This window comes from Lepidochelys kempii, chromosome 24 (assembly GCF_965140285.1).
Source record: "Lepidochelys kempii isolate rLepKem1 chromosome 24, rLepKem1.hap1, whole genome shotgun sequence".
Taxonomy (NCBI): Eukaryota; Metazoa; Chordata; order Testudines; family Cheloniidae; genus Lepidochelys; species Lepidochelys kempii.
In genome coordinates this window covers 14,412,776-14,534,671 of record NC_136403.1, presented here as the reverse complement: position 1 = coordinate 14,534,671, position 121,896 = coordinate 14,412,776, and the positions used below count along the sequence as shown (strand labels likewise).

Below are 121,896 nucleotides of genomic sequence, written 5' to 3'. Positions count from 1 at the left end.
CTATTAATTTAGGCTTAAATAGAGACTTGGAGTGGCTAAGTCATTATGCAAGGTAGCCTGTTTCCTCTTGTTTTTTCCTACCCCCCCCCCAGATGTTCTGGTTTAACTTGGATTTTAACTTGAAGAGTGGTCAGTTTGGATGAGCTATTACCAGCAGGAGAGTGAGTTTGTGTGTGTATGGGGGTGGGGGGGATGTGAGAACCTGGATTTATGCAGGAAATAGCCCAGCTTAATTGTCATGCACATTGTGTAAAGAGTTATCACTTTGGATGGGCTATCACCAGCAGGAGAGTGAATTTGTGTGGGGGGGTGGAGGGTGAGAAAACCTGGATTTGTGCTGGAAATCACTTTAGATAAGCTATTACCAGCAGGACAGTGGGGTGGGAATAGGTATTGTTTCATATTCTCTGTGTATATATAAAGCCTGCTGCAGTTTCCACGATATGCATCTGAAGAAGTGAGCTGTAGCTCACGAAAGCTTATGCTCTAATAAATTGGTTAGTCTCTAAGGTGCCACAAGTCCTCCTTTTCTTTTTGTTTTATGTGAATTTTCCCTGTGTTAAGAGGGAGGTTTATTCCTGTTTTCTGTAATTTTAAGGTTTTGCCCAGAGGGGGATCCTCTGTGTTTTGAATCTGAATACCCTGTAAAGTATTTTCCATCCTGATTTTACAGAGATGATTTTTACCTTTTTTTTTTTTTTAATAAAATCCTTCTTTTAAGAACCTGACTGATTTTTCCATTGTTCCAAGATCCAGGGGTTTGGGTCTTTGATGATTTTGTAACCAGTTGGTTAGGATTTTATTCTCAAGCCTCCCCAGGAAAGGGAGGATATTTTGGGGGGATATTTTGGGGAAGACGTCTCCAAGTGGTCTCTTTCCCTGTTCTTTGTTTAAAACGCTTGGTGGTGGCAGCATAGGGTTCGAGGCCAAGGCAAAGTTTGTACCTTGGGGAAGTTTTTAACCTAAGCTGGTAAGAATAAGCTTAGGGGGTCTTTCATGCGGGTCCCCACATCTGTGCCCTAGAGTTCAGAGTGGGGAAGGAACCCTGACAGCACGGTACGTGGGACTCCAGCAGCGTTTTCCTTACTTGGCCCCTCTGCAAACGTCGATTATTGTCACTGGAATTGGAAATATTCTGTCCCCAGTTCACACGGGGATGCTGAATTCGGACATTTACTGAAGAAAATCCAAACCTCCCACACCTGCTTCTCAGAGGGGCTTGAACCCCCCCCCAACCCACTGACCCCCCCCCCAGCCCTGCTTTAGAGCCACAGCTCAGCCCCTAATGCCTGGCACCGGGCCACTCTCCAACCGGGGCGCTGTGACCCCAGCCCTGAGAGCCCAGGAAAGTCCCGGCTCTGGACCTGGCCCCGGGGTGGGGAGCAGGGGAGTGGGTATAGCCCAGGGCAGTCGGGGCAGAGCAGAAGCAAGGAAGGAAGGAAGGACTGACTGTACTTCCTCAGCTCGGGACACGATCGCACGTGTCCCCCGCATGGAAGAATCTCACAGAAGGAAACAGAAAGTGGCTGGAGTCTATTTATACCCCACTCTCCCCCCAGCCTGCAGGCAGCCGCAGTGGTACCTCTCTCCTAATCGGAGCGAGGTGGCTCCGGCCCTGCCAGCTGCCAGGGGGCGCTCGGGGTCTAGCTCTTCCCCCAGCCGCTCCCCCCCCAATTCCAGTGGATTCTGCCCTTCCCCAGCCCCACATCTGCGCAGCCAGATGTGAGTTGCCAGATTTGTACTGTAGTAATAGCCCAAAGTCACTTTAAAATTAGCCTGAAAGTAGCCTAACCAATTTATTGAAGCTAAGTATTTTTATTAACACATTGGTCTATACATCACATAACCAGTGAAAGCTTCCCTTAGATACCTAGCACAGAACTGATTGGTTTTTAAAGCATTAATAAAAACACTAAACAATCACCTTGGTATCTATGTATTTCTAAATGCATTCAGTGATGGGAGTCAGGGTCCATAGTTTGTGTTGAATTTGTTCATTGGAAGTTGAATGCTCCTGTGGCTGGTCAGACATCTCAGGAAGCAATTCTTTGTACAAACTACTCAAAACACATTTTGTGTCGTTACAGATACGCCCTAGCTCTGCTTTGTAACCGTTCCTCTTGCATCTTGTTGCGCAGTTTGGTTTTTATCAAGTTATCTAAGAAAACAGTCTTTCAAGTGCAGCGTTGCTAAAAAGCATCGACAGCAACGAAAGAGCAAACGCGCCAAGTTCACTAAAGTGTTTGTCCCCAGCAACAGCCGTGTGTTTGAGAACTTCAGCCCAAAACTCCTCCACTTGGTTGTCCTGAGTGTGATGCTGGTGAACCATAGGCAAAACTCTCCCCTGCTGCTCCAACTGTCTGAGGTGTCCACAAAAGAACGGCTGAAATCTCATTTCTGCCAGTCTAGGTGTGCAGGGCTGTAGAAGGACTTAGTACTGCAAGTGACTCACTCACCCGGACAGTTGGTGGAAATCTCTGTTTCATCTGTTTCACAGACTCCAATATGAAATCTCGGCACCTGCTTCTGATGTCTTGACAACCGGACTAGTTAGTTGTGTGTTTTGAAAGTTCCAGCTGAAAAGCGACTGGGCAAAGCAGTAAGTAATTTGACTCCCAGGTGATGTCGTCGTTTGTCAAAGCAATCCTGTTCTCCAAAACACACGGTTACAGTTCCACAACTCTCACCAGCAGGCTGTGGGAGAATGCCATCAATTCCTGCAGCAGCTTTCCTGTATTAGCACTTTCCAGCTGAAACATTTGGTTTATCCTCCAGGCTTCCTGAAGGGTTGGAGGTAGGAAAATCAGGTAAATGTTGTTCACTGGATCACTGTACGTAAGCTAAAGAAGTTCAGCATGGTATTTCTTTCTTTGTCTTTAGCTATCTGAAACTGATCAAGAACCCTGTTCACACAGGGACTAACGAAAAGCCACCTTGTGTCAGAAAACTGCAGTGTCTTCTTCAGCAGTGCTTTGCTGACGTTAATAGCAGGGTAGAGTTCACGGTACCACATCTGACACTGAGTGCTGCGAGAAACCCAGTTCTATGCTTGTGAAATCCTAAAATCAGTATTTTGAGGAAGCCACGGAATTGATTTTGATAAACAAAGCTGCAAAGAACGACACACATGCTTGATAAACACAATGTTTGGATGAAGAGCGCGCAGCCTGGATACCGGAGTTATTTTTGCCGCATGTTGCATTGCAGCCGTCAGGAGCTAGACAGATACAATAACGAATCTGCATGTCGTTCTCTCTAAGAAATTTCAGCAAACATTGTGTGATGCATTCAGCATCTCCACCCGGCAAAGTGATCGTGCCATCAAACATCCACAAAATTTGCTTCTGTCTTACTATAGAACCTCAGAACCCCACACAACTGTTTGTTGGTTCTTATACTGGTATTTTTGTCCATCAAAAGCAAATATGACACACCTTTTATGTCTGTCATAAGTTCATGCTGCATTGTAGGGCCAAGAACACTTTTTACCAGCACTGTGCGTTTTGTTCAGAGCAAACATATGTCCTTATTGGACAGCTCAGCTACTATAGGTCCAAGATGGCCAATGGAGAGAATACTTGACTGACAAGCAATCATAGAATCATAGAAGATCAGGGTTGGAAGGGACCTCAGGAGGTCATCTAGTTCAACCCCCTGCTCAAAGCAGGACCTAATCACCAACTAAATCATCCCAGCCAGGGCTTTGTCAAGCCTGACCTTAAAAATCTCTAAGGAAGGAGATTCCACCACCTCCCTAGGGAACCCATTCCAGTGCTTCACCACCCTCCTAGTGAAAAAGTTTTTCCTAATATCCAACCTAAACCTCCCCCACTGCAACTTGAGACCATTACTCCTTGTCCTGTCATCTGGTACCACTGAGAACAGTCAGACGCATCCTCTTTGGAACTCCCTTTCAGATAGTTGAAAGCAGCTATCAAATCCCCCCTCATTCTTCTCTTCCATAAACTAAATAACCCCAGTTCCCTCAGCCTCTCCTCATAAGTCATGTGCTCCAGCCCCCTAATAATTTTTGTTGCCCTCCGCTGGACTCTCTCCAATTTGAGCACATCCCTTCTGTAGTGGGGGACCCAAAACTGGATACAATACTCCAGATGTGACCTCATCAGTGCTGAATAGAAGGTAATAATCACTTCCCTCAATCTGCTGGCAGTGCTCCTACTTATACAGTCCAAAATGCTGTTAGCCTTCTTGGCAACAAGGGCACACTGTTGACTCATATCCAGCTTCTCGTCCACTGTAACCCCAGGTCCTTTTCTGCAGAACTGCTGCCTAGCCACTCGGTCCCTAGGCTGTAGCGGTTCATGGGATTCTTCCGTCCTAAGTGCAGGACTCTGCACTTGTCCTTCTTGAACCTCATCAGATTTCTTTTGGCACAATCCTCCAATTTGTCTAGGGCCCTCTGTATCCTATCCCTACCCTCCAGTGTATCTACCTCTCCTCCCAGTTTAGTGTCATCTGCAAACTTGCTGAGAGTGCAATCCACACAATCCTCCAGATCATTTATGAAGATATTGAACAAAACCGGCCCCAGGACCAACCCTTGGGGCACTCCGCTTGATACCGTCTGCCAACTAGACATGGAGCCATCAATCACTACGCATTGAGCCCGATGATCTAGCCAGCTTTCTATCCACCTTATAGTCCATTCATCCAGCCCATACTTCTTTAACTTGCTGGCAAGAATACTGTGGGAGACCGTGTCTAAAGCTTTGCTAAAGTCAAGGAACAACACGTCCACTGCTTTCCCTTCATCCACAGAGCCAGTTATCTTGTCATAGAAGGCAATTAGATTAGTCAGGCATGACTTGCCCTTGGTGAATCCATGCTGACTGTTCCTGATCACTTTCCTCTCCTCTAAGTGCTTCAGAATGGATTCCTTGAGGACCTGCTCCATGATTTTTCCAGGGACTGAGGTGAGGTTGACTGGACTGTAGTTCCCCAGATCCTCCTCCTTCCCTTTTGTAAAGATGGGCAAACCTCCAACTTGCAGTGCATGCAAGTGAGTGTGATTGAGACACACACAGACACTACTGCCCCCTACTGCATTGTATGCAGTGTTGCACCAGGTGTGTTCACCTGTGTGGCTTCAAAGTATTCATGCCAATTAACGCCCGCCCAGTGCTGACAACCAGTGACTTGCTTTTCAGCTGGAATTCCCACCAGCTGGGATCTGGCCCATAGGTGCTGACTTTTATTTTCCCTGGTGGGTCTTCCCCCCGAGGCCCCGTCCCGCACTCTGCTCCTTCCCCTGAGGCTCCGCCCTCGCTCCCTCTCTTCCTGACCCCACTCCACCTTCCCTTTGCTTGCTCATCTCAGCCCCCTCGTCCAAGTCCCGTCCCCCCCCCACACCGTCTGCCTGCTGCTGGCTCCTCTCTGCCCTCCCCCAGCACCTCCCGCTAGCCACTAAACAGCTGATTAGTGGCCAGCCCCGGGGCCTCACCAAACAGCTGTGGCTAGTGGGTGCTGAGGACCCCCTCATTCTTTTTCCATGGGCGCTTGAGTCCCAGAGCACCTATGGAGTTGGAGAGTATGATCTGGCCCCACTGACAGCAACCAATGGAGCTCAGGCCGATTGACACCAGCCGGGATCTGGTACCAGCTCTGATTCTACCCTGTGACGGGCACTGGCCTCTCCCGTGCTGCTGCCCAGCGAGAGGGCCCTGTTTAGAGATTACAGCCTTATTTCTGAAACGTTCCCCAACACGACTACATACTTAAACTCAAAGAAAGGGCGCCAAAATACAAGTTCGCCCAGGGCACCTTTTTTCCCCTAAGGCTGGCCCTGGCCATTCGAACCCTGGAGACAGGCGGATGCTGTCTGGGACAAGCAACCTGGGCCACTGATGTACTCACCGGCCCAGCCCAGCTGGATCCCGGCAGACTGAGAGCCCAGAGAGAGTCTCAGTCAGGAAATGGGGGTCGGGCACAGGCAGTGTGGCCTTCTGAAGCCTGCTCTGAATATCAGTCGCTCCTTGTTGGGTTTTTAAATCGCTGAGCTAAGGGAATTCCTGGCAGCCCATTGCTATGGGGGAAGCACAGGGGTTTGCAGATGTCCCCAAACATTGCATCATGCCTGCACATGACCGAGGAGTTTCCATCAGCCCAGCTCTGTCAAGAGGGTCTGGCCTCGGGACAAATTTACTGAAACCTCTGCTGCTTCTAAGCCTCTGTAACCAATTTCCGGTAACCAGGGTGGAAGGCGAAGCAAATACAGAATCACCTGCAGTTTGCTTTAGTCCTCGACCCAGCCGCACAGGCAGCCTCTGAGGGACCTGCTGCTTCTCACCGTGGAGCTGTCAGACCCCTCAATGGATGGGGGGTTAAACGGCCTGTGACCACAGCGTATCCTGTGGTAACTGAACCCTGCTGCCAGGTGGAGTCGGCAGCAACAAGGGCCGGGTTCCATACCCAGGGGTCCCTCTTAACAACCCAGCGCAGAGCTGGCTTGAGCCCCCACCCCGGGGCGGGTTGTTCAGAAGGTGACGTTGGTCTCTCCATAGATAGTACCAGCCAGGGAGAAGCGTAATCTGGTGATTAGAGCAGCAGAGGCTGGGAGCCAGGACTCCTCGGTTCTATCCCCAGCTCTGGGAGGGGAGTGGTGTCTAGTGGTTAGAGCTGGGCAGCTGAAAACCAGGACTCCTGGGTTCTCTTCCTGCCTTTGCCACTGGCTGTCAGAGTGACTTTGAGTCACTCAGTTCATGGCCTTTCTGCCTCCATTTTTCCATCTGTAAAATAAATTATGATGCTTGTTTATAACTGCGGCCAGGATCTCTGGGGTCCCTGGGCAGTGGGGGGCAGGGGGCTGCAGCCAGGAGCAGGCGCCGTGGCTGCAGCTGGGATCTCTGGGTAGCTGGGGACGAGAGCTGGGGCAGCAGCCAGGATCTCTCCCCCAACTCTGATTTCCTTTCAGGGCTCATCACAGCTGACTTGCCCGTCATCACTCAGTTTGCGGGAGGACATCACCCTGAGCTGCCTCTTCCTGTGATGAAATTTCTAAGTGTCTGTCTGTATCTCAGAAGTGAATCTGGCATTAGACAAGGCTCAGGAGAATGTTTACCTAGAGCAGATTAAAGTTGATGGTCAGGTTAAAGCCCTAACTGAGGAAGGAAAGGGCACAGTCTTGGTAAGTGATAGATTGTTAGCAAGTGAAGTTTGTGAAAGTAAGCCCGAAAAAGGTAAAAAATGATTTGTTTAAAGCAGCTCGGTGTAATGAGACTCTGTCTGTGGAGAATAGCAGTTTATCTGTTGGGAGTGGCAACTTGCCTGTGAAAGAAGCTGTCTCACTTTCCAGGTATGTGTCTAGGGTAACCAGATAGCAAATGTGAAAAATCGGGACGGAGGTGGGGGGCCTAATAGGCGCCTATTTAAGACAAAGCCCCAAATATTGGGACTGTCTCTATAAAATCGGGACATCTGGTCACCCTATATGTGTCTGAAATCAGCAAGGAGTGCTGGGACAAAGGAAAGGATATCTCCCATTGTTTCTCTGTTTGAATAGCAGCATGCCTGCTGAGGAAAAGTTCCTCTCTACTTCTCTGTCTGTAAAGCAGAAAGAAGAACCCTGTCAGCCTATGATGGTTGAAAATGTATCAGTTGACCCAGAGTTGAATCTGGATACAGCTAAAGCCCAGGAAGGAAGCGGTCCTAAATTTGTGTCTGCTAGGAATAATGACATTGTAACTAAGTTGCATCCAGTTAATGTCATAAATAAATCCCAGGGACCAAGCGATTCTGGTGCTTCTGTTTTGTCTGCTGCTAGTGTGTTGCTGGGTAAAGATATGACAACCTTGTCTGATCAGGGTGATATTGTTATACCAATAAAATAAAAACCAGCAGGATCTTATTAAAGGGACAAGGCAAAATACCACATTTATTGTGAATACAGAAAGAATCGTAGTAAGCAGTTAGTTACAGCTATAACATTCCATCCAATCTCATATTTATTCACACATTCATTCATACACACACACACACACACAGGTTCTGCAAGGTTGTTATCATAAAAAGAAAAGGAGTACTTGTGGCACCTTAGAGACTAACCAATTTATTTGAGCATGAGCTTTCGTGAGCTATCATAGTTACCAGCCTTAGAGCTGCTCATGCCAAGCCACTGGCCAGGTGGCCTGGACATGAGGAGGGAGCAGGGCCTTGTCAGATGCTCATCTGATGCTCCTGGAAGTTGGTTTGCAGAATCAGACCCCAAAGTTCTCACGTTCTAGAGGCCATTTTTATAGGAATTTCTTCCTAGGCCAGTCTATGGGAATTGCTTCATCATGCTGTTGCTGAATCAATCAGCAGATGGCACATTCCTGATGGCTCCATGCTGCCAGATGTTATTTTGTTCTTTGGTTCTCCCATTCTTGAGGCTGTTGGGTGGATTCCAGTCTGCCCTCTGGGGGTCCTCTGGTTATTTCCACTTGACGCCTTCTTCAGCCGATGGACACTGGATTCTTAGGCTGGCACCTCCCTGGTCATTCAGTTATTATCCACACCAAGCATCCATCCACATACATCCTCTATCTCTATTTTAATCACAATTGTTAACAAAGCGAGATGAATACAACAAAAGGGCGGGGAGTCTCTGGGTGCTGTTTCTGTTGTTACAGAGTATTGCTTTGAGTCTCTCTGTGTGAGTAGTTGTTGTTACAAAGAATTGCTTTGAGAACAGACTCTGTCTTAGAATGCACTAACACAATTAGCAGCTTGCAAGTTTCACACATAGAGGGAGAGAAACAGTACCAAAAACCAAGAGACCTCTTAATTAGTAATACCCTAAAATTTAAACTATGAGGAATCAAACTCATTTGTGATTTTAATACAGAACTTCTTTAATATGATCCAACAATATCACAGCCAGGACACAAGGAAAGCATGACGGTGATTTGACTATGTTACCCACTGACAGTGTGGAAACTTGTAACAAGGAAGAGAATGCTTCTAATCTTTTGACTATGAAGTCTAGCAGTTTACCTTGTGTAAAAATCCTGATTAGCCAGAGGTGATTCTGGATGTATGTGAAACTCAGAAGGAGTTTGGTGATTTGTCTGTTGTGCCAGAGTCAGGTCTGGACATGAATAAAGCTCAGAAAGAATCAGCTGAGTGCCTGGGCTGGAGGGGGTTTGAGTTCAGTGTGGAGGGCCAAGGCCAGGAGCAGCCATCCGTACCAGCGTCACGCCATAGGGTCAGCACAGAGCTGACGCTGATGGGCCGGGTCAGAGCCAGGTGAGTCAGCCAAAGGGGACCAGTGGAGCAGAGGCAGGGTGAGCCCTCAGGAAAGGCGCAGGGGACCAGGAGGAACCTGGAGCAAGGCTGGGTCTCAGGATAGGGCAGCAGGGTCTGTTTGCAGCAGCAAGCCAGCTGATCCCCTAGGCCCTAGGGGCACAGCCAGCCTCCAACTTGGCCCAGGCACCCTATTTAAGGCCCATCAGGGACGGCAGTAGGCTCCACCAACCAGGACATCCGCGGGCAGGACATGCAGTGGTGCTTGAAGAGACAGGACTCCCAGGCTGCTGTTCCCTTCTTCACCAGAGGTAGGAGTATGGATACAGTCGCAGCCCAGGAGCCAACAGGCCTGGTTCCAGGTCCCGGGTGGCACAGGCACATGGGGAGGGGGGCAAATGCAGTCAGGGAAGGGGGGGTTTCCGGTCCTGCTGGACTCCGTTTGAGTCAGCTTAAAGCAAGGTGGGGGAGTTGTACCTCACTCCCTTGGGAGCAGCCTGCTTTGTCTCTCGCTGGGCTGGGTTTTTGTGTGTTGGGTCCTGGAGTGTAAGCAATAAAGTCATGGGGCGTGGCAGCCTCCCAGCAGGAGGATTTCCTGTTTTGATCTAACATCTCTGTGTGCACTTGCTGGGAACGTAACAGGCCACGGAAGGAGCCAGATTCTCATGATGGAGGTGGGGGGAAGGTCGGAGACCCCTTGGTGACGCTGCTAGAGGATGAGGTGAGTCTCCCCAGCTCTTGGTCAAGGTCAAGGGCACCAGGGATAGGGGCATGGCTGGTTGGTAGATCCGGGGCAGCGGGGTTGTCCTAGGTCCACCAGGGGCTCAGTCGCCAGGAGGTGATACTAGATCTTGCTCATGGTGGCTCCAGCTCTGCCCCAGCTGATCCCCTAGGACTTAGTCCCTGCCGGCTGCTTGTGGCCAGCTTGTTCTGAGCTGGGGCCAGCTGGGACCGGTCAAGAGACCTCATTCTCACCCTCCTCCTCAGCGTTCTTTCAGGAGCAGGAACTGGCCGGGCCCCGGCTGGGATGGCAGAGAAACATGACGGCCAGCAGGACGAAACAGAGACAGGCGGTGAAGACGACAGCCAAGCGGCCCTCAAGACAGGAGACCGGCGGACCCAGGAGTCCTGCAACAGAGAGAGGGAATGGGGCAGCAGGGGTCCTGCGCTGACGACAGCTGGGGCGAATGCTCAGAGAAAGGGGCGGGTGCCCAATCGCATTGGCAGGGCAGATTTAAGAGCTGCGGGGAATAGACTGCAGAGGGCCAACCTGGGTGGGGGGAATAAATGGGGTCCCCTATACCCAGGAGCTTCCACCCCCACTCTGTGTTCCCAGGCCTGAGCTCCCTCCGAGAGCTGAGATCCAGATCCTCCCACCCTCTGACTCACCTGGGCTCAGCTCCAGGCTCAGGGGCCGGGTGATCGGCTCCCCCAGAACTCGGGGGGTTAACACGAAGGTCAGCCTGGTGCGGTGCATCACAGACGGCACCCTGACCCAGCTGGTGACGTGGCAGAGCCCCTGTTCATCCACCTGCTGCTCCGTGGCGCCTTCTGTCAGGACGTCCCTGCTCGCCTCGTCCAGCCACCGCACTGTGGCCGCGGGGTACCCGCCCCATGTGCGGACGGTCAGTGTGACCCCGGTGCTCGAGAGGCTGAAGGTCAGCTGCGGCTTACTGCACAGGGCTGAGGGAAAAGAACCATGGGGATGGATTTAGGGAAGGGACTCAGAATTGGGCCCCAAAGGCTGGATCCTGCCCTGGGTTGTGAATCCGGATTGAGTCTGCTCTGGCCCAGGACTCACTGAAAGCACCTGGACTTAGCAGCTGGGACATGCAAGGCAGCTTCAGCGCAGAGAGATTCCAGGCGGACTCTGAGGGCCCCAGCTCCAGGATTCACCCTCCCAGCACATGCAGTAAACACAGTCCCAGCTGCAGGAGATAACAGGTTTGGGATGAGCCCTCCCTCGCCAGTGGGGAAAATATTTTGACGACAATCACATCAGGTTATCTCTGGGGCTTGAACCCATGGCCTGTAGGTTTCTCCTCCTGAGCTGCAGCTGGCTGAGCTAAAGAAGGAGTCACAGTAACAGAATGTTGCTGGTCGGTTCAAAGTGCCACTCACGCTACAGCCACGAGAGGGGGACACAGAGCCACACTGCCAGGCCCCTCCCAAGACGCAGCATCCCCGGCACTCACCTCCCACTCTCAGCTCCCAGTGTTCAGACGTCGTGCCCAGCTCCGTGGTGACGTGGCAGCGATAGACGCCCCTCAGCGTCAGGACACGTTCCCCCGGGCCAGCCCCTCCGGATCCAGGCGGGTCCGGTTCCTATAAGCCTCGTCCTGTCTCGCCAGCTGCTCCCTCCCGTAATAGTGACTATGAACCATCAGGACCCCTGCCACCGCCCCCTCCTTCTGCCAGGTGAGGGTCAGACGCTGAGGTTCAGCCCGGGCTGGGATGGGAAGAGGCAGCTCAGAGTGACGTCCCCCCCAAACAGAGCAGTGAGGGGCGATGCTGCTCTGATGGGCCCTGAAAGGGAAACAGGGTTGGGGCAGAGACCCCAGCTCCAGCTCCCTCCCGCACACTACTCAGTGACCCCAGCAATCCCAGCTGAAGCCCCACTCCCACTCCCCCGGTGCCCAGAAACTCCAGAGATCCTGGGCACAGCCATGCCCCCCACTCCCTGCTGCCCTGTGACCCCAGCAGCAGGGGAGAAGTACCACAGCCCCCCCCCTGCAATAACCTTGTGACCCTGCCACAGCTCCTTTTTGGGTCAGGACCCCCTACAATTACAGCACTGTGAAATTTCAGATTTAAATTGCAGAAATCATGAAACTGACTATTTTTAAAATCCTATGACCGTGAAATTGACCCAAATGGGCCGTGAATTTGGTAGGGCCCTAATTCTATTCAGACCAAGAAAGAAAAGCTGGAGCCAGCTGTGCAGGGCCGGGGGGACACATGCTGGGCACTGAGGGCCAACGGCAGGAGCCCCCTGGGAGCGGGTCATAGGCGCGATCCCAGCCGCTCTGCAGCGCCGGGAGGGAGCTCAGCACCCCACTGCCACGCGCCCGCCCTGGGGAGTCACCCAGCCCGGGGCACTGGGACCAGAGCAGTCCAGCCCCCAGAGCCGCCAGCCCCCAGGCTCCGCCCTGCACCCCGCCCCACCGGGGAGGAGTCAGGGTGAGCCCCACCCACCCGCTGGAGGCGACGCGGCTTCGCCCTGGTCTACGCTGGGAGCTGAGGTCGAATTTAGCCGCGTTAAATCGATTTAACCCCGCACCCGTCCACACCACGAAGCCCTTTTCTTCCACGGAAAGGGCTCTTAAAACCGATTTCTTTCCGCCGCCCCGGCAGGGGATTGGCGCTGAAGTCGGCCTCGCCGGGTCGATTTTGGGGTACTGTGGACGAACCAGCCGAGGGGCGGGGCCAGTGGGGCAGGGAGGGGCGGAGCACGCTGCGGGGGCGGGGCCAAGAAGGGGCGGGGCAGCAGCGTGGAAGGGGCGGGGCTAGGCCCTGCTTGGGCTCTGACATAGGGGGTGAAGCCCCCGGCCGCCGCCCCTGGGTAGGAGACAGGGAAATGAACAGGAATCACGTGCTCCCCGCAAAGGCCAATGGGAACCCCGTCTTCCTGGCCCCGCCCCATGGGGGCCCTCCAAGCCACGCCCCCTTCCTGCCTCGGAAAGCTCCGGCCGCCCCACCCTTCCCGCGCGCCCCCGTGAAACGTCACAAACGCGCGCCGGAAGTGGCGTGCGGCTAATCAGTGGCGCCTTCACCGGCCAGCGCCGGAAGGTGCTCTACGTCATTGGCGTCCCGCCGGAAGCGGGTGTGTCGGGCCGCAGCGCGGTGCGGCGGAGGCTGAGCCCGGACCCCGCCATGGCGGCTCCGCCCGCCCCGCCCCCCGCTGGGGGGGCCCCAGTCCCGGGACCGGGACCCGGCCCCGCGGGGGGCGCCGCGGCTGCGGGGGGGCCCAAGAGTGGGGAGGAGCGACTGAAAGAGATGGAGGCGGAGATGGCGCTGTGAGCGCGAGGGCAGTGGCTGGGGGGGCCCGGAGCGGGGGGGGAGCGGGTCTGTGGGGGAGATCGGGGCCCTGGGGTGGGCGGGAGAAGAGGGGGTGACCGTGGGGAGGGGCGGGAGGACGTTTAGGGGGGGGGAGATGGAGTGGGCAGCGGAGGATTTGCGGGGAGACCAGGGTAAAAGGGGGCGAGGCCTGTGGGTGGGGAGACTTGAGGGATGGGTTGTGGGGAGCTGGGCTGGGACAAAAGGCTGGGAGACTCCGGGAGGGGGTGGGATGAGGATATAGGGGTTGAAAGGAAGCTGGGGGGGTGTCTGGAGAGGATGGTGGAGGGGGGGAGCAGGAGGGTTTGGCTGAAGAATTAGGGCTCGCGGTGGTGGGCGTGTGATGAGCAGAGCCCAGGACAGAGGAGTGGGAGAGCTGGAGTAGAAAGGGGCTGGAGATCAGTAGACACTTGTGGGGGGGAAGGGGGTGAGTCCTGCAGGGAGATTGAAGGACAAAGGGATGGGAACCCCTGAGAGGGCACAGGGAGGCGGGAGCACCTGGAATCCTTGGGGTGTCCGGTGAGGGTAACGGAGAGCTCTTGGCGGGAGGGAATGGGGAGCTGCGGGGAGGAGGGCTGGGGATGGGCAGATATCAGGGCAAAGCGGTGAAAGACCCTGCATTGAAGAAGGGGTGGGCCTTGTGGCAGAAGGGGGACCTGAGCAACTGGGACCTGGAGGGGCTCAGGGCAAGGGCATGGAAAACTCTGGATGGTAGCAGGGAGGCCTCAATGTGTTTCCATTTGTCATCCCTCGCCCTGTACAGGTTTGAGCAGGAGGTGCTGGGGGCCCCTGTCTCCCTGCCCTCTGGGGCCCCGGTGGTGGAGGCCGTCCCGGTAGCTCTGACAGTGCCAGCTGTGCCCACGGTGCCCCCAGTCCCAGTGATCCGGCCCATCATCGCCACCAACACCTACCAGCAGGTGAGGTACTGGCTTATCCCTCACCATGGGGATGAGCAGCGTGGGAGCGATGCTGGGTACCGCTGCAGTTCATTAGCCCAGAAATGCGGTGAGGGAATGTAGTTTGGTGGCAGCTGAGTGATTAAAAACAGATTTCAGAGTAGCAGCCGTGTTAGTCTGTATCCGCAAAAAGAAAAGGAGTACTTGTGGCACCTTAGAGACTAACCAATTTATTTGAGCATAAGCTTTTGTGAGCTACAGCTCACTTCATCGGACTGCATCTGATGAAGTGAGCTGTAGCTCACAAAAGCTTATGCTCAAATAAATTGGTTAGTCTCTAAGGTGCCACAAGTACTCCTTTTCTTTTTGTTAAAAACAGAGATGCTCTGGGCATGTGCTGGCCACAGCCCTGACTTGGGCTCTCTGTGACTGCACTCACCTGCCCCCCTCCCCCCTGCCACCCTTTCTCCATCAACTCTCTGCTGTGTGTCCATCTGTCTGTCTGATTAGGGGACAGTGTTGGCACCCATCACTAAGGAGTGAGTCGTCCATCGCCCTTGGTTACTAGATGAAATATTCACAACCAAGGTACCTTTGCCCCCAGGTTAATAGATCAACATAGTGAGGTCCCTAATAGTCCTCAGGGGTCTCCAGCTGCTCTCCCTCATTGGCTTTTAGGGAGCTGCACGTTGGTAGGATGCTTTTTGAGTGGTGGAGTAGATTGTGTGGAAGTATCATTAAATGCAAAACACCTCTCTCCACTGTCTCAGTCCCTTATTTGTGTTGGGTAGCTCCTGGGGCCCTAGTCATCTTAGGCTGGGAAGGATTTGATTTTTGTTGTTAAACATTGATTTCACTGTGCACTTGCAAATGCTGTAAAAATATTTCCATCCGTGATAATCAAAATTTACATGCAAAGTAAGCAATATGCTGCTTGAAAACTCACAAGTTTGATTTAAGGATATTTACTTTGTATATGACGTGTGATGTTGACAATTTGTTTTTTAACAATTATAAACTGTTAGAACCTCAACATCTGCTGTCATTAAATTATTGTCTGACTTCCCCCAATAACTTCCCGCAACTGTGAAAATTTAAATGGATAGAAATTGGTGAAAAAAATGCTTAAAAACACCAATATTAGGCTTTGAAATTATTTAAAAAAATTCTGCCAAGTGTCCTCATAGACCAGGGCTCCCTGCTTGGTGCTGTACGAACACACAAAGAAAAAGACATTCCTTCCCCTGGAGATTTTACAATTATGTCTTGTTTATTCCTGGAACTGTTTAGGAATAGTTGATCCTAACTATCTTCATGTGGGAACACTCCTATCAGAATAAGGTCATCCACATTAGAGAGTTAATCAGGAATAGCTATTGCACTTTAAATTCACACCCTACCTCAGTGGTTTTCAACCTGTGGTCTGTAGACCCCTGGGGGTCTACAGACTGTCTAAAATTTCCAAAGGGGTCTGTGCCGCCAACATTTTTAGGGGGTCACAAGTGAAAAAAGGTTGAAAACCACTGCCCTACCTTATTCTAGGCTTGTCTAAAATGAGAAGTTAATTCAGATTAAGGGTGTCTTGTTCCTGTTTAGCTTAATCCAAACAAACCATTGGAACAAACTCACCGGGGCAGTGGCGGATTGTACGTCTCTTGATGTCTCCAAATCCAGACCAGATGCCTTACTGGAGGAAGCTTTAGTCAAACACAAGTGACTGGACTCAGTACAGTGGGAGCTGGCTGAAATTTTCTGGCCTGTGTTATACAGGAGGTCAGACTTGACGATCTGATGCTCCCTTCTGGCCTTGGAATCTGTGAAAACTGCTCTGCATGAAAAGCAGTAGCCAGTTACCATGTCCATCTCCTGACTGTCTGGGGTCTAAATTCCAGGTTGGCACACAGACGGAATGTAGCTGGGACCCAGTCCCCTAATGGGCTGTTCCCGGAGTGGGTCTCTGGCTCTCTGTTTGCTCTCATTTCTGTGCAGTGTCGTCCACCTCCCCTTGCCTCTCTGTGCTGATGGTCTGGTGTTGTTGGAGGCCAGTGGTGTGGCGAGCTAAAGCTAAATTAGCCCTCCACTCCTATGCTAGGCTTGCGGGTCTCACTCCCTCAGCTGCCCTGTCAAATCCCACTGCTCAGCCTCTTTCCTGGTCCTGCTGTGCCCTTTAACTAGCTGGTCCTTTCTGCAGCTGCACAGATGTTTCCTGGGGTGGTGGGGGCTGTGTTACCTGCCTCTGGACAGATGTTTCAGGGCAGGGGGCATGAGGAGGGGTGGTATTCCTTCTGCACTAGCCCATGTGCCTCTCCCCCAGGGGTATTATAGAGGTCTGCATTAACAGCCGCCGCTCTTGATTCATGTTTCTGTTCTGCTCCAGGTCCAGCAGAGCTTAGAAGCCCGAGCGGCTGCCGCAGCCACCGTCGTAGCCCCCATCGTGGCCCCCCCGGTACCGTTCGTGGGACCAGGTACGTAGCGTGTCTCGGTGGCCTAGTGTCTGACTGCACATGGCACGTTTGAGATTCCAAAGCAATGTGTCCTTTCTTTCTCTTTGAGTGAACTTCAGCGCTGGCGAGAGGTGCCGGATCGACAGCCCCGAGAACCGAAGCCCCCTCTTCATCCGCAGGGCAGGTACGGCGACAGGACAGGAGTCCCTCCACATACCTCACCGCCTGGAGGGGGGGCTCGGCCAGCCCATGGCTCCTCTTCCACAGCTGCCGATGAGCTATTTGTCCCAGCTGGGTGCTGGGTTTGTTTGCAGGCATCGATATAGCTAGGAAGTGACAGGAGACCCAGTAACTTCATTTCATACATGGGGCTACTGAACGGTCGTCTTCTGGGGAGTAGCTTTATCATATCATATATATAGCAATAGGCCCATCTAACCCGGTATCCTGCTACCCTGGATCAGAACCGTGGCCTCGTCTAACGTGGCCTCCTCCCTGCTGTCTGGATCAAACCAGCAGGTCCTTCTAGTGAGGTATCCCGTCTGCCTGGTCTCTTGACAGGTGCCTACACCAGTTGCTTCAGAGGATGGTGTAAGGTGCACCCCCTAGTGGACAGTTAAGGAATAATCTCTCAGGCAAAGTTTGTTCCTAACCCTAAAGAAGCCTAACATGCTTTATAAATGCTGTATGCCATCCCAGAGGCAGCTGCATCTTAGCCCTGCACTATGTAGGATCCCAAAGCCCTCTAGAGGCTGCATATACAGTAATCATTCGCTCTGTGGTGAGATGCAGCTGCCTGTATACAGCTGCTGTGCCCCACTCTAGAGGCAGCTGCATTTCATCACTGAGTGAATGATTACTGTATATCTGTGGCTCAGACGTTTTTTACTGATGACCCCTTTCACTTAGCAAGTCTCTGAGTGCAACCTGCCCCCCCCCTTACAAATTAGAAAACTTTTTAATATACTTAACACCATTATAAATGCTGGAAGCAAAGCGGGTTTTGGGATGGAGATTGACAGCTCATAACCCCCCATTTAATAACCTCGTGACCCCATGAGGGGTTCTGACCCCCAGTTTGAGAACCCCTGCTGTGTATGCAGCCTCTAAAGGGCTTTGGGATCCTTTAGCTGCAAAGGTGTAGAAAAGATGTCGTATTTGTTCTGTTGCCCGTGCTGACATCACAAGACAGGGTGGGAATGAATCCAGCTGAGCCAGCAGTTGGCTGTGACTCAGTTTGCCTCATGTTGTTGAAATGTGTGTGGACACCTGCACTTCAATCGTGGTTTGGGGGAGGGGACTCCAGCTCCCATCTTCCTTCACCCTAGATGCCTGACGTAACTCATGTGATCACTGTACAGAATTGGGATGGGTGTGGATGGATATTAACAAGGCTCCTTCTCCAAAGGCAGCTGTCTAATCAACCAGGATGCAATTTCCTCAGGGTAACATGATTCCTGTACATTGCTGCCTTACAGCTTGGAGTCTAGAAGGGATTTTCCCCTAATGATCAATCCCAGAGCTAGTACGCTTGGTCTGTTTGTAATACAGTAGCACCCCCAGCTGAGTTGTGCCAGGCACTGCCCAGACACACAGCAAGAGACCGTCCCTGCCCCACCTGAGATCAGGACCCAGTTGTGCCAGGTGCTGCCCAGACACACAGTGAGAGACAGACCCTGCCCCAGCTGAGATCAGGGCCCTATCGTGCCAGGCACTGCCCTGACACAATGAGAGACCATCCTGCCCCAAAAAGCTTTCAGTATAACTAGACGAGGCAAAGGAAGGACCATTCTAGTTTTTCAGGTGAGGAAAGTGAGACATGGAGAGTCAAAGTAATTTGTCCGCAGTCACGCAGGGAGCGTGCAGCAGTGCTGGGAATTGAACTCAGCACTTGCAAGACCCGGCCTGGCGCCTTAACGTAAAATTGTCCGTCTCACCCTCTGCAGTTGTTCCTCCACAGAGGCCTCCAATCCTTCGACCAGCCTTTGTGCCTCACGTCCTGCAGAGATCTGGTAAGCTTCCCCCAGCCAGCCCCATCTTTACCCTAGTCTGACGTGCCTGGATCCTACCGGTGCTCTCCCTTTCAATCAGGAGACACTGTTGAGTCTGAAATCGTATTTCAATAAAAATTCCCTCCCAAGTTTTCCTGTTAAGTGAGATTCTTGCAGAAATAAATTAGGCCTTTCTATAAATCCTGAGGTTAGCAGTTTGTTTGCTCTATTCTTTGCCAAGGGACGGGGAGACCAGTTTCACTTCCTGGATTCTCCCCCACTCAGGGGAAATGCTAAAACCCAAGCAGAAGGGGGAAGCCTGTTTTCCTGGTGACTTTTGCAGTTTGCTTGCTCCTTTCTTTGCACTTCCTAAAGTCCGGGGGTGGGATGGTTGGTTTCACTTCCTGTTGGGTAAGTTTCGCTTCCTGGATTTCCCTCCGTCCTTGAATCAGGGGCTAGTCCCAGAATCAAAGCCATGGGGGAAATCCTGTTGTCATCGAAATGGAAAACCCGTTTCTGTCTGTCTCTTAGCCGGTGCTCCCAGGCCCCTAGCGATGCGTCCACCTCACCACCCAGCCATGGTGGGGCCCCCCATGCCCGGTCCCCAGGGCCCACAGATGATGATGGGACCCCCCATGCAGAGGCCCCCTGGCCCGCTCATGGGGCCCATAGGGCCGATGAGAACTGGCCCACCGGTGAGTGTGTTTCCTTCAGCGATGAGGCGTGAGGGAGGGACAGGAGCCAAGGGGGAGTGGCGGTTGGCTCTCACCGGCCAGGGTGGAGGGCGTCTGTGGCTGTATCGTGGGATCAGATCTGGAGCGAAGCAGGGTTGGGGCTGGTCAGCAGTTGGAGGAGAGGCAAATGGAATGATAGGTGCTGCAGGAAGCTGTGGGGGAGTGCTTTCCTTTTGCTGTCAGGGCTGGCCCCAATGCAGCGCTAGGGGGTGCTGTGCTGCAGGGAGCGGGGTTGGGGGCGCTCTCCCCTGGCAGTCAGGGCTGGTCCCAATGCCTTAGCATGGCACTAGGGGGCATTGTGCTGCAGGGAGCGTGGCGGAGGGCTCAATAGAGGGGGCACTGTCCTCTCACGGTCAGTGCTGGCTGACCCTGATGTGTGTGGCTGCTCACTAACTGCTATGTCCCACCCCAGAGGCAGCTGCATTTCAGCACTGGGGGTATCGCCAGCTGTGGGGGTGGGGCTGTATTCTAAGCTCTGTCCAGCAGCTGGACAGAGGCACAGGCCGGGAGCCATTGTCTGCATAAGCCCCTTTAATGGCCCTGCTGTTGCTGCTGTTTAGGTGGGACCCGGGGTCCCCATCGGCCCGATCACTCCTCTGATGTCGGTTCCCCGCCCCCCCGTCGTGGCAGCTCCGAAGATAAACCCCATGGTGATCCAGGCAGCTCCCACAGTGTACTCCGCACCGCCGGTGAAAAAGCAGGAGGTATGGGGGGACAGAGGGGCAGAGGCAGAGCCTTCTGCCACTCAAACTCCGTTGGTGCTTGAGAGGAAGGCATTAAACACAGCCACCCACCCCTGCCCAAAACACATCTCGCTGGGCCATCCCACCCCATGGGGGGAGCTTCCTTCCTTCCCCCAGTCTGTGGCTTTGCTCCTGCCCTGAAGTACGAGGGTCAAGAGCTCTGATCCTTGCCAGTCTTGTATGGGGTTATTAAATGTCTAATGCCCCTTTAAAACATACCAAGCTGCTTGCCGCCATGTCCCTGTGGCTGGGAGGTGTCCTGGAAGGGCTCTGGTGCTGGCCAAGTTGGGGGGAATGCGGGGAGATTGGTGGGGCAGGTGCCAGCCACACCCCTGCAGCAGGGGTGGAGGGGTCCTGTGGGACGGACTTTAATGTCCCCCAGGATTCCATCCTTATAGTACCTCGGATTTCACCCACTGCATCGATGTTTGGAGGATTAGTGTGTGGAACATGGAGAACTCCCAGTACATGTCCCAGTGGCAGGGAGTTCCGCAGGTTTGACCCAGTGATTTTGTGTTAACCCCATTAACTGCCCCAGTGGCAGGAAGTCCCATGGGCTAGCTCAGGTGTCCTATTGGTTAATTCCTTTATAATAACCTGTCCTGGCTGGATAGTCAGTTAACTCAGGGCTTCAGGCTGACCTTCCATGGGATTCATGGGGCAGGGAGTCCCATGGGCGAACACACCTCCCCCCCTTGGGCTGGATTAATGAGGTGGGGAGTTCCCCAGGCCAGTCCCTCTGCAGTCGCATGGCCCTTGGTGTCAGTCTCCCTGTTGCTGCAGGAGGAGCTGCGGGAGCAGCCCCCGCCAGTTGTGGTGGAAGAGAAGGAGCCGGGGGGGCTGGAGGAGGCTGTGATTGGCCCCAGCATGCCTGAGGTGGAGCCTGTGATGCCAGAGGCCAGGGCGCTGCCTGCACTGCGTGGGCCTGAACTGGGGCCCATACGGGGGCGGCGGCCCCGGGGCCCTGAACCTGGATTTGCACCAATGGAGGTAAGGGGACATCTTTTTCTGGTGGAGGGGATCGGGGGAGGGGTATGTGCGGGAGTGGGGGGAGAACAGGAGGGCTGGGGTGGGGAATGTCGTGGGGTGGTTGTGGGGGGACACCAAGTGGGAGGGAGTCTGGGCTGGAGTGGGGGGAACCACGGGAGGGGTGGGGATGGGGTCTCTCCAGAGACACCAGGGGTACCAATAGGGAAGGAAGGTCCTGTGCCAAGGCGGGGGGCTGCTCCTACAGGGGGTGGGGGTCTGTACCGTGGGAGTGCTGCATGTGGGGGTGGGGCTTGGTCTGCACTGTGTGACGGTCCCTCCTCTGCCAATGGGCTGCAGGCTGGGGAAATCCCAAGGGGGATGGGGGGGTTCCCCATGGCTCAGTCAGGATCTCACCGGGGCAGGGGGTGGTCTGGAGCCAGCCCTGGGCCAGAGGGCTGTGAACTCCCTGGAAGGAGTGGAGAGCGCGGGGACGGCTGCTCTGGGGTCTGCCCTGGGGGATGTGGCTGACCTGTGGCCTCCCCAGCCCGTGGTGGAACCCGTGGTCGAGGACAAGAAGAAAAGCAGGCAGGAAAAGCTGAAGCGCTGCATCCGCACGGCCGCCGGGAGCTGCTGGGAGGACTCCAGCCTGCTGGAGTGGGACTCAGGTGAGTGGGGGGCAGGGTCGTGATCAGCTGGAGGGGGGGGGGGGGAAATCCCAGGTGGCTGGGGTGGGGAGGGGAGGGGAGAGAGTGCCAACTGGAGCGGGGTGCAAGCGAACCCCAGGATATTATTGCAGTTGTTTTGTGGGACTCCCTGCTGCAGGGGGATGATGATGAGGGTTGACCTCTGGGACTCCCTGCCACTGGATATTGCTGGGGGTTGACCTGGCAGGCTCATTCCATGCAGCAGATGCTGAGCTCTGTGGCAGAGGATTGCCATGATCACAGGCAGGGGTCCTATGGCCCTGCCCCACTCTCAACCTCCCTCCTCCACCCCATATCCCAGATGACTTCCGGATCTTCTGCGGGGACCTGGGCAATGAGGTGAATGACGACATCCTGGCCCGGGCCTTCAGCCGCTACCCATCCTTCCTCAAGGCCAAGGTGATCCGGGACAAGCGCACCGGCAAGACCAAGGGCTACGGGTTTGTCAGCTTCAAGGACCCCAACGACTACGTCCGCGCCATGCGCGAGATGAACGGTGAGGGGAGGTGGGACAGGTGCCGGGGTGGGGAGAGGGGGAATTAGGCTGTCGCACCACTAATGCGTGGGGCAGGTTACCCTGTCTTGCTCCAATTGGCTTGGCTGCCCTTTGACTCTGCTGCCACCCCCAGCCTGTATCTTGGGCGGGGCGGGGGGGCTGAGGTTGCCCAAAGGTGACTTACCGGGGGAGGGCCTGGCGGGCAATGCAAGCTATGGGGCAGCTCAGCCCCACATAGAGCCCTGGTGATTGGCCTGGGAGAAGCACCCAGCCTGGCGAAGGGAACGACCTGAGGGTGTTTGAAGAGCACCTCTGCGGAGGAAGGTGCAGCCAGATCTGTGTGGTGTCCCCTCCCGTCCCCCCCCCCCATTCTGGGAGCATCTACTGACCCCCTGCTCCCACCTGTGTCCCCCGACAGGTAAATACGTGGGCAGCCGCCCCATCAAGCTGCGCAAGAGCATGTGGAAGGATCGCAACATCGATGTGGTGCGCAAGAAGCAGAAAGAGAAGAAGAAACTTGGACTGAGATAGCCGGAGGGGAGGATCCTGCCAGCCTGGGCCCCCGCCCTGGGGCCCCCAGCAGACGCCAGGCAGACTTGGCCCCCGTCTGCCCTGGGGGCTTTGGTGCTGGGTGGCCAGCTTCCTTGCCCCGTTCCATCTGTCTTGTATGACAGCTCCTGGCCCAGGGCAGATTCCTCCATGGACTCTCCAGTGCCCCCTTGGGTGCTGCCCGGGGGTACCGGTGCCCATGGGGGGTGGGCATGTGTGTAATGCTCCCCCCAGGCCAGGGACTCCACTCTAATAAATGTTTGTTTGTTTTTTTCTTTTGTACTTACAAGCCCAATGGCTGGGGTTTCCCTTGCTGTTTCTCCCTAGGGCGTGGTATGGGGGGTGCTCCCCAGGTCCATACCGCCTCCTGCTGGAGGGTCGGAGCTCAGGGATGGGGATGGGTCTAAAGCCTCATTCGCTTCCCTCCAACCCAGGGTAGGGGGGCAGAGGGAGAGGTGATTACTGCGAGCACCAAGCTGTTCCCCCACAGAGCTGAAGAATTCGGGTCAGTGCCCATCAATCCCACCCTGCAGCCCAGCTCTGGGCTCCCCCGCTTCCCCCCAGCTCTGCCAGTGTCCCTCAATCCTGGCTCAATAGCCCCCTGCTGGGCCTGACCTGGGCTCCCTCCCTGCAAGCTCTGCCAGTGCCCCTCTATCCTGACCTGCAGCCCCTGCTGTGGGGGGCTGGCTGTGTGCTGGATCTCAAGCTCTGACCTGGTAAGGCAGCCCAGGTATGTGTAACCCAGGGGTGGGCAAACTACGGGCTGTGTCCAGCCTGTCAGACCTTTTAATCCGGCTCTTGAGCTCCCGCTGGGGACCAGGGTCAGGGACTTGTCCCACTCCACAGGGCTCCCGGGAGCCAGTGGCATGTCCCTGCTCCGGCTCCTACGCGTAGGGGCAGCCAGGGGATTCCGCATGCTGCTGCCCCTGCCCCAAGCACTGGTTCTGCAGCTCCCATTGGCTGGGAACCCCAGCCAATGGGAGCTGTAGGGGTGGTGCCTGTGGATGGGGCAGTGCACAAAGCCCCCTGGCTGGTGCCCCCTCCCATACTTCTAACCCCTCTGCTCCAACCCCAGCCCCTACCCGCGCCCACCCCACAATCTCCTGCCTCAGCCCGGAGCCCCCTCCCATATGACAAACCCCTCATTTCTGGTCCCACCTTGGAAGCCGCACCCCCCCAGCCCAGAGCCCTCACACTCCCCATCCTGCATCTCAACCCCTAGCCCATAGCCCCTTCCTGCACCCTGAACTCTTTTCTGGCCCCACCCAGGAGCCCACACTCCCTCTGCACCCCAATTTCATGAGCATTCAGGGCCTGCCATACAATTTCCATAGGCAGATGTGGCTCTCAGGCTAAAAAGTTTGCCCACCCCGGATGTAACCCCTAGGGGAGGGAGCCCTGCAGTGTCTCCACCAGGGGGCAGTAGCACTGTGCAGCTGGAAGGTAGGTGCAGATGGCAGTAGGTGTGGCAGGCTGTAGGGCCACCTGCTGGTGGATGGTGGCCAGGTGCCCCTGTATGTGGGAACTTGTCTGCAGTCTTCCCTGGAGCCAATCTCAGCCCCCCCTCCCTTGCGCTAACGATTGGACCCCACTCCCCTCCCAGGGCTGGAGATAGAACCCAGGTGTCCTGGCTCCCTAGCCTGACCTCAGCCCCCATTCAGCCAGACACCCCTGCCTGTAGATGATCCCTGCCCAGCCCCAGCTGGTCTGGAGGACTGGGGGCAGGAAGCTGTGAGCACTGATACCCCCCATGCATGGGGGGACAGGATTGTTCTGACAGTGCAGGGGCAGCTGTATCCTTTGGGGGAAGGGGTAGGGGGAGTGGAGGTCTGCCCCCACTTAGCTCCTCCCCCCGTTTTCCCAGTTGGAGCCCCTTCCCATGGGAGCAGCCGGCACCCCCTGCTGGAGAGAGCCAGCCCGGAGCGGCCCCAAGCCTTGAGGCTGTGTCCGCTAAGGGAGATTCTCCTGGAGCTTTGGGTGTGAAGTAGAGCGAGCCCCCCCTCTTCTGCCCCCCCCCACTGCCGCCCCCCCCTTCCCACCGGTTGCTAGGCCTCCCCACAGCTAGTCCCTTTCCCTACCCTGTTTGGCCTCCCCAGCCAATCTCCCCAACATGCCAGGGCCTCACCCCCCTGCCAGCGGGGCCCCCCCCCACCTTGCATGCATAAACAATGTCACACGTAACAACACAACCTTTAATACATGGGGTGAGGGAGGAGGCATATTACAGTCGCTGTCAGCCCCATGGATCTGGGGGTGTGGGGGGTGTCACGGATACAATCCCCCTGCGGAGCAGTGGTGCTAGGATGTATCCGCACACCCCTCTCCCAGGGAGGGGGAGACCCACGGGCCCTGCCTGGGGGGGCCGGGATGAGGGGATGGAGGGGGAGACACCTGGCTGGGATTCCTGATCCAGCCCTGCATGTCCAGAGGCAATAGCCGATTCCCACCCCTATCCCCCCCATAGGCACCACCACACAACAGCCGGCCTCGCCCAACAAGCGCCCCCTAGTGTCTGGAGGTAACAGCTGGCTCCCGTAACAACAGGTGTCCACCCTCAGCTGGCTCCCAAAGGCAACAACCCGCCTCCCCCCCTGCCAGGTGTCCACTCTCAACAGCCAGCAGCCTCACCCAAAGGGTGTTCTCAGCCAGCCCCCAACAGGCATCCCGCGGTGTTCAACAAGCACCTGCTGTGGGAGCTGGGAGCCACGCTGGGAGGAGGAGGGGAGGCCTCTGCGCAAGGCAGGGTTGGGGGGGGGGGTGTTCTGCCTTCTGGGAGGGACAGCTGCAGGTGAATCCCTCATTTAAAAAACCCTGCACCCCAATTAATCCCAGCCCCCTGGGCTGTTCCCCCGGGCCCCGCCCAGGCCAGAGCACAAGGAGTCCAGCCAGAGTGGGGAGCCCCTGGCCCCCCAAAACCTGAGGTGCCACTATGGGGGCAGGGGAGGGAAGGGGGAGGTCTTTCCAGGCACTGGTTGGGTTGGAGGCAGCAACAGGGGTGGGGACAGGCAGCAGAAGGATCCCACGTGGCTATCCATGTTTGGGGAGACCCCACCCATGGCTAGTAGGCATTTAGGCAGCCCCCATGTGCCGTGGCACCCGCTTCCTCCCCGTGGCTAGTAGGAGTTCAGGTGGCCAGCGGCAGGCTGGGGCATCCCCGTGGCTAGTAGAAGGAGTTCAGGTGGCCGGCGGCAGGCCAAGCGTGCCCCGTGGCGAGTAGAAGGAGTTTAGGTGGCCGGAGGTGGGCCAAGCATCCACTCATGGCTGGTAGAAGGAGTTCAGGTGGCTGGCGGCGGGCCAAGCGCCCCCCCTCTCCCCACCGTGGCTAGTAGAAGAAGTTCAGGTGGCCGGCGGCAGGCCGGGTGCCCCCCCATGGCTAGTAGAAGGAGTTCAGGTGGCCAGCAATGGGCCGGGCCCCCCCCCGCGGCTAGTAGAAGGAGTTCAGGTGGCCGGCGGCAGGCCAAGCGTGCCCCGTGGCGAGTAGAAGGAGTTTAGGTGGCCGGAGGTGGGCCAAGCATCCACTCATGGCTGGTAGAAGGAGTTCAGGTGGCTGGCGGCGGGCCAAGCGCCCCCCCTCTCCCCACCGTGGCTAGTAGAAGAAGTTCAGGTGGCCGGCGGCAGGCCGGGTGCCCCCCCATGGCTAGTAGAAGGAGTTCAGGTGGCCAGCAATGGGCCGGGCCCCCCCCCGCGGCTAGTAGAAGGAGTTCAGGTGGCCGGCGGCAGGCCGGGCCCCCCCCGCGGCTAGTAGAAGGAGTTCAGGTGGCCACCGGCGGGCCGGGGCACGGGCGGGCTCTGGTAGAGGTTCCCGGAGCCGGCGTTCCAGTAGGGCGAGGGGGGCCCGAAGAAGCCGGCGGAGGAGACGGGCAGCTGGGCGGCGTGGCTGAGGCCAAAGCCCACCTTCTGCTGGTGGTAGGAGGGCAGGTAGGACAGGTCGGCCGGGTGGTACTTGTAGAGGGGCCCCTCGCCCGGGTGGTTCTGCTGGGCCTGGCTGATGCCCTGGAAGTCAAACTTGTAGGCGTAGCGCTTCCCGTGCACCTTGGTCATGATGCTCTTGTCGTAGTAATAACGCAGGGCCCGGCTCAGCTTGTCGTAGTTCATGTTGGGCTTGCTCTTGCGCTCGCCCCAGCGTCTCGCCACCTCGTCCGGGTCGGTCATCTTGAACTCCCCGTTGGTGCCCTCCCACGTGATGCACCCGGCGTTGCTGCTGTCCGACAGCAGCTCCAGCAGGAACTGCCACAGCTGGATCTGGCCGCTGCCTGCCGGGCGGGGAAGACGGGTTTGGTACCGGAGGGGCTCTGCTTTGCCCCAGGAAGGAGGGCCCGGGTTTGTTATTGTAGGGTCTTTTCTGGCTGGTTATGGTAGGGTCTGCTGGGTGCACTTGTTTGGTAACGGAGGGGCTCTGCTTTGCCCCAGGAAGGAGGGCCCGGGTTTGTTATTGTAGGGTCTTTTCTGGCTGGTTATGGTAGGGTCTGCTGGGTGCACTTGTTTGGTACCGGAGGGGCTCTGCTTTGCCCCAGGAAGGAGGGCCCGGGTTTGTTATTGTAGGGTCTCTAACCCGCTAGAGCCCACTCCCCTGCCAGAGCCACGGACAGAGCGCAGGAGTCCTAACTCCCAGCCCCTCTTCCTCCCTCCGGCCCTGGCTCTAACCCACTAGCTCCCGCTCCCCTGCCAGAGCCAGGGATGGAACCCAGGAGTCTTGGCTCCCAGCCCCCCATGTCTCTAGCAATTACAAAGAACCTCACCCCATCCCAAGCTGTAATAGGTGCCCAGACCCACCTGGGTTTGCCAAGCGGCTGCTGGTGGGTCCCAGGACCTGGTATGGATCTGGGGGGTGAAAAGGGAGTTGGGGGGAGTTAGTTTTGGGGGGCGTCAGAGACACCCCCTTTGCCCCCCGCTGGGACCCATTCCACCCCAACCCCCATCATGGAAACCTAGAAGTCCTGATTCCCAGCCCCTCATCTAACCCTCTGACCCCCCAGGTCCCCATGACCCATCATTCCCAGATGGGCTTCACACCAAATCCCCAGTTGCCCCCAACCCAATCAGACCGCCCCCCCAGGGCCCAACCCAAAACTCTCCATGAGCAGCCCTAAACCTTGCACTGTTTGGGGACTGACGTACCCCTCAAAATGCATTCAATACCCCCCTCTGTGGGTTCGCAGCACTCCCTGACCTTGGTGTGTGGGGCAGGGGCCATTCATGGGGCAGAGAGGGACCTAGCTATGGGGGCAATCTCTCCCCACCCCACTCCCCAAGCAGAGGCACCCACCTGTTACGATCCGTGGGGATTCACTCGTCCGATTCACCCCCTGGATCTGCGGGGGGGACCCTGGCGGGTGGGGGAGAAATGTGGGGGGAGAGCGTTAGGGGAGGGGAAGGACCCGCCAGCCGGCACCCCGGGGAAGTAGCAGGAGCCATCCCCTGAGTTGGATTCAGGGGTTTTTAGCCAGCCATGGGGCAGTGCCCCCTGGGGAGACACGGGCGGGGGGAGATGATGGTACCTTTGGGGCCCCCGCTGAGGGAGCCACTCCAGCTGCTTCGCCTGATTTCCTCATAGGGGGATTCTGCAGGCCAATAGTGGGGTGGGGGGGAAACAGTCCATTAGTAGTGGCGAAGGGGAGGGGAACCGCTGCTGGAGAGGACAAGCCCTGCTCTGTGTCTGGTCTCAGCCCCCCCCCCCCTTTCTAACCACTAGACTCCACTCCCCACCCAGAGCTGGAACAGAACCCAGGAGTCCGGGCTCCCAGCCCCCTCCCCTTTCTAATCGCTCAACCCCACTCCTCTCCCACAACTGGGGAGCAAACCCAGCAGTCCTGGCTCGCAGCCCTCCCCCCACTAGTTCCCATTTCCCCCCACCCCAGCCCCACTGGGATAGAACCCAGGAGTCCCCCCTCCCCCAAGCTGGGATAGAACCCAGGAATCCTGCCCCAGTTCCCATTCCCCACCCAGAGCTGGGCTAGAACCCAGGAGTCCTGGCTCCCAGCCCATGGGGGAGGGGCAGGGCTGGTGTTCGCAGACTCACCTGTTTTCACCTGCACCCGTGGTGGGGGTGCGGGGGGCTGAGGGGTCACAGCTGGGGCAGCCGGGTAGGTGAAGGTTGGGCTGCCTGTGGGGGAGAGACAAGAGAGCACTGGTCAGAGCTGCGGTCTGCCCAGAGCACCACAGACAGGGTGGAGCAGGGGGGCCCTGCAATAGGTGGGTGGGGCTCCTGCAGAGGGGGCGTGGTTTATGGTGATGGGCGGGGCTCCCTGGTTTAGGGGTGGGGCTCCTATGTCTGGGGGCCTAGGTCCTGTGTCTGGGGATGGGGCTCCCAGACATGTATGGTCATCCTGATCCTAGGGGGCTCCCTGTCTGTGGGGAAGCAGGGCTCCCTATCTGTGGGTGGGGCTCCCTGTGGATGGGCGGGGCTCCGTGGGGCCTGGCCGTACTTTGCCGCAGGTAGGCCAGGTGGGACAGCAGCACGTCAGCGTTGTAAGGCGAGGTGAGGCGCAGGAAATCCTCCTTGCCCATCTTGCACAGCTCCTTGCCGTCCACATGCTGGAACAGGCCCACGTCCACCTCCTCCAGCACGTACTCCTTCACCGCCCAGTCCAGCCACTGGCGCACATGGTCCTGGGTCCACACGCCAGGGTCTGCAGGAGACAGACAGACATGGGGAGTCCAGCCGGCCCGGATGCCTGGGTTCCTGAGAGCTCCACCCAACCAAAGCATGGCACACACATGCACAGGGGAGTCCAGCTGGCCCGGACACCTGAGTCCCTGAGACACAACCACCCTGCCACAGCTTTGCTGGGAAGGGGGAAAGAATCCAGCCAGCCCGAATGCCTGGGTCCCGGGGTACAGTTGCCCTCCCAGACCACAGCGCACACACACAGGAGTGGGGAAAGGATCCAGCCAGCCTGGACACCTGGGTTCCAGAGGAACAGCAACCCACTCTGAGCCTCGCTTGGAGAGGGAAGAGGCCAACTGGCCCTGGACACCTGGGTTCTTGGGCTGCAGCTACCCGCCCAGAAACGTGGCACGGTGAGGGGCCAGCCGGCCCGGATGTTTGGGTTCCTGGGAGGCATTTACCAACCCTGCCCCAAACAAGGAAATAAGAGACCCCAGCACTGGGCCACGTGTCAGGGGAGGGGGCAGGGGCTGTCCTACAGTGAAAGGCCATCGGGGGGCACGCGGGGAAGGGAGGGTGCACTCACCCGCTGGGACGATAACCCTCTTCTCCTCGCTGGGGGGGTTGGCTGGGGGGCTGCTCCGCTGGTCACTGTAGCTGGCTGGGTAGGGGATGGGGTGTGGGTCACTCCCAGATTTGCTCCGTCTGGATACACTGCAGTCCACGGGGGACTGTCTGCAGGGTGACAGGGGGTGGGTGAGGACTGGATCCGACCACAAGAGGACTGAGTTTCGCCAGTCTCAGACCCACTGTGTAGGGGGGGCAGGGCTGGGCTAGCAGGGGCTGCGGGTCAGGAGTGAGAAGCACCAGCAGGGCTGTGTGTTGGCCGGTCCCACCCCACCCTGTGGCACTGAGGCCGGCTGGGCTCCTAGTGCAGCCCCTGGCGCTGACCGAGGTTTCCTGGGGATGGGATGAGGGAAGTGAGTCATTTCCTGCGGGCGCCGGTTCAGCCCAGCTCTACTGAGCTGGGAGTTGTGGACCCTGGGCGGGCAGGGGGGCTGTGCCGGGTCCTTCTGCTGGGCCACGGGCGCAAGAACCTCCCCCTCTGCAGCCTGGCTCCATGGGCCAGTTCCCACAGTCCCCAGTGGCAGAGAGTCCCACAGGCTAACCCCACTAATATCCAGTGACAGGGAGTCCCACAGGTTAACCCCACTAATCCCTGGTAGCAGGGAGTCCGGCAGGTTATCCCCAGCTGCCTGACCTGGAGCAGTTGACAGTCTCATTCTCCCTCTTCACAGAGTGCCCCCTGCTGGTCTGACTGGACCAGTCCGGCTCCCCCAGCACCGGCCTCTCCTTGCAGTTGTACTCCTCGTCAGGGGGCACCTCTGTCTTCATGAGGTGGGGAGGGCCGTAGGAGGGGTCGAATATGGACTGGTCCTCGCTCACCACAGAAAGTGCCTCCTGCAGGGGGGGACATATGGCGAGGTTAGAGTGTCCCACCCCACTCCCTGCAGCACGGCACCCCCTATTGAGCCCCCCCACCCCACTCCCTGCAGCACAGTGCCCCCTACTTAGTCCCCCACCCAACTCCCTGCAGCACGGCGCCCCCTATTGTGCCCTCCCACTCCCTGCAGCATGGCGCCCCCTATTGAGCCCCCCCACCCAACTCCCTGCAGCACAGTGCCCCCTACTTAGTCCCCCACCCAACTCCCTGCAGCACGGCACCCCCTATTGTGCCCTCCCACTCCCTGCAGCATGGCGCCCCCTATTGAGCCCCCCACCCCACTCCCTGCAGCACAGCGCCCCCTATTGTGCCCCCCCACTCCCTGCAGCATGACGCCCCCTATTGAGCCCCCCCACCCCACTCCCTACAGCACGGCGCCCCCTATTGTGCCCCCCCACTCCCTGCAGCATGGTGCCCCCTATTGAGCCCCCCCACCCCACTTCCTGCAGCACAGTGCCCCCTGCCGAGCCCCCCACCCAACTCCCTGCAGCACGGCGCCCTCTGCTGAGCCCCCCCACCCTGCTCCCCACAGCATGGCTACGTTGCGCTGGGACATCGGGGCCAGCCCCGACTGCCAGGGTGCCCTGGTGTTATTCTGCCCCCACCAGGGTGGTGTCTGTCCCCGGCCGTTACTCCTGGGGGGAGGGGACGTTTCCTGTTTGCCGGCGCCCGACCGTGGTTGCCAGCAGGTGACAGTTCAGTGGCCTGTGCGGCTTCCTGCCTGGGCTGGCCCTGCCTGGGCTGCAAACACCCACCCCACCCCGGGACTGAGGCCGAAGGAACCTTGTCTGCCGTGTGACACTCCCAGGCCAGGTACAGTTACACGGCCACACATGCTGCACCTACCCACACACCAATGCCCAGCTGGACACCCACACGGCACAGCCTGACGCACTCACACAGAGACAATCCCAGAGAGACAATCACACACACACACACACACAGAGACAATCGCACACACACAGACAATCCCAGAGAGACAATCACACACACACACACACACACACACACACAGACAATCCCAGAGAGACAATCACACACACACACACACACAGAGAGACAATCCCAGCCACGCACACACACACACACAGAGACAATCGCACACACAGAATCCCAGACACACACACACACAGAGACAATCGCACACACAGAATCCCAGAGACACACACACACACACACACAGAGACAATCGCACACACAGAATCCCAGAGACACACACACACACACACACAGACAATCTCAGAGAGACAATCACACACACACACACACACAGAGACAATCCCAGGCACACACACACACACAGAGACAATCGCACACACAGAATCCCAGAGACACACACACACAGAGACAATCGCACACACAGAATCCCAGACACACACACACACACACTTGTGCAGGCCTACACAGCTATAAATGGTCCGCACACATATGGCTGACACGCTTGCACAGTGCATGCAAAACCATGTGCAAGATGTAAAGTCGGTCACACCCAGTGCGCTTGTGAAAATGTACAGTCAGAGACACACACACACACACACACACACACACACACACACATAATGCACTGTAATTGCGGGGAGGGATAGCTCAGTGGTTTGAGCATTGGCCTGCTAAACCCAGGGTTGTGAGTTCAATCCCTGAGGGGGCCGTTTAGGGATCTGGGCCAAAAATTGGGGACTGGTCCTGCTTTGAGCAGGGGGTGGGACTAGATGACCTCCTGAGGTCCCTTCCAACCCTGATCTTCTATGATTCCATGGGGGGGGGGTACAGTTGGCTGCACCTGCTGGGTACATCCCATTGTATTTGACTGATGGAGAAACCGAGACATGGGGTGGGGGGATGTAACTTGTCCAAAGTCACATAGTCTATGGCAGATGCAGGAACAGGACCCAGGAGTCCCAGGTCCCAGCCCCCTCCCGTCCCAGAGATGGGGACAGATAGAACCCAGGAGTCCCCCCTCTCAAGACCCCACTCCCTTGTCACGAGCTGGGGATAGAACCCAGGAGTCCTGGAGCCCAGCCTCCCCCCACTCCACAGGGGGCGTGGGCGGGGCTGTGACACTGGGATCCCTGGGCAGTCAGATGTGGCACCAGCCCAGGCAGGGAGGGGCTATGCAGCCTCAGTGCAGTGGAGCCGAGGGAGCAGAGAAAGGCCCTGAAGCCTGGCCAGAGGTCAGAGAAGGAGTCTGCAGGTAGCCCCCTGGGAAAGCAGAAGTACAGGCAGAAAACACAGGCAGGGAAAGTGCCAACACCCATGGAGGTACAGCCAGGGCATCACAGGGACAGGCGGGAAACACAGACAGAGGAGCAGCGGTGACAGCAGCAGACAGGGAGGGCATCTCAGGCTCCAGCATAGACTACAGGCAGGGAGTCCCGGGTACAGGCAGGGAAGCAGAGGAGTGGAGGTCCCACACAGGTTCATAGCTCACACTCGCCCCTCCCGCAAGGCCCCCCTCCCGCCCTTGCCTTGGGTTATATGCCCCAGCCTGTAGCTAGCAAAGCCCCAAGCTGCAAGGTTCCCCCGACCCCACTGCTTGCAGCGCCCCCTGCTGGAGGATGATAGAACTGGGCACTGCAAGCTCCCCCCGCCCCTTGCGGTGCCCCCTGTTGGCAGTGGGAGCTGCAGGAATCTCAGGATGACCCAGGCACCAGGGGAACCCTCCCAAGCCCAGCCTGACTCAATTGACACTGACCTCCCCCCATCCCCCGCTATGTGTGCTCCTGCTGCAGGGCTGTGGGGGGGGCTCTGATCTGATCTGCCTCTAGGTTCCCCCCACACACACACACACACACATACAGTTGCACGCTGGGTGTGGGCTCTTTGCACAGAAAGCAGAAGTCTCAGGGGAGCTGGGCTGATCTCTGTTTGCAGCCGGAGCTGCTGCGCTGGAGATGTTATCGGGCGCCCAAGCATTGGGGGGGGAGGGGGGCCTGGCTGCGGTTACTCCCTCGCCGTGCCTGCCCACCCCCGAGGCTGCTGCTCTGCGCAGGGCTCTGCTGACTTTGCATGCAGCATCCCTTCTTGCAAAGGCAGGTAGGAGCCGTGAGGGGCAAGGCGGGGGGGCGGGGGGCTCCAGGGAAGGGAGGAACACCCACCCGGAGGAGGCACGATGGAGGGTGCCCCACGCAGGACAATGCCCACGGGGACAATGCCCACGCGACATGGCATGGAAGTGCCGGTGTGGCACCAGATGTGGCGCCCAAGGGGGGCACCAGCTCTGCAGTGCTGACCGGAGGGTTGCAGTACATTGCATTCATGGGATTCGTCGTGGGGTGCCGTGGAGGGGCCACCGATGATGCCCGAGCTGCGCAGTAATCAAGAAGGCCACCGGGGCACATGGTACCATGCAGCTGGCCCGTGGGGCACAGGCTGCATGACATGGCAAGCGCACGCACGGCACAAAGCACATGTAGGGGGCTCCACGCAAGGCCTGCTTGCACACCAGATGGCACAGGGCACGGCAGAGGTGCCGGGGTGGCATGCAAAGGGCTGGTGAGTTACGTTGCACAAGCTTTGGGTGCCCATCTGGGGTGAGGTGGCCTGCGGACACAGATGCCCATGTGCGGAACCATCTGTCTGTGCCCAAGGCAGGGCCATGCCGTGCAGCACAGAGTCCCGTATTGTGCACGCACAAGCAGTGGAATCGTGGTCCCCCCATTGCATGACAGATGGCCCACGTGCCCCACAAGCGCTCGTGTCACCATCAGTGTGTGCACAAAGACAGCCCTCCCTACAACAGAGGTGCCATTCACGTCACAACCTGCGTGTGCCCAAGCCCGGGCCCCATTGCAGGAGGGATGCGCCCAAGGATGCACCATCCACACAATTGCCCACTGATTGCCAGGCCACGCCACATGCCTCACAACCAGAGCACTGCATGGTCAGGGCCCTTCTCAGCCATTGCACGGTGGGCATGCCAGTTGCATCACAAGCAGAGCGTGCACGGGTGTACTTGCACAGTCGTTGCCCGGCAGCTGTGCCGTGTGCATCAAAATCAGAACATGCCCCATCCGTGCGATTGCACACCCACTGAATGACGGGTGAGCTGCAGGCTTTGCATTCAGTGCAATCACAGTCCCGTGGCACCAGGTGGATGCAATACTGGAAACCCCACGCACAAGGGAGGGTCCCACGGGACTCAAAGCACAGGGGAAGGGGCACTGCTGTGTCTGATAAGAGGTGCAAATACCTTGTGGGCTACACACTGTGCCCATGTAATCGAGGGAGACGCAAGCACCTCAAGGGGACCCAGGTTACCCTATTCCACGTGTGCCCAGGAGGGCAGGAAGCCAGGTACTCTTGCCTGAGGCAGCGGGCACAAGCCTTGCATCACCACCCCATTCCCATACAGCCTGGGGTGACCGGACGCTATAGATCCATCCCCATATGAACCCCTCTATCCATCTCTAGGGGCTGGATGGGCCCAGGGCTCTGATATGGCAGGCAGGGAAGGGATGGGATACTGGAATAGATGGGCCCATGGGTCTGACCAAGGGCAGGATTCCAGGGTAGATGGTCCTGTGGGTCGGACCCCAAGGTGGAATACCAAGGTAGATGGGCCTAGGGGTCTGATAGGGGTGGGATACCAGGGTAGATGGGCCTGTGGATGTGATCCAGGGCGGGATACGAGGGTAGATGGGCCTGTGGATGTGATCCAGGGCAGAATACTGGGATAGATAGGCCCATGGGTCTCATCGGGGCAGGATACCAGGGTAGATGGGTCCATGGGCCTGACCCAGGCTGGGATACCAGGGTAGATGGGCCCGTGAGTCTGACTGGGGCAGGATACCAGGGTAGAGGGGCCCAGGGTTCTGATTGTGGCAGGATACCGGGGTAGAGGGGCCCATGGGTCTGATCCAGGGTGGGATACCGGGGTAGATGGGCCCGTGGGTCTGATTGGGGCAAGATACTGGGGTAGAGGGGCCCATGGGTCTGATTGGGGCAGGATACGAGGATAGAGGGGCCCATGGGTCAGATTGGGGCAGGATACTGGGGTAGAGGGGCCCATGGGTCAGATTGGGGCAGGATACTGGGGTAGAGGGGCCCGTGGGTCAGATTGGAGCAGGATACTGGGGTAGAGGGGCCCGTGGGTCTGATTGGGGCAGGATACCGGGGTAGATGGGCCCATGGGTCAGATTGGGGCAGGATACCAGGGTATATGGGCCCATGGGTGTGATCTGGCAGGGGTGGGGGTGGGGCTGTGTGCAGTGGGCGGGGCTGTGTTGGGCAGCAGCACAGGAAGCCAAGGCAGGAAGCCTGAGGCTAGGAAGCCGGAAGCCTCTTGGACTCCTGATAAGGCCACCTGATGGGGAGCGAGGCTCTGAGCAGCGCTGGCCTGGGCTGCTTTAAATAGCTCCCCATCCGGCCAGACAATGGGCTGGGGGCTGGGGCACCGGTTTGCGGGGTGGGGGGTGCCCTCCTGCACACACAGCTATTCACTCCAGCTCCCACCCAGAGCCAAGACAGAACCCAGGAATCCTGGCTCCCAACTCTCCCTCCCCCTGCTCTAACCACAGGACCCCACTCCCCTCCCCCAGCCGGGGAGAGAACCCAGGATCGTGGCTCCCAGCCCCTCCCCCCCTGCTGCAAAACACTGTGTGGGAGGAAGGCAGGTCTTGTGGGGAAGGTGCTGAATTCAGGCGCCCCCCCACCAGGTTCTACGCCCAGGTCTCCCACAGATTCCCTAGGTGACCTTGTGCCTGTTGCTACATCACTCTGTGCCTCAGTTTCCCCCATACACTGAGAATGACCCTCCCTTTGTGTGTGTACCGAGTGCGCAGCCCTGCACTTGAAACACCCGACCTTTTCACCCCTTGCAACTACATTAGCTGTCACCTGGAAACTAAAACACAGCGAGAGGTAGGGTGTAACCCCCCCTTCCCACGCACACAGATACACAGAGGCAGACACACAGAGTCAGCGAGAGGGAGACAGGCAGATACACACAGACACAAAGACAGACAGACACCCTGGCAGACACACACAGAGTCAGGCAGGAACACACGCACCCAGACAGGCAGATACATACCTGCACAGACAGACAGAGAGACAGCCAGACACAGGTACCTCCCTCTCCCCGCATCACCCCCAGAACCACGGAAGAGCCCGGGAAGCCAAGGAGAAGGGATTCTGTGTAATAAGGGAGTGGCACAGACTGTGCGGTTTCCATTTCAGATCCACCCCACCCCACCCCTGTGTGATAAGGGGGTTTCGCCCTGATAACAGCCCAGATGCTGAATCTGGACTTTGGGAGAAACTGGCAGAGGGGTCAAACGTTGCGTGGAAGCAAATCATGTCTGTTGGATCGGGAGAATTTGTGTGCTGTAAATTAGCAATCTGTACTCTGCTCTGGGAAGGGAGGGAGGTCTAGTGATGGGAGACGATGGCTGGGACCCAAGACTCCTGGGTTCTATCCCTGACTTGGGGAGGGGGGCCTATGGGTTAGCACAGGAGGGACTGGCAGCCAGGATTCCTGGGTAGGTTTGCCAGCCATCCAGGACTGGCCTGGAGTCTCCAGGAATTAAAGATTAATCTTTAATTAGAGATTATGTCATGTGATGAAATCTCCAGGAATACATCCAACCAAAATTGGCAACCCTACCCCTGGGTTCTATCCCCCGCCCTGGAAGTGGGGGTCCAATGGTTTAGAACTGGGGGTGGGGGGGGCTGGGAGCCAGGACTAATCCCTGACCTACCATGTAATCTTGGCCGCTTCTCTGGGCCTCAGTTTCTACTCCTGTCCTTTATCTGTTCAGACTGTGGGCTCTTTAGACAGGGCCTGTCTCTCTCTGTGTCTGGGAAGCGCCCGGCACAATAGGGCCCTGATCTCAGCCAGGCAGGGCCCATCTCTCCCTGTGTGTCTGTGTAGTGCCCGGGTCAGAAAGAATCAATTTGGCACAGTTGCCTCGGCATATGCAGGCTCCAGGCCGATCCCCAGGAAACTGCCCCAGCAAAGCCCTTCAGCAAACTGCAAATCAGACAATTCCCCTGGCCAAGGAGATGACGAGACCCCACCGGCATTGCCAAGGCTGCTAATTCCCCTCAACCCAGTCGCGGCCTGGCTGGTTAAAACATCCTCTCGCCAGACGGTGCTTAAAGTGGCCACAGAACCGAGTCCGGGGGATCTAGCATCCTCTGGGTGCAGCAGCTTTAGTCCAGCAGGCCCAGACCTTCCCGGGCATTTTGGTGCCTTGCTGCCACTGATTTCCAGGATGATGGTGGATCAATCTTAATAGACCTTGTGATTTCCTTGCTGGCTCTGGGACCCCCCCCTTGCAGCCCCCCTATTGCTCCCCACTTTAAAAACCGGCTTTAAGCCCTGGCTCTCCCTACTGAGGAACAAATGTAGTAGCCCAGCACGATCCCAAAGCACTAGAATCCTGGAGACGATCAAAGTGGCTCTGAGCCCGAGAAACGCCTTCCCTGCCCCTTGGATAAAGATGCAACGTCTCTAAGTATCGAAGGCCGCCCCCAAAATCCAACTGGGTCTCGGCCACGGATCTTGTTCCCTTGATGCCAATGGGTTTTCGGTTTGATGCAGTGCACGAAATTCCAGGCTTCCCGGGCCAGCCGTGGTCCTGTCAGCGGAGCTGCTGGGTAACCCACAATATGCTCCTGGGGCGTGTTTAATCCACTTGGTGATTGGGAGGGAAACCTGCCCCGAAATCTGTGCGCGAGGAGAACCCACTTGGCTCGGAAGGGAGCGAGGAAAAAGAGCGAGTGAAAAAAAATAACCAGCAAGCAAGAGAGAGAGAAAAGAGTGTGAAAGGCAGAGAAAGAAATAAAGGGAGAGAAAAAATGGTAGAACACGAAGGAAAGAAAGAAAGAGCATGAAAGGTAGAGGGGGGAAAAAAGCAAAAGCAAGCAAGAACATGCAAGCTAGAGAAGGAAAGGAACAAAAAAGAACGAACACGAGCGCTAGATAAAGTTAGAATGGGACAGTGACAGAAAGAAGGACAGACTGACCTGTTAAGCAAGGTTGCACCCCAGATTCTCCATGTTGGGGGCACAGGCCCCCCCATTTCCATCCCGGCCTGAGATCCTTTCTGCCCTGATTTGTGGGAACCATCCATAGGTGCCCCATGGCACCCCCATGCTCCATGGAGGGAGTGAGCCCCCCATTTCCTCCCCTCGGGATGCAGGCTCTCCCCGATCCTGACCCCCTTCCTGCACGCTCCTGGGAACGGGGAGGGGAGGGTGGGGGAGGCATGTGCCTTTGCGGGGCTCCGGCTGAGCAGCACCGTGGGTGTCTCTCTCTCGGGCGGTTTGGTTTGGGTTATTTAAGCTCAGCGACATCGACCGCCACGAACGGGAAGGAAGAGGAAATTTTTTGTACCAGAAGGAAAGAGCGGAGGGGGGGGGCGTTTGTGGAGCCGGGGCGCGCACCAGAGAGAGAGAGGAACTGAACGCAGCCCAGCATGAGCCCAGCACCAGCTGGAGCCCAGACACCGGCACCTGGAGGATCATCTCCAGAACCTACCTTGATTGTTCCATCCATCGTTGCTCCCCCACGGAGCTCCCCGCCTAGACCTCCATGGACGAGGCGAGGTGGTGCATTAGCAAAGGGGGCCGGATGAGCGGTGCTCTGTGTGTGTGTGTGTGTGTGTGTGTGTATGTGTGTGTGTGTGTGTATGTGTGTGTGTGCGTCTAATTTTGGGAAGTGAAGTCACTAACCGCCGGGGGCTGGTTTCCTATTGGTGTGACCAATTTTTGCAAAGCTTTTTTTTTTTCTTGTCTTCTTCTTTTGGCGCTAGGGCTGGGTGGCTCTCTGCACTGCCGTTGATGAGGGCAACGGCACAAGGCTGAGAATTGGGGAGCTGGGGGGAGAGGGTGCACGGGGGGCCACAGGGATAGAATCCCATTTAGCCCTTGCACGGCAAAGTGGTGCCATGGCTTTTAGTAGTCAGGACCAGTGATCTGTACCACAGCAGCACCTAAAGAGATCAGGGCCCTGTTGAGCCAGGTGCTGCCCAGACACAGCGAGAGACAGGCCCTGCCCCAAAGAGTTTACAGTCTCCATACCCAAAAAGTGGGAGGAAAAAGAGAGGCCTGGTGTCACACAGCAGCACTGAGAACAGAACCCAGGAGTCCTGGCTCCTCCTGCTCTAACCAATAGCCCCCACTCCTCTCCCAGAGCCTGGCTAGAACCCAGGCGTCCTGGCTCCCAAAATGGGCAGGAGTGGGGTCTAGTGGTTAGAGGAAGGGAGGCTGGGCGTCAGGACTCCTGGGTTCCATTCCCAGCTCTGGGGTTAGAGTAGGGTCTGGTACGTTAGCACAGCTGGGGCTGGGAGCCAGGACTCCTGGGTTCTTCCCATCCCCCCCTTAACCATCTCGCACAGCAGGAGGGGGCTGGGCAGGAAATGGTGATGGGGTGAAAACTACCAAGAAATGCAAATCCTCGAAGGAGCCTGTGCCAGGAACCAGGTGGTGCAGAAACCACAGCCCCCTCCCCACCTCGAACCCCCCCTTGGCTGAGGCCCCCAATCCACCCCCTATAAGCCCTAGGTGGCAGGGAATAGCCACAGTGCAGGACAGTATGGCCACACCCCCAATCCGCCCGTATGGGCCCTGGGGGGCAGAGAATAGCCACAGCACAGTGCACCTCGATGACACCCCAATCCTCCCCCTATGGGCCCTGAGAGGCAGAGAATAGACACGGTACTGGGCACCCCATCTAATTGAAGTCTTAAGTGTCCCAGTGACCCAGGGTGTGTCTATAGGAGGGGGATGGGGGGGGGCGTGTGTGTGTGTACGGATTGGTGCAAGTGTTTGTGTACGAATTGGGTTCTGCAGGGGTTGTGTGTGTGGGTGGGTGTTTGTGTAGCTGTGGGGGGGTGGTCGTGCAGGTGTGTGTGTTCGTGTGGCTGGATTTATGCATGTGTTTGCATCTGTTAGGGTTGTGTTGGTGTGCGGCTGGATTTGTGCGGGTGTTTGTGTATGTTAGTAAGAATGTGTGTGTGTGGCTGGATTCATGCAGGTGTTTGTGTATGTTTGCACTTATGTTTGTGTGTGTGCATCTCTGCTGCCCTCTGCTGGCTACAGCTACAACTGCTTCTCCATGTGTCACAGCCCCCATACCATCAACCTCAGTGGCGATTCCCCCATCCTACACGGGCTGGCTGGCCTGACCCTTCGCCCGTCTGCGGAGTGTGGTGGGGGCTTCAGCTCGCCCCCGTGGCTCAGGAGGGTGCAGGTGCGGGGCGCTGGGCTCTGATGCACCTGGAGGGCAGATCGGGTGGGGCGGGGCAGGGCAGGGCCTGTGGTTTCCGTTCCGCATTGCCTGGTGCTGGATCATTGCACAATCCCCAGCCATACTGCTCAGCGCGCCCCGAGAGGGAGTGGGGGGCCAAGCAGATGATCCAGTACCAGGGGGAGAGGATATGTGGTTGGGGGGAGGGAAGGTCTTGGGCTGCACTGGAGGAGTGCAGAGCAGGGGTGACACCCCAAAAACCTCCAGCAAAGGGATGGAGAGATGGAGAGGGTGGGGTACGTGGATAGAAGAGGCAGCGAGCCTAACATCTAAAAGGGGAGTGGGGTCTAGTGTTTGCGGGGGGGGCTGGTGGTCAGAATTCCTGGGTTCTATCCCCAGCCTTGGGAGGAGAGTCGGGTCTAGTGGTTAGAGTGGTGGGGGCGGAAGGGGTGAGCCAGGACTCCTGGGTTCTCTTCCTGGCTCTGACTCTCTCTTGTGTAATCCCTCGGCAGTTAACCAACCCGCCAGCGTGTGGGAGCGAGGGGTGGGGCCGGGTTGCAACACGGCCCAGAGTCCCGTGCGGCCCCCTTAGTTACTCAACCAGGGGCAGGGTGGGGGATGGCCTGGGAGATCCGCTAAGAAAGGTGCTTCCGATGCGTTTGTGTGTGGGTCATGGTGCCCCCTGCTGGATAGACCCCTCTAGATCAGAGCCATGGACCCCTCTAGCCCAGTCTCAGCCCGGGTCAGACCCTGGGAGCCCATCCTCATCTGTCACCACGGCTATGTCTATTGGTCTCCTGGAAAGGTCCTTTCCCATAGGTAGCTGTCCAGTGGCAGTGAGTTCCACAGGCCTCGGCAAAGGCTGCGTGGGGCGGGAGGTCCTTGTGTTGGGAGCGCTGGGAGTGAACTCTGTGTGGTTGTGTCTGAGCATGATTGTGAATATTCCAGTGTGTGGGGGGGTGATTGTCCCTCTCTTTCGGGGGTGGGCTAGCGTGTGCCCTGGATGTGGAATGTGTGAGTGTCTGTAGGTGTTTTTGGGTCTGTGTGAGTCCCTTTGAGCGTCAGCGTGTCTGAATGGCTGGCTGTGTGGAGTTGTTGAGGTGTTTGTGTGGTAGCTGTGGTTTGTTTGTGTGTGTGTGTCACCTGCTACAGGATACAAAGTCCTGCAAAACCATTTCCTACCGGTTAGCCCCACAACACATTGACACTGATACAAACACAGTGTCACACACACACACACACAGAGCAGGGCTCAGCCAGGCCAGCAGGGGACGGCAGGAACACACACGTCTCCCTAGGGCCAGCTTGGATGATTTCCCATCACAACCCCGCACGGTGCTGGTGGCCCCACACGCGAGTGGGCAGTGGTGCGCGGCGGGGGGGGGGGAGATGTGATGGATTTGGAAGGAAGCACTTTGGGAAAATCAGTCCAGGCCCTGAGCAGAGCTGGGACACAGACACAGTTACCCCTGCAGCACCCAGGCAGGGGAGTGGGGTCTAGTGGTCACAGCAGGGTGGGGGCTGAGCGCCAGGACACCTGGGTTCTCTCCCTGGCTCTGGGCACGGAGTGGGGTCTAGAGGTTAGAGCAGGGGGACAAAACGTGCGGCTTTAATATTTCCCAAGGCTGTGGCTGGATACAGGTTTTTGGAATGACTTTCGGGAAATATTTTGTTTCCAGACAGACTCCAGATACCAAACGATGGTGCTAAGACGCTCCCCCTGCGCCCCCCGCCCATTACCCCAGGGTCCGAGCCTCTTCCCAACCCGCAGGGTAGTTCTCCTCCCAGGCTCCGGCGAGGGCGGGAAGCGCCACCAGCCCCATTTCCCGGATGGGAGAACTGAGGCCCAGAGAGAGTGAGTGATGTGCCCGAGGGCACCCGGGAAGTGTGGGGCAGAACAGGGGGCTGGGACCGGATTCTTTTTCCTCAGGAAGTTTCTGCCCTCCCGCCTCCCCACTCTGCCCTGCTCCTGGGCCGCTATGGTGCAGGGGCGGGGCTTCGGGAGAAGGGGTGGGCTGGGGGCGGGGCCTTGGAGGAAGAGGCGGGGCAGGGGGCGGGCCCAGGAGGGGTGGGACAGTGTGGGAGCGGGAAGGGGTGGAGCAGGACCAGGGTTTCAAGAAGAAGAGGAAGCACAAGGGGGAAGGGGCAATGCAGGGTTGGAGAATTGGGGAAAAGGGGCGGCACGCGGCAGAGCCTTGAGGGAAGGGGCGGTTAGGGGGCGGGGCCTCTGGAGAGGGGCGGGGCGAGGGCGGGTCCTTGCAGGAAGAGGCGGGGCAGGGCCGGGCCCTGGCGGGGTGGGACAATGCGGGAGAAGGGATGAGGGAAGGGCGGTGTGGGGGCGGGGTTACGGGGAAAGAGGCGGAGTCTTGGGGAAGGGGCGGGGCAGGCCAGGGTTTCAAGAAGAAGGGGAAGCACAAGGGGGAAGGGGCATTGCGGAGTTGGAGAATTAGGGAAAAGGGGCGGCACCGGGCAGAGCCTTGGGGGAAGGGGCGGTGCGGGGGCGGGGATTGGGGGGAAGAGGCGGCATGAGAGCAGGAGATCGGGGAGAAAGTGAAGCGCCGGGGGGAACTCGGGGGGAAGGGGCGGGGCCTCGAGCGATCGGGAGGGGCAAAGGTGGGGGCTCGGAGGAAGGGGAGCCGCGGGAGGGGGGTGGCCACGTTCCGGCGCTGGTGCCCCCCCCCACTTTTAGGGACCGGAAATTCCGTCGCCCCTGCGCGCCCCGCACCCCCAAAAACTCCCCTCCATGCACAGCCCGGCTCTCGCTGCCGGGCTCCCCGAGCCGAGTGCGGAAGCCGGGGGAACTCAGGGCAGGGACGGGCCGGTGGCTGGACCCGTGGCGGCCGGAGGCGCCCTCCGGGGCCGGGGCCGAGAGGGGCAGCGGGGCTGAGGCGGAGCGCGGCACCCAGGGCCTGGGGCGGGGAGACGAGGGGGCGGCGCGGGGCGGGGCCCCTGTCGGGGGGCGGGGTTATGCAGATCAGCCGCGTCCGGCGGCAGCCAGGGGGTTCGGCGAGATGAGCCGAGGACGCGGGCGGAGAGAATGCTCTGTGTCTGAGCAGAAACCGGTGCGGGGAGTCCGCATCGGAGTCACTCCGGGGCAGTGATTGCCACTTAGCTACGAAGTTATCAGAGTAGCTCCTGGGGACGTGAACAGCTGTGGGGGCGAGAGGGCAGCGCGGTGTCCCAGGCTCCCGGTATCGTTTCTCGGTCTCTATGGCTCAGATCAAGTGTCTGGTCTTCTCCGTTTAATCTCCGGTGTGTTCTCCAGGCGAGAGCTTCATATTAAATGGAGTTTTGGAACAGGGAGCGGGATGAGGAGCTCGCTCCGTCCGCTCCACGCATCAGCCCGGTGTTGCGTTGCTGCCGGGCGCGGTGCCCTTCCCCGGGGCGGGGGAGAACCTGCTGCTAGAAAAAAAACAGCTGCCTCGTGCGGCTGCGGGTCTGTTCCCGGGAGCTGGGGGGTCAGCGGGTCAATCCCCGCCCCCGGCGCCCGCTGCTTTCTCCGTCCGCACGAGCTGCCTCGCTCCTCTCGCCGCTGCCGCCGGACGCGGCTGATCTGCATAACCCCGCCCCCCGACAGGGGCCCCGCCCCGCTCCGCCCCCTCGTCTCCCCGCCCCAGGCGCTGGGTGCCGCGCTCCGCCGCAGCCCCGCTGCCCCTCTCGGCCCCGGCCCCGGGGGGCGCCTCCGGCCGCCACGGGTCCAGCCACCGGCCCGTCCCTGCCCTGAGCTCCCCCAGCTTCCGCACTCGGCTCGGGGAGCCCGGCAGCGAGAGCCGGGCTGTGCATGGAGGGGAGTTTCTGGGGGTGCGGGGCGCGCGGGGGCGACGGAATTTCCGGTCCCTAAAAGGGGGGGGCCACCAGCGCCGGAACGTGGCCACCCCCCTCCCGCGGCTCCCCTTCCTCCGAGCCCCCACCCTTGCCCCTCCCCATCGCTCGAGGCCCCGCCCCTTCCCCCCGAGTTCCCCCCGGCGCTTCACTTTCTCCCCGATCTCCTGCTCTCATGCCGCCTCTTCCCCGCAATCCCCGCCCCCGCACCGCCCCTTCCCCCAAGGCTCTGCCCGGTGCCGCCCCTTTCCCCAGTTCTCCAACCCCGCAATGCCCCTTCCCCCTTGTGCTTCCCCTTCTTCCTGCAACCCTGGCCCGCCCCGCCCCTTCCCCAAGACTCCCCCCCCCACACCGCCCCTTTCCCCCTAACCCCGCCCCCACACCGCCCTTCCCTCATCCCTGATCCCGCACGGTCCCACCCCTCCAAGGCCCGCCCATGCCCCGCCCGTTCCTGCAAGGCCCCGCCCTCGCACCGCCCCTTCACTCTAGGCTCCGCCCCAGACGGTCCCTTCTCCCCAGGCCCCGCCCCTGCACCACCCAGCGGCACAGAAACAAGGCAGAGTGGGGAGGCGGGAGGGCAGAAACTTCCTGAGGAAAAAGAATCCGGTCCCAGCCCCCTGTTCTGCCCCACACTTCCCGGGTGCCCTCGGGCACATCACTCACTCTCTCTGGGCCTCAGTTCTCCCATCCGGGAAATGGGGCTGGTGGCGCTTCCCGCCCTCGCCGGAGCCTGGGAGGAGAACTACCCTGCGGGTTGGGAAGAGGCTCGGACCCTGGGGTAATGGGCGAGGGGCGCAGGGGGAGCATCTTAGCACCATCGTTTGGTATCTGGAGTCTGTCTGGAAACAAAATATTTCCCGAAAGTCATTCCAAAAACCTGTATCCAGCCACAGCCTTGGGAAATATTAAACAAAGCCACACGTTTTTCCCTCGTGTAGCCTGCCCCCGACCTGGCACCAGCCCCCAGTTCTGCCCCCTTCCTGCCACCGCAGCCCCATCTCACCTCCTGACCCTCTCTGGGTGCCCTGGGCCCCTCGTAACAGGGGGCTGTCCAGGGGGGTGCACGTGGGGTCTCTCCTTGCAGCCATGGGGGGGGGGGAATCTTGTGGCTGTCCAGCCCCTCTGGACACCTCTACCAGAGACCCCCAAGAAACCCACAAGTTTCCTCCGCATGTGAGGAGGGGTCCCTACTTTCTGACTTGGGCTAGAGATATGGAGAGGGGTGTTTCCGTGATGTCAGAGCCCCGGGGCTCAAATCATGACTCTGAAGTGGCAGGGCAACCTCCCTCCCGCCCCCCAATCCCGCTCACATTCAGCTAGGGGGCTGGGCTGGGATCTCTAGGGAGGGAGACACAGGAAAAAACAGCTACCACTATGGAACCCAGGAATCCTGGATCCCAGTCCCCCTGCTCTAACCTCTAGATCCCACTCCGCTCCCAGAGCCAGGGAGAGAACCCAGGGGTCCTGGCGCCCAGCCCCCACCCCGCTGTGACCACTAGTCCCCACTCCCCTGCCTGGGTGCTCCAGGGGTAACTGTGTCTGTGTCCCAGCTCTGCTCAGGGCCTTGACTGATTTTCCCAAAATGCTTCCTTCTGAATCTATCACATCTCCCCCCCCCGGCCCGTCACTGCCCACCCGTGTATGGGGGCACCAGCACCGAGCTGGTTCGTGATGGGAAATCATGCAAGCTGGCCCTAGGGAGACGTCTGTGCCCCGACACACCCGGGGCACACACTAGCCCACCCCCGAAAGAGAGGGACAATCACCCCCCACACACCGCAATATTCACAATCGTTCTCAGAGACATAACCGCACACAGTTCACTCCCACTGCTCCCAACACAAGGCCCTCTTGCCCCATGCAGCATGTGCTGAGGCCTGTGGAACTCACTGCCACTGGACAGCTACCTATGGGAATGGACCTTTCCAGGAGACCCATAGACATAGCCGTGGTGACAGATGAGGATGGACTCCCAGGGTCTGACCCAGGCTGAGACTGGGCTAGAGGGATCCATGGCTCTGATCTAGAGGGGTCTATCCAGCAGGGGGCAGCGTGACCCACACAAAAACCTACTGGAAGCACCTTTCTTAGCGGATCTCCCAGGCCATCTCCCACCCTGCCCCTGGTTGAGTAAGTAAGGGGGCCGCACGGGACTCTGGGCCGTGTTGCAACCCGGCCCCACCCCTCGCTCCCACACACTGGCGGGTTGGGTAACTGCTGAGGGATTACACAAGAGTCAGAGCCAGGGAGAGAACCCAGGAGTCCTGGCTTGCCCCTCTCCGTGCCCCCACTCTAATCACTAGACCCCACTTCCCTCCCAGAGCTCGGGATAGAACCCAGGAATTCAGACCACCAGCCCCCACCCCCAACCACTAGACCCCACTCCCTTTTTAGATGTTAGGCTCACTGCCTCTTCTATCCCTCTCCATCTGTCCATCCCTTTGCTGCAGGTTTTTGGGGTGTCACCCCTGCTCTGTACTCCTCCAGTGCAGCCCAAGGCCTTCCCTCCCCGCAACCACATATCCCCTCCCCCCTGGTACTGGATCATCTGCTAGGCCCCCCACTCCCTCTCGGGGCGCGCTGTGCGGCGTGGCTGGGGATGGTGCAATGACCCAGTACCAGGCAACGCGGCATGGAAACCACAGGCCCTGCCCCGCCTGATTTGCCCTCCAGGTGCATCGGAGCCCAGCGCCCCGCACCTCCACCCTGCTGAGCCACAGGGGGCGAGCTGAAGCCCCCACCACACTCTGCAGACGGGCGAAGGGTCAGGCCAGCCAGCCCGTGTAGGATGGGGGAATCGCCACTGGAGGTGACAGTTTGGGGGCTGTGATGCGTGGAGAAGCGGTTGTCGCTGCAGCCAGCAGAGGGCAGCAGAGCATGCGCGCACACAATTGCAAAGATATGCATGAATCCAGCCCCACCCACACATTATTACTAACGTACACAAACACCCACCCAAATCCAGCCACATCAACACACACCTGCACAGCTACACAAACACCCGCCCACACACAAAACCCCTACAGAACCCGATTCACACACAAACGTGCACAAATCCATACTCTCACACACCGCCCCCACCCCCCATTCCCCTCCTATACACACACTTTGGGTCACTGAGAAACTTCAATTGGACGGGGGTGTCTATTCTCTGTCTCCCAGGGCCCGTAGGGGGAGGATTGGGGGCATGGCCAGGGCCCACTGGGCTGTGGCTATTCTCTGCCCCCCCAAGGTACATGGGGGTGGATTGGGGGCTGAGGGGGGCACAATCCAATGTCAGCCAAGGGGGGGTTCGAGGTGGGGAGGGGGCCGTAGTTTCTGCACCACCTGGTTCCTGGTACAGGCTCCCTGCACTTCTTGGTAGTTTTCACCCCATCACCACTTCCTGCCCTGCCCCCTCCTGCTGTGTGAAATGGTTAAAAGGGGGATGGGAAGAACCCAGGAGTCCTGGCTCCCAGCCCCACTCTAACCCGAAAGCTGGGAATGGAACCCAGGACTCCTGAAACCCAGCCTCCCTTCCTCTAACCCCTAGACCCCACTCCCGCCCATTTTGGGAGCCAGGACGCCTGGGTTCTATCCAGGCTCTGGGAGGGGAGTGGAGGCTACTAGTTAGAGCAGGAGGAGCCAGGACTCCTGGGTTCTGTTCTCAGTGCTGCTGTGTGATACTGGGCCTCTCTTTTCCTCCCACTTTTTGGGTATGGAGACTGTAAACTCTTTGGGGCAGGGCCTGTCTCTCGCCTCGCCCAACAGGACCCTGATCTCAGCTGGGGCAGGGACTGTCCTTCTGTCTGTGCAGCCCCCAGCACAACGGGGGCCCTGCTTCTGCCCCAGTCTCTTTAGATGCTGCTGTGTACGGATCAATAGACCTGAATACTAAAAGCCATGGCACCGCCATTGCCCTGCAAGGGCTAAATGGGATTCTTACTCCTGTGACCCTCCGTACATCCCCCCCGCGACAAGTTCCCCGAGTCTCTGCCCTGAGCCCCTTGTGCTGCTCAATGGCAGTGAAGAAAGCCGCCCAGCCCTAGCGACAAAAGAAGACGGGGATGAAAAAAAAAAAAGGCTTTACAAAAATTGGTCACACCAATAGGAAACCGGCCGCAGCGGTTTGCGACTACACCCGCCCCCCTGCGCTTATCCGTCCCCCTGGGGGAGCAGCGATGGACGACACCATCCAAGTGGGTTCTGGAGATGTTCCTCCAGCTGCCGGCGTCTGGGCTCCAGCCGGTGCTGGGCTGCATTCAGTTCCTCTCTCTGGTGCGTGCCCCGGCTCCACACACGCCACCCCCCCCACACACACACGCTCAGGACTGAGCTTAAATAACCCAACCCAACCCAACCCGCCCCAGGGAGAGACACCCACGGCGCTGCTCAGCCGGAGTCCCACAAAGGAAGATGCCTCCCCCTACCCATTCCTGAGCGTGTGGGAAGGGGGTCAGGATTGGGAAGCATGGGGCACCTATGGATGGTCAACCCAAGCAGAGGAGGAAGGATCTCAAGCCAGAAGGGAAGTGGGAGGGCCTGTGCCCCCAACATGGAGAATCTGGGGTGGAACCTTGCTTAACAGGTCAGTCTGTCCTTTCTGTTACTGTCCCCTTCTAGCTTTATCTAGCGCTCCTGTTTGTTCATTTGTTCTTTTTTGTTCCTTTCCTTCCGTAGTTTGCAGGTTCTTGCTTCCTTTCCCCTCCCCACTACCTTTCATGCTCTTTCTTTCCTTCACTTCCTAATGTTTTTCCTCTCCCTTTATTTCTTTCTCCGTCTCACACACTTTTCTCTCTCGCTGATCATTTTTTTTCACTTGCTCTTTTTCCTCGCTCCCTTCCAAGCCCAGTGGCCCAGGGAGCTGGGAATCTCGTGCCCTGCATCAAACCAAAAACCCGTTGGCATCAAGGGAACAAGATCCATGGCCAAGACCCAGTTGGATTTTGGGGGCAGCCTTTGATATTTAGAGGAGGGGCAGGGAAGACGTTTCTGGGCTCAGAGCCACTTCGATCGTCTCCAGGATTCTAGGGCTTTGCGATCATGCTGGGCTACTACATTTGTTCCTCAGTAGGGAAAGCCGGGGTTTAAAGCCGGTTTGTACAGCGGGGTGCAAAAGGGGGCTGAAAGTGGGGGGGTCCCAGAACCAGCAAGGAAATCACAAGGGCTATTAAGATTGATCCACCGTCATTCCTGGAAATCAGGGGCAGCGAGACACCAAAATGCCTGGGAAGGTCTGGGCCTACTGGACGAAAGCTGCTGCACCCAGAGAATGCTCGGTCCTCCGCACTCGGTTCTGCAGCCACGTTAAGCACAATCCGGCAAGAGGATGTTTTAACCAGCTGGGCTGCGACTGAGCTGAGGGGAATTAGCAGCCTTGGCAATGACAGTGGGGTCTCGGCTCCCTGGCCAGCAGCATCTTAGCTGTGGCCAGGGGAATTGTTTGATTTGCAGGGTGCTGCGGGGCTTTGGCCTGGGGATCAGCCAAAGCCTGCATATGCTATCAGCCAGCACGGGGCAGCAGGAGCCCATGTCCCCCCAACCAGCTGAGGGTACTCCAGACCCCCTCAGCTCCCAGGGGATGGGTACAATGCTGGCACCCTCCTTCCCCCCTGCAAATCACCCAGGTGGTGGCCAGCTCTGCGACACTCCCAGGGCCCGGTCTGAGGAAGTCAGAGGGATCAGCCTGAGAGGGACCTCCCACCCCCCACCGATAGGTGCTGTCTACCCCCACTTCCTAGCTGGGGGTCCCCCCAGCAAAGCTTCCCTCCACTTGATTTCCAATAGGAAGGGGGAGGGGGTGAGTCTGGGAGCCAGGGCTCCTGGGTTCAAGCCACTCACCTCTCCCTGTTCCATCCTTCAGTTTCTCCACGGAAGAGGGATAAGGACAAAGTTGCCCCCAAAGGCTTCAGAGGTGGTTCTGCCAAGGAGGGGATGGCCGCAGCCGAGCTCAGGGAAGGGATGGCCGCAGCCAGGGCGGCGAGCTCAGGGAGGGGATCCCTGCCTGCCCCAAGTGGACTGCACTGGGTAGGACAGGCAAGGAAGATGCAGCAGGGGCTGTTGCTACCTCAGCACAGGAATAAACCCCTGGGCTCAAGTGCCCGGGACAGGGCCGTCTTTACTGGCCCCTAGGGCAGGGCACAAGGGAGGGTGGGATGGTCCAGGCAGAACCACAGGCCAAGCCAGCCTGGAGCAGCCAGATAGAGCTGGTGCCCCCTAGCAGGGGACCATTCCCCACCCACCTGAGCCTGCCAGTCCCTGCCCTGGGGCAGGTCGGAGCTGGCGTCCCCCAGAGGGGAAAGGCCCCATGTCCCAGTCCCTGCCATAGACCTGGATGCGCATTAGTCAGTTTATTCAGAACAATGGGAATTACAGAACGCCACAAAACCCACGTGGGATCCCCCCCACACCTGACACTGCTCCCCCACCTCCGCTCAGCCCCACCAACCCTCCCACCACCAGCATCTGGGTCACCCCCTTACACTGACCCCCCACCTTGCGGAAGAGGGGACAGCTGGGTTAGGCCCCCAATAACTGCACCCCAGATAGGTGCGTCCCATCCACACTCCTTCCCTAACATGGGTGTGGCTACCTACAACTGCACCCCTTTGGGGGCGGGGCTCCCCAAGCCCCTCCCAGGCAGGACGGGGCCATCAGGCCCAGCTGTGTTGCTGGAGGGTCTTGAGGGCCAGGGTCCAGCGCTCCAGCCACTGCTGCAAGGTGAGGCCCTGGCGGTGCTCCGCCGGCAGGGAGAACTGCCCCGGCTGCTCCCACCTGAACCCAGGGACGGGGAGAGAGAGGGGAGCAGGTGAGATGGCTCCTTCCGGCTCCCCACCCCAGTTCCCCCCCCAGCACAGACACCACCACATCCACACTCAACCTGCACGCACAATCTCCCCCCCCAAAATCATCCCTTATTGCATATGCCCCCCCCCCCCCCGGCCGCTCCCTAGGTACGCCCATTCTCCAGAGGCACCAGACCACCCCCTTCCTTCCCACCCCAGCCCCCAACCAGTCCCTCCTGTGCCCCCCCTCCACTTGGGCAAGCCCCCTTCTTCCTCACAGCCCCCACCCCACCCCTGGCAGGAGAGAACCAACCCTGGACCCCCTCCCAGCACAGGATGGGCAGGGCCTCCCCCCTCTGAAGAACAAGGCGTCCCATAAACCAGGTGGGCGGGGGCTCCTCACCAGGAGTCGATCGTGGCCTGCACCTCAGGCCAGCGCTCCATGCGGCGCTCGCACTGCTCGGTCACCAGCTGGATCCGCGGCCCCAGGGCTCCGGCCTGCTCCCGGTCGTGGTCCCGCAGGGCCTGCAGCAGGACTGGGGGAAAGAGACATTGGTGAGGCCCGGAGGAGTTATGGCTGGTGGGGGGGGGTGCTGAGCTGTGCTGGGCAGATGCCATGGTCCTGCCACCCTTCAGGCCGGCTCGTGTGCCAGTAGGGTGCCCCTCGCAGAACCTGGGAAGGGGCCGCAGGCTGGGGGTCGCCCCCCTGGAGCCATGGGGAGAGCTCACCTTGCACGTCGGTCCCCTGGCGCTGCTGCAGGCTGGCTAGCGCCTGGCTCTTGTAACTCAGCTGGGCACGCAGGGCCAGCAGCTCCTTCTTCAGCTCAGCCATGTGGGGCAGGAGGTGCTCCGGGGCCTGGGGCAGAGACAGATAGACACAGGGGGTGAGGGGAGACAGGGCCTGCCCCTTCTCCCCCAAGATCACCCCCCAGGGGGCCGTGAGGAGGTTTAATGCAGAATAAACTTGGGGGGTGCTCCTGCCCCACCCCCTCCCTGGGGCCCCCCATCCCATCTCTCCCCAGAAGAGGGTCTCAGAGGAGGGGTTCACTCCCACCCTGTGGGGAGACATTCCTGCTCCCTGCCCCATTGCTCCACCAAGTGTGCGTCTCACCTTGTAGAGAGGGAAGCCAGCAGCCTGGCACACAGTGAGGAAGGCCCGGTGCTGGGCGAGCCCCATCCGGTCCAGCCGATGGATGGAGAGCTCGTGGGCCGGGACCTGCTGGGACCTGGAGGCGGGGGACGACCGGGTCAGGGCAGCTGAGGATCAGCCCTTGAACCCCTCACCCTCAGCCATCCCCCATCCCCACCGGGCACCCCAGCCCACAGCCCTCCCGCTCCCCAGGAAGGGCTGGCGGGGCCCCGTCCTCACAGCAGCCTGCCGGCATAGTACAGCATTGGTACCCCCGGGAGAGCAGGTACCAGTGTTCCCAGCGTATTAATACCCCAGAGTATCAATGCTCCTCTCATCGCTAGAGGCTACCGACGCTCCTAGAGCATAATCAGCCCAGAAAGTATTAATCCTCCTACCACAGATCTGGGGTACCAAGGCTCTCAGAGCATTACCCCCCACCCCGGAGAGAGTATTCATGCTCCCACCAGAGTATTAAAGCCCCTGCCCTATTCTCAGGGTATTAGCTCTCCGCCCAGAAAATACGGGGTTTTCATTAGTATTCCCCAGCACCAACGCTCCTGCTAGTCTCCGTGCCCCGACTGCAGCATTAATCCCACTGCCTAAGTACTCCCAGAGGACCAGCGCCCCCAGCTTGGGGCAGAGGAGCAGAGTACCAGTACTCCTCTGCGGGCATCTCCCTCCCTCCCTCCAACCGGCAGATCTCAGGGTGCTTTTCCCAAGGTGGGTCTCAGCCCCGTTTCAGTGGGACACAGGTGGGGAGGGAAGGGGGGGAGAAAATCCCAGGAATCCTGCATACCCCAAGTCCAGTAGTGCAGGAGGGGGAGCACAGGTACACCCCCAAGGCCAAGGGGCTCCCCCCCATATGGGGACCCAGCCCCTGGGGCAGCCTAAGAGGGGACAGTTGGCCCCAGGACCCTGCTCGCTGTGGGGGAGAGCAATCAGACAGAGCAGGAGGGTGGGGGGAGACTCACCCAGGGAGGCTGCGGTGCAGCAGGCAGGGGAGGGCGATGGCCCCCAGCTGCCGGACCTCGCGCTCCACGCCCCCGTGCAGCCGCTGCGACTCCAGGGTCACGTCCTGTTCCGGGCCCAGCAGCTTCCTCTGCACGAAGGCCTGGACCTGAGAGAGAGAGCGGGGTTTGGGGGAGATCATGCTGGTGCCCCGCCCTCCCAGCCCTGGGCCCCACTCCCCCAGCCCTGCCGGTGCCCCTCAGGTCCGACCCACAGCCTCCTGGTATCCCAGCCCTGGACTCCCCCATCCTCTGTCAGTGCCCCTTGATCCCGCCCCATGGCATGGGAGGGTGTCTCACCTCGGCCTGGTCCTTGCGGAGCTGGCATTTGATGTAGGAGGTGCCTTTGATCAGCGCCCGGACGTGCTGCTGCTTTTCGCGCTGGGGGCGAAGGAGGGAGAGAAAGTGTCAGTCCTGGGGATGCTTCAAGACAGTGTCCCTGCTCCCCCCGGGGCAGCAAGGCACCCCATATTCAACCCCGCAATCGCTCCCTTTCCCACAGAAGGAACCCCCCCAACCCCCAACTTGTTCACTCCTTCCTTTCCCTGTCTCCCCTCCCCCCCCATCATCCCCAAACCCATATACTCCCCCCAGCATGCACCCCCTCTACTTCCTTCCCCCCAGCCAGGTACCCTGTGGATCCCCCTCCATGAAACCCCACCCACGGGCACCCTCCCAGCCAACCCCACCTCATCCTCCTGTGTGCCCTACTGCCTCCCCACCCCCCAGGCAGGTCCCACGTCCAGAGGTTGCCCTGCTCTGGCCCCCAGATTCCCCCCTGCGCTTCCCGCACTCACCACCAGGTGGCGGAAGTCCAGGATGCGCTGACGCTTGCTCTGCAAGGCCTGCAGCTCCGCATGGCGGGCACTTGCCTCCTGCTCCAGTTCCTGGCAGCCTCGACGCAGCCCATCCCGCAGCCCTGCCAGCCGCACAGCCCGCAGCTCCAGCTCCAGCACCGCCCTGGGGGCCAGGCGGGACAGGCCAGTTCAGTGGGGGGGTGGGGGGGAGTCTCCCCAGCAGGGGGTGCTCACCACAGGGCCCCGAGAGCGCAGGGGGACCCCACAGGACAGGGAAGTCTCCCCAGCAGGGAGCGTGCTCCAGGGGGCCCTGACAGAGCCGGGTTACCCCTGGGGTGGGAAGTCCCGCCAGCAGGGAGCGCTCTCCCAGCGGTGGGTGGTCACGAACTGTGCAGGGCTGAGTCCAGGGGGCGGGGTGTCTCCCAGGGCCTGCGGCAGCTACCTAGCAAGGATCGCGTGCTCCGAGCCGTCCGAGCCGTCCGCCACCAGCCGGTGCATCTCCTGCAGGAGGGAGGCCAGCTGGGCCGTGCTGCGCTGCTTCCGGGCCTGTAGGGGGAGCTGCTTCACCCACAGCTCCTCACACCTGCTCCAGCCTTCCTGCAGCCGGGGGAGGGAGCAGGTAAGGAGGGGCCAGGGGACTCTGCCCCCTCCCCCCACTATAACCCAGCTGGAGATATGGGCCCTGTTGTCCCTGGGACCCCCCAGCACTGAGATACAGCCCCTTCCCCCTGATATATCCCACACTCCCGGAGCCCCGGATGTGGCTCCCTCCCCCCCACTATATCCTAGCCACTGGCACTGCCCAGCCCCCACATGCGGCCCTGCCTGCCCCTCCCCATGCCCCCACTCACCTGTATGAGGCCCCGGACTGAGGGCAGGGCTGCTGGCGGCCCCGCCAGGTCTTCCAGACGGGAGCTCTCGTAGCGGAACCTGCAGGTCAGAGGGCAGAGATACAGGTCCCAGCATTGCTGCCATGGGTCACTGCAGCACCACTGGGGTGACAGGCCCCAGAGCCCCGACTCTGCCCCCTGCAGTACAAGCTGACACCACCAGGGGGCCAAAGACCCACAGCACCCCTCTCTCTCGAGCTCTGACTCTGCCCCCACCCCCAAGTACAAGCCACCACCACTGGGGGGCGATAGCTCCGTACAGCACCACACCCCCACACTGTCAGCCCCTTAGCGGTACCCACTTGAGGGCCTCTACGTCGCGGGGAATGTCAATGCAGCTGGTGAGCTCCTGCATCTGCAGGGTGTTCTCCAGGGCCAGGTGCTCCAGGGCTGCCAGGACATGGTTGGGAGGGTGGGAACCCACGATGGCCTGCGTGAGCAGAGAGGTGGGATGAGCCACAGTGGGCCAGGGACGCTGTACCTTCCCTCACGGCTGGCTCCAATGCCCCATACGGGGCTAGAGGGCGCTGCGCTGCAGGGAGCAGGGCAGGGGGCTCTCCCCTGGCAGTCAGGGCTGCCCCAATGCCCCAGTCCAGCGCTAAGGGGCTCCCAGCTGCCCCTTCCAGAGGTGGCTGCATCCCTGCAGCAGGCGAGCCGTCCCCAGGGTCCCTACCCCATTGCTCCTCCCTCCCCCCCCGTTACCTCCACGGTGCTCAGCCAGTGCTGGTAGGACGTGTCCAGCAGCTCCTCGCTTGTCCCGCTGCTAAGAGAGAGACACATGAGGCGGGTCAGAAACAGAGCACGGGGGAAGGAGAGGGCAGGGGAGCTCACAGGGTCTTACGGGACGGCCGCAGATGTGCTGTGCTCGAAGAGTGACTTCAAGAAGTGGAAGCGCAGCTGGCAGGCCGACCGCACGTCCCGCTGCGGAGACAGGGACAGACACGCGGACGGGTTACTGGGGTGGGGAAGACACGACGGCCCTCAAGAAAGCTGCAGATCACCAGGATCTACTGGATCCTCCCCCCTTATTGGGATCCAGACACCAGGCTCAGGGAGATCCCTCAGGATACCAAGACCAGATTGCCAATGGCCCGACAGACTCTCCCCGGGGCCCAGTCCGATTCCCTCCTCCTTCCCAACCAAACCCCATCGCCAGATCCCACAGGGAGATCTCCAGAGCCCCATGCTGGCATTCACAGGGCTCAGATTACCGTGTACCCCTTGCCACTAGATCCTGCCTTGGCATCTCCAGATCCCCCCCATGAGATCTAGGACTGGGATCCCCAGATCACCACCCCCAACTAGCAGAGGGGAGCAGGATTCTCAAATTCCTCTCCCCCCGCCCAGGATCTACCCACTATCCTCTCCCCAACTCACCAGTACTTCAGGCTCCAAGCCAGCAAATCCGAGGGCAGGCAGCTTCCCTCCCACCGTCAGCTCCACCTTGGCCTTTCTGCAGAGACCAGAGGAGGCTGTGAAAATTGGCGGGGGGGGGTTGCGGGGGGAGGAGGGAGAGGGGCGGGAGAGGAAGGGGGAGCACAGTTCAGGACATCCCACCACCCACCCCCCCATCCCCAGCGGGACCCTGCCATGGAGCAAAGGATACTGAGAGATGCTACCCAGGATAGGCAATGCCCAATCCCTAATGCCACCTGCCATGGGACCCCCTACCAAGGAGCAAAAGATTCTGGGAGCTACTGCCCAGCAGAGATGTCCACCGGATAGTGCTTCAGAAGCAAAGGATTCCGGGGGACGCGACCAGGAGCAGTGGGGACCCCACGCTAAGGACGGAACCACCCCCCACACACCTGCTGATGTCCTTCAGCTGCTCCAGCCGCCCCCTCAGCTGTGCTACGCTGCCCTGCAGCTGCTGGCGTTCCTCGGCCAGGCGGGCCGCATAGGCCTTGAGCAGCAGGGAGCGGCGCTGGGCGTCACGGATCCGCTCCTGGGCCGCCTCCAGGGAGACCTCTGCGGGGTGGGAGCAGAAAGACCATCAGGGAAACCCCACCCCAAGCCCCAGACGCTAACTACAAGGCCCCACTCCCCTCCCAGAGCTGGAGATAGAACCCAGGAGTCCTGGCTCCCAGCCTCTCCCACTCCCCTGCCCCGCTCCCAGAACCCAAGGAGTCCTGAGGTGACGGGTGTGAACCCCACAGGTGATTGTCTGGGGAGGGACCATAGGGGGAAATCAGCAGCCCCAGGGGCCACGGGAACTTTGCGGATGGAGAAGAGACCACATGGGGGGATGCTGCCCCCAAGGACGGCAGGGCAGTGTAACAATGCTACCCTGCCCCCCACAAAGAAGTGGGGGGAAATGGATTTGGGCTGCAGGGGGACGATCCCACTGGGTGTTGGGGGAGAACAGATGGGAGGACTGGGGTGGACTTTGTACCCCCCAGCCCCAGAGCAATGGCCTGGGGTAGAGCGCTGGAGGCACAGACTACGCCGCCTCCCAGATCCTTGGGGCTCCCCCCTTACCGTCAGCCATGACCTCACGCTGGGCTGTCTCTATCTGCAGGTCCAGCTGCTGCAGCTCCCCACGCAGGCGGGCCACGCCCTGGGCAAGCTGCTGGCGCCGCTCCTGCTCTGCTTCCGACCCACTGGGCTTTCCCTGTGGGGAGGGGGAGACACCGACTGCTGTAGACCCAGGCATCCTGCTCCCCCCACGGCAAGGCCCCTGTTCCACTCTGCAGCACCCCAATCCCAATCCCCCACCCTCATCTCCCAGATCCACAGCTCAGCAACAAGGCACCCACTCTCCCCCACCCTATCCCATGCCATAGGACCCCTCTGCACCACGATCCCACCCCGACTCACTTCCCACCCACTGCTCCCACCCTATTCCACCCCGCAGCACCACCTGATCCTCACCTTGCCCCACGACCACATCCCCTACCCTGACCCACTCTATCCCATCCCACAGCACCCCGATCCCCTTCCCCGCCCCTCCAAGTCCAGATTACCATCCCCTACCGACTCCCCCACCCACCACAGCAACACCCAATCCCATCCACAACACCCGTCCCATCCCACCCACAGCCCTCACCCACACGCCCCTATCCACCCAGCAGTCTCCACAGGCCCCCTCACCTCTGCCTCCTCCAGATGCTGGTACCTGACGCAAGGCCTGAGTAAAGGAGGCTGAACGTAGAGAGTGACAGAGGCCTGGACAGACGGACAGACACACAGACGTCAGGGAGAGCTCGGAGCCAGCAGGCTTCGAGGTCCAAGGCCAGGAGACAGACGCCAGCCAAGGGTCGGCAAGGAAATTAAACCCGCTCCTATAGGGCATAGGGGACACCGGGCTGGATGGGCCCAGGGGCTTGGTCTAGGCAGGGACGGGGCAGGACACTGGGCTGGATGGGCCCCTTGGTGAAAAAGCTGCCCATAGTAACAAGCCCCCACGGCAAAGGGGAACGAGGAAAGGATACCACAGCAAGTTCCCTCGGATCTTCTTCACATTCCTGTGAGGAAAGAGAGAGGGGTGAATCTACTGCAGAAGCAGCAATGGCTCTGGGAAGGGAGGGGGTCCAGTGGTTAGAGCAGAGGAGGACGGGAGCCAGGACTTCTGGGTTCTACCCCTGGCTCTGGGAGGAGACCTGAAAAGCAGAAGGCCCCATGTCCGATTCCCCGCTGCTGCCCCCCTGAGCCAGCCAGTCCCCCACCCTGGGGCCGGGTGGGAGCCAGCGGCCCTTTGAGGGGAAAGGCGCCGCACCCCATTCCTCTCACCTCTGGTGGTGCACGTGCCGGGTGACGTATCTCCAGATCTCCGCACACTGGCCTGAGCACATCCTGGGGATACAGAGCAACAGCATCAGCCCCACGGGGACGCGACCGGAAACCCCTACGAGGAGCATGGGTGGCCCTTGGTTGAGGGCCGTATACCCCCCCCCACGTCCCTGCCCCAGGGCTGGATACCCCCTTTTCCTTCCCTCCCCCCACCGGGCTCATCCAGGTAACCTCACAGGGCTTGGGGGTAACCTGGCAGGGGGCTGGGAGGCCCTTTTATGGGGGAGAGCGGAGTGTGTGTGTGGGGGGCGCCTCTGGCCACACAGCTGGGAGGGATATAATCAAGGGGCAGTGAATGGGGATGTGGGGGCAGTAGGGCAGTCAGGGAACCCATGGGGAAGAAGTTGGAGGGCTGGGGGCTGGGGCAGGAAGGTACCAAGGAGCAGAGGAGGCAAGGGGGGGCCAAGGGGGGAGGAGGACCGGGGGGCAGGACGCGAGGAGAGAGGGAGGCCGCCCCCGCAGCGGGGACCCCGAAGGAGCAGGGGAAAGGTGGCCGGGGGGGGAGCCGCAGGAGCCCGCGGACAAGGAGGGAAACGGGAACTCGCGGAACAGGAGCCGGGGGGTCCCCGCGCTGGGGGGGTGGTCAGGGGGGGCGGGAGCCGGGGGGGGTCCCCGCGCTGGGGGGATGGTCCGGGGGGGCGGGAGCCGGGGGAGGTCCCCGCGCTGGGGGGGATGGTCCGGGGGGGCGGGAGCCGGGGGGGGGTCCCCGCGCTGGGGGGGATGGTCCGGGGGGGCGGGAGCCGGGGGGGGGGTCCCCGCGCTGGGGGGGATGGTCCGGGGGGGCGGGAGCCGGGGGGGGGTCCCCGCGCTGGGGGGGATGGTCCGGGGGGGCGGGAGCCGGGGGGGGGTCCCCGCGCTGGGGGGGATGGTCCGGGGGGGCGGGAGCCGGGGGGGGGTCCCCGCGCTGGGGGGGATGGTCCGGGGGGGCGGGAGCCGGGGGGGGGTCCCCGCGCTGGGGGGGATGGTCCGGGGGGGCGGGAGCCGGGGGGGGGTCCCCGCGCTGGGGGGGATGGTCCGGGGGGGCGGGAGCCGGGGGGGGGTCCCCGCGCTGGGGGGGATGGTCCGGGGGGGCGGGAGCCGGGGGGGGGTCCCCGCGCTGGGGGGGATGGTCCGGGGGGGCGGGAGACGGGGGGGGTCCCCGCGCTGGGGGGGATGGTCCGGGGGGGCGGGAGCCGGGGGGGGGTCCCCGCGCTGGGGGGGATGGTCCGGGGGGGCGGGAGCCGGGGGGGGGTCCCCGCGCTGGGGGGGATGGTCCGGGGGGGCGGGAGCCGGGGGGGGTCCCCGCGCTGGGGGGGATGGTCCGGGGGGGCGGGAGACGGGGGGGGGTCCCCGCGCTGGGGGGGATGGTCCGGGGGGGCGGGAGCCGGGGGGGGTCCCCGCGCTGGGGGGGATGGTCCGGGGGGGCGGGAGCCGGGGGGGGGGTCCCCGCGCTGGGGGGGATGGTCCGGGGGGGCGGGAGCCGGGGGGGGGTCCCCGCGCTGGGGGGGATGGTCCGGGGGGGCGGGAGCCGGGGGGGGTCCCCGCGCTGGGGGGGATGGTCCGAGGGGGGGTCCCCGCGCTGGGGGCCCGGGGCTCTCACCGGCGGAAGGCCCCGTCGGGGGGCACCTTCCCGGGGGGCAGCCCCATCTCCCGGGCCGCCCAGAGCTTCAGCTCCAGCGCGGGCCCGCCCCGCTCCATGCCGGGACCCGAGCCCGAGCGCGCCGGCCGCTGCCGCAAGGCCCGCCGGGAGCTGGGGGCGGGGCCTGCCGCTGCTGGGGGGCGGGGCCTGCCGGCAGCCGCAATTTGCTGTTCCCCCCTTCAGGTGCGGGTCCCAGCACAGGCCCCAGGGTGGCCCCTCCCCGGTGTGTAACAGCGCCACCTGCAGGCTTCCGGCAGGACGAAGAGAGGCGCAGCTCATGTGCCCTGCGCACTGAATTCCCGCGGGTCTTTGCTGAGCCCTTCTGTACCCCAGGGGTTCTCAAAATGGGGGTCGTGAGGTTATTACGTGGGGGGGGGGTTGCAAGCTGTCAGCCTCCACCTCCAAACAGGGGTGGGGATTAGAGGGAAGGGGCAGTGAGGGGGCAGGGACCCGGGGGCAATGGGCAGCGTGACAGTGAGGACTCCGGGGAAGGGGCGGAGTGGGGACGGGACTGGGCGAAGGGGCGGTTCGGGGCGGGGCCTCGGTAGAAAGGGCGGGGCGAGGGCGGGGCCTTGGAGCAAGAGCCGGGGTAGGGGGGGGCCAGGAGGGGTGGGACCGTGCGGGAGCGGCGATGGGGAAAAGGGGCGGTGTGGGGGCGGGGTTTGGGGAAAGGGGCGGTGTGGGGGGGGAATCTTGGGGAAGGGGCGGGGCAGGCCAGGGTTGCAGGAAGAAGGGGAAGCACAAGGGGGAAGGGGCATTGCGGGGTTGGAGAACTGGGGAAAGGGGCGGCACCGGGCAGAGCCTTGGGGGAAGGGGCGGTGCGGGGGCGGGGATTGCGGGGAAGAGGCGGCATGAGAGCAGGAGATCGGGGAGAAAGTGAAGCGCCGGGGGGAACTCGGGGGGAAGGGGCGGGGCCTCGAGCGATGGGGAGGGGCAAGGGTGGGGGCTCGGAGGAAGGGGAGCCGCGGGAGGGGGGTGGCCACGTTCCGGCGCTGGTGGCCCCCCCCTTTTAGGGTTCGGAAATTCCGTCGCCCCCTGCGCGCCCCGCACCCCCAGAAACTCCCCTCCATGCACAGCCCGGCTCTCGCTGCCGGGCTCCCCGAGCCGAGTGCGGAAGCTGGGGGAGCTCAGGGCAGGGACGGGCCGGTGGCTGGACCCGTGGCGGCCGGAGGCGCCCCCCGGGGCCGGGGCCGAGAGGGGCAGCGGGACTGCGGCGGAGCGCGGCACCCAGCGCCTGGGGCGGGGAGACGAGGGGGCGGGGCGGGGCCCCTGTCGGGGGGCGGGGTTATGCAGATCAGCCGCGTCCGGCGGCAGCGGCCAGAGGAGCGAGGCAGCTCGTGCGGACGGAGAAAGCAGCGGGCGCCGGGGGCGGGGATTGACCCGCTGACCCCCCAGCTCCCGGGAACAGACCCGCAGCCGCACGAGGCAGCTGGTTTTTAATTCCTTTAACCAGCAGGTTCTCCCCAGGGGCACCTCTCAGCCCGCTGCCGGTCTCGGGTTCCGTCCGCCGGCTCCTGCCAGCCAGGGTCCCGGGTGCCGGCCCCACTCATCCCGCTTCCAGTCTGGGATCTGGGTCCCGCCCACACAGAGTGGGTACCTTCCTTCTCCCTGGTTCTAGCCTATTCGCTTCCTCTCTCTGCACTGTGAAGATGGACCTGGGAGTTGAAATTCATAACTTTGCTAGACACTGAAAAGCACAGATGGAATAAAGATACGAGATTTATTGTTTATTTACAACAATCTGTACACCACTGACAACCTCCCGCAACTGCTTTCTTCTCTGCAGGGGTGAAAGTAACTCCACCCTCCAGATCTGAAAGTATCTTGTCATCTATCTCATTGGTCATTTTGGGTCAGGTGCCAGCTAGGTTACCTTAGCTTCTTAACCCTTTACAGGTGAAAGGGTTTTGCCTCTGGCCAGGAGGGATTTTATAGCACTGTATACAGAAAGGTGGTTACCCTTCCCTTTAGATGTATGACAAGATGATACCTCACAAGGCATACTTTGTACAACGATTATTACAACAGTGTTTAGGGTGCAGACACGGGTGCATTCTGTCACATCTACCCAGAGGTGACAGCATTTCAGTGAAAAGAAAAGGAGGACTTGTGGCACCTTAGAGACTAACCAATTTATTTGAGCATGAGCTTTCGTGAGCTACAGCTCACTTCATCGGATGCATACCGTGGAAACTGCAGCAGACTTTATTTATACACAGAGAATATGAAAAAATACCTCCTCCCACCCCACTGTCCTGCTGGTAATAGCTTATCTAAAGTGATCATCAGGTGGGCCATTTCCAGCACAAATCCAGGTTTTCTCACCCTCCACCCCCCCACACAAATTCACTCTCCTGCTGGTGATAGCCCATCCAAAGTGACAACTCTTTACACAATGTGCATGACAATCAAGTTGGGCTATTTCAGTGGTGGGTGAAGTGATCCCGACATACCCCTTACCTTCTTCACCAGGACATCATGACACTTAGTGGTTTTATAGCCTTCGGATATTCCCAGATGAAAGGTGCTAGAGGAGGGCAAGGGCTTGTTATTATTATTGTTGCTACACAGAATATATGCAAGTTTCAGCTTTTTACAGTCTGAGCAGGACTATGGCAGTCTTGCGGTAACTTTTCCAAATTCTCAGCAGAACCAGTTAGAATTTGGGGGGAAATTTCCCCAGTGTGGACCGGCCTTTTGTTGTCTTCTTTAATAGCTCAAATCTACTGTGATAAAACCAGCGTTGCCAACTCTTGCCATTTTTTCCACACATCTTAGGTATGTTCCTTAAAGCCCCTGTGACTGAAGTCATATGAGTATGTGAGAATATTAGCTTCAATTAAAAAAAAAAAAATTCTAGCTCTCATGATTAGAGAAAAAAGCTTAAAAATGTTCCCTGAGTATGACCTAAAGGCTCAAAAACCAGAAGACAAATAAAAAGAATGCTAAATGATTGGCTTATAAGTCACTAGATTGTAGATAAGCAATCTCATGACTTTTGGAGGCCTGACTCATGTTTGGAGCACCTCCTATAGCGGATGGGCAGGGTTGGACTGTGGTACCTGTCCTTCAAGGGCATGCTGTTCAGAGCGCTCCAGGTTTCAGCAGATCGTGACCTTTCCTATGATATCTTACATGGCACGCTTTGTATGAAAGATCACTACAATATATGAATGATGGATGGGGGGGATTACAGGGTGCTACTTCATGGTACAGTGTGTCACAGACAGCCATTCAATTACCCTTCCTTCAGGGTTCCAGCTTCTCCCATCTCTTATTTTTTGCTTTGTTTTATTAAAGAAACAAAGTGCGTGGTGTTCTGCGTTACTCCCTGCCACGAGAGGAGACACCACGTTCAGTAGAATTCCAAAAAGGTTCAGAAACTTATATATGAAAAACACAAACAAAAACTGTTATGCCATCAAGCGTATAAATCCAAGGATCCCAAAGTGCTTTATAGGCATGAATTGATTAATCTTTACAATACCCCTGTGAATATTATTCCCATTTTACAGATGGAAAACAAAGGCACAGAAGCACAAAGCAGGTCAATGGAAGAACCATGTCACCTAATTCCCACTGGAGTTAAATGATTTGTGGGTTCAAAGTCCCATTTTCAACGATGCAAGTCCACTGACTTTTAAATGAGATTTAGGGTTTGTATACACAGGGTGTTCTTTTGGAATAGCTATTCTGGATGAACAGCCGCATAGATGCTCTTATTCTAGAATTGTCCATTTTGGAAGTGGCTTCAGCTATTTCAGAATAAAGTGCTGATACCCACACACTCTAGGACACCCTAACTTTATACTTCCATGGTCTCAAGGTGTAAGCCGGTTAATTTGGGTACCCCCACCCTTTCCCAGTTCCTAGGGCTCAGGGCCACCCATACCCAGTTCCTAGGGCTCATGGTGTAACCTATTTAATGTAAGTACCCATTCTTACCCAGTTCCTAGGGCTCAGGGCGTACTCTTCTGCAGGTTTGCAGTGCCTTTTACCAGTGAAAGAGCTTTACGCAGTAATATCCTTAACCTCTACTTATTCACAGTTACTAAAACAGAAGGTGCACGCTAAGCACACAGTTCTCACCACCATAGACGCCGACTTCCCCTCTTTCCCATGCGTGCTTGACCCCCCTCTGTCCCCGCCCCTACTCCACTGCTGCCATGAAGACCCGCCCTGCCCTGCCCCGCCCCCATTCCAACCCCTTCCCCAAAGTCCCTGCCCCAACTTCCCCCCCGCCCCTATTCCAACTCCTTCGCCAAATCCCCGCCTGAGCCCCACCTCGTCCCCACCTCCACCCCTGAGCGTGCCACGTTCCCGCTCCCCCCCACCTCCCAGAGCGTGCTAATGCTGCCAAACAGCTGTTTGGCGGCAGCCAGGCAGGAAGCACTGGGAGGTAGGTGGAGGAGCGGGGACGCAGCGCGCTCAGGGGAGGCGGTGGGGCTGGGGGTGAGGGGAGCTTGGCTGCCGGTGGGTGCAGAGCACCCACTAATTTTTCCCCGTGGGTGCTCCAGCCCCGGAGCACCCATGGACTCGACACCTGTGCTCACCACTCCCAATACGGCAGACAGAAGTTTCTCGGTGGCTAGTCAAGATTAGATCATCTGAGGCCTCAGACAGCTGCTTCTGCACAATATAGTTGGCCGGGTGCTGAGGTCTGTCAGCTCTCATCTTGGCCTGTGTCCTGGCGTTAGGTTCCAAAGAACTTCCTTTTGGACCCCAGTTTATTTACGTAGCGAAACTTGAGTCCTGCTTAGCTGCACCTTAACCAATCATTTTAAACTCAAGTACTACAAGACAGTATTTTTCACCAATCTTAGCCTGTTATGAAACAATTCTTTAACAAATCCTATCCCACCACCTTAGTTGATTTACATCTGGCAAGATTAGTTGGGCAACTTACAGAAACAATTAAAGACTCAGAGACCATACAGCTAAACAATAGAGAAGTAGGGCCCGTAAAGATACAGCAATAAAGTAGTAGAGATTTCACACCCACAACTGTCCTAAGGGATTCCTTGCCAGAGACAATGCCATCAAACAAAGTTTTCTGTCAACATCTTAAGATCTCTTTCTTTGTCTGGTGATGGTGGGTGCTATTAAGACAGGAGCGCCTTCTTAACAGCCTGTTGTTATACTGTTTTGATATAATTTAGATGGCATGTGAGGCTGTGGCTTTCTGCTCCTTAGCTCATGCTTGCTGCTCTCCTAAGGTGGCTGCTGCTACCTCTTACTGTAGGAAAAGGTAGAGCTTACCCTACTTTTATTCAAGAAAGAGAGCATCCACACAGAGAGTTAATCAGGAATAGCTATTCTGCTTTGAATTCACATCCTGTCTTCTTCCGAATTAACTTCTCAGTGTAGACAAACCCTTAAGCGACTGAGTGCCTTTTGGACATGGGATTTAGGCACTTGTGAACGTTTTCTCCTTGGGAATATTTCCCACTACATTAACCACCATCAAAAGGCCAGGGAAAACACAGATAGTTTAAAGTGATTAATTTCCGTGTGGTGCTCTGCAGTGTGCAGGCAGTAAAAGCACCCACAGCAGAACATTTCCACGAGGCCGAGGAAACGGAAACCCATACCGTCACCCTAATTTTTCCCAGACTGATGGTCTCCCTGAAGGGAGCTGCACCGTTCCCCCCAGGCCTGCCGCACCAGGCCGGTGCAAGCCTCCCATTCCATGTCCCGATGGCAAAAATCCATTTAATACGCAGTCCTCAGAGAGAGGAAGTACCGGATATTGAATGGATAAAAACAGATTTATTTTTAAGCTGCTTTAAGTCAACCTTTTATTACAATCCTTACAAAACCATAGAAAAGAAGTCAAGTTCACTGGGATGACTGGTCCAACGCCAAAGGCCGCCTTAAATGTTTTTTGCCAGCGAGTTACTTAGAAGTGATCTGTTCATTTAAAAAGCGTCATAGTACCGTTAGTGCAAGATAAACCTTAGTTCTAATAAAAAAGATCCAGTGTTTTGATTTATCTCGAAACAAACTACAACCAGATGGCCAGCCACAGAAATACAGCTCCACAACCCTAACCATGATCTGCTTAGGTACGGCCCGTCTAGAGACAAGTACAGGTTGAGTAGGAGTTAACTGTCCACATAGTGACCGCCACCGCACCGGGCAGCAAGAATGCAGAAAGTAAACAAAAATCTATCAGAAAGGAAACAAGAGCAAAGGGTAGATAGATCTGGTTAGCGCCACCACATGATCTCCATTTAACTGTGCAAGAGATAATCTTGGCAGATTTCCTTTTAGATATCATTTGAATAGATGACATGAATGTACCATGCATCAGGACATTTATCCTGTACATGAACATTTGTAGAAGGGTTCAGTTTTAACCCACCACGTGGTGGCTTTAATAGTAGAAAAATATCAATACAGAAACAGCGCACACAGGGCCGAGAGCCCTATACATCAAGGAAAAACAAAATCATCATAAACTGTGTCACGAGCAAAGGATACGTTGCCCGCTAACCAGACGCAAATATATTCCCATGCACAACCCCACAGCAAAAAGGAGCATACAGCGGCTGACGAGGACAGATCAGTTTCCCCATCGCTAAATGGAGCGCGGCGCATCCTGGGATGTGCAGAATGTCCCATCATGCACCGCTTTGTGTCCCAGGCTTCCAATGGTTTCTGGCTTCCTTTCGCACTGCTTTGGCTTTCCCTTCGCGCCGTTTTTCCGACTGTCAGTCTTTGTAGTGCGTGCCAGCATCTACAGTGAGAGAGGATGGATCCCACACTTCTCTCCTGTGCGCTGTTAATTGTCACGAGGACCTTGCACGTGGCAGCAGAGTTGCTCGCAAAGTTACTGACAGAGGATGAATCGCAGGCTCCCGAGCGTGATATGGACAGCAGCAACTTATCAGTGCCTTTGGCATTCACAGAGCAGCTGCATACGGTAGACCGTCACTTTTGGGCTAGGGAAAAAAGCACTGATTGGTGGGATCGCATTGTCGTGCAGGTGTGGGATGAGGACCAGTGTGTACAGAACTTTAGGATGCGTAAAGCAACCTTCCTGGAGCTATCTGCTGAGCGGGCCCCCGACCTGCGGCGCAAGGATACCAGAATGAGAGCTGCCCTTTCGGTAGAGAAGCGTGTTGCAATCGCTGTGCGGAAGCTGGCAAATCCAGACTGCTACCGGTCAGTTGCAAATCAGTTGGGAGTGGGGAAGTCCATTGTTGGGGCTGTATGACTCCAACAGCGTGCTCTGTTTGCTTGAGGCACCGTGTGCTGAGCCTAGCAGCCTGCTAGGCAAGGCTGAGAGCTTCTTTACCAGGCTTGGACCCCCAAGCCCCTTAGCGCTCATCACCCCTTAACGAGGGGGCGGGGCTACTGAGGGAGAACAGGGCTTTAAAAAACCTGCTCCTGAGCAGCCAGAGGAGCTAGTGAACAGAAGCAGCTAACAGGGGAGTTTTGTTAGGGAGGGGGTGGAGGGGGCGAGATACACTTAATTAATGTTCTTTAAACTTAAGGCAATAAAGAGCCCCGATAAAAACAACAATAAAGGAAACAGCTGCAGGAGTAAAAAGAGAATGCAGGCAGAAGTCCAGCCACAGAGTGGGGGCTGTCCAGTTTATTGCACTGAAGGCAGCATGTATGATTATCTGCCCAATGGGTGGGTGGCGTATGTGTGCATTCAGTGCAAGGAGCTCCTGGCCCTCAAAAGAGGCCGCGTATGGGCTTTGGAGGCCAGAGTGGCTGACCTGGAGGAGGTAAGGGAGACAGAGAGGTACATACATGAGACGTTCCGGACACAGTAGAATGGTCCCACCCCGAGTCTGACAGCCCCCGTGCTATTGAGGAGGATGAAAGACTCAGGAAAGGAGAACATCCAACTGGAGCAGAGGGAAATGATCCCATAGTTGGGACCCTCCTCCCAGATGATGTCATGGTATCCTGTCACACTGAGGACTTGATGTCATACTGAGGATACCCCTCTGGGGGAGGGAACTCCAGTTATTAGGAAGAGACAGGTAATGGTAATGGGGGATTCGATGATTAGAAACATAGATAGCTGGGTTTGCGGTGACCGGGAGAACTGCCTGGTGACTTGCCTGCCTGGTGCAAAGGTTGCAGGTCTCTCGAGACATCTAGATAAACGTTTGTGCAGTGCTGGGGAGGAGCCGGTGGTTGTGGTCCAGGTAGGTATCAGTGACATAGGGAAGGATAGGAGAGAGGCCCTGGAGGCTAAATTTAGGCTGCCAGGTAAGAGATTGAAGTCCAGGACCTCCAAGGTAGCATTCTCTGAATGCTTCCAGTTCCACGCGCAGGGCCAGTTAGACAGGCAGAACTGCAGGGGTCTCAATGCGTGGCTGAAACAACGGTGTAGGGAAGAGGGGTTTAGATTTATTAGGAATTGGAAAGCCTTTTGGGAAAGGGGGAGCCTATCCAGGAAGGATGGCCTCCACTTAAACCAAAATGGAACAGGACGGCTGGCATGTCAAGTTAAAAAGGTCGTAGAGCAGCTTTTAAACTAAGGGCTAGGGGAAAGCAGACAGGCGCGGAGGAGCATGCGGTTCGGATAGAGACTTCCCTTAGGGCAGCGTTTCTCAACCAGGGCTACGTGTACTCCTGGGGGTACGCCGAGGCCTTCCAGGGTTTACATCAAACTCATCTAGATATTTGCCTAGTTTCACCGCAGGTTACATAAAAAGCACTAACAAAGTCAGTACAAACTAAAATTTCGCACAGCCAATGACTTGTTTACACTCCTCTCTACACTCTCCACTGAAATGTAAGCACAATATTGATATTCCAACTGATTTATTTTATATTTGTGTGGTAACAATGCACAAGTCAGCACTTTGTACTGGGATGCTTTTGTATTTTTATGTCTGATTTTGTAAGCAAGTACTTTTTACGTGAGGTGAAACTTGAGGGTACACAAGACAAATCAGACTCCTGAAAGGGGTACAGTAGTCTGGAAAGGTTGAGAGCCAATGCTTTAGGGGAGGATCTATGAATGGAAATTCGCTATATCCAAGTAAGGAGGAGAGGATGGAATATGATAACATACGGGTAGGATCTGATGAGAAACGGTGAAATGAAAGAGTTCCATTCAATTATATCACATAATGGCAGATGGCCAAAAAGTGACAATTTTTTTAAAGTGCTTATATACAAATGCTAGAAGTCTAACTACTAAGATGGGTGAACTAGGGTGCCTCCTATTAAATGAGGATATAGATATAAGAGGCATCACAGAAACTTGGGGGAATGAGGATAATCAATGGGACACAGTAATACCAGGGTACAAAATCTATCGGAAGGACAGAACTGGTCACGCTGGTGGGAGAGCGGCACTATATGTGAAAGAAAGCATGCAGTCGAATGACAGAAAAATCTTAAATTAACCAAACTGTACCACAGAATCTCTATGGATAGTAATCCCATGCTCGGAGAAAAAGAATATAGCGGTAGAGATCTACTACGGATCACCTGACCAGGATGGTGATGATAGTGACTGTGAAATGCTCGGGGAGATTGAAGAGGCTATAAAAATAAAAACCTCAGTAATAATGGGGGATTTCAACTGTCCCCATATTGACTGGGTTCATGTCATCTCAGGATGGGATGCAGAGAGAAAGTTTCTTAACACCGTAAATGACTACTCCTTGGAGCATCTAGCCCTGGCACCCCTAAGAGGAGAGGTAATTCTTGATTTAGTCCCAAGTGGAACACAGGATCTGGACTGCTCGGTAACAGTGACTATAACATAAAATTTAACATCCCGGGGGGGAGAGAGGGGGAGAAAGCACAGCAGCCCACCACGGTAGCATTTAATTTCAGACAGGGGAACTACACAAAGGAAGTTAATTCAACAGAAATTAAAAGGTACAGTGCCAAAAGTGAAATCCCTACAAGCTGCATGGAAACCTTTCAAAGACACCCTAATAGAGGCTAAATTTAAATGTATAGCCCAGCTTAAAAAACCCAGTAAGAGAACCAAAACATTGCCCTTGTGGCTAAATAACAACGTAAAAGAAGCAGGTAGAGGCAAAAAGGCATCCTTTTAAAAAAGTGGAAGTTAAAGCCTATTGAGGAAAACAGAAACTTTGGCCAGCGAAGTGTAAAAAATATAATTAGGAAGGCCAAACAAGAATTTGAAGAACAGCTGGCCAAAGACTCAGAAAGTGACAGCAAAAAAAATGTTTCTAAGTACATCAGAAGCAGGAAGCCTGCTAAACAACGAGTGGGGTACTGGACAATTGAGATGCTAAAGGAGCACTCAAGAACGATAAGGCCGTTGCGGAGAAACTAAATGAATTCTTTGCATCAGTCTTCATGGCTGAGGATATGAGGGAGGTTCCCAAATCTGAGCCATTCTTTTTAGGTGACAAATCGGAGTAAATGTCCCAGGTTGAGGTGTCGTTAGAGGAGGTCTTGGAACAAATTGATAAATTAAACAGTAATAAGTCACCAGAACCAGATGGTATTCACCCAAGAGTTCTGAAGGAACTCAGATGTGAAATCGCAGAACTGCTAACCGTGGTATGTATCCTATCAGTTAAATCAGCTTCTGTACGAGATGACGGGAGGGTGGCTCGTGTGATGCCAATTTTTAGAAAAGGTTCCAGAGGCCATCCTGGCAATTACAGGCCAGTAAGCCTAACTTCAGTCCCAAACAAATTGTAAAGAACAGAATTATCAGACACATAATTGCAGATGAAATTCTATATTGATAAATGCAAGATAATGCTCATTGGAAAACATAATCCCAGATACATGTACAAAATCATGGAGTCTAAATTAGCTGTTACCTGGAATCACTGAGAGCTGCGTTATGTAATAGAGCCTCAGAACTCAACCTTTATACTGTGGCTGAAGACAGTAGTGGCTGTGAGAGATGCTGTCCTGGAGGAGCAGTACTAACTTCTGACCGCAAACCATGAGTGGAGGACAGCAGGAGCGGTGTGCTAAAGGAATATTTGTTCATAGGACTGTCAGATCTGCAGGCGGGGAAACTGAGGCAAAGAACATTGCCCAACGTACTGTGGAAGTGGGGATTTTGCTTTGTATTCATTCACCACGCAGCTGATTTATTGCGTCCTACCTTAATGCTGTTCCTTTTCTCGTATAAGTTTTCTTTGTTTCAATGACACAGTTACTGAGGACTTGCGAGAGAAGATTTGCCTGTTAAGGGTGCCTAAGGAGGGGGATTTCGTTTTCCCCAGGCTTCTCGGTGGCCAGCGCGTTTGTTCATTTCACGCAGAACCTCTAGATATTTCAACCAGGTCCTTGCTGCTACTGACAACACCTGGCAGAAGGAGTCCCTTAGTAACTGGTCTCTATGGAACGATCACAGGACTTCAAGGGGGTATGTATGACTGTTTTCTATCATTTAATTAAAACTAGGGCTTTCGTTTGGGCCTCATTCTGTTAAATAGATTGAATAATTATACAGTTCATTTTCCTTCTGCCACCAAAGCTCTCATTAAAGCCACGGGGAGCCTGAAATGTCACTACTATCTTATTCCTTCCCAAGTACCTGCAGATTTAGGATCCCAGCTGTGGGCTCTGCACCATGGTGCACAGAGGCCCCGTTCCCTCCCTGCCTCCATGGCTATTGTCTGGCTGCATTAATTGTGTTCCAGTAGGGTGTGGAGCTCTGTGGGGCAGTGACCCCACTGGCCCCAGACAGGGCAGAGCCCAGATGGCGGTGCTGGCCCAAGAAAGAGAGAGCCTCCTGCCCGGTGGAGAAAGAAGCCCGGATGTTCTGAGCCCCTTGGCCGAAGGCTGGACAGCGCAGGACACGATGCTGCCTGGCAGCGGAGGGAGACTGGACTCTGGGTGAGAGAGAGCGAGGGGGAAAACGAACAGCGAATGGGGGCCTCTTCTCCTCTGCAAGGATCTCTTATGTTGACCCTAGGGAGAGGTCTCGTCCCCCATCCCACAGGTGGATTCTCACCCACCCCGGTCCCACCATTCCTGGGCACTTGCAGATGACCTTGCTCAGAACCCTCTCGGACAGCCTCGGTGGGCCTGAAGCACCCAGGCTTTCCCCTACAGCGGGATTCTCACCCCGCCCCAGTCCCTACACACTAGTACCTGTAGCGTCCCCACGCAGAGAGTCCCACCGCTTCCCCGCAGAGGGAGGGTGGGGTCCTTAGTTTTCCCTAGATAGAGGGTCACCCTGCACAGAGCCACCTGCTGCCCACCAGTGTCCCCTGAGCAGCCCCGAACCGGGGTCTCCGCAGTCCCTTGGTTCCGACAGACCCTTCACGGGCGCGGACCCGACCAAACCCGGCGGCCTCCCCGCCCCCTTTTCGAGCCGCAGGCAGGCTGAGCTCCTACTGCTCCGGGCGGCGGAGGGGCGGAGCATAACACGAGTCCTGAACCCGGCCACGCCTTTGGAACCGGGGGGAGGGGGGGGGCGAGTGGGCTCCTGCCGGGCTTGCTACGCCCCGTGCGCCGCGAGGGGAGGGGTCAGACCGACTGATCCGCTGCCCCGAGCGGCTGAGCCCCGGGCTCCCCGCCCTCTGAACCCGCCCCCCTCCCCCGCCGGCTGCCTGAGCCCCGGGCTCCCCGCCCTCTGAACCCGCCCCCCTCCCCCGCCGGCTGGCTGAGCCCCGGGCTCCCCGCTCTCTGAACCCGCCCCCCTCCCCCGCCGGCTGCCTGAGCCCCGGGTTCCCCGCCCTCTGAACCCGCCCCCTCCCCCGCCGGCTGGCTGAGCCCCGGGCTCCCCGCCCTCTGAACCCGCCCCCTCCCCCGCCGGCTGCCTGAGCCCCGGGCTCCCCGCTCCCTGAACCCGCCCCCCTCCCCCGCCGGCTGCCTGAGCCCCGGGTTCCCCGCCCTCTGAACCCGCCCCCCTCTCCCGCCAGCTGGCTGAGCCCCGGGCTCCCCGCCCTCTGAACCCACCCGCCAGCTGGCTGAGCCCCGGGCTCCCCGCCCTCTGAACCCGCCCAGCCCCCCGGCGGCTGGCTGAGCCCCGGGCTCCCCGCTCTCTGAACCCGCCCCCCTCCCCCGCCGGCTGCCTGAGCCCCGGGTTCCCCGCCCTCTGAACCCGCCCCCTCCCCCGCCGGCTGGCTGAGCCCCGGGCTCCCCGCTCTCTGAACCCGCCCCCCTCCCCCGCCGGCTGGCTGAGCCCCGGGCTCCCCGCCCTCTGAACCCGCCCCCTCCCCCGCCGGCTGGCTGAGCCCCGGGCTCCCCGCCCTCGGAGGAGGCCCCGCCCCGCAGTGGGGGCCCGGCGGGGCTCTGGCTGACCCGACCCCGCTGTCTCTGGCGAGAGACTCGCTCTGCGCTGCAGGGACCGAGCCCGGCCACGGGTCCCGGCCTGGGGCTCGGTCCCGGGGAGCCGCTTCGGCCCTTTGAATTCTCCCTGCGGAGCGGGAGGGAGGCGAGGTCACAGCTGCCACGGGACCAGCTTCCCGGGGGAGACGCGGTGGAGCGGGCGCCTCTCGCTACCTGCCGCCCGGACCTGCCCATGCGCCGGGGGGGGGAATGGAAAAGTTTGGCTCGCAGATTCTTTCGGACCCCCCCTGCCCCCCCGGAGAAAGCAGCCGCCTCCCAGCTGTTGCTCCTACGTGGGGGGCGCAGCTCGGAGGCTCTGGCTGCTGGGGGGAGCATGTGGCCAAGCGGTGCCAGCAAACCCTAGCAGAAATCTGTGAGGGGGGGGCACCTGACCGTAAATCCCTTCCCGCCCCCCCCCCCCCTCTCCTGGCATCCATCGGGGAGGTGGATTAAGGGCAGCGGCGGGAGAGCCGCTCCGCCGAGGGGCCGGGCTGAAGGGCTCCCGCGGCGCAGCTGCAGAGATCGGGGAGGCTGGACCTGACTCCGGCGGGACTCAGCATTCGCTCTGTTTCCGTCCGACGTGAAGGCGACTACGGAAATAAACCCTGTTACCTGATCCCAGCTCCTGGGTTGTCTGCCATCCTGGGACTGCCCTCGGGAATCCAGGTAAACCGCAATCGGTCGAGGTACTTATCTGGCCCCCACCACTGCAGTCTCTGTGCACCTCCTGGTTCTATCCCCGCCATGCTTGTGAAGGAGGGAAGTGGTGCTGTTCGTTGATAGGGGCCCTGGGACATTAAATGACTAGCCCCGGGGCACCGAGGGAACTGGGCCCAGATTCTTAAAGGTATTTAGGCACTTAACTCGCATGGAAATCAGTGGGAGTTAAGCATCTAAACACCTTCGAGGTCCGATCTGGGCCTTTGTGGCTGAGTTAGGAACAGAACCAGTGACTTTCCAGGCTCAGTTCAGTACCCTACCTACCAGACCTTCCTTTTCTCCCACTTAAAATGAAGCCGGCAGTTACGCTGCCCCCTCCCCACTTTTATATATGTGCATATTTTTTTCAGTCGCACATGGATCACGGGTATGATGTAAATCCACTGTCTTCAGATCCACAGCCAAGACCTGTTGTGATTAACGACCGGCATAAAATACCCAAGGACACAGGTCCCAGTTCCTCCTCCTGTTGGTGGTGTCCTGGAAACGAGCTGTGTGTCCCCGCTACCTCTACTTTATGGCTGTTGTGGCCTCCCAAGAGATGGTGGGGAAAGGGGAGGCGCCTGGGGCATTAGTTAGGTTGGGTTTCTCCCTGTGGACGAGGTCCTTCAGCCTTTGGCAGCGGGGGAGTAGCGGCAGGAGCTCTGAAAGATGATGGCCCCGGTGAGTGCCCACAGAGATGTGTGGAAAGGGGACTCTTCTGGCTGTAGCGGGTGGGTGTGTCTATTGTTTGTTAAGCTCACGTGTGTCTGTCTCGTTTATGGCTAATTTTACCCCTTCCTTTGGGTGCTTTAGGTTTCCTTTTTCGGGGGAGGGGCGGGCAGAGAGAAGTGTGCCGAGAATAAATGGCTCCTGCCAACAGCGTGTTTCGCCTTGGCAAAAGTAAACCGGAGCAGGGCCAGGTGCACGCTACAGACTTACATCGGTATCACTGCCTTGCTCGGGGGCGTGACAAATCCGCCACCGCCGTGCCGCTAAAAGGAGCGCAGTGTCGCTGCGGATTGTCTGCGGGAGAGAGCTCTCCCGCAGACAAAACCGTTCCACCCCCCAGGAGCAGCAGCAGGTCCCTGCACACAGAGCGCTGCTCACACAGGCGCTTTTCGGAGTTAAACTTCTCAGAAGGTGTTTTTCGGGCGTGCGGGTGGGGTTTTTGTGTTGGTTTTTTAAGCCCCCAGAAAGACAATAACAGGGCTGTTCCTCTGAAAAGTGTAGACAAAGCCTCAGAGTTTCCCTGCTTGCTAAGTGGAAGGAGGAATAGCTTGTTCAGGGTAGTTAACACCTTTCAAGGGGCCCTTTTTTGAGGTGAAGTGGCCTGTTAACCCTCCTCCAGCCACAGGAAAGAAAGTAAAGGGGCGGAGGGGAAAGCGGTTGGGGGAGGTGGTTAGCGGGTTCCAGATTGTTGTAAATAAACCCTCAAGCCGGTATCTTTATTCTGTCCGGGATTTTTAGTGTCTAGCAAAGTTATGAATTTCAACTCCCAGGCCCGTCTTCCTGAAAGTGTTGTGCAGGTTTCCTTCGAGGACCAGGGCTGACAGATCACATACAAGAGTGATTGCTCTGTGAGAAGTGCTCACCCACAGACGACGTGGTGGTCTTGTCTTATCATTTTCCTGTTCGTTTGTGAGCATAGTGATTCTCTGGTTTCACCCACATCGTTGTTGTGGGGGCGTTTGGTGCGCTGGATGAGGTAAACCACATGTTGTGATTGGCATGTGTAGGACCCGTGGCTCTCGAAAGGCGTGTTGGTCCTTGTGGCAGTGGAGATGTGTCTGCAGGTTTTGCGTCTGGTGCTGCCGTGAGCTGGTGTGTCCTGGTCTGTGGGGAGCTCGCTTCTGCTGAGGAGCTTGGAGAGAGATTAGGGGTAAGGCCAGAAGTGGGGCTTCAGGAAAGATTTCTTTCAGGATGGGGTTCCTATCGAGTATGGGTTTTAGTTGTTTGATACCCCCTATGGGTTGCAGCGTAGGGTGTAGTAGGTGAGCACTAGGGGTGTGCGGTCGGTGGGGGTTTTATTTCTGTATTGAAGCACGTTTCCTTGGTGTATCTGGGTGGCCCATTCCACGATGCGATGTACTTCTCTGGTGGGGTGTCCCCCTTTTGGCGAAGGCGGTTTTGAGCGTGTTAAGGCACCTGTCCCGGACTGTCTCCTCGGAGCGTATTCTGTGGGATCTGAGTGCCTGCCGGTAGACCACAGATTGCTTGGTGCGTTTGGGGTGATTTCTGGATCTGTGAAGATAGGTGTGGTGATCCGTGGGTTTCCTCTATGTCTCGAGGGGTTCCTATGTCTGTAGGGTTCCAAGCTTTGGCAAACACTGTCCTCTGCGTGTCCTTGTTTGTCCAAAGGGGAGTGGGTGGGGTGGCACCAGTGGGTTTTGGAGAATGTCAGGTGTGTGGGGCTCTTGGCACCTTGCAGGATCAAGGCCTTGGAGTGTATCTGTAAAATAAGGAGAGTGTTCTTGTTGGTCAGGGGGACGTTTTTGCAGGTTATAAAACGGAACGCTTCTGTGTAGACCTGAGTAATGGGGTTGGGGGGAGGGGGAGAAACTTAGCTGTGGGCAGCTGGTTCCACCGTTGCCCATTCTGGGGCTTCTCCCACCTTTCTGTCCAACAGCTGGTACTGGCCACATTCGGAGACGGGGATAGCGGAATTGCAGGCAACCCCTTTTTATTGTTTTTGTGTAAAGTCAAAGAGGCAGCTTGGAGGAAAGGGACCTGAGAGCCCTCTGTGGCTATTCAGCTGCAGAGAAGCCAGAGGACTGACTGGTTTCGCTTCTCAGATGATATTAGCAGGTAGCAAGGAATGTCTGAAAGCCACTCAACTGCCCGCAAAGCTCAGTAAAGGCTCTTCGAGTTGTTCTCTGAACCTAAGTGGGAGCGGGACCCACACGTTTGGGTTTCGGAGGGTTTGTTCTGTTTAGGGGACAAGGGAACTATTTTGTTCTTAGGTAAAAGATCAGTGACTGGTGGGTGCCGGTGCCCTGCATAACTATACAATAGGATCACCACAGCATTTGCCCCCCTACCAGTGCAGAAGGTGTTACTCACCTAATTTTTCTAACCTGGAGAAGTCTGATCTCTAGTTTTATGGCCCCCTGCCCCTCTCAAAGGAGCAAGGGGTGGGGGGGGGTGGAACAGACTGAGGTCTGTGGAGCAAAGGCTGCTTCTCAAGCTATGTCTGTGCTGGGCCTGACACAATGGATCTGTAACCTCAGCTGGGTTCCCAGGTGCTACTGTGCTATTACTATTAATAACAAAGACTCCAACCCCGTAACTCTGCTCGTCTACCTCTTTCCTGCCTTTAGTCTTTGTTGTAGATCTTGAATCCTTGGTGCCAAGGAGCTCCTTGTCCCCCACTGACTCTGGGAGGGGAAGATGCAGAAATCTAAAATTAACATCTGCGCTTAAAACAAAGCTGGTCTTTCAGACTCTGCAAGTGTGAGAATACTTCCCTTCTCAATAGTGCTTTTCACCCAGTCGTCTGGTATCAGTCCGGCTCCGCGAGATGGAACAGGATCTAGCTCCTGTCTTTGGTACTGAGTGGACCCCCATTACAATAGCATTTGAGCCCCTCGCAATCTGCAGGGCATGGCTGTTGTTCCCTCCATGCAGGTGGGGAACTGAGGCACAGGGAAGCTATGCGACTTACCGGAGGTAACAAAGGGAGTCTGTGGTGGAGCAGGGAATTGCACCCAGATCTCCTAAATCACAGGCCGGCCGGTGCCCCACCTCAGCTCTGCCTCTTACAAAGAGGGACACCGCACCCTAAGCCAACACACAGCTCAACTTTTTTTTTTTCCTCTCTTCTCTCCCCACTTCCCCCCCCCCCCGTTTCCTCACTGGTAGTTTCCCCGAGGGGAGGTGCAGCGTTCCTGGAGGTACTGCAATACCAGGTCGACGTGTGGCGTGGATGGAGCAAGCTCCTATTCCGTCTCCCTGGCGGAGCAGAGCTCAGTACATCCAGAAAGGTGCATATATTTCACAACGGCAATTCTTCCAGTTGTTTGTTCCTATCTCCTGTGACTTTTTGTGGAGCGTGCATGAGAAGATCCCCGTAACAGAAAAGAGAAGTCCGGTTCAGTTTCCACTGCCTTAGCGGGTGACGCGCTGGAGAGCTGCTTATCCCTGTTCCTGCGCTCTGAATATAAATCGGTCTCTGAGGAGATTAGACTCCAAAGAGCTTCTGAGGGGCAGGTCCGCTCTAGCTCTGCGGAGAAGAGACCGAGACTGTTAAGACTCTGGGGGTTCCCCGTTTGATATTTAAGTATTGAAAACGTGCCATTTATTGGGGAGGGGCTGTCATCTCAAAGGTTCCTTTGCCTTTCCCTCCCTTCCTTTCGCTGCCTCTCAGACTAGGTAAAGCCGCAACAATGGATTCCTAGATTTTAAGGGCAGCAGGGACAACGGGATCATTTGATCTGGCCGCCTGTTTAACACAGGCCATAGAATTTTATCCGTTTTCCCCTGTACGGAGCCAAATAACGTGCTGGACTATGTTGGCGTGCAGGCCTGATGGCTGGAGAGAGGGAGAATACAACACTGCCCTCAGCAGTTTCTTCCTCTAAGGGGGCACCAATGAACATGCCCCAGCTATCAACTCGGTCGCGTGGGAGCCCTGCAGATGTAGGTGCTTGTCTACCTGGGAACAGTTCCTGCCATGGCCAGAGCGGAATAGCTTTGGAAGCGGAGTAGTAATTTTGGGGAATAAAGTTGCTTTTATTTGGAACAGAGTGCCCGTGTCGGAGGGTGACACTGGAAGAGCTACAGCGCAGTGGTTACTCTGCTTCTAGGAGGCCAGTCAATGCCCCCGTGTAGACGAAAGGCGGCAGCCTTCGTGGGTCACAACAGCCAGCTCTGCTCGCTCTCCAGAGCTCACTTCATTTTGGCAGTTCTCTCTCTCTCTCTCCCTCCCTCCCCCGTTGGGGCTGGTTGTGATTTCACAGCTTGGTGGAAAAACAAAAAACTGCAAGGGAGGGGGAAACAACTCTCTCCCTGAGCCCTGGTCTACGCTTCCAATGGATGTTGGTGTAAAATGCATTCCCTGAGTGACACCTTCTATTGACCTAGCCCCATCCCCCCGGCTGTAGACTGGTTTCTCCTAGGGAGATGGCTTGGGCAATGGATTTCTCCCAGCCAGGGGCTCGCGCTCCCAGTGCTGCAGCTGGGCCACTGAAGCATTTAGGGGAGACGCTACCGAGGCGGACGGGAGAAGCTCTTTCAGGGGCATAGGTAGCGTCTCCACAAACCGTTGCCACAAACCAGCCTTTCACAGAAGAAACAAGGAGGAGCCCTTGGGGCACCTTAGAGACGAAAACATTTATTTGGGCATCCGCTTTTGTGGGCTATAACTCACTTCATCAGATGCATGGAGTGAAAGGTACAGTAAGCGGGTATAAATATACAGCACATGAGAAGATGGGAGTTGCCTTACCAAGGGGGGGGGGGGGCGGGTCAGGGCTCAGGAGGCCACTTCCCAACAGTTGACAAGCAGGTGTGACTATCAACAGAGGGGAAATTTACTTGTTGTAGTGACCCAGCCGCTCCCAGTCTCTATTCAGGCCTCCTTTGATGGCGTCAAATGGAACCAGAAGTTAAACAGGAGTGTTTTGAACTTCTGTTACAGAGGATGGGGGCCCTTGCGTGCTGGGAGCAGTTCCACACCTACTGCCTTCACTTGAGCTTACAAATCAAAACACATGGACCAGCTGTTGGGTGGGGAGAAGAATACACCCTGGCTATCCGCTCATCAGGCGGTTATTTTTTTTTTCTACTATTGAAGGTCACGTGTCTATAAAGAAGTATCTGCCTGATAAACCCCTATTCACGCCTCCTCCTGCTAAAGGCACTCACCGCGCAAAGCAGAGTCCCGGCTTTTTAACTACGTCTCCAGTCACACAAAAAGCTCTCCTCGCCCGGCTCCCAGGATTACAACAGACCCTCAACGCAACCGACCCCCCCACCGCTCCCCACGAGCAAACTAAAGAGTTGAACGCCTGGGGATTAGAAAAGAAAGAGAGCGATTGAGTCTGTTTTTGAACCACGATAATGTCCCCGAGGGGAGGTGCACCGTTCCCGGAAGTACTGCAATACCGGGTCGATGCGCGGAGTGGACGGAGCAAGCTCCTATTCCATCTCCCTGTTCCAAAAATCCATTTAATATATAGTCCTCGGATAGAGGACGTATCAGATATTAAACTGATAAGAACAGATACTACACTTGATCTTAGCCAAAAGGCCGAGAAGCGATACCCTGCCGCTGAGCTGCTCTGCGGCCCACCCGTTCCCACCGCTCTCCACGCCACGGTGACCGCTGCCGCTGAGCGGCCCTAGCGCCACAGCCATGCTCCGACCACTTCCACTCTGCTCCGACTGCCTTTGCCTTCCCGCTCCATGTTCACCAGTCAGAGCCAACCGCCTCCGGCCGGAAAGTTCAGCTTCAAAACTGCTCCATTCCCCCAGCTCGTTCGCGGTCGCCTTGTCACTCGTTTCTCTGCCCGGAAGATTCTCTCTATTTGCATGAAGCCGGCCCCTTCGCTGCAGCGTGCTGACGGCACCGGCTTGCTCACCCTGGCCTCGCGGCCCCGCTCGCGCCCCCTGCAGCACGCGCGACTCAAGCACTTTTTTTTTTTTACCTTCCCCGCGGGAATTCAGTGCGCAGGGCACATGAGCTGCGCCTCTCTTCGTCCTGCCGGAAGCCTGCAGGTGGCGCTGTTACACACCGGGGAGGGGCCACCCTGGGGCCTGTGCTGGGACCCGCACCTGAAGGGGGGAACAGCAAATTGCGGCTGCCGGCAGGCCCCGCCCCCCAGCTCCCGGCGGGCCTTGCGGCAGCGGCCGGCGCCTCGGTGCTCGGGTCCCGGCATGGAGCGGGGCGGGCTCGCGCTGGAGCTGAAGCTCTGGGCGGCCCGGGAGATGGGGCTGCCCCCCGGGAAGGTGCCCCCCGACGGGGCCTTCCGCCGGTGAGAGCCCCGGGCCCCCAGCGCGGGGACCCCCCCTCGGACCATCCCCCCCGGCGCGGGGCCCCCCCGTCTCCCACCCCCCCGGACCATCCCCCCCAGCGCGGGGACCCCCCCCCCGTCTCCCGCTCCCCCGGACCATCCCCCCCAGCGCGGGGACCCCCCCCGTCTCCCACCCCCCCGGACCATCCCCCCCAGCGCGGGGACCCCCCCCGGCTCCCGCCCCCCCGGACCATCCCCCCCAGCGCGGGGACCCCCCCCGGCTCCCGCCCCCCCGGCTCGGGCCCCCCGGCTCCTTCCCCCCCCCCGCATGCTCCCGGTCTCCTTTTGTTCCGCGAGTTCCCGTTTCCCTCCTTGTCCGCGGGCTCCTGCGGCTCTCCCCCCCCCGGCCACCTTTCCCCTGCTCCTTCGGGGTCCCCGCTGCGGGGGCGGCCTCCCTCTCTCCTCGCGTCCTGCCCCCCGGTCCTCCTCCCCCCTTTGCCCCCCCCTTGCCTCCTCTGCTCCTTGGTACCTTCCTGCCCCAGCCCTCCAACTTCTTCCCCATGGGTTCCCTGACTGCCCTACTGCCCCCACATCCCCATTCACTGCCCCTTGATTATATCCCTCCCAGCTGTGGGGCCAGAGGCGCCCCCCCCACACACACTCCGCTCTCCCCCATAAAAGGGCCTCCCAGCCCCCTGCCAGGTTACCCCCGAGCCCTGTGAGGTTACCTGGATGAGCCCGGTGGGGGGAGGGAAGGAAAAGGGGGTATCCAGCCCTGGGGCAGGGACGTGGGGGGGGGTATACGGCCCTCAACCAAGGGCCACCCATGCTCCTCGTAGGGGTTTCCGGTCGCGTCCCCGTGGGGCTGATGCTGTTGCTCTGTATCCCCAGGATGTGCTCAGGCCAGTGTGCGGAGATCTGGAGATACGTCACCCGGCACGTGCACCACCAGAGGTGAGAGGAATGGGGTGCGGCGCCTTTCCCCTCAAAGGGCCGCTGGCTCCCACCCGGCCCCAGGGCGGGGGACTGGCTGGCTCAGGGGGGCAGCAGCGGGGAATCGGACATGGGGCCTTCTGCTTTTCAGGTCTCCTCCCAGAGCCAGGGGTAGAACCCAGGAGTCCTGGCTCCCGTCGTCCTCTGCTCTAACCACTGGACCCCCTCCCTTCCCAGAGCCATTGCTGCTTCTGCAGTAGATTCACCCCTCTCTCTTTCCTCACAGGAATGTGAAGAAGATCCGAGGGAACTTGCTGTGGTATCCTTTCCTCGTTCCCCTTTGCCGTGGGGGCTTGTTACTATGGGCAGCTTTTTCACCAAGGGGCCCATCCAGCCCAGTGTCCTGCCCCGTCCCTGCCTAGACCAAGCCCCTGGGCCCATCCAGCCCGGTGTCCCCTATGCCCTATAGGAGCGGGTTTAATTTCCTTGCCGACCCTTGGCTGGCGTCTGTCTCCTGGCCTTGGACCTCGAAGCCTGCTGGCTCCGAGCTCTCCCTGACGTCTGTGTGTCTGTCCGTCTGTCCAGGCCTCTGTCACTCTCTACGTTCAGCCTCCTTTACTCAGGCCTTGCGTCAGGTACCAGCATCTGGAGGAGGCAGAGGTGAGGGGGCCGGTGGAGACTGCTGGGTGGATAGCGGCGTGTGGGTGAGGGCTGTGGGTGGGATGGGACGGGACGGGTGTTGTGGATGGGATTGGGTGTTGCTGTGGTGGGTGGGGGAGTCGGTAGGGGATGGTAATCTGGACTTGGAGGAGCGGGGAAGGGGATCGGGGTGCTGTGGGATGGGATAGAGTGTGTCAGGGTAGGGATGGGGTCGTGGGGCAAGGTGAGGATCAGGTGGTGCTGCGGGGTGGAATAGGGTGGGAGCAGTGGGTGGGAAGTGAGTCGGGGTGGGATCGTGGTGCAGAGGGGTCCTATGGCATGGGATAGGGTGGGGGAGAGTGGGTGCCTTGTTGCTGAGCTGTGGATCTGGGAGATATGGGGAGGGTGGGGGATTGGGATTGGGGTGCTGCAGGGTGGAACAGGGGCCTTGCCGTGGGGTGAGCAGGATGCCTGGGTCTACAGCCGTCGGTGTCTCCCCCTCCCCACGGGGAAAGCCCAGTGGGTCGGAAGCAGAGCAGGAGCGGCGCCAGCAGCTTGCCCAGGGCGTGGCCCGCCTGCGTGGGGAGCTGCAGCAGCTGGACCTGCAGATAGAGACAGCCCAGCGCGAGGTCATGGCTGACGGTAAGGGGGGAGCCCCAAGGATCTGGGAGGCGGCGTAGTCTGTGCCTCCAGCGCTCTACCCCAGGCCATTGCTCTGGGGGTGGAGGGCACAAAGTCCACCCCAGTCCTCCCATCTGTTCTCCCCCAACACCCAGTGGGATCGTCCCCCTGCAGCCCAAATCCATTTCCCCCCATTTCTTCGTGGGGGGCGGGGCAGGATTGTTCCCCTGCCCCGCCGTCCTTGGGGGTAGCATCTCCCCACGTGGTCTCTTCCCCATCCGCAAGGTTCCCGTGGTCCCTGGGGCTGCTGATTTTCCCCCTATGGTCCCTCCCCAGACAATCACCTGTGGGGTTCACACCCGTCACCTCAGGACTCCTGGGTTCTGGGAGCGAGGCAGGGGAGTGGGAGAGGCTGGGAGCCAGGACTCCTGGGTTCTATCTCCAGCTCTGGGAGGGGAGTGGGGCCTTGTAGTTAGCGTCTGGGGCTTGGGGTGGGGTTTCCCTGATGGTCTTTCTGCTCCCACCCCGCAGAGGTCTCCCTGGAGGCGGCCCAGGAGCGGATCCGTGACGCCCAGCGCCGCTCCCTGCTGCTCAAGGCCTATGCGGCCCGCCTGGCCGAGGAACGCCAGCAGCTGCAGGGCAGCGTAGCACAGCTGAGGGGGCGGCTGGAGCAGCTGAAGGACATCAGCAGGTGTGTGGGGGGTGGTTCCGTCCTTAGCGTGGGGTCCCCACTGCTCCTGGTCGCGTCCCCCGGAATCCTTTGCTTCTGAAGCACTATCCGGTGGACATCTCTGCTGGGCAGTAGCTCCCAGAATCTTTTGCTCCTTGGTAGGGGGTCCCATGGCAGGTGGCATTAGGGATTGGGGATTGCCTATCCTGGGTAGCATCTCTCAGTATCCTTTGCTCCATGGCAGGGTCCCGCTGGGGATGGGGATGGGGGGGGGGTGTCCTGAACTGTGCTCCCCCTTCCTCTCCCGCCCCTCTCCCTCCTCCCCCCGCAACCCTCCCCGCCAATTTTCACAGCCTCCTCTGGTCTCTGCAGAAAGGCCAAGGTGGAGCTGACGGTGGGAGGGAAGCTGCCTGCCCTCGGATTTGCTGGCTTGGAGCCTGAAGTACTGGTGAGTTGGGGAGAGGATAGTGGGTAGATCCTGGGCGGGGGGAGTGGAATTTGAGAATCCTGCTCCCCTCTGCTAGTTGGGGGTGGTGATCTGGGGATCCCAGTCCTGGATCTCATGGGGGGGAATCTGGAGATGCCAAGGCAGGCTCTAGTGGCTAGTGACAAGGGGTACCCGGTAATCTGAGCCCTGTGAATGCCAGCATGGGGCTCTGGTGATCTCCCTGTGGGATTTGGCGATGGGGTTTGGTTGGGAAGGAGGAGGGAATCGGACTGAGCCTGGTGCCGAGCCCCGGGGAGAGTCTGTCGGGCCATTGGCAATCAGGTCTTGGGATCCTGAGGGATCTCCCTGAACCTGGTGCCTGGATCCCAGTAAGGGGGGAGGATCCAGTAGTTCCTGGTGATCTGCAGCTTTCTTGAGGGCCGTCGTGTCTTCTCCACCCCGGTAACCCGTCCGCGTGTCTGTCCCTGTCTCCGCAGCGGGACGTGCGGACGGCCTGCCAGCTGCGCTTCCACTTCCTGAAGTCACTCTTCGAGCACAGCACATCTGGGGCCGTCCCGTAAGACCCTGTGAGCTCCCCTGCCCTCTCCTTCCCCCGTGCTCTGTTTCTGACCCGCCTCGTGTGTCTCTCTCTTAGCAGCAGGACAAGCGAGGAGCTGCTGGATGCGTCCTACCAGCACTGGCTGAGCACGGTGGAGGTAACGGGCGGGGGGAGGGAGGAGCAATGGGGTAGGGACCCTGGGGACGGCTCGCCTGCTACAGAGATGCAGCCACCTCTGGGAGGGGCAGCTGGGCGCCCCTTAGCGCCGGGCTGGGGCATTGAGGCAGCCCTGACTGCCAGGGGAGAGCCCCCTGCCCTGCTCCCTGCAGCGCAGCGCCCTCTAGCCCCGTATGGGGCATTGGAGCCAGCCGTGAGGGAAGGTACAGCGTCCCTGGCCCACTGTGGCTCATCCCACCTCTCTGCCCACGCAGGCCATCGTGGGTTCCCACCCTCCCAACCATGTCCTGGCAGCCCTGGAGCACCTGGCCCTGGAGAACACCCTGCAGATGCAGGAGCTCACCAGCCGCGTTGACATTCCCCGCGACGTAGAGGCCCTCAAGTGGGTACCGCTAAGGGGCTGACAGTGTGGGGGTGTGGTGCTGTACGGAGCTATCGCCCCCCAGTGGTGGTGGCTTGTACTTGGGGGTGGGGGCAGAGTCAGAGCTCGAGAGAGAGGGGTGCTGTGGGTCTTTGGCCCCCTGGTGGTGTCAGCTTGTACTGCAGGGGGCAGAGTCGGGGCTCTGGGGCCTGTCACCCCAGTGGTGCTGCAGTGACCCATGGCAGCAATGCTGGGACCTGTATCTCTGCCCTCTGACCTGCAGGTTCCGCTACGAGAGCTCCCGTCTGGAAGACCTGGCGGGGCCACCAGCAGCCCTGCCCTCAGTCCGGGGCCTCATACAGGTGAGTGGGGGCATGGGGAGGGGCAGGCAGGGCTGCATGTGGGGGCTGGGCAGTCCCAGTGGCTAGGATATATAGCCGGGGGGAGGGGGCCACATCTGGGGCTCCTGGGGTCTGGGATATATCAGGGGGAAGGGGCTGTATCTCAGTGCTGGGGGGTCCCAGGGACAACAGGGCCCATATCTCCAGCTGGGTTATAGTGGGGGGAGGGGGCAGAGTCCCCTGGCCCCTCCTTACCTGCTCCCTCCCCCGGCTGCAGGAAGGCTGGAGCAGGTGTGAGGAGCTGTGGGTGCAGCAGCTCCCCCTACAGGCCCGGAAGCAGCGCAGCACGGCCCAGCTGGCCTCCCTCCTGCAGGAGATGCACTGGCTGGTGGCGGACGGCTCGGAGCACGCGATCCTCACCAGGTAGCTGCCGCAGGCTCTGGGAGACACCCCGCCCCCTGGACTCAGCCCTGCACAGTTCGTGACCACCCACCGCTGGGAGACCGCTCCCTGCTGGCGGGACTTCCCACCCCAGGGGTACCCCGGCTCTGTCAGGGCCCCCTGGAGCACGCTCCCTGCTGGGGAGACTTCCCTGTCCTGTGGGGTCCCCCTGCGCTCTTGGGGCCCTGTGGTGAGCACCCCCTGCTGGGGAGACTCCCCCCCACCCCCCCACTGAACTGGCCTGTCCCGCCCGGCCCCCAGGGCGGTGCTGGAGCTGGCGCTGCGGGCTGTGCGGCTGGCAGGGCTGCGGGATGGGCTGCGTTGAGGCTGCCAGGAACTGGAGCAGGAGGCAAGTGCCCGCCATGCGGAGCTGCAGGCCTTGCAGAGCAAGCGTCAGCGCATCCTGGACTTCCGCCACCTGGTGGTGAGTGCGGGAAGCGTGGGGGGGGAATCTGGGGGCCAGAACAGGGCAACCTCTGGACGTGGGACCTGCCTGGGGGGTGGGGAGGCAGTAGGGCACACAGGAGGATGAGGTGGGGTTGGCTGGGAGGGTGCCTGTGGGTGGTGGGTTCCTAGAGGGGGATCCACAGGGTACCTGGCTGGCCTGGGGGGAAGGAAGTAGAGGGGGTGCATATGGGTTTGGGGATGATAGGGGGGAGGGGAGGCAGGGAAAGGAAGGAGTGATCAAGTTGGGGGTCGGGGGGGTTCCTTCTATGGGAAAGGGAGCGATTGCAGGGTTGAATATGGGGTGCCTTGCTGCCCCAGGGGGAGCAGGGACACTGTCTTGAAGCATCCCCAGGACTGACACTTTCTCTCCCTCCTTCCCCCCCAGTGCGAAAAACAGCAGCACGTCCGGGCGCTGATCAAAGGCACCTCCTACATCAATTGCCAGCTCCGCAAGGGCCAGGCCGAGGTGAGACACCCTCCCATGCCATGGGGCGGGATCAAGGGGCACTGACAGAGGATGGGGGAGTCCAGGGCTGGGATACCAGGAGGCTGTGGGTCGGGCCTGAGGGGCACCGGCAGGGCGGGGCACCAGCATGATCTCCCCCAAACCCCGCTCTCTCTCTCTCAGGTCCAGGCCTTTGTGCAGAGGAAGCTGCTGGGCCCGGAACAGGACGTGACCCTGGAGTCGCAGCGGCTGCATGGGGGGGTGGAGCGCGAGGTCCGGCAGCTGGGGGCCATCGCCCTCCCCTGCCTGCTGCACCGCAGCCTCCCTGGGTGAGTCTCCCCCCACCCTCCTGCTCTGTCTGATTGCTCTCCCCCACAGCGAGCAGGGTCCTGGGGCCAACTGTCCCCTCTTGGGCTGCCCCAGGGGCTGGGTCCCCATATGGGGGGGTGCCCCTTGGCCTTGGGGGTGTACCTGTGCTCCCCCTCCTGCACTACTGGACTTGGGGTATGCAGGATTCCTGGGATTTTCTCCCCCCCTTCCCTCCCCACCTGTGTCCCACTGAAACGGGGCTGAGACCCACCTTGGGAAAAGCACCCTGAGATCTGCCGGTTGGAGGGAGGGAGGGAGATGCCCGCAGAGCAGTACTGGTACTCTGCTCCTCTGCCCCAAGCTGGGGGCGCTGGTCCTCTGGGAGTACTTAGGCAGTGGGATTAATGCTGCAGTCGGGGCACGGAGACAAGCAGGAGCGTTGGTGCTGGGGAATACTAATGAAAACCCCGTATTCTCTGGGCGGAGAGCTAATACCCTGAGAATAGGGCAGGGGCTTTAATACTCTGGTGGGAGCATGAATACTCTTTCCGGGGGCAGGGGGAGGGTAATGCTCTGAGAGCCTTGGTACCCCAGATCTGTGGTAAGAGGATTAATACTTTCTGGGCTGATAATGCTCTAGGAGCGTCGGTAGCCTATAGCGGTGAGAGGAGCATTGATACTCTCTGGGGTATTAATACTCTGGGAACACTGGTACCTGCTCTCCCAGGGGCACCAATGCTGTACTATGCCGGCAGGCTGCTGTGAGGACGGGGCCCCGCCAGCCCTTCCTGGGGAGCGGGAGGGATGTGGGCTGGGGTGCCCGGTGGGGATGGGGGATGGCTGAGGGTGAGGGGTTCAGGGGCTGATCCTCAGCTGCCCTGACCCGGTCGTCCCCCTCCTCCAGGTCCCAGCAGGTCCAGGCCCACGAGCTCTCCATCCATCGGCTGGACCGGGCGGGGCTCGCCCAGCACCGGGCCTTCCTCACTGTTTGCCAGGCTGCCGGCTTCCCTCTCTACAAGGTGAGACGCACACTTGGTGGAGCAATGGGGCAGGGAGCAGGAATGTCTCCCCACAGGGTGGGAGTGAACCCCTCCTCTGAGACCCTCTTCTGGGGAGAGATGGGATGGGGGGCCCCAGGGAGGGGGTGGGGCAGGAGCATCCCCCAAGTTTATTCTGCATTAAACCTCCTCACGGCCCCCTGGGGGGTGATCTTGGGGGAGAGGGGGCAGGCCCTGTCTCCCCTCACTCCCTGTGTCTATCTGTCTCTGCCCCAGGCCCCGGAGCACCTCTTGCCCCACATGGCTGAGCTGAAGAAGGAGCTGCTGGCCCTGCGTGCCCAGCTGAGTTACAAGAGCCAGGCGCTAGCCAGCCTGCAGCAGCGCCAGGGGACCGATGTGCAAGGTGAGCTCTCCCCATGGCTCCAGGGGGGCGACCCCCAGCCTGCGGCCCCTTCCCAGGGTCTGCGAGGGGCACCCTCCTGGCACACGAGCCGGCCTGAAAGGTGGCAGGACCATGGCATCCGCTCAGCACCCCCCCCCCCCAGCCATAACTCCTCTGGGCCTCACCAATGTCTCCTTCCCCCAGTCCTGCTGCAGGCCCTGCGGGACCACGACCGGGAGCAGGCCGGAGCCCTGGGGCCGCGGATCCAGCTGGTGACCGAGCAGTGCGAGCGCCACATGGAGCGCTGGCCCGAGGTGCAGGCCACGATCGACGCCTGGTGAGGAGCCCCCGCCCACCTGGTTTATGGGACGCCTTGTTCTCCAGAGGGGGGAGGCCCTGCCCATCCTGTGCTGGGAGGGGGTCCAGGGTTGGTTCTCTCCTGCCAGGGGTGGGGTGGGGGCTGTGAGGAAGAAGGGGGCTTGCCCAAGTGGAGGGGGGGGCACAGGAGGGACTGATGGGGGGGAGGTTGGATGCTGGGGTGGGAAGGAAGGGGGTGGTCTGGTGCCTCTGGAGAATGGGCGTACCTAGGGAGTGGCCGGGGGGGGGGCATATGCCATAAGGGATGATGTGAGGGGGGACAGATTTTGAGAGTGGACGTGGTGGTGTCTGCTGGGGGGGGAACTGGGGCGGGAAGGAGCCATCTCACCTGCTGCTCACCTGCTGCTCACCTGCTGCCCTCTCTCTCCCTGTCCCTGTGTTCAGGTGGGAGCAGCCGGGGCAGTTCTCCCTGCTGACGGAGCCTAACCCAGCTGTCCCCTCTTCCGCAAGGTGGGGGGTCAGTGTAAGGGGGGGTGACCCAGATGCTGGTGGTGGGAGGGTTGGTGGGGCTGAGTGGAGGTGGGGGAGCAGTGTCAGGTGGGGGGGGGATCCCACGTGGGTTTTGTGGCGTTCTGTAATTCCCATTGTTCTGAATAAACTGACTAATGCGCATTCAGGTCTATGGCAGGGACTGGGACATGAGGCCTTTCCCCTCTGGGGGACGCCAGCTCCGACCTGCCCCAGGGCAGGGACTGGCAGGCTCAGGTGGGTGGGGAATGGTCCCCTGCTAGGGGGCACCAGCTCTATCGGGCTGCTCCAGGCTGGCTTGGCCTGTGGTTCTGCCTGGACCATCCCACCCTCCCTTGTGCCCTGCCCTAGGGGCCAGTAAAGACGGCCCTGTCCTGGGCACCTGAGCCCAGGGGTTAATTCCTGTGCTGAGGTAGCAACAGCCCCTCAGATCCCACCCCTGAGCTCGCCGCCCTGGCTGCGGCCATCCCCTCCTTGCAGAACCACCTCTGAAGCCTTTGGGGGGGTTTGGGGGCAACTTTGTCCTTATTCCTCTTCCATGGAGAAACTGAGGGATGGAACAGGAAGAGGTGAGTGGCCTAAACCCAGGAGCCCTGGCTCCCACACTCACCCCCTCCCCCTTCCTGTTGGAAATCAAGTGGAGGGATGCTTTGCTGGGGGGGGACACCCCCAGCTAGGAAGTGGGGGTAGACAGCACCTATCGGTGGGGGGCAGGAGGCCCCTCTCAGGGCACCACCCCAAAAAACCCCCACAGCACCCTGCAAATCAAACAATCCCCCTGGACACAGCCAAGATGCTGCTGGCCAGGGAGCCAACAAGCCCCCGCTGTTATTGCCAAGGCTGCTAATTCCCCACAGCCCGCTGGTTGAAACATCCTCTTACCGGACTGTGCTTAACGTGGCCACAGAACCAAGTGCGGAGGATTGAGCAATCTCTGGGTGCAGTAGCTTTTGTCCAGCAGGCCCAGACCTTCCCAAGCTTTTTGGTGCCTCGCTGCCACTGATTTCCAGGAATGATGGTGGATTAATCTTCATAGCCCTTGTGATTTCCTTGCTGGCTCTGGGACCCCCCCCTTTTGCTCCCTGCTGTACAAACAGGCTTTAAGCCCCGGCTTTCTCTACTGAGGAACAAATGTAGTAGCCCAGCACGATTGCAAAGCGTTAGAATCTTGGAGATGATCAAAGTGGCTCTGAGCCCGAGAAACGTCTTCCCTGCCCCTCCTCTAAGTATCGAAGGCCGCCCCCAAAATCCAACTGGGTCTTGGCCACGGATCTTGTTCCCTTGATGCCAGCGGGTTTTTGGTTTGATGCAGGTTCCCAGCTTCCCCGGGCCAGCCGTGGTCCTGTCAGTGGAGCTGCTGGGTAACCCATAATATGCTCGTGGGGCGCGTTTAATCCACTTGGTGGTCAGGAGGGAAACCTGCCCCTAAATCTGTGCACAAGGAGAACCCACTTGGCTGGGAAGGGAGAGAGGAAAAAGAGCAAGTGAAAAAAAATAACCAGCGAGAGAGAAAAGAGTGTGAAAGGCAAAGAAAGAAATAAAGGGAGAGTAAAAACAATAGAAAATGAAGGAAAGAAAGAGCATGAAAGGTAGAGGGGGAAAAAAGCAAGCAAGAACCTGCAAGCTACAGAAGGAAAGGAACAAAAAAGAACAAATGAACAAACAGGAGCGCTAGATAAAGCTAGAATGGGACAGAGACAGAAAGGACAGACTGACCTGTTAAGCAAGGTTCCACCCCAAATTCTCCATGTTGGGGGCACAGGCCCTCCCACTTCCCTTCTGGCTTGAGATCCTTTCTCCCCTGCTTGGGTTGACCATCCATGCTCCCCAATCTCAACCCCCTTCCCATATGCTTGGGAATGGGTAGGGGAAGGCGTCTTCCTTTGCAGGACTTCAGCTGAGCAGTGCCGTGGGTGTCTCTCCCTGTGGCGCTTTGGTTGGGGTTCTTTAAGCTCAGTGACATCGAGTGCGACAAATGAGAAGGAAGAGGAAATTTTTTTGTACCAGAAGGAGGGGGGGGGGTGCACCAGAGAGAGGAACTGAACACAGCGTAGCGCCAACTGGAGCCCAGACACTGGCAGCTGGAGGAACATCTCCAGAACCTACTTTGATTGTTCCGTCCATCGCTGCTCCCCAAGGGGGATGGATAAGTGCCAGGGGGGGGCGGGTGTAGTCGCAAACCACTGCTGCTGGTTTCCTATTGGTGTGACCAATTTTTGCAAAGCTTTTTTCCCCCCCCCCCCCTTCTCCCCATCTTCATTTGTCGCTAGGGCTGGGCGGCTTTCTTCACTGCTATTGATGAGGGCAGCGGCACGAGGAGCTCAGGGCGGAGAACCGGGGAACTGTGTCGGGGGGGGGATGTACGGAGGGTCACAGGGATAGAATCCCATTTAGCCCTTGCAGGGCAATGGCGGTGCCATGGCTTTTAGTATTCAGGTCTGTTGATCCGTACACAGCAGCATCTAAAGAGACCGGGGCAGAAGCAGGGCCCCTGTTGTGATGGGGGCTGCACAGACACAAGGACAGTCCCTGCCCCAGCTGAGATCAGGGCCCTGTTGGGCGAGGCGAGAGACAGGCCCTGCCCCAAAGAGTTTACAGTCTCCATACCCAAAAAATGGGAGGAAAAGAGAGGCCCACAGCAGCACTGAGAATAGAACCCAGGAGTCCTGGCTCCTCCTGCTCTAACCAGTAGCCTTCACTCCCCTCCCAGAGCCCAGATAGAACCCAGGCGTCCTGGCTCCCAAAATGGGCAGGAGTGGGGTCTAGTTGTTAGAGGGAGGAAGGGAGGCTGGGTGTCAGGATTCCTGGGTTCCATTCCCAGCTCTGGGGTTAGAGTGGGGTTGGATACTTAGCACAGCTGGGGCTGGGAGCCAGGCTGGGAGGGGCTGGACATCCACCAGACCCCACGCCCTGCCCATGGCTGCAAGGAGAGACACCCCCCGCACCCTCCTGGACAGCCCCCTGCTAAGAGGGGCCCAGGGCACCCAGAGAGGGTCAGGATGTGAGATGGGGCTGCAGTGGCAGGAAGGGGGCAGAACTGGGGGCTGGTGCCAGGTCGGGGACAGGCTACACGAGGGAAAAACATGCAGCTTTGTTAAATATTTCCCGTGGCTGGATACAGGTTTTTAGAATGACTTTCGGGAAATATTTTGTTTCCAGACAGACTCCAGATACCAAACGATGGTGCTAAGATGCTCCCCCTGCGCCCCTCACCCATTACCCCAGAGTCCGAGCCTCTTCCCAACCCGCAGGGTAGTTCTCCTCCCAGGCTCCGGCAAGGGCGGGAAGCGCCACCAGCCCCATTTCCTGGATGGAAGAACTGAGGCCCAGAGAGACTGAGTGATGTGCCCGAGGGCACCCGGGAAGTGTGGGGCAGAACAGGGGGCTGGGACAGGATTCTTTTTCTTCAGGAAGTTTCTGCCCTCCTGTCACGGAGTCCCTAGGCGATGCTCTGGAACTGCTCCCCACGAAGCCAGTCAGGACTCTGGGGAAGTCTTTCTGTGAGCAGCCTGTCTGCAGGACACACAGCTCACACAACTTCCACCTTCCTGGGTCTGACCTCGGAGCATTCAGCATCCTCTACCCCTCCGTGCGCTTCCCACAGCGAGTCCGCCCAGGCATGGATGCCCCAGCATCTCTCCTGTTCCTTGGTGGGAGTTACACCAGGCCCTTCCAGTTTCTTGCCCTGGCTTAGGTTGGGGGTGGGTCTCACTGACATCCAGAATTACCTCTGGCCCATCAGGCGGATTCCTACACAATCCCCTTTCAGGCAAACTGACAGATTTCCTAGATAAAAGGTTAGAAGCCTTCTCCTTCCCTTTGCCACACACAAGCTCAGGAATCTTTTCTTTCTTGCTACAGGTTTCCACACCCTTAGTAGGTAACACAATCAAATCACCTTTCTGCTCTCTTTGTGCCCTGGTTAGAGTCTCACTCTGATTAGACAGTTGCTACACCCTTTCCCAGCCACACACTAGCAATGGGCAAAATACAAGCTCCAGAATTGTCTGGTCTCTGGGATTTTGCATAGACACTAACTGGATGCGACCTAGTTACAGGGCCATTCTCCCAAGCAGACACAAACTTAGGACCATTCCCTTCCTGGGCTTCAGTTGAATCCAGACAACTGCACTGCCCTCAACTATCACAGGCTGAAAGGCCCCTTCTGTCTGCTCCACAGACAAAGAAGAGCCGGACACACTTTCTCTTTACCAGACACACAGCTTGGGGTCTCATTCCCCTTGTCCCAGCACACAAGGCTGGTCACAGACAACTGCTTGGAGATCAGGGTAGCTCCCACCATAGGCAAGTCAATACCCCTGACAGACACAGGCACATTTCCTTCACTGTCACACTTCTTGACCCAGGTAACAGGTAAGGTCCAGGGACACTCTCCTAGCCTTCCCACACTGCTGACTAGACACAGCCATCAGCACACAAGGCTGCCTAGGCTCATCCAAACTTTCCTTACCAAGCACCTTGCCACTCCCAACAGATCCCCTGCCCTGCCTGTCTCCCCCCCACTCAGCTGGGGTCTCAGCTCCCACTGTGCTCAGCGCTGTCCCAGTGGGGGTAGGCAGCGAGCTCGCTACTTTCCTCACTGCATCAGAGCTAGCGTGAGCCCCCTCTCCGGTGTGCAAGAGGGCAGGGAGCATCTCTCTGTCCCACCCAGCCCCAGGGGTCTGGTTACGGGCAGGCAGGTATCCTGAACCTAGCACCTCCTCCCCGCTGCCAGCCAGGTCATCTGCATTTTCACTGACCATTTCCCTCTCCGCCGATGGGTTCCCTGGATTCAAATTCAAACACTTGGCCGTTACAGGAGCCAGGCCTGGATCCTGTCCCAAAGAGACACAGTCACCCCACAACAGGGTCTCGCAGCTGGTGTCCCGGAGAACCCCAACGACCAGCCAGCCCCACCCCTCCTGGGTCTGCACAGGGACCTGGGCCATAGGCAGGGCGAGGGGCTTCGTCCCTGGGACCCTCACCCAGCTCACACAGCCCCTCAGCATCTGATGCTGCACCACCAGGGGTCTGACAACAGTTCTCTCTGTCCCAGGATCTCGCCACCCCAGGAATGTCTCCCCATCGACCATCACCTTCCGCTCCCACTGGGGGTCCGAGGGTCCTGACCCCAGGAAACTCCACACAGACATATAGGTTGGGACCAGGGGTGGGAGCCTGCCCACCTCTCCACCCATCTGGCTGACGGAGTCTACGGCCTTGGGACCCAGAAAGGGAGCTAGACACCAGGGCTTTTCCGCAGGGTCCCCCTTGTTCAAATTGCCAGCCTGCTCAAAGGCAGTGAGGTGGGCATCCACATCCCCACCTCCTTAACGAGGGGCAGCAATTTAGTATGGAGGTTCCCTGTGGAACTGGCCCCCCAAGGTCTATCCCCACTCACCCCTGGGAGGTCCCCTAGGCCTCTCCGCTCCACCATCGCCAATTCATGCTGCTGCTGCAGCTCTTTCTCGGGCTCTCGCCGTCTCTCACAGTCCTCTTGCTCTCTCGGACTCAGCTCCAATCCCGTCCGTCTCCAATCCCCCGATGGGGAACCCGATCATGAAGACCCCCGTCTGGTCGGGGACAGGAGTCTTCGGGATGCCTGGCTACCACTCCAGCTGCTCCCAGATCCTGCTGTAGCCCCATTTGGGATCAGGAATCTGTTCCTTAGAGCGGTCGTCATCCTCCAGCTGCACGATGAACTGTGCTTTGGTGAACTTTCCAATGCTCAACCCTCTTTTTGCACAGGGTTACAGTGTCCACAGGCCATCACGCCACTATTCCCAAGTTGTTGTGGACTCACAGGCCTGTGCGCTCTCAGCTCCCCACGGTTTCCAGGGAGAACCCCTAGTGTGCCAGCCCTTCTTGAGGTCATCACCTCTGTGCCATAGTCGAGCTGCAGACTCCTCCGCCCCTGGTACCGCTCGCTGAAATCCCCAGGGGAACCCTGTTACTGCAAAAGTCCTTCTCTCTCCCAGGGCCAAGCCGCAGGCTCCTCCGCCCCTAAGACTGCTCACCGCAGTCCCCAGGGGGACCCCATTACTGCACAGTCTTTCTCGGTGGTCACACACTCCCAGGGGTTAACCGCCCCCCAAAACTGCTCCTCTCTGAGCCTTCAGCACGCCTGATTCTCATCAATCCCCCTTCATTTTACTGCTCCCCAACCACTTACTGCAGGAAGCGCCATCCACGGGGTACAGTAGATCCCACCGCTGCCACCAGTTGTCACGGAGTCCCCGGGAGATGCTCTGGAACTGCTCCCTGCGAAGCCCGTTGGGACTCTGGGGAAGTCTCCTTTCTGTGAGCAGACTGTCTCCAGGACACACAGCTCACACAACTTCCACCTTCCTGGGTCTGACCTCGGAGCATTCAGCATCCTCTGCCCCTCCGTGCGCTTCCCACAGCGAGTCTGCCAAGGCGGATTCCTGCCTCCCAACTCCACGCTCAGACGGGACTCTCAGCCAGCCAGTAAAACAGAAGGTTTATTAGATGACAGGAACATCGTCTCACACAGAGCTTGTAGGGGCAGAGAACAGGACCCCTCAGCTGGGTCCATTTTGGGGGGCAGTGAGCCAGACAACCACGTCTGCCCTTCACTCCATGTCTCCAACCAGCCCCAAACTGAAACTCCCTCCAGCCCCTCCTCCTCTGGGCTTTGCCCCTGTCTCAGGCCAGGAGGGCGCCTGATTCCTTTGTTCTCCAGCCCTTTAGCTCTCACCTTGCAGGGTGGAAGGACCAGGCCATCAGTTGCCAGGAAACAGGGTGTCAGCTATTCTCTGTGTCCAGACCCCTGCACACACCTGCCCTCTAGGGCGCTGCAACGATCATACATACTTAAGAACTGCATAGGGGAAACTGAGGCACCTCCACACTATTCAGAGGAAATAAGAACAGTCCCACTTAGTCACACCTCCTGCCTCCCCACTCTCGCCTGCTCCTGGGCTGCTGGGTAGTGCAGGGGCGGGGCCTCGGGAGAAGGGGCGGTGCAAGGCAGGGGAATCGGGGGGAAAGGGGCAGCGTGGCAGTGGGGACTCGGGAGAAGGGGCGGTGCAGGCGTGGAGATTAGAGGGAAGGGTGAGTGAGGAGGCAGGGACTTGGGGGGAATGGGCAGCGTGGCAGTGGTGACTCAGGGGAAGGGGCGGGGACGGGACTGGGAGAAGAGGCGGTGCAAGGGTGGGAGCTCGGTAGAAGGGGCGGTTCGGGGGCAGGGCCTCGGTAGAAGGGGCGGTGCGAGGGCAGGGCCTCGGTAGAAGGGGCGGTGCGAGGGCAGGGCCTCGGTAGAAGGGGCGAGGCAGGGGCAGGCCCTGGAGGGGTAGGACAATGCGGGAGCAGGGATCGGGGGAAGGGGTGGTGTGAGGCAGGATTTGGGGAAAAGGGGCAGTGTGGGGGCGGAGTCTGGGGGAAAGGGCAATGCGGGGTTGGAGAATTGGGGAAAAAGGGCGGCACCGGGCAGAGCCTTGGGGGAAGGGTCAGTGCAGGGGCGGGGATTCAGGGGGAAGAGGCGGCATGAGGGCAGGAGATCGGGGAGAAAGTGAAGCGCAGGGGGGAACTTGGGAGAAGGGGCGGGGCCTTGAGGGATGAGGAGCGGCAAGGGTGGGGGCTCGGAGGAAGGGGAGCCGCGGAAGGGGGGTGGCCACGTTCCGGCACTGGTGCCCCCCCCACTTTTAGGGACCGGAAATTCCGTCGCCCCTGCGCACCCCGCACCCCCAGAAACTCCCCTCCATGCACAGCCCGGCTCTCGCTGCCGGGCTCCCCGAGCCGAGTGCAGAAGCTGGGGGAGCTCAGGGCAGGGACGGGGCGGTGGCTGGACCAGTGGTGGCCGGAGGCGCCCCCCGGGGCTGAGGCCGAGAGCTGGGCGGGGCCAAGAGGGGCAGGGGGCTGCGGTGGAGCACGGCACCCAGCACGAGGCGGGTCCCCTGTCGGGGGGCGGGGTTATGCAGATCAGCCGCGTCCGGCGGCAGCGGCAAGAGGAGCGAGGCAGCTCATGCGGACAGAGAAAGCAGCGGGCGCCGGGGGCGGGGATTGACCCGCTGACCCCCCAGCTCCCGGGAACAGACCCGCAGCCGCACGAGGCAGCTGGCTTTTAATTCCTTTAACCAGCAGGTTCTCCCCAGGGGCACCTCTCAGCCCGCTGCCGGTCTTGGGTTCCGTCCGCCGGTTCCTGCCAGCCAGGGTCCCGGGTGCCGGCCCCACTCATCCCGCTTCCAGTCTGGGATCTGGGTTCCGCCCACACAGAGTGGGTACCTTCCTTCTCCCTGGTTCTAGCCTATTCGCTTCCTCTCTCTGCACTGAGCTGAGGGTGGGAGTGAAGGAGGAGGCTGCGGGTTGGGGTGTAGGGTCTGGCCAGGAGCTAGAATGAGGGAGAGAGCTCAGGGTTAGGGCAGGAGGTTTGGGTGAGGAGTGCGTAGCTGGGCAGCTCCCATTTGGTGCGAGGGGTGGGGGTGGGAATGTGGGGGGTGCAAGAGCCAAGGCATGGGGGGGCTGGGGCTGTGTGTGGGGTGCTGGAGTCAGGACAGGGGGGCTGGGTATGTGTGCAGGGTGCTGGAGTCAGGGCTGAGTTCATGGGGGGGTGCAGCCATCAGAGCAGAGGGCTGGGGGCAGGGGCTAGGGTCGTAGGGGTGCTCCTAGCCCCCTGCCCAGATTCCACCCCCCTTCCCCAAGGCCCCATTCCCAACTCTTCTCCGCCTCCTCTCCGGAGCAGGGAGCGCGCTGTGGCTCCCCCTCCCTTGCCAGGGCCCTCAGCTGATGGGCGGCAGGGAGGGAGAGGAGACGGGGCAGGCACCCAGCAGGCTGGGGGAAGAGGTGGGGGATGGGGGAGCTTGCCTGAGCTTGCAAGCGGTACCCACTTGAGGGCCTCTACGTCGCGGGGAATGTCAACGCGGCTGGTGAGCTCCTGCATCTGCAGGGTGTTCTCCAGGGCCAGGTGCTCCAGGGCTGCCAGGACATGGTTGGGAGGGTGGGAACCCACGATGGCCTGCGTGGGCAGAGAGGTGGGATGAGCCACAGTGGGCCAGGGACGCTGTACCTTCCCTCACGGCTGGCTCCAATGCCCCATACGGGGCTAGAGGGCGCTGCGCTGCAGGGAGCAGGGCAGGGGGCTCTCCCCTGGCAGTCAGGGCTGCCTCAATGCCCCAGCCCGGCGCTAAGGGGCGCCCAGCTGCCCCTCCCAGAGGTGGCTGCATCTCTGTAGCAGGCGAGCCGTCCCCAGGGTCCCTACCCCATTGCTCCTCCCTCCCCCCGCCCGTTACCTCCACCGTGCTCAGCCAGTGCTGGTAGGACGCGTCCAGCAGCTCCTCGCTTGTCCTGCTGCTAAGAGAGAGACACACGAGGCGGGTCAGAAACAGAGCACGGGGGAAGGAGAGGGCAGGGGAGCTCACAGGGTCTTACGGGACGGCCCCAGATGTGCTGTGCTCGAAGAGTGACTTCAGGAAGTGGAAGCGCAGCTGGCAGGCCGTCCGCACGTCCCGCTGCGGAGACAGGGACAGACACGCGGACGGGTTACCGGGGTGGAGAAGACACGACGGCCCTCAAGAAAGCTGCAGATCACCAGGAACTACTGGATCCTCCCCCCTTACTGGGATCCAGGCACCAGGTTCAGGGAGATCCCTCAGGATCCCAAGACCTGATTGCCAATGGCCCGACAGACTCTCCCCGGGGCTCGGCACCAGGCTCAGTCCGATTCCCTCCTCCTTCCCAACCAAACCCCATCGCCAAATCCCACAGGGAGATCACCAGAGCCCCATGCTGGCATTCACAGGGCTCAGATTACCGGGTACCCCTTGTCACTAGCCACTAGAGCCTGCCTTGGCATCTCCAGATTCCCCCCCATGAGATCCAGGACTGGGATCCCCAGATCACCACCCCCAACTAGCAGAGGGGAGCAGGATTCTCAAATTCCACTCCCCCCGCCCAGGATCTACCCACTATCCTCTCCCCAACTCACCAGTACTTCAGGCTCCAAGCCAGCAAATCCGAGGGCAGGCAGCTTCCCTCCCACCGTCAGCTCCACCTTGGCCTTTCTGCAGAGACCAGAGGAGGCTGTGAAAATTGGCGGGGGGGGTTGCGGGGGGAGGAGGGAGAGGGGCGGGAGAGGAAGGGGGAGCACAGTTCAGGACACCCCCCCCCCATCCCCATCCCCAGCGGGACCCTGCCATGGAGCAAAGGATACTGAGAGATGCTACCCAGGATAGGCAATCCCCAATCCCTAATGCCACCTGCCATGGGACCCCCTACCAAGGAGCAAAAGATTCTGGGAGCTACTGCCCAGCAGAGATGTCCACCGGATAGTGCTTCAGAAGCAAAGGATTCCGGGGGACGCGACCAGGAGCAGTGGGGACCCCACGCTAAGGACGGAACCACCCCCCACACACCTGCTGATGTCCTTCAGCTGCTCCAGCCGCCCCCTCAGCTGTGCTACGCTGCCCTGCAGCTGCTGGCGTTCCTCGGCCAGGCGGGCCGCATAGGCCTTGAGCAGCAGGGAGCGGCGCTGGGCGTCACGGATCCGCTCCTGGGCCGCCTCCAGGGAGACCTCTGCGGGGTGGGAGCAGAAAGACCATCAGGGAAACCCCACCCCAAGCCCCAGACGCTAACTACAAGGCCCCACTCCCCTCCCAGAGCTGGAGATAGAACCCAGGAGTCCTGGCTCCCAGCCTCTCCCACTCCCCTGCCTCGCTCCCAGAACCCAGGAGTCCTGAGGTGACGGGTGTGAACCCCACAGGTGATTGTCTGGGGAGGGACCATAGGGGGAAAATCAGCAGCCCCAGGGACCACGGGAACCTTGCGGATGGGGAAGAGACCACGTGGGGAGATGCTACCCCCAAGGACGGCGGGGCAGGGGAACAATCCTGCCCCGCCCCCCACGAAGAAATGGGGGGAAATGGATTTGGGCTGCAGGGGGACGATCCCACTGGGTGTTGGGGGAGAACAGATGGGAGGACTGGGGTGGACTTTGTGCCCTCCACCCCCAGAGCAATGGCCTGGGGTAGAGCGCTGGAGGCACAGACTACGCCGCCTCCCAGATCCTTGGGGCTCCCCCCTTACCGTCAGCCATGACCTCGCGCTGGGCTGTCTCTATCTGCAGGTCCAGCTGCTGCAGCTCCCCACGCAGGCGGGCCACGCCCTGGGCAAGCTGCTGGCGCCGCTCCTGCTCTGCTTCCGACCCACTGGGCTTTCCCCGTGGGGAGGGGGAGACACCGACGGCTGTAGACCCAGGCATCCTGCTCACCCCACGGCAAGGCCCCTGTTCCACCCTGCAGCACCCCAATCCCAATCCCCCACCCTCCCCATATCTCCCAGATCCACAGCTCAGCAACAAGGCACCCACTCTCCCCCACCCTATCCCATGCCATAGGACCCCTCTGCACCACGATCCCACCCCGACTCACTTCCCACCCACTGCTCCCACCCTATTCCACCCCGCAGCACCACCTGATCCTCACCTTGCCCCACGACCCCATCCCTACCCTGACACACTCTATCCCATCCCACAGCACCCCGATCCCCTTCCCCGCTCCTCCAAGTCCAGATTACCATCCCCTACCGACTCCCCCACCCACCACAGCAACACCCAATCCCATCCACAACACCCGTCCCGTCCCATCCCACCCACAGCCCTCACCCACACGCCGCTATCCACCCAGCAGTCTCCACCGGCCCCCTCACCTCTGCCTCCTCCAGATGCTGGTACCTGACGCAAGGCCTGAGTAAAGGAGGCTGAACGTAGAGAGTGACAGAGGCCTGGACAGACGGACAGACACACAGACGTCAGGGAGAGCTCGGAGCCAGCAGGCTTCGAGGTCCAAGGCCAGGAGACAGACGCCAGCCAAGGGTCGGCAAGGAAATTAAACCCGCTCCTATAGGGCATAGGGGACACCGGGCTGGATGGGCCCAGGGGCTTGGTCTAGGCAGGGACGGGGCAGGACACTGGGCTGGATGGGCCCCTTGGTGAAAAAGCTGCCCATAGTAACAAGCCCCCACGGCAAAGGGGAACGAGGAAAGGATACCACAGCAAGTTCCCTCGGATCTTCTTCACATTCCTGTGAGGAAAGAGAGAGGGGTGAATCTACTGCAGAAGCAGCAATGGCTCTGGGAAGGGAGGGGGTCCAGTGGTTAGAGCAGAGGACGACGGGAGCCAGGACTCCTGGGTTCTACCCCTGGCTCTGGGAGGAGACCTGAAAAGCAGAAGGCCCCATGTCCGATTCCCCGCTGCTGCCCCCCTGAGCCAGCCAGTCCCCCGCCCTGGGGCCGGGTGGGAGCCAGCGGCCCTTTGAGGGGAAAGGCGCCGCACCCCATTCCTCTCACCTCTGGTGGTGCACGTGCCGGGTGACGTATCTCCAGATCTCCGCACACTGGCCTGAGCACATCCTGGGGATACAGAGCAACAGCATCAGCCCCACGGGGACGCGACCGGAAACCCCTACGAGGAGCATGGGTGGCCCTTGGTTGAGGGCCGTATACCCCCCCCCACGTCCCTGCCCCAGGGCTGGATACCCCCTTTTCCTTCCCTCCCCCCACCGGGCTCATCCAGGTAACCTCACAGGGCTCGGGGGTAACCTGGCAGGGGGCTGGGAGGCCCTTTTATGGGGGAGAGCGGAGTGTGTGTGTGGGGGGCGCCTCTGGCCCCACAGCTGGGAGGGATATAATCAAGGGGCAGTGAATGGGGATGTGGGGGCAGTAGGGCAGTCAGGGAACCCATGGGGAAGAAGTTGGAGGGCTGGGGGCTGGGGCAGGAAGGTACCAAGGAGCAGAGGAGGCAAGGGGGGGGCAAAGGGGGGAGGAGGACCGGGGGGCAGGACGCGAGGAGAGAGGGAGGCCGCCCCCGCAGCGGGGACCCCGAAGGAGCAGGGGAAAGGTGGCCGGGGGGGGGGGGGGAGCCGCAGGAGCCCGCGGACAAGGAGGGAAACGGGAACTCGCGGAACAAAAGGAGACCGGGAGCATGCGGGGGGGGGGGAAGGAGCCGGGGGGCCCGAGCCGGGGGGGCGGGAGCCGGGGGGGGTCCCCGCGCTGGGGGGGATGGTCCGGGGGGGCGGGAGCCGGGGGGGGTCCCCGCGCTGGGGGGGATGGTCCGGGGGGGTGGGAGACGGGGGGGGTCCCCGCGCTGGGGGGGATGGTCCGGGGGAGCGGGAGACGGGGGGGGGGGTCCCCGCGCTGGGGGGGATGGTCCGGGGGGGTGGGAGACGGGGGGGCCCCGCGCCGGGGGGGATGGTCCGAGGGGGGGTCCCCGCGCTGGGGGCCCGGGGCTCTCACCGGCGGAAGGCCCCGTCGGGGGGCACCTTCCCGGGGGGCAGCCCCATCTCCCGGGCCGCCCAGAGCTTCAGCTCCAGCGCGAGCCCGCCCCGCTCCATGCCGGGACCCGAGCACCGAGGCGCCGGCCGCTGCCGCAAGGCCCGCCGGGAGCTGGGGGGCGGGGCCTGCCGGCAGCCGCAATTTGCTGTTCCCCCCTTCAGGTGCGGGTCCCAGCACAGGCCCCAGGGTGGCCCCTCCCCGGTGTGTAACAGCGCCACCTGCAGGCTTCCGGCAGGACGAAGAGAGGCGCAGCTCATGTGCCCTGCGCACTGAATTCCCGCGGGGAAGGTAAAAAAAAAAAAGTGCTTGAGTCGCGCGTGCTGCAGGGGGCGCGAGCGGGGCCGCGAGGCCAGGGTGAGCAAGCCGGTGCCGTCAGCACGCTGCAGCGAAGGGGCCGGCTTCATGCAAATAGAGAGAATCTTCCGGGCAGAGAAACGAGTGACAAGGCGACCGCGAACGAGCTGGGGGAATGGAGCAGTTTTGAAGCTGAACTTTCCGGCCGGAGGCGGTTGGCTCTGACTGGTGAACATGGAGCGGGAAGGCAAAGGCAGTCGGAGCAGAGTGGAAGTGGTCGGAGCATGGCTGTGGCGCTAGGGCCGCTCAGCGGCAGCGGTCACCGTGGCGTGGAGAGCGGTGGGAACGGGTGGGCCGCAGAGCAGCTCAGCGGCAGGGTATCGCTTCTCGGCCTTTTGGCTAAGATCAAGTGTAGTATCTGTTCTTATCAGTTTAATATCTGATACGTCCTCTATCCGAGGACTATATATTAAATGGATTTTTGGAACAGGGAGATGGAATAGGAGCTTGCTCCGTCCACTCCGCGCATCGACCCGGTATTGCAGTACTTCCGGGAACGGTGCACCTCCCCTCGGGGACATTATCGTGGTTCAAAAACAGACTCAATCGCTCTCTTTCTTTTCTAATCCCCAGGCGTTCAACTCTTTAGTTTGCTCGTGGGGAGCGGTGGGGGGGTCGGTTGCGTTGAGGGTCTGTTGTAATCCTGGGAGCCGGGCGAGGAGAGCTTTTTGTGTGACTGGAGACGTAGTTAAAAAGCCGGGACTCTGCTTTGCGCGGTGAGTGCCTTTAGCAGGAGGAGGCGTGAATAGGGGTTTATCAGGCAGATACTTCTTTATAGACACGTGACCTTCAATAGTAGAAAAAAAAAATAACCGCCTGATGAGCGGATAGCCAGGGTGTATTCTTCTCCCCACCCAACAGCTGGTCCATGTGTTTTGATTTGTAAGCTCAAGTGAAGGCAGTAGGTGTGGAACTGCTCCCAGCACGCAAGGGCCCCCATCCTCTGTAACAGAAGTTCAAAACACTCCTGTTTAACTTCTGGTTCCATTTGACGCCATCAAAGGAGGCCTGAATAGAGACTGGGAGCGGCTGGGTCACTACAACAAGTAAATTTCCCCTCTGTTGATAGTCACACCTGCTTGTCAACTGTTGGGAAGTGGCCTCCTGAGCCCTGACCCGCCCCCCCCCCCCCCTTGGTAAGGCAACTCCCATCTTCTCATGTGCTGTATATTTATACCCGCTTACTGTACCTTTCACTCCATGCATCTGATGAAGTGAGTTATAGCCCACAAAAGCGGATGCCCAAATAAATGTTTTCGTCTCTAAGGTGCCCCAAGGGCTCCTCCTTGTTTCTTCTGTGAAAGGCTGGTTTGTGGCAACGGTTTGTGGAGACGCTACCTATGCCCCTGAAAGAGCTTCTCCCGTCCGCCTCGGTAGCGTCTCCCCTAAATGCTTCAGTGGCCCAGCTGCAGCACTGGGAGCGCGAGCCCCTGGCTGGGAGAAATCCATTGCCCAAGCCATCTCCCTAGGAGAAACCAGTCTACAGCCGGGGGGATGGGGCTAGGTCAATAGAAGGTGTCACTCAGGGAATGCATTTTACACCAACATCCATTGGAAGCGTAGACCAGGGCTCAGGGAGAGAGTTGTTTCCCCCTCCCTTGCAGTTTTTTGTTTTTCCACCAAGCTGTGAAATCACAACCAGCCCCAACGGGGGAGGGAGGGAGAGAGAGAGAGAGAACTGCCAAAATGAAGTGAGCTCTGGAGAGCGAGCAGAGCTGGCTGTTGTGACCCACGAAGGCTGCCGCCTTTCGTCTACACGGGGGCATTGACTGGCCTCCTAGAAGCAGAGTAACCACTGCGCTGTAGCTCTTCCAGTGTCACCCTCCGACACGGGCACTCTGTTCCAAATAAAAGCAACTTTATTCCCCAAAATTACTACTCCGCTTCCAAAGCTATTCCGCTCTGGCCATGGCAGGAACTGTTCCCAGGTAGACAAGCACCTACATCTGCAGGGCTCCCACGCGACCGAGTTGATAGCTGGGGCATGTTCATTGGTGCCCCCTTAGAGGAAGAAACTGCTGAGGGCAGTGTTGTATTCTCCCTCTCTCCAGCCATCAGGCCTGCACGCCAACATAGTCCAGCACGTTATTTGGCTCCGTACAGGGGAAAACGGATAAAATTCTATGGCCTGTGTTAAACAGGCAGCCAGATCAAATGATCCCGTTGTCCCTGCTGCCCTTAAAATCTAGGAATCCATTGTTGCGGCTTTACCTAGTCTGAGAGGCAGCGAAAGGAAGGGAGGGAAAGGCAAAGGAACCTTTGAGATGACAGCCCCTCCCCAATAAATGGCACGTTTTCAATACTTAAATATCAAACGGGGAACCCCCAGAGTCTTAACAGTCTCGGTCTCTTCTCCGCAGAGCTAGAGCGGACCTGCCCCTCAGAAGCTCTTTGGAGTCTAATCTCCTCAGAGACCGATTTATATTCAGAGCGCAGGAACAGGGATAAGCAGCTCTCCAGCGCGTCACCCGCTAAGGCAGTGGAAACTGAACCGGACTTCTCTTTTCTGTTACGGGGATCTTCTCATGCACGCTCCACAAAAAGTCACAGGAGATAGGAACAAACAACTGGAAGAATTGCCGTTGTGAAATATATGCACCTTTCTGGATGTACTGAGCTCTGCTCCGCCAGGGAGACGGAATAGGAGCTTGCTCCATCCACGCCACACGTCGACCTGGTATTGCAGTACCTCCAGGAACGCTGCACCTCCCCTCGGGGAAACTACCAGTGGGGAAACGGGGGGGGGGGGGGGAAGTGGGGAGAGAAGAGAGGAAAAAAAAAAAGTTGAGCTGTGTGTTGGCTTAGGGTGCGGTGTCCCTCTTTGTAAGAGGCAGAGCTGAGGTGGGGCACCGGCCGGCCTGTGATTTAGGAGATCTGGGTGCAATTCCCTGCTCCACCACAGACTCCCTTTGTTACCTCCGGTAAGTCGCATAGCTTCCCTGTGCCTCAGTTCCCCACCTGCATGGAGGGAACAACAGCCATGCCCTGCAGATTGCGAGGGGCTCAAATGCTATTGTAATGGGGGTCCACTCAGTACCAAAGACAGGAGCTAGATCCTGTTCCATCTCGCGGAGCCGGACTGATACCAGACGACTGGGTGAAAAGCACTATTGAGAAGGGAAGTATTCTCACACTTGCAGAGTCTGAAAGACCAGCTTTGTTTTAAGCGCAGATGTTAATTTTAGATTTCTGCATCTTCCCCTCCCAGAGTCAGTGGGGGACAAGGAGCTCCTTGGCACCAAGGATTCAAGATCTACAACAAAGACTAAAGGCAGGAAAGAGGTAGACGAGCAGAGTTACGGGGTTGGAGTCTTTGTTATTAATAGTAATAGCACAGTAGCACCTGGGAACCCAGCTGAGGTTACAGATCCATTGTGTCAGGCCCAGCACAGACATAGCTTGAGAAGCAGCCTTTGCTCCACAGACCTCAGTCTGTTCCACCCCCCCCCCACCCCTTGCTCCTTTGAGAGGGGCAGGGGGCCATAAAACTAGAGATCAGACTTCTCCAGGTTAGAAAAATTAGGTGAGTAACACCTTCTGCACTGGTAGGGGGGCAAATGCTGTGGTGATCCTATTGTATAGTTATGCAGGGCACCGGCACCCACCAGTCACTGATCTTTTACCTAAGAACAAAATAGTTCCCTTGTCCCCTAAACAGAACAAACCCTCCGAAACCCAAACGTGTGGGTCCCGCTCCCACTTAGGTTCAGAGAACAACTCGAAGAGCCTTTACTGAGCTTTGCGGGCAGTTGAGTGGCTTTCAGACATTCCTTGCTACCTGCTAATATCATCTGAGAAGCGAAACCAGTCAGTCCTCTGGCTTCTCTGCAGCTGAATAGCCACAGAGGGCTCTCAGGTCCCTTTCCTCCAAGCTGCCTCTTTGACTTTACACAAAAACAATAAAAAGGGGTTGCCTGCAATTCCGCTATCCCCGTCTCCGACTGTGGCCAGTACCAGCTGTTGGACAGAAAGGTGGGAGAAGCCCCAGAATGGGCAACGGTGGAACCAGCTGCCCACAGCTAAGTTTCTCCCCCTCCCCCCAACCCCATTACTCAGGTCTACACAGAAGCGTTCCGTTTTATAACCTGCAAAAACGTCCCCCTGACCAACAAGAACACTCTCCTTATTTTACAGATACACTCCAAGGCCTTGATCCTGCAAGGTGCCAAGAGCCCCACACACCTGACATTCTCCAAAACCCACTGGTGCCACCCCACCCACTCCCCTTTGGACAAACAAGGACACGCAGAGGACAGTGTTTGCCAAAGCTTGGAACCCTACAGACATAGGAACCCCTCGAGACATAGAGGAAACCCACGGATCACCACACCTATCTTCACAGATCCAGAAATCACCCCAAACGCACCAAGCAATCTGTGGTCTACTGGCAGGCACTCAGATCCCACAGAATACGCTCCGAGGAGACAGTCCGGGACAGGTGCCTTAACACGCTCAAAACCGCCTTCGCCAAAGGGGGACACCCCACCAGAGAAGTACATCGCATCGTGGAATGGGCCACCCAGATACACCAAGGAAACGTGCTTCAATACAGAAATAAAACCCCCACCGACCGCACACCCCTAGTGCTCACCTACTACACCCTACGCTGCAACCCATAGGGGGTATCAAACAACTAAAACCCATACTCGATAGGAACCCCATCCTGAAAGAAATCTTTCCTGAAGCCCCACTTCTGGCCTTACCCCTAATCTCTCTCCAAGCTCCTCAGCAGAAGCGAGCTCCCCACAGACCAGGACACACCAGCTCACGGCAGCACCAGACGCAAAACCTGCAGACACATCTCCACTGCCACAAGGACCAACACGCCTTTCGAGAGCCACGGGTCCTACACATGCCAATCACAACATGTGGTTTACCTCATCCAGCGCACCAAACGCCCCCACAACAACGATGTGGGTGAAACCAGAGAATCACTATGCTCACAAACGAACAGGAAAATGATAAGACAAGACCACCACGTCGTCTGTGGGTGAGCACTTCTCACAGAGCAATCACTCTTGTATGTGATCTGTCAGCCCTGGTCCTCGAAGGAAACCTGCACAACACTTTCAGGAAGACGGGCCTGGGAGTTGAAATTCATAACTTTGCTAGACACTAAAAATCCCGGACAGAATAAAGATACCGGCTTGAGGGTTTATTTACAACAATCTGGAACCCGCTAACCACCTCCCCCAACCGCTTTCCCCTCCGCCCCTTTACTTTCTTTCCTGTGGCTGGAGGAGGGTTAACAGGCCACTTCACCTCAAAAAAGGGCCCCTTGAAAGGTGTTAACTACCCTGAACAAGCTATTCCTCCTTCCACTTAGCAAGCAGGGAAACTCTGAGGCTTTGTCTACACTTTTCAGAGGAACAGCCCTGTTATTGTCTTTCTGGGGGCTTAAAAAACCAACACAAAAACCCCACCCGCACGCCCGAAAAACACCTTCTGAGAAGTTTAACTCCGAAAAGCGCCTGTGTGAGCAGCGCTCTGTGTGCAGGGACCTGCTGCTGCTCCTGGGGGGTGGAACGGTTTTGTCTGCGGGAGAGCTCTCTCCCGCAGACAATCCGCAGCGACACTGCGCTCCTTTTAGCGGCACGGCGGTGGCGGATTTGTCACGCCCCCGAGCAAGGCAGTGATACCGATGTAAGTCTGTAGCGTGCACCTGGCCCTGCTCCGGTTTACTTTTGCCAAGGCGAAACACGCTGTTGGCAGGAGCCATTTATTCTCGGCACACTTCTCTCTGCCCGCCCCTCCCCCGAAAAAGGAAACCTAAAGCACCCAAAGGAAGGGGTAAAATTAGCCATAAACGAGACAGACACACGTGAGCTTAACAAACAATAGACACACCCACCCGCTACAGCCAGAAGAGTCCCCTTTCCACACATCTCTGTGGGCACTCACCGGGGCCATCATCTTTCAGAGCTCCTGCCGCTACTCCCCCGCTGCCAAAGGCTGAAGGACCTCGTCCACAGGGAGAAACCCAACCTAACTAATGCCCCAGGCGCCTCCCCTTTCCCCACCATCTCTTGGGAGGCCACAACAGCCATAAAGTAGAGGTAGCGGGGACACACAGCTCGTTTCCAGGACACCACCAACAGGAGGAGGAACTGGGACCTGTGTCCTTGGGTATTTTATGCCGGTCGTTAATCACAACAGGTCTTGGCTGTGGATCTGAAGACAGTGGATTTACATCATACCCGTGATCCATGTGCGACTGAAAAAAATATGCACATATATAAAAGTGGGGAGGGGGCAGCGTAACTGCCGGCTTCATTTCAAGTGGGAGAAAAGGAAGGTCTGGTAGGTAGGGTACTGAACTGAGCCTGGAAAGTCACTGGTTCTGTTCCTAACTCAGCCACAAAGGCCCAGATCGGACCTCGAAGGTGTTTAGATGCTTAACTCCCACTGATTTCCATGCGAGTTAAGTGCCTAAATACCTTTAAGAATCTGGGCCCAGTTCCCTCGGTGCCCCGGGGCTAGTCATTTAATGTCCCAGGGCCCCTATCAACGAACAGCACCACTTCCCTCCTTCACAAGCATGGCGGGGATAGAACCAGGAGGTGCACAGAGACTGCAGTGGTGGGGGCCAGATAAGTACCTCGACCGATTGCGGTTTACCTGGATTCCCGAGGGCAGTCCCAGGATGGCAGACAACCCAGGAGCTGGGATCAGGTAACAGGGTTTATTTCCGTAGTCGCCTTCACGTCGGACGGAAACAGAGCGAATGCTGAGTCCCGCCGGAGTCAGGTCCAGCCTCCCCGATCTCTGCAGCTGCGCCGCGGGAGCCCTTCAGCCCGGCCCCTCGGCGGAGCGGCTCTCCCGCCGCTGCCCTTAATCCACCTCCCCGATGGATGCCAGGAGAGGTGGGGGGGGGGCGGGAAGGGATTTACGGTCAGGTGCCCCCCCCTCACAGATTTCTGCTAGGGTTTGCTGGCACCGCTTGGCCACATGCTCCCCCCAGCAGCCAGAGCCTCCGAGCTGCGCCCCCCACGTAGGAGCAACAGCTGGGAGGCGGCTGCTTTCTCCGGGGGGGCAGGGGGGGTCCGAAAGAATCTGCGAGCCAAACTTTTCCATTCCCCCCCCCGGCGCATGGGCAGGTCCGGGCGGCAGGTAGCGAGAGGCGCCCGCTCCACCGCGTCTCCCCCGGGAAGCTGGTCCCGTGGCAGCTGTGACCTCGCCTCCCTCCCGCTCCGCAGGGAGAATTCAAAGGGCCGAAGCGGCTCCCCGGGACCGAGCCCCAGGCCGGGACCCGTGGCCGGGCTCGGTCCCTGCAGCGCAGAGCGAGTCTCTCGCCAGAGACAGCGGGGTCCGGTCAGCCAGAGCCCCGCCGGGCCCCCACTGCGGGGCGGGGCCTCCTCCGAGGGCGGGGAGCCCGGGGCTCAGCCAGCCGGCGGGGGAGGGGGCGGGTTCAGAGGGCGGGGAGCCCGGGGCTCAGCCAGCCGGCGGGGGAGGGGGCGGGTTCAGAGGGCGGGGAACCCGGGGCTCAGGCAGCCGGCGGGGGAGGGGGGCGGGTTCAGAGAGCGGGGAGCCCGGGGCTCAGGCAGCCGGCGGGGGAGGGGGGCGGGTTCAGAGGGCGGGGAGCCCGGGGCTCAGGCAGCCGCCGGGGGAGGGGGGCGGGTTCAGAGGGCGGGGAGCCCGGGGCTCAGCCGCTCGGGGCAGCGGATCAGTCGGTCTGACCCCTCCCCTCGCGGCGCACGGGGCGTAGCAAGCCCGGCAGGAGCCCACTCGCCCCCCCCCTCCCCCCGGTTCCAAAGGCGTGGCCGGGTTCAGGACTCGTGTTATGCTCCGCCCCTCCGCCGCCCGGACCAATAGGAGCTCAGCCTGCCTGCGGCTCGAAAAGGGGGCGGGGAGGCCGCCGGGTTTGGTCGGGTCCGCGCCCGTGAAGGGTCTGTCGGAACCAAGGGACTGCGGAGACCCCGGTTCGGGGCTGCTCAGGGGACACTGGTGGGCAGCAGGTGGCTCTGTGCAGGGTGACCCTCTATCTAGGGAAAACTAAGGACCCCACCCTCCCTCTGCGGGGAAGCGGTGGGACTCTCTGCGTGGGGACGCTACAGGTACTAGTGTGTAGGGACTGGGGCGGGGTGAGAATCCCGCTGTAGGGGAAAGCCTGGGTGCTTCAGGCCCACCGAGGCTGTCCGAGAGGGTTCTGAGCAAGGTCATCTGCAAGTGCCCAGGAATGGTGGGACCGGGGTGGGTGAGAATCCACCTGTGGGATGGGGGACGAGACCTCTCCCTAGGGTCAACATAAGAGATCCTTGCAGAGGAGAAGAGGCCCCCATTCGCTGTTCGTTTTCCCCCTCGCTCTCTCTCACCCAGAGTCCAGTCTCCCTCCGCTGCCAGGCAGCATCGTGTCCTGCGCTGTCCAGCCTTCGGCCAAGGGGCTCAGAACATCCGGGCTTCTTTCTCCACCGGGCAGGAGGCTCTCTCTTTCTTGGGCCAGCACCGCCATCTGGGCTCTGCCCTGTCTGGGGCCAGTGGGGTCACTGCCCCACAGAGCTCCACACCCTACTGGAACACAATTAATGCAGCCAGACAATAGCCATGGAGGCAGGGAGGGAACGGGGCCTCTGTGCACCATGGTGCAGAGCCCACAGCTGGGATCCTAAATCTGCAGGTACTTGGGAAGGAATAAGATAGTAGTGACATTTCAGGCTCCCCGTGGCTTTAATGAGAGCTTTGGTGGCAGAAGGAAAATGAACTGTATAATTATTCAATCTATTTAACAGAATGAGGCCCAAACGAAAGCCCTAGTTTTAATTAAATGATAGAAAACAGTCATACATACCCCCTTGAAGTCCTGTGATCGTTCCATAGAGACCAGTTACTAAGGGACTCCTTCTGCCAGGTGTTGTCAGTAGCAGCAAGGACCTGGTTGAAATATCTAGAGGTTCTGCGTGAAATGAACAAACGCGCTGGCCACCGAGAAGCCTGGGGAAAACGAAATCCCCCTCCTTAGGCACCCTTAACAGGCAAATCTTCTCTCGCAAGTCCTCAGTAACTGTGTCATTGAAACAAAGAAAACTTATACGAGAAAAGGAACAGCATTAAGGTAGGACGCAATAAATCAGCTGCGTGGTGAATGAATACAAAGCAAAATCCCCACTTCCACAGTACGTTGGGCAATGTTCTTTGCCTCAGTTTCCCCGCCTGCAGATCTGACAGTCCTATGAACAAATATTCCTTTAGCACACCGCTCCTGCTGTCCTCCACTCATGGTTTGCGGTCAGAAGTTAGTACTGCTCCTCCAGGACAGCATCTCTCACAGCCACTACTGTCTTCAGCCACAGTATAAAGGTTGAGTTCTGAGGCTCTATTACATAACGCAGCTCTCAGTGATTCCAGGTAACAGCTAATTTAGACTCCATGATTTTGTACATGTATCTGGGATTATGTTTTCCAATGAGCATTATCTTGCATTTATCAATATAGAATTTCATCTGCAATTATGTGTCTGATAATTCTGTTCTTTACAATTTGTTTGGGACTGAAGTTAGGCTTACTGGCCTGTAATTGCCAGGATGGCCTCTGGAACCTTTTCTAAAAATTGGCATCACACGAGCCACCCTCCCGTCATCTCGTACAGAAGCTGATTTAACTGATAGGATACATACCACGGTTAGCAGTTCTGCGATTTCACATCTGAGTTCCTTCAGAACTCTTGGGTGAATACCATCTGGTTCTGGTGACTTATTACTGTTTAATTTATCAATTTGTTCCAAGACCTCCTCTAACGACACCTCAACCTGGGACATTTACTCCGATTTGTCACCTAAAAAGAATGGCTCAGATTTGGGAACCTCCCTCATATCCTCAGCCATGAAGACTGATGCAAAGAATTCATTTAGTTTCTCCGCAACGGCCTTATCGTTCTTGAGTGCTCCTTTAGCATCTCAATTGTCCAGTACCCCACTCGTTGTTTAGCAGGCTTCCTGCTTCTGATGTACTTAGAAACATTTTTTTTGCTGTCACTTTCTGAGTCTTTGGCCAGCTGTTCTTCAAATTCTTGTTTGGCCTTCCTAATTATATTTTTTACACTTCGCTGGCCAAAGTTTCTGTTTTCCTCAATAGGCTTTAACTTCCACTTTTTTAAAAGGATGCCTTTTTGCCTCTACCTGCTTCTTTTACGTTGTTATTTAGCCACAAGGGCAATGTTTTGGTTCTCTTACTGGGTTTTTTAAGCTGGGCTATACATTTAAATTTAGCCTCTATTAGGGTGTCTTTGAAAGGTTTCCATGCAGCTTGTAGGGATTTCACTTTTGGCACTGTACCTTTTAATTTCTGTTGAATTAACTTCCTTTGTGTAGTTCCCCTGTCTGAAATTAAATGCTACCGTGGTGGGCTGCTGTGCTTTCTCCCCCTCTCTCCCCCCCGGGATGTTAAATTTTATGTTATAGTCACTGTTACCGAGCAGTCCAGATCCTGTGTTCCACTTGGGACTAAATCAAGAATTACCTCTCCTCTTAGGGGTGCCAGGGCTAGATGCTCCAAGGAGTAGTCATTTACGGTGTTAAGAAACTTTCTCTCTGCATCCCATCCTGAGATGACATGAACCCAGTCAATATGGGGACAGTTGAAATCCCCCATTATTACTGAGGTTTTTATTTTTATAGCCTCTTCAATCTCCCCGAGCATTTCACAGTCACTATCATCACCATCCTGGTCAGGTGATCCGTAGTAGATCTCTACCGCTATATTCTTTTTCTCCGAGCATGGGATTACTATCCATAGAGATTCTGTGGTACAGTTTGGTTAATTTAAGATTTTTCTGTCATTCGACTGCATGCTTTCTTTCACATATAGTGCCGCTCTCCCACCAGCGTGACCAGTTCTGTCCTTCCGATAGATTTTGTACCCTGGTATTACTGTGTCCCATTGATTATCCTCATTCCCCCAAGTTTCTGTGATGCCTCTTATATCTATATCCTCATTTAATAGGAGGCACCCTAGTTCACCCATCTTAGTAGTTAGACTTCTAGCATTTGTATATAAGCACTTTAAAAAAATTGTCACTTTTTGGCCATCTGCCATTATGTGATATAATTGAATGGAACTCTTTCATTTCACCGTTTCTCATCAGATCCTACCCGTATGTTATCATATTCCATCCTCTCCTCCTTACTTGGATATAGCGAATTTCCATTCATAGATCCTCCCCTAAAGCATTGGCTCTCAACCTTTCCAGACTACTGTACCCCTTTCAGGAGTCTGATTTGTCTTGTGTACCCTCAAGTTTCACCTCACGTAAAAAGTACTTGCTTACAAAATCAGACATAAAAATACAAAAGCATCCCAGTACAAAGTGCTGACTTGTGCATTGTTACCACACAAATATAAAATAAATCAGTTGGAATATCAATATTGTGCTTACATTTCAGTGGAGAGTGTAGAGAGGAGTGTAAACAAGTCATTGGCTGTGCGAAATTTTAGTTTGTACTGACTTTGTTAGTGCTTTTTATGTAACCTGCGGTGAAACTAGGCAAATATCTAGATGAGTTTGATGTAAACCCTGGAAGGCCTCGGCGTACCCCCAGGAGTACACGTAGCCCTGGTTGAGAAACGCTGCCCTAAGGGAAGTCTCTATCCGAACCGCATGCTCCTCCGCGCCTGTCTGCTTTCCCCTAGCCCTTAGTTTAAAAGCTGCTCTACGACCTTTTTAACTTGACATGCCAGCCGTCCTGTTCCATTTTGGTTTAAGTGGAGGCCATCCTTCCTGGATAGGCTCCCCCTTTCCCAAAAGGCTTTCCAATTCCTAATAAATCTAAACCCCTCTTCCCTACACCGTTGTTTCAGCCACGCATTGAGACCCCTGCAGTTCTGCCTGTCTAACTGGCCCTGCGCGTGGAACTGGAAGCATTCAGAGAATGCTACCTTGGAGGTCCTGGACTTCAATCTCTTACCTGGCAGCCTAAATTTAGCCTCCAGGGCCTCTCTCCTATCCTTCCCTATGTCACTGATACCTACCTGGACCACAACCACCGGCTCCTCCCCAGCACTGCACAAACGTTTATCTAGATGTCTCGAGAGACCTGCAACCTTTGCACCAGGCAGGCAAGTCACCAGGCAGTTCTCCCGGTCACCGCAAACCCAGCTATCTATGTTTCTAATCATCGAATCCCCCATTACCATTACCTGTCTCTTCCTAATAACTGGAGTTCCCTCCCCCAGAGGGGTATCCTCAGTATGACATCAAGTCCTCAGTGTGACAGGATACCATGACATCATCTGGGAGGAGGGTCCCAACTATGGGATCATTTCCCTCTGCTCCAGTTGGATGTTCTCCTTTCCTGAGTCTTTCATCCTCCTCAATAGCACGGGGGCTGTCAGACTCGGGGTGGGACCATTCTACTGTGTCCGGAACGTCTCATGTATGTACCTCTCTGTCTCCCTTACCTCCTCCAGGTCAGCCACTCTGGCCTCCAAAGCCCATACGCGGCCTCTTTTGAGGGCCAGGAGCTCCTTGCACTGAATGCACACATACGCCACCCACCCATTGGGCAGATAATCATACATGCTGCCTTCAGTGCAATAAACTGGACAGCCCCCACTCTGTGGCTGGACTTCTGCCTGCATTCTCTTTTTACTCCTGCAGCTGTTTCCTTTATTGTTGTTTTTATAGGGGCTCTTTATTGCCTTAAGTTTAAAGAACATTAATTAAGTGTATCTCGCCCCCTCCACCCCCTCCCTAACAAAACTCCCCTGTTAGCTGCTTCTGTTCACTAGCTCCTCTGGCTGCTCAGGAGCAGGTTTTTTAAAGCCCTGTTCTCCCTCAGTAGCCCCGCCCCCTCGTTAAGGGGTGATGAGCGCTAAGGGGCTTGGGGGTCCAAGCCTGGTAAAGAAGCTCTCAGCCTTGCCTAGTAGGCTGCTAGGCTCAGCACACGGTGCCTCAAGCAAACAGAGCACGCTGTTGGAGTCATACAGCCCCAACAATGGACTTCCCCACTCCCAACTGATTTGCAACTGACCGGTAGCAGTCTGGATTTGCCAGCTTCCGCACAGCGATTGCAACACGCTTCTCTACCGAAAGGGCAGCTCTCATTCTGGTATCCTTGCGCCGCAGGTCGGGGGCCCGCTCAGCAGATAGCTCCAGGAAGGTTGCTTTACGCATCCTAAAGTTCTGTACACACTGGTCCTCATCCCACACCTGCACGACAATGCGATCCCACCAATCAGTGCTTTTTTCCCTAGCCCAAAAGTGACGGTCTACCGTATGCAGCTGCTCTGTGAATGCCAAAGGCACTGATAAGTTGCTGCTGTCCATATCACGCTCGGGAGCCTGCGATTCATCCTCTGTCAGTAACTTTGCGAGCAACTCTGCTGCCACGTGCAAGGTCCTCGTGACAATTAACAGCGCACAGGAGAGAAGTGTGGGATCCATCCTCTCTCACTGTAGATGCTGGCACGCACTACAAAGACTGACAGTCGGAAAAACGGCGCGAAGGGAAAGCCAAAGCAGTGCGAAAGGAAGCCAGAAACCATTGGAAGCCTGGGACACAAAGCGGTGCATGATGGGACATTCTGCACATCCCAGGATGCGCCGCGCTCCATTTAGCGATGGGGAAACTGATCTGTCCTCGTCAGCCGCTGTATGCTCCTTTTTGCTGTGGGGTTGTGCATAGGAATATATTTGCGTCTGGTTAGCGGGCAACGTATCCTTTGCTCGTGACACAGTTTATGATGATTTTGTTTTTCCTTGATGTATAGGGCTCTCGGCCCTGTGTGCGCTGTTTCTGTATTGATATTTTTCTACTATTAAAGCCACCACGTGGTGGGTTAAAACTGAACCCTTCTACAAATGTTCATGTACAGGATAAATGTCCTGATGCATGGTACATTCATGTCATCTATTCAAATGATATCTAAAAGGAAATCTGCCAAGATTATCTCTTGCACAGTTAAATGGAGATCATGTGGTGGCGCTAACCAGATCTATCTACCCTTTGCTCTTGTTTCCTTTCTGATAGATTTTTGTTTACTTTCTGCATTCTTGCTGCCCGGTGCGGTGGCGGTCACTATGTGGACAGTTAACTCCTACTCAACCTGTACTTGTCTCTAGACGGGCCGTACCTAAGCAGATCATGGTTAGGGTTGTGGAGCTGTATTTCTGTGGCTGGCCATCTGGTTGTAGTTTGTTTCGAGATAAATCAAAACACTGGATCTTTTTTATTAGAACTAAGGTTTATCTTGCACTAACGGTACTATGACGCTTTTTAAATGAACAGATCACTTCTAAGTAACTCGCTGGCAAAAAACATTTAAGGCGGCCTTTGGCGTTGGACCAGTCATCCCAGTGAACTTGACTTCTTTTCTATGGTTTTGTAAGGATTGTAATAAAAGGTTGACTTAAAGCAGCTTAAAAATAAATCTGTTTTTATCCATTCAATATCCGGTACTTCCTCTCTCTGAGGACTGCGTATTAAATGGATTTTTGCCATCGGGACATGGAATGGGAGGCTTGCACCGGCCTGGTGCGGCAGGCCTGGGGGGAACGGTGCAGCTCCCTTCAGGGAGACCATCAGTCTGGGAAAAATTAGGGTGACGGTATGGGTTTCCGTTTCCTCGGCCTCGTGGAAATGTTCTGCTGTGGGTGCTTTTACTGCCTGCACACTGCAGAGCACCACACGGAAATTAATCACTTTAAACTATCTGTGTTTTCCCTGGCCTTTTGATGGTGGTTAATGTAGTGGGAAATATTCCCAAGGAGAAAACGTTCACAAGTGCCTAAATCCCATGTCCAAAAGGCACTCAGTCGCTTAAGGGTTTGTCTACACTGAGAAGTTAATTCGGAAGAAGACAGGATGTGAATTCAAAGCAGAATAGCTATTCCTGATTAACTCTCTGTGTGGATGCTCTCTTTCTTGAATAAAAGTAGGGTAAGCTCTACCTTTTCCTACAGTAAGAGGTAGCAGCAGCCACCTTAGGAGAGCAGCAAGCATGAGCTAAGGAGCAGAAAGCCACAGCCTCACATGCCATCTAAATTATATCAAAACAGTATAACAACAGGCTGTTAAGAAGGCGCTCCTGTCTTAATAGCACCCACCATCACCAGACAAAGAAAGAGATCTTAAGATGTTGACAGAAAACTTTGTTTGATGGCATTGTCTCTGGCAAGGAATCCCTTAGGACAGTTGTGGGTGTGAAATCTCTACTACTTTATTGCTGTATCTTTACGGGCCCTACTTCTCTATTGTTTAGCTGTATGGTCTCTGAGTCTTTAATTGTTTCTGTAAGTTGCCCAACTAATCTTGCCAGATGTAAATCAACTAAGGTGGTGGGATAGGATTTGTTAAAGAATTGTTTCATAACAGGCTAAGATTGGTGAAAAATACTGTCTTGTAGTACTTGAGTTTAAAATGATTGGTTAAGGTGCAGCTAAGCAGGACTCAAGTTTCGCTACGTAAATAAACTGGGGTCCAAAAGGAAGTTCTTTGGAACCTAACGCCAGGACACAGGCCAAGATGAGAGCTGACAGACCTCAGCACCCGGCCAACTATATTGTGCAGAAGCAGCTGTCTGAGGCCTCAGATGATCTAATCTTGACTAGCCACCGAGAAACTTCTGTCTGCCGTATTGGGAGTGGTGAGCACAGGTGTCGAGTCCATGGGTGCTCCGGGGCTGGAGCACCCATGGGGAAAAATTAGTGGGTGCTCTGCACCCACCGGCAGCCAAGCTCCCCTCACCCCCAGCCCCACCGCCTCCCCTGAGCGCGCTGCGTCCCCGCTCCTCCACCTACCTCCCAGTGCTTCCTGCCTGGCTGCCGCCAAACAGCTGTTTGGCAGCATTAGCACGCTCTGGGAGGTGGGGGGAGCGGGAACGTGGCACGCTCAGGGGTGGAGGTGGGGACGAGGTGGGGCTCAGGCGGGGATTTGGCGAAGGAGTTGGAATAGGGGCGGGGGGGAAGTTGGGGCAGGGACTTTGGGGAAGGGGTTGGAATGGGGGCGGGGCAGGGCAGGGCGGGTCTTCATGGCAGCAGTGGAGTAGGGGCGGGGACAGAGGGGGGTCAAGCACGCATGGGAAAGAGGGGAAGTCGGCGTCTATGGTGGTGAGAACTGTGTGCTTAGCGTGCACCTTCTGTTTTAGTAACTGTGAATAAGTAGAGGTTAAGGATATTACTGCGTAAAGCTCTTTCACTGGTAAAAGGCACTGCAAACCTGCAGAAGAGTACGCCCTGAGCCCTAGGAACTGGGTAAGAATGGGTACTTACATTAAATAGGTTACACCATGAGCCCTAGGAACTGGGTATGGGTGGCCCTGAGCCCTAGGAACTGGGAAAGGGTGGGGGTACCCAAATTAACCGGCTTACACCTTGAGACCATGGAAGTATAAAGTTAGGGTGTCCTAGAGTGTGTGGGTATCAGCACTTTATTCTGAAATAGCTGAAGCCACTTCCAAAATGGACAATTCTAGAATAAGAGCATCTATGCGGCTGTTCATCCAGAATAGCTATTCCAAAAGAACACCCTGTGTATACAAACCCTAAATCTCATTTAAAAGTCAGTGGACTTGCATCGTTGAAAATGGGACTTTGAACCCACAAATCATTTAACTCCAGTGGGAATTAGGTGACATGGTTCTTCCATTGACCTGCTTTGTGCTTCTGTGCCTTTGTTTTCCATCTGTAAAATGGGAATAATATTCACAGGGGTATTGTAAAGATTAATCAATTCATGCCTATAAAGCACTTTGGGATCCTTGGATTTATACGCTTGATGGCATAACAGTTTTTGTTTGTGTTTTTCATATATAAGTTTCTGAACCTTTTTGGAATTCTACTGAACGTGGTGTCTCCTCTCGTGGCAGGGAGTAACGCAGAACACCACGCACTTTGTTTCTTTAATAAAACAAAGCAAAAAATAAGAGATGGGAGAAGCTGGAACCCTGAAGGAAGGGTAATTGAATGGCTGTCTGTGACACACTGTACCATGAAGTAGCACCCTGTAATCCCCCCCATCCATCATTCATATATTGTAGTGATCTTTCATACAAAGCGTGCCATGTAAGATATCATAGGAAAGGTCACGATCTGCTGAAACCTGGAGCGCTCTGGACAGCATGCCCTTGAAGGACAGGTACCACAGTCCAACCCTGCCCATCCGCTATAGGAGGTGCTCCAAACATGAGTCAGGCCTCCAAAAGTCATGAGATTGCTTATCTACAATCTAGTGACTTATAAGCCAATCATTTAGCATTCTTTTTATTTGTCTTCTGGTTTTTGAGCCTTTAGGTCATACTCAGGGAACATTTTTAAGCTTTTTTCTCTAATCATGAGAGCTAGAATTTTTTTTTTTTTAATTGAAGCTAATATTCTCACATACTCATATGACTTCAGTCACAGGGGCTTTAAGGAACATACCTAAGATGTGTGGAAAAAATGGCAAGAGTTGGCAACGCTGGTTTTATCACAGTAGATTTGAGCTATTAAAGAAGACAACAAAAGGCCGGTCCACACTGGGGAAATTTCCCCCCAAATTCTAACTGGTTCTGCTGAGAATTTGGAAAAGTTACCGCAAGACTGCCATAGTCCTGCTCAGACTGTAAAAAGCTGAAACTTGCATATATTCTGTGTAGCAACAATAATAATAACAAGCCCTTGCCCTCCTCTAGCACCTTTCATCTGGGAATATCCGAAGGCTATAAAACCACTAAGTGTCATGATGTCCTGGTGAAGAAGGTAAGGGGTATGTCGGGATCACTTCACCCACCACTGAAATAGCCCAACTTGATTGTCATGCACATTGTGTAAAGAGTTGTCACTTTGGATGGGCTATCACCAGCAGGAGAGTGAATTTGTGTGGGGGGGTGGAGGGTGAGAAAA

At 58.0% G+C, this 121,896-nt stretch overlaps 5 protein-coding genes, 1 long non-coding RNA gene and 3 other non-coding genes across 12 annotated transcripts; 4 read left to right on the top strand and 5 right to left on the bottom strand.

Moving 5' to 3' along the window:
- Positions 1 to 7,873: 7,873 nt before the first annotated feature.
- On the bottom strand, positions 7,874 to 11,863 carry LOC140902594 (uncharacterized). The gene is made up of 3 exons (XR_012156093.2): positions 11,436 to 11,863; positions 10,630 to 10,923; positions 7,874 to 10,368 (listed from the first exon to the last, which is right to left on the bottom strand). It is a non-coding gene; the product is annotated as an uncharacterized LOC140902594 (long non-coding RNA).
- Positions 11,864 to 13,015: 1,152 nt separating this feature from the next.
- RBM42 (RNA binding motif protein 42) lies at positions 13,016 to 23,104 on the top strand. Its single transcript, XM_073322789.2, has 11 exons — positions 13,016 to 13,256; positions 14,060 to 14,213; positions 16,570 to 16,657; positions 16,746 to 16,820; positions 18,583 to 18,648; positions 19,159 to 19,322; positions 19,922 to 20,065; positions 20,888 to 21,094; positions 21,618 to 21,738; positions 22,079 to 22,273; positions 22,692 to 23,104. The coding sequence occupies exons 1-11, from the start codon at positions 13,114 to 13,116 to the stop codon at positions 22,802 to 22,804; spliced, it is 1,470 nt and encodes a 489-aa protein (XP_073178890.2). The 5' UTR covers positions 13,016 to 13,113; the 3' UTR covers positions 22,805 to 23,104.
- A 1,892-nt stretch (positions 23,105 to 24,996) lies between these two features.
- On the bottom strand, positions 24,997 to 40,293 carry LOC140902575 (retroviral integration site protein Fli-1 homolog). 3 transcript variants are annotated; one of them, XM_073322790.2, is made up of 9 exons: positions 39,413 to 40,293; positions 30,691 to 30,890; positions 30,016 to 30,164; positions 29,248 to 29,451; positions 28,842 to 28,925; positions 28,321 to 28,383; positions 28,089 to 28,148; positions 27,596 to 27,643; positions 24,997 to 27,075 (listed from the first exon to the last, which is right to left on the bottom strand). In XM_073322790.2, exons 1-9 carry the CDS (start codon positions 39,428 to 39,430, stop codon positions 26,561 to 26,563), a joined length of 1,341 nt encoding a protein of 446 aa, XP_073178891.1. In that variant the 5' UTR covers positions 39,431 to 40,293; the 3' UTR covers positions 24,997 to 26,560. The 3 variants fall into 3 exon arrangements, with proteins under 3 accessions (XP_073178891.1, XP_073178893.1, XP_073178892.1); XM_073322792.2 differs by lacking the exon at positions 39,413 to 40,293 and adding an exon at positions 38,899 to 39,287; XM_073322791.2 differs by lacking the exon at positions 27,596 to 27,643 and having other exon boundaries at positions 39,413 to 40,292.
- Positions 40,294 to 44,315: 4,022 nt separating this feature from the next.
- LOC140903015 (U2 spliceosomal RNA) lies at positions 44,316 to 44,502 on the top strand. The gene has a single exon (XR_012156142.1). It is a non-coding gene; the product is annotated as a U2 spliceosomal RNA (small nuclear RNA).
- A 6,756-nt stretch (positions 44,503 to 51,258) lies between these two features.
- On the bottom strand, positions 51,259 to 61,237 carry LOC140902569 (HAUS augmin-like complex subunit 5). 2 transcript variants are annotated; one of them, XM_073322784.2, is made up of 19 exons: positions 60,903 to 61,059; positions 59,264 to 59,326; positions 58,966 to 58,998; positions 58,625 to 58,649; positions 58,013 to 58,145; positions 57,343 to 57,502; positions 56,912 to 56,987; positions 56,376 to 56,455; positions 56,237 to 56,297; positions 55,837 to 55,964; positions 55,496 to 55,574; positions 55,087 to 55,241; positions 54,645 to 54,807; positions 54,148 to 54,228; positions 53,812 to 53,957; positions 52,820 to 52,934; positions 52,438 to 52,564; positions 52,112 to 52,244; positions 51,259 to 51,697 (listed from the first exon to the last, which is right to left on the bottom strand). In XM_073322784.2, exons 1-19 carry the CDS (start codon positions 60,998 to 61,000, stop codon positions 51,577 to 51,579), a joined length of 1,977 nt encoding a protein of 658 aa, XP_073178885.2. In that variant the 5' UTR covers positions 61,001 to 61,059; the 3' UTR covers positions 51,259 to 51,576. The 2 variants fall into 2 exon arrangements, with proteins under 2 accessions (XP_073178885.2, XP_073178884.2); XM_073322783.2 differs by lacking the exon at positions 58,966 to 58,998 and having other exon boundaries at positions 58,625 to 58,699; positions 60,903 to 61,237.
- Positions 61,238 to 78,886: 17,649 nt separating this feature from the next.
- On the top strand, positions 78,887 to 98,288 carry LOC140902937 (HAUS augmin-like complex subunit 5). Its single transcript, XM_073323520.2, is given in 20 exon segments — positions 78,887 to 81,871; positions 82,742 to 82,804; positions 83,070 to 83,102; positions 83,419 to 83,455; positions 83,938 to 84,064; positions 84,575 to 84,734; positions 85,086 to 85,161; positions 85,638 to 85,717; positions 85,796 to 85,856; positions 86,131 to 86,258; positions 86,521 to 86,599; positions 86,856 to 87,001; positions 87,281 to 87,443; positions 87,852 to 87,932; positions 88,095 to 88,240; positions 89,125 to 89,239; positions 89,495 to 89,621; positions 89,805 to 89,937; positions 90,363 to 90,477; positions 98,115 to 98,288. Coding segments are annotated over 20 exon segments (2,613 nt in total). The 5' UTR covers positions 78,887 to 81,302.
- LOC140903021 (U2 spliceosomal RNA) lies at positions 80,969 to 81,159 on the bottom strand. The gene has a single exon (XR_012156147.2). It is a non-coding gene; the product is annotated as a U2 spliceosomal RNA (small nuclear RNA).
- Positions 98,289 to 98,712: 424 nt separating the features above from the next.
- On the bottom strand, positions 98,713 to 110,869 carry LOC140902586 (HAUS augmin-like complex subunit 5). The gene is made up of 10 exons (XM_073322825.2): positions 110,703 to 110,869; positions 102,747 to 102,809; positions 102,449 to 102,481; positions 102,108 to 102,132; positions 101,487 to 101,645; positions 100,817 to 100,976; positions 100,390 to 100,465; positions 99,834 to 99,913; positions 99,695 to 99,755; positions 98,713 to 99,420 (listed from the first exon to the last, which is right to left on the bottom strand). Exons 5-10 carry the CDS (start codon positions 101,494 to 101,496, stop codon positions 99,025 to 99,027), a joined length of 783 nt encoding a protein of 260 aa, XP_073178926.2. The 5' UTR covers positions 101,497 to 101,645; positions 102,108 to 102,132; positions 102,449 to 102,481; positions 102,747 to 102,809; positions 110,703 to 110,869; the 3' UTR covers positions 98,713 to 99,024.
- Positions 104,404 to 104,594, top strand: LOC140903020 (U2 spliceosomal RNA). Its single transcript, XR_012156146.2, has one exon. It is a non-coding gene; the product is annotated as a U2 spliceosomal RNA (small nuclear RNA).
- Positions 110,870 to 121,896: the final 11,027 nt, after the last annotated feature.

Excerpts from the sequence above, each read along its gene's own strand:
- RBM42 (XM_073322789.2), top strand. The coding sequence starts at position 13,114 with ATGGCGGCTCCGCCCGCCCCGCCCCCCGCTGGGGGGGCCCCAGTCCCG. Across the intron at positions 16,658-16,745 it reads GGTACCGTTCGTGGGACCAG|TGAACTTCAGCGCTGGCGAG; the intron begins GTACGTAGCGTG and ends TTTCTCTTTGAG. Across the intron at positions 18,649-19,158 it reads TCACGTCCTGCAGAGATCTG|CCGGTGCTCCCAGGCCCCTA; the intron begins GTAAGCTTCCCC and ends TCTGTCTCTTAG.
- LOC140902575 (XM_073322790.2), bottom strand. Across the intron at positions 28,384-28,841 it reads ACGGGTGCAGGTGAAAACAG|AATCCCCCTATGAGGAAATC; the intron begins GTGAGTCTGCGA and ends ATTGGCCTGCAG. Across the intron at positions 27,644-28,088 it reads ATCCCCACGGATCGTAACAG|ATCCATACCAGGTCCTGGGA; the intron begins GTGGGTGCCTCT and ends TTCACCCCCCAG.
- LOC140902569 (XM_073322783.2), bottom strand. The coding sequence starts at position 61,220 with ATGAGCTGCGCCTCTCTTCGTCCTGCCGGAAGCCTGCAGGTGGCGCTG. Across the intron at positions 59,327-60,902 it reads CCCGACGGGGCCTTCCGCCG|GATGTGCTCAGGCCAGTGTG; the intron begins GTGAGAGCCCCG and ends CTGTATCCCCAG. Across the intron at positions 54,229-54,644 it reads TGGACTTCCGCCACCTGGTG|CGCGAAAAGCAGCAGCACGT; the intron begins GTGAGTGCGGGA and ends CTTCGCCCCCAG.
- LOC140902586 (XM_073322825.2), bottom strand. Across the intron at positions 100,466-100,816 it reads CAGCTGAAGGACATCAGCAG|AAAGGCCAAGGTGGAGCTGA; the intron begins GTGTGTGGGGGG and ends TGGTCTCTGCAG. Across the intron at positions 99,421-99,694 it reads ACTGGCTGAGCACGGTGGAG|GCCATCGTGGGTTCCCACCC; the intron begins GTAACGGGCGGG and ends CTGCCCACGCAG.